At 37.5% G+C, this 144,179-nt stretch overlaps 2 long non-coding RNA genes and 1 other non-coding gene across 4 annotated transcripts; all 3 read left to right on the top strand.

Moving 5' to 3' along the window:
- Window positions 1–1,385: 1,385 nt before the first annotated feature.
- Window positions 1,386–1,492, top strand: LOC131913998 (U6 spliceosomal RNA). Its single transcript, XR_009380059.1, has one exon. It is a non-coding gene; the product is annotated as a U6 spliceosomal RNA (small nuclear RNA).
- Window positions 1,493–27,332: 25,840 nt separating this feature from the next.
- LOC131912655 (uncharacterized) lies at window positions 27,333–125,532 on the top strand. Of its 2 annotated transcripts, XR_009379665.1 has the most exons (5): window positions 27,333–27,511; window positions 29,975–30,073; window positions 81,823–81,908; window positions 96,512–96,578; window positions 125,446–125,532. It is a non-coding gene; the product is annotated as an uncharacterized LOC131912655 (long non-coding RNA). The 2 variants fall into 2 exon arrangements; XR_009379664.1 differs by lacking the exons at window positions 81,823–81,908; window positions 96,512–96,578; window positions 125,446–125,532 and adding an exon at window positions 61,379–61,501.
- A 913-nt stretch (window positions 125,533–126,445) lies between these two features.
- Window positions 126,446–128,697, top strand: LOC131912654 (uncharacterized). The gene is made up of 3 exons (XR_009379663.1): window positions 126,446–126,746; window positions 127,050–127,160; window positions 128,105–128,697. It is a non-coding gene; the product is annotated as an uncharacterized LOC131912654 (long non-coding RNA).
- The last annotated feature ends 15,482 nt before the right edge of the window (window positions 128,698–144,179 follow it).

Genomic DNA, 144,179 nt, shown 5'->3' with positions numbered 1-144,179 from the left:
CTTCCCTTTCCCATCCCTCTCTTCACTCCCTCCCAATATAACTCTCCTTGCTCTCTTCCTAATTTATGGCCTTTTCAAAATAATCATTTACACACGCACACACACACACACACACACACACACAAATACATACGCATACACACACACCCCTAAGTACATAAGTACATACTGCTCAGTCTGTGTAATGTTACCTGTATGTATGTTTCTAGGGCTGACCATTTTGTACTGGATAACCAATTGGTGTTCTCTTTCCTAGGGAAAACTATTTCTCCTGGTAGCATCCCTTAGTTGCCTGTAGTCCTTTGTGTTGGGGGTTGATGCTTTCTCCTGCACAATGTGGCATGTCTGTTGTAGTCCTTGTTCAGCTCATGCTTTGGCAGTCATGTTGATGAGACTTTATGGATATATCTTCTAACACTCCTAGAAGACACAATCTTACAGCAAATTCCTTGTTTCTCTGGATTTTATAATCTTTTTGTCTCTTCTCCCCCAGCAATCTCTGAGCCATAGATGTGGGAGTTATATTGAAAATTTTTCAAGTGGGACTAGGCAGCAAAACTCTGCGTTTTGATTTTTTGTGTTTTTTTTTTTCACAATGGTCTCTGTCTGTTACAAAGTGTCCTTGATGAAGAGGGAAAACGACACTTGGTTCTCACACACACTCCTTACACACTTGGGGTAAGGACAAATATTCAGAGTATAGTTAGGGATTATGCTGGCTTAGTAAAGCAGTGGTTGGAGGTTCTCCTCTAGCCCTGTGTAGTTGGTCAGGTCTCCAGTAACAGGTGTCTTTGTGTGTGTGTGTGCATGTGTGTGTGTGTGTGTGTGTGTGTGTGTGTGTGTGTGTGTGTGTATGTTGATCAGGGCTTAAATTCATTTAGAGAGTTATTGGTTACTGCCAACGTATGCATACCACTACTGCATACATAGGGTTATGATGCCATGCTGGCTGTTATGACGATTCATAGATACACTTCTACTTTAAGACATCAATTCCTTAAGGGTTTCATTTTGTGAACTAGCTTCTAAGGTATTTTTGACACTATGGATCTTCCCATTTATAGGTCATTTAGTAAAGCAAAAAAGAGCATCCAAATGAGTCTACAGCATCATAACTTTTCACATATGAGGAAAGTATTTCTTTTTGGCACAGATTAAAAAAAATTACTTAAAAGCAAAAATATGTGGTAAATTTAGTGTGAATAAAAACTTAGAAAAAATTCTGATTAACTTAGCCTTGCATTTAAATAATAAGGAATAAACTATTCCAGTCTGTAGTGGAAATATAAGATAACAGCAAGTAGCATTTTAAAATATATATCTTCTATTATATTATTCATGTTTTAATGCTTGCTGAAATAGAATGGCTTTATAATATTACTTATGTGCTCACTTCAGCAGCATATATACTAAAATTGGAATGATACAGTGAAGATTAGCATGGCCCTGGCACAAGGATGATACACAAATTCATGAAGCATTCAACATTTTTATAAGAAAAATAAGCTCAACAGGAAAGGCATTAGCAAAAGCAGAAAAGTAAAAACACAAAAGTGAAGACTTATGATCCCTCTGCTGACGCTACACTTCCAACTTGTTCTAAAAAAATTCAAAATAGAAGAGGTAAATAAAGAGGATGAAATTACTGAAAAGAAAGAAAAAAAAGCCAAGATTAAACTTAGAGCTGAAGTACAGAAGGAGATGAAGGGGGATGCTGCAGAGCAGGAAGTACAGGTAGTGGAAGAAGAGCCATCTGTAAAGAAGAAAAGGAAGGATAAAAAGAAGCCCAATAAGGAAGAACTGTTTTCCAGGGAAGAGCCAAGCAACAGCTCAGCAATTCCTAGTTCAGAGAAAAAGAAAAGAAGAAAGACACTGAGGACTAATGGAAGGCACCTGTAATTCTGCCACCTGGACACATCATGATTAAAATTAAGTTGGGGCACATCAAATGCTCTGTAAAATAATCAAGGGAGGTTAAATCCAGTGGTGATTATCTACAGGTTTTAAATCCTTTGTCTCTTGACATCCACTCTTAACCTTAGAGTCTTTGGTACACACACAAAATATATTTCCTTGTATTAAAAAAGTATTACTACTTCCAGAATGTGGCTCATGATGACCTTTATTATTGCGTCAGGAAAATAAGCAGCACTCAGATGCTCTTAGGGAGAAACTGGGGATGATGCTTGACTGTGAGCCACTGGATAGTGGTGGGTAATGGAGGTCAAGGCTGACCATTACACAAGCCATGAGAAACATGTCTACACGCCAAGTATTTCCAAAAAGCCCTGTTCCGGAATAGTGCCAGCTTGAGGGCTTCTTATTTTAAATTGAAATAATATATCTGACCTAGTTTAAAGTACAGAACTTACATTCAAGTAGGCTAAAGGCGATCTTGTCACCTACCTCATTGACACAACTGAGCAGGTACTCCTGGATTACAGCTCATTATCTGAAGTCTCCCTTCCAGGCATGAGCCCAGTCAGGGCTTGTGGTCATTATTTCTCAGGGACAATGGGTTTTTTTTTTTTTTGTTTTTTTCTTCAAAACCCATATCTGATTATAGCACTCCTGACACCTGCTCATTTCCTCTTCCTGTGCAAAAGGCCATTGTTGAGAGCATCAAGACTAACGTGACAGAAATGTTTTTCTGTCTTCCTAAAAACTTTAAGTTTAGGGATAGGTTTCACCTAAGTTACTTTAAAAATTTACAAAATAAATTTTAGTTGGAATTATTGGCTGAACAAAGTATTTCACAGTGCTAGCACCATGAGGTCAGTCACAAGAATATTTTTGTAAGGTTTTATAAAACATTAAAAAGATTCCCTTTAAATATTCTAATGTTATAATGTTAGTCACAAGGGTCTTATTATATTTACAGTGTTTTTAAGAGTTAAAAGACATGATTAACTTCTGTAGAATTTTATGATGGGTAATGTCGTTCTGTATGCTGTGAATATGTGTTGTTATGATTGGTTGATAAATAAAGCTGTTTGCCCTATGGTGAGGCAGAATAAGGTTAGGCAGGACATTCTAACTAGAGAAGGAGGAAGGAGAAAGACAGAACGAAGTAGATGCCGCTAGATGCCTCCAGGAGAAGCAATATGTAAAAGTACCAGTAAGCCACAAGCCATGTGACAAAGTGTAGATTTATAGAAATGGATTAATTTAAGATATAAGAGCTGGCTAACAAGAAGCCTACAATGGCCATAGTTTAAAAATAATATAAGCCTGTGTGTGTTTATTTGGGGCCAAGTGGCTGTGGGGCTTGTGTGGAAGAGATTCTGCAGGATGAGAGAAAACTTCTGGCTACAAATGGCACCCAATGGGTTGGCTCGAGTTAAAATAAAAAAAAAAAAAGAATATTAAAACAGAGCTAAAACAGCGTCTTACCGTGTCTCTCAGGCCAGCCACAGCCTGCAGGCTTGAGCTACATTATGGTGGGTTTGAGGTATGTGGGCTTGACCTACAGCATGGTGGATTCCCGCTGAGGTAGACAGAGGCATCTCCAAGCTGTGCAGTACACTGCATAATGGATTTAGCTTTTGCTAGTACAGACAAAAAAAAAGTTTCTGGGCTACACGCTGCTGGATGGAAGTATAAACACACTGCCTCCCAAAGTCAGTGGAGACCATGATTCCCAGAGCTCATGGTGAATTATTTCTACCATGTTGAAAAGCCGAGATGGGCAGAATCAAAGCTGCCACTTCAGTATTATCCATACTGTAATTTAAAGCAATAGATTAACAATAAAACAGATTCAGGTGAAGTAAACCTCTAAACAGTTTACAATACTATAAAAATATATGTAGGCTTGGAAGAGAGAGGAAAAGAAATATAGACAGTTATATAAAGAAATAGAAAGTTTTAAAAAATAAAGTCTTTAAAGAAAACTAAAAGTAATATAAAGAATAAGCCACATAAAGATGGAAATTACACAGAAAGTCTGGATTATGTTTTGTTTGGGATTTTTAACTGCAGAAAGACAATTGATTGTAAAAGCTGCTGAATTAAGCCTATATATATACATATATATATGTATATGTATATATATATATATATATATATATATTTTTTTTTAAAGGTATCTGGACTTCAAAGTTTATGTCTAAGGACATGTTACTTTGGAAAAGAGGTTCTGCTTTTGTTTCCACACAAGATGAGAACCTATGGATTGCTTCCAAGTTAATATGGTTTGATCAAGGAAGCCCCCCTGAGAGGCCCAAATGATCCAATATCCAAACAGCTTCAAGGTAACTGGCTCAAATATTACAACATCACAGACTATTCTAGTCAAGACTTGATCATAATTTTTAATTTTCTCAGGATCCCCATAAGAATACATCACCCCTTATCAGCAGGAAGTAGCCTAAAAACTATGCCCCCATTCCCCAAAAACATGGATTATGGATGTTTGTCTTTGTTTAGGTTGTTGGTTGCAAATTGTTATCGGTTATAGTCAATCTCTTTCTAAAAGAAGAAATGGTGATATGATATAAAAATATAGGATATTGATATGATAGAATAAAAGGGTAGATTATTGAATCTACTTTTAAAAAGCAACTTGTTTTAAATTGTTATAGATTTTAGTTTATTGATACAAATTTAAAGTTAATTTTTTTATACTATATGTATATTTCTACTCTTGTTTAAGGTATTATGTTTGTGCAGCTCATTTAAATTGTAATGGATAATTAAAAATACAGATTAATAATTAGTCTTCTATGATAGTCAAACTTATAGTCATGTTAAGTTTTTTAGGTATATATAGATGTAATTCAATTAGGTAGGTAATCTTCAAATACTTCAAAGATGTACAGAATATGACATTTAAAATGTTTTAAAAACTTAGAGTTTTCTGGACAATGAAACACATCTGCTCCAGACAGCACCAATTATTTCAAGGAAGATGATGGGTACTGAATATACTCCACATGGAGTTTATCTTTTTCATGGCAAAAGTTAGCCATTTGGGCAAGAAACTGTTCTTGCCTGGACTGCTTGACAAAATGTTGTGTAAACTGGACATGCAGGACCCGTAAGCAGGTGACCAATGAACTTTGCAAGGTGAGATGGTCCTTTGGGTTCCTGCTTCACCAAAGAAACTGCCAGACATTCTACAGGACACAGATAAAAGTGACTGAGAGACTCTAGATCTATGGGCTGAAGATGGATGCCGCAATGTTGCAGAGAAACTATGGATGACTATCCCGGCAGACAGCTGTTTCTGTTATTCTAGATTTTTAGAAGTTGCTTATAATGCTCTTCCTGTCTACTTAGATAATATTGTAATCTTCTGGGGTCTTTGGTGCAGTTGAAGACTAGGTGGTTATAATTATGGTTTTCCTTGGTTATGATAAAAGATAAGGTAGATATGAAAACTTAGACTCACAAATATAGGATAGACAGGACATCTTTAATTTTGCCAAATACAAATAGACTAGATATTATAAGTATAGTTCTTGCTTAATAACTGTTTCATTATATGTAATTTTACTATATTAAAGTTAAAACCTTCCTTTTAAATACAAAGAAAAGGGGAAATGATGCACGATGTCATTCTGTATGCTGTGAATATGTATTCCTCTGATTGGTTGATAAATAAAGCTGCTTGCCCAATGGTGAGGCAGAATAAGGTTAGGTGGGACATTCTAACTAGAGAGGGAGGAAGGAGAAAGAGCAGAGCAGATGCTGCTAGATGCCGCCAGGAGAAGCAAGATGTAAAACTACTGGTAAGCCCCAAGTCACATGGCAAAGAATAGATGTATAGAAATGGGTTAATTTAAGATATAAGAGCTAGCTAACAAGAAGCCTACCATGGCCATAGTTTAAAAATAATATTAAGCCTGTGTGTGTTTATTTGGGACCAAGCGGCTATGGGGCTTACGTGGGAGAGATTCTGCGGGACTGAAGAAAACTTCTGGCTACAATTATACTGCTATATGGATATACATATATATATATATACTCATTTTTGCCTTTAAATGAGTTTGTTTTATTTTGTGTTTATTTTTTATTCATAATATGAACTTCAACCCAGTACCTAAAAATTGCTAAATTCTAGCCGGGCGGTGGTGGCACACGCCTTTAATCCCAGCACTCGGGAGGCAGAGCCAGGCGGATCTCTGTGAGTTCGAGGCCAGCCTGGGCTACCAAGTGAGTTCCAGGAAAAGGCGCAAAGCTACACAGAGAAACCCTGTCTCGGAAAAAAAAAATTGCTAAATTCTGTGAACTATATTTTCTCACAGTTTTGATTGGCCATCCAAATGATGATTTTAATTCTCTTCAATTGATTGTTATTATTAAAATTCACCTATTTACACATTGCAACTGTATTTTTCAGATTCAGTGAATCCTTTGCCAGGGCCTAAAAACTCAACTTTTGATGACTATCTATTTTTTCATGCTAGAGAGCAGCTGAATCTTCTCTTTAGCTATGCTTCAATGCTTTCCCGATCATGCTGCCAACATCCCCCCATTATCATCCACCTTCCTAAATGCTTTCATTTCATTTCTCCCAAGTGCACTTTACTGGAATTACAGAACAAACCAATTTACTCTCTGGTGCTTGACAGTCTATTTTACAGGTTAGTTTCTCCTTTGTATAATATGTGGATGAATTAAATGCAATTTTTATAAAAGGTTAAGTTTGTATTAGAAAAATTAGCTACCCAATTTCTACTGTATGTATAGAGGTCATACGTGGTTTCCTACATACATATCTACATGCTAATAGTTACTTGTCTATATAAATATCTTGATGGGTAGATGAACACATTTTCTCAGCTTTTTGCATGTAAGCAAAATTATCTGTATTTTAGGCATCTAGTTATCTTTTGTGTAATCTAAAATGTTGTCTCTGTGTGTGTATATTTGTGTTTCCTTGTAACATCATTTAAATCAATTTTAAAATATTTCCTCATACAACTAGAATGTGGTGAAGATTATCCTCAATCGTAATTTCAGTGGAAGCTAAATGATAAACATAGAGACACTCATAACCTCTATTTTTGGTGTTTTACCTTTTTTAATTTGACAAACTTCCTGGTACATAGAGAGGAGCTGATGTATATTTGATGAAGAACTGACTGATCTTGATTTTTCTAGGACAGAACATTTGCCGTTAGTATAAAACTCTCATCATTTAGTTCACTCAGAATTATATTATTGTTTAAGGTCTGTTTTCCTGTTAAGGTTAGTGAACCCCATTTGTGTTTGGCTTCTGATTTATATTCTGTGTGTATATGTTTGCATATACATGTAAGTACAAGTTTGTGTGTTGTACTACGATTTTTCATAGCATGATTGATCTCATCTAGAATAGAATCGTGTAATTTTAAAGTGTTCCACTGTTTTAAGAACTTTATCTCCATTATTTCTCCAATTTTCTTTCCCTGTGCTGATGGTTAATCTTGCTTATCAACTTTATGGAATTTAGAATCATCGTAGAAACAGCACCCTGGAGTTGTCTACGACATAGTTTCTAAAATAGATAATTGAGGAGGGAATACCCACTTTGACTGTGCCAGTAGCACCCCATGGTCTGGGGTCGAATAGAAAGGAGAGAGGCAGCTGAGTATCAGCATTCATCTCATTATGCTCCCTGACTGTAGATGGGATGCAATCAGCTGCCTCAGGCTCCTGACTCCGTAACTTCTCCATGAGGAAGAACTTCACCCTCAAACGGTGAGTCAAAACAAACCCTCCTTTAGTTGCTTTTCTCAGATATTTTGTCACAACCCCCAGACCAGTAGTCATTGCATTTATAATGTAGCATTACTTTTCTTTGCGTACTTAAATTAGAAGCCTCTATAAACTAGTTATGCATTATCCTATGCATTCAACTTTACCCAAACAGAAGCCATCATAAGGATTTTAAAAGGTGAGAATGAGGAATTATTGTTCTTTAGTTTTAAGGTATTATTCTTTATTTATTTATTATTATTCATATTTTTACTCCCATCCCAGTAAAAAGGCAATGGTCTGTGGTCTCAGGAGTGATCTTTGCCTCTCCAGTTCTACTCAGTACTACTTCCTACAAACCAACTGATCACAACATACCTTTTCTTCTTTCCCTTTAAATTCTCCCTCTACAATGCCTTCCATTTCTATTGGCATATCTGCATGTTTATTTCACCTGAACTCATTTTGGTTAATTTCTCCTAGTAACATTTGATGTTATGAACAAACCCATATAGTCACGATACATTCTACCTATGCTTTCCTGTCTCTCACTCTCTTTCTTCTTTTCTTCTGAGGGCTACTTGGTAGTTCAGTTGGTTAATGTCAACTTCTGGACGGTTGGATTCCCCTGAGTTCTGCATAAGGAGCACTTCGTTTCACATCCTCATCCAACATCCTGGCATCTGATGCCCTTCTCTGTTAACAATGCTTCACTCTAAGTCATCAGCCCACTTTCTTGAGCTTGACACCTATGTGTGCAACAGCCTACCAGACCTTTGACCTATGTCCCATAGAGCTTAAAACACATCATACCTGTGTTATTTTTTATAATGTTATGGTAAAAATTACAAATGTTAAAGCTTAGAATATTAGAAATGTATTTATTGTGGCATGATTCTGGAGGATGATAATGCTAAAACCAAGAAATGTTTTCTTGCTTGATTCTTCCACTCTTTAGATTTTTTCTCAGTTCACTTGAGCATCTGTTTGTCTTCTGTTTATCTGTCATATCTCCTTTTTGGGCTACTCAATATCCTCACACTCTTCCCTTCCAGAATCCTCATCTATGATTGTATGCAGATTCTATAAGACATTCTTTCTTGTTGAATATATTTCTTACAGAATGATTTAATTGTATCTGCAAAGTCTATTTTAGGCACGAAAACATAAACACTTTTGTGGTTTCAGTATTTTGTCAACCATTCCCCTAGAATTCCTTTCCTTTATCTGGGACTATTATTCTTCCAGGATGGTTATGAATGAATGATACCGCCATACATGCAGTGGGCCAACTCTGAAATCTACTACTCCTGCTTCTTTACTTTCTCACACCACAAATTCAGTCAGCAAGTTCTTTTGACCCTGGGACTATGTTTTTAACTAATCTGGTTTTCTATGTCTTCACTGTTGCTTATAAAATTTAGGCCACTTCTCAGCCTTTTAACATCTCTACAAATTGCCTCTTTCACAATTTATTCTGTGTCTAAACATAATTTCATTAGACAGCTCACTGCTTATAGTCCATCAGCAAGTCTCCACTTATCTCAACATGAAGGTTAATCGTATTTGAAGGTTTTAAATTTATCTTGGGTCCTTCTTAGATCTTATTTCTTGTTACTGCATACTCTTTTCCAAGTTCCTTACAGAACTCAATAGCTTCATGAGTCCTCAGCTCCATTTTATTAATGAAAAAAGTCATTCAACACTGTCTAGAACACTGTGTTTTCATTTTTCACTTCACATGGCTGACTCCTTTGTCTCTTCCCAGCCCTAGCCGTGAAGCCATCTAGTTCTGGACACATTTCCTGTCTATGTTCAGGTCAGTGGCCACATCACATTTCTTCCTACTGAACTGTATTAACTTAATAGAAAATAATTACATGCTCTATTATTTGCACCACCCTCCATGTCATCTGTTTGAGGATAGCAGGATCCATGTCTATCAGTCTCACAATTATCATCATAAAAGGGTTCAGTACATGTGCTGAACTGAATTTGCAATAAACTGTAAAACATCTGAGATACACTATTTATAATATGTGTACAGTACTGTTTAACAGTCTATAAAACTGACAGTGGAGCTCTTCTCATGAAAGATTGAAAAAATTGTTATTTTTAGTGATGGAAACCCAACTCAATTGATTTTTGTGAAAATCCTAGTAGGTATAAGGCATTTTGTGAAATACTGTAATTCTTTTGTAAAGGATCCAGATTTGATTCATGGCACCCACATGGAAGCTCACAACCTACTGCAACTCCATTCTAGGGGAGTTGATACACTCTTTTGGTCTCCACAGGTACCAGTCATGCACATAATGCACATTCATTCATGCAGACAAAAATTCACAGATATAAAATAAGAAGACACTTTCTCCCAAACTGTAAAGCAAAAGTACATCTGTGCTGGCAAGTAGCTGCAAGAGAGTCATGGGATCTTCATCAATAGTTAACTACACTGGCCTTGCAGCTGCATCAACTGTCAGCTCCTCAATCTTGGACTCATAGTATCCAGTCATAGGATATTCAGTGCTGCAGCCATCTGCACAGTACAAGTTTAGATATGATCAGTTTGAGAATAACTAACTTGTTGCAAAAGTTAAAGTGTCACTAGTTCATGGTAGCAGAAACTTTATAAAGGGCATTGAGACAAGGGCTCTCACTAAATCTGAAACTTGCTGAGTCATTAACCAGAAACCCCTAAGAACTTCCTGTTTCTGACAAACAGCACTAATTTACAGTGAACTCTGATGCTTGACTTTTATGTGGGTAGAAGTATTCAAATTCAGGTACCCATACTTGCCTAATAAACATTTTATTCATTGAGCCATTTTCTTAGAGCCTATTTATCCTTTTCATACATAGATCTTCTTTAGATTTGGTAATTTTTAACATAGTTCTAAAATTCTTTAACTTTTCCTCATCGTGAAATCAAGTCAATTTGCTTATATCTTCCCTAACTGTCATCTGTCTGATAATTTGAACACACAGCAGTGTTTCAGAGATAGGATGTATAAGCAACGAAGTCTCCAGATTGTTTAAACATCTCAGTCATCTCAGAAGTGGCTTTGACAACTATGAGAGGCACAAGTTAGTGTCCTGCCCCAAATGCTTGACAAAAAGCATGAGTACAATAAACAACTAGCATTTCATGCTGATGACTTTGGGGTAGGTAATTGTATATAAATGATTACTAAGTAAACAAGATCAGTGCTCAGTAGACTCCATAGGTGTTTGCAGAAGGAAAATGAGAAAACAGGAAGGGAGGGAGAAAGGGAAGGAGGAGGAAGGGAAGGAGGAAGGAAAAGGGAAGGAAGGACCATTGGTGGGAAAGAGAAGAGGAAAGACGCAACATAAAGACAAACACAGAAGAGGCAAAGGAGAAAGGGAGAAAGAGAAGAAGAAAGGAAGGAAAGAAGTGAAGTAACTTTGCAAAGCATAAGGTGGGGGAAGGAGAAAAATAATCTCTAATATGGACAGATGAGACACGTCATGTTTTCTGAAAAGTGGGCTGTGTCCTAGTGCTTAAATAATAAGCAGTTACTATGGAGAAACAGTTATAAGAGGACAGGATACCAGGTAAAATTTTTAGATGTTCATAATTCTTAATTTTTTAACATTTAACTGATTAATTAAACCACCCCCTTTCCTTCCTGCACCCACTCTCATGTCCCTCTTTCTCACCTCTTCCAATAGTCCCCCAATTCCCTCTCAAAACTGGTGGCCTCTTTTTTCTTTGATTAGACCTGTTGCATGTATGTATATACATATGTAAATATAAATATTACATGTATGCATATGGAGAAAAATCTTTGCCTTCCAAATCTTTTGCTAGTATTTCTACTTGGCAAACTCTAAATTGGATGTATCCAAAGAGGAATTCTGGAGAAAGTTCTTCCTGGGCTCACTCTCCTCTCCATGATAGGGAAAATGACATTAGTGTGGCTGTGTGCACAGTAGGCAACATGGCACTAGACCCAGTTCTCATGAGCAACACACGGGTTTGGAAGGAGAAATCCTATGCACAGTATACCTCTGCCTTAATTGGATTCTTTGCTGGAAGCTAAGTGCTAAGAACTACAATGGAGGCAGGTGTGTTGTTTCTGTTTATAAGAACTTGGTTAAGGAAACTAAAGAGCAGAAAAAAAAAGTAATTGCTGGGGAAAAATACAGAATAATTACTAAGATTTTGTAATTGTTTATGTTAAGCCTCCAGCTAGAATTCACAGTCAAGGAAGTTAGGCCACAGTGGTCAGACTTGTCTCACTTAATCAATGTTTTCCTATCTCATCTTGAAGATTTTTGTTGAATCCATATGCCACCCATATTACCACTTTAATATTCAGTTTTAAAATATGTTCCTTATTTTAAATTTAACTCTTACATCATCATGTATATTCCGATCAAAAGGAGAACATCATATCATCCTATAAAATAGCACATTTCAACAAAAATTCTTAGTCAAATGGGCTTGACATCTCATGAAACCTCATGCAAATCAAAATTGCCCTCTTTCTTGCAGTATAGAAAAAATAGAACCAATGCATTCTGATTATTAAGTGGTTTATACTAAGACTATTTCCTCTGTTCTCGGAAGACAAATTATAGATACTGAAAAAGGAAAGAAACTTGTAGTTTGGAGAAAATACCAGGATGAATCTTTCCTTGTTATAAATTTTGCTATCTTGATTGGTTTGTTTTGGTTTGTTTTTTAACCTTAGTGAGTGGAGAGTCACTTGATTCCAAAGAAGTGGATGCGTGGCACTGACTAAGATGGAGATAGAGGGGCAGGTTGAAAGTGCACCCACGGCTCGCCAACTCTCCTGTCCTAGGTTACAGTTGAGTTAAAGTTGTGTGCCTTTTTATGAAGACTGTATATAGTGTTTCCATTTTTCCCCATCAATGATTCTGATAGAAGTCACTTTAACACTGTCATGGGACTGAATGGGAAAACAATAGATAAGATTGAGGACGTTGGGAATAAATAGGAACCACAATTATGGATACTCTGCAGTTCTTTTCTCCATCCATTTCACTGAAACTGAACATTTAGGACATGAGTAGGGCGTGGAAGTTCAATTTGCTTTTGACAGCTCTTTGAATAATGCTACAAACAAGGTAATATTTCTCTGTTCCGACTGCATACGTTACCTGTGGAAGCTTTGTCACTGACATCTCTTCATTTCTTTACCAAAAAAGAAGAAAAGGTGATTATCAAGTGTCAATCATACATAAAATCACACACAGCAGAAAACATACTGACTGGCTTTTCACTGTAAGCAAGGGACTAAAAGGGAACTAAGGAGGAGCAGAGAGAAGGACAATAAAATTTAATGTGGAATGGGAAGATGATCAAGACTGTTGCTGGTATTAGTCCCTGTGTTATTGTTTTAGGGAGGAAGACAGGAAACATTTTCAAATGGAGTTAAGAACCATCTCTAGTGTGAGAGATTTAAGAATGAAATTGCCCTCTTGAAGCCCTGGAACAGGTACAGTTAACATCTACCAGAAAAGAAGAGGGAAAGGAATACAATTCTATAACACTGAATAGAAAAAAAAGAAAACAGAAAGAAAAGAGGAATAGGGCAAAGAATGAACAAGGTACTGCTGATTGAAATATGGAGGCAGACCTGACTTTTTTCTTTAGTAATGTGGTGGAAGTAGAAAGAAGAGAAGTTTAAGAATAGCATAGAGATTTTTAGATTATAAACCAATATGAATAATCATACAATTGCAAACCATGCATGTAAGAAGTAGGGCATATTTAATTTTGGATGAAGGGCGTTCAGCTGTGCTAGAGTTGGTATATGGTGAACTCATACATGAATGCACAGAGGCTGCAGTTGATCCAGTGAACATGAACCCACTTAAAACAAGTCCTACAAATATGATAATCAGCACAAAGCCACTTGAAATCACACAGGCAGAAGGTATAACCTATAGAGGCACAGCAGAGAAAGTCTACAAATAACCTATGCTGGTTAGTTTCTGTCAACATGATAGACATACATGGGAAGACAGAACCTCACCTGAGCGACTATCTCCGATCTGATTGCTATGCGCATGTTGGTGGGAGCACTTTCTAGTTTTCTGAATGACATAGGAAGGCTCTGCTCAATGTGGGCAATGCCAACCCTATGCAGGTGGTCCTGGGTTGTATAATAAACTAAGCTGTGCAAGACAGAGGGAGAAGGCCAGTAAGCAGTGTTCCTCAGTGGTCTCCACTTCAGTTCCTATTTCCGGGTTCCCGCCTTGAGCTGCTGTCTTGGCTTCTCTTGATGATGAACTGTCACCTGAATTTTCCCTCCCCAAGTTGCTTTTGGTTATGTTGTTTATTGTTACAACCGAAAGCAAACTAAAACAAGATCAAAGGCAGATTCATCTGTCAACTCTACCTGTAAAAGGGAGAGTAATAGAAAGGAGAACAAGCAAAGAAGAGGTGGAGGAATGACAAGCATAGATATTATCAAATCAGAATGGCTAGACACAAATTAGGAGCAATCATTAAACAGAAAAGGATCAATGAAACCTAGTGAGACACTGAAAAGAAAACATGTCAGAACTTAGTATCTCAGCTATCTGATTTTTTTTCAGACTGATCTCTGTGAGTTTATGTGAACATTCTCAGACATAGGAATTCCACCAACACCAGCTCATACTCACCCTCACCTGCCCTGCATCTAAAATGTAGGTCTGCCGCTCCTCTCCACTACCTTTCAACACCCTGCGTGCAAACTTCTGCTGTTTTTCATCCAATGCTCACTGCTTCCATCTGCTTGTTAATGTCTCAGCAAAAATGTGAGTTCTTAAGAAGAAAATATGCTGAGTTGCATTCTAGATTAGGACAATACACAGCACAATGTACATGTGCTTAAACCACACTTCATAGCCTCTTGGTGAGAAACACTGGTTCAAGAAGACTCATCTCACATATATGATTGTCAACGGGTGGCAGAGGACTAACTTTCTAAGTCAACACTGTTGAAAAAAATTATAGCCTCTCAGCAAAACTCATGGTGACACAGGGAGATTTTGTGAGCAGAAAAAGTCAACAGAATAAAATATTTGTCTCATTTTGATTTCAAGGCTTATGTTCCCTGGTTGCTTAACCACAAGCTTCAGGCAACTTCTCATGATCAGCATATTTCTCCTAATTTATGTTTCCAAGTTTTGCTTGGCTCTGTCCTTCTTGACTTGCTGCCCTAAAATGTCCCACAGTCTGATGGAACACTGCACAACACATAAATCAGTGACACTTTGTCTCTCAGCATGAGTGCTGGGAAGAGTTCAATCTTTGAAGAACCTCAAAGTGAACTGGTGAGATCAATGGATCTTATGTCCAAGGAAGTGAATGATGGTTTATCTATCCTACTTGGCTGCCAGAATCTTGTTTTAAAGATAGCCAGGAATAGGTAGCCCCAAATTGTTCTCAGTATGAATTGTATAATAGCCATATATATGGAGAGAGAGGTGGGGGGGGGAGGGGGAGAGAGAGAGAGAGAGAGAGAGAGAGAGAGAGAGAGAGAGAGAGAGAGAGAGAGATTATTTCTGTTTTTCTTGAAGGTAACCTAGCAGTAAGAACTGGAACTTAGTTCTAATTATCTCAATAAATATTAGTTACAAGTGTAAAGAAGTCATAAGCCATGCTGTTTTTTGTATGTTCTCATTGCTGTTTGCTTTTTAAGATGAGATCTCATTATGTAACCTACTCTGGCCTTAAATATCAGCCATTTTGCTAATGCTTCCCAAATTCAGGATTATAGATGTGTGTTATACACCTGGTAGAGAGAGACAAGCATTCAAGTATAAAAAGTTTTGTTTCAGTCAGAAAGATAGCACACCATGTCATAAACTGGGTGGCTTGCAGACAATAGAAATAGCTTTTTCTAATTTTGCCAGTTCACAAGTCCAAAATGAAAGCATGACAGATCCAGAGCTATCTGAGGGCATTTCTCTGTGTGTAATTTCACACAGCAAAAGGGATGAAGTAACCTTGGGTGCTCTTACATATGGGTATTAATTCAATACATAAAGGTAGATTCTTATGACCCAGTCACCTCACCTGTCAACCCCCCCAACCACCAAATATCATCACTTTGGTGATAATATTTAGAAAATAATTTTCAGAGAAAGGTACACAAAATTGTTCAGTCCAAAACAAAATAAGCGAATAATAGCATAAAGGACAAAATTATTTCTAACATAATAAATTAACAATAGATTATTTTATTGGTTACTGTTCTCATTGCTAGGTAAACCTTATAAAAAGCAACTCAAAGGATGAAGGGTTTATTTGTTCATAATTTGAGGGGCTGCAGTTCCCCATGGTGGACAGAGTATGAAAGCAGGAGTGTGAGGCCGCTGTTTAGAGTGGGCCCACACTCAGGAATCACAGAGTAAACAGGAAGCGTGGGGGAGGGGCTATAAAACCCCAAATTCTCACTCTTCTTCTTTCCATTGGAAAACACTGTCCTGAGTTAGCAACAAGCATGTTGAACCAATCCTCAAATTCACCCTTACTTTCAAGTTTCTAAAGTGTCAATAAGATTTATCCCTGTTCAAAAAGGTTGAGTAGGTTGCTGCCTCCAAATAATAAGCTTATAATTTTGTTTTTGTTTGGTTTGGTTGTTTTGCATATTTTTTTTTGTTTGTTTGGCAGGCTGAAGACGAATATGGGACTTCATAGACACAATCTGTATGCAACTGTCTATTACTTAGTAATCATAAAACAAAGACTTGTCTGTAGAGAACAGTCTTATTAAATAAGGAACACAGAGCCAATTGCAGAGTTAAAAGCCCAAGAGGTCAGAGCAGTAGCTGAGAGCTGAGCTTACCCTTCTCTGCCACTGTCATCCTTCCCCTCAGAAAAAGGAGCTACTTCCTGTGTGTCTATCCTTTTATTGACTTTCTGTTGTGCCTTCTCATTGGTTGTAAACCCAACCACATGACCTCCTCCTCACTGCCTGTCTGTACAGACCTGCAGGTCTCCTATGGTTGGTATTGAGATTAAAGGCATGCGTCTCCATGCTGGCTGTATCCTTGAACACACAGAGATCTGCCTGGCTCTGCCCCCCAAGTGCTGGGATTAAAGGTGTGTGCCACCACTGCCCAGCTTCTGCTATGGCTTGCTATTAGCTCTGACCCCCAGGCAACTTTATTTATTAACATACAAATAAAATCACATTTCAGTACAAATAAAATATCACCATACTTGTCTGCACATATTATGATGCTTCACACTTTGCCTTCCACAAAAAATTACCATTACCTGTAAATCAATCATTTCTGTGTTTTTCCTTTCTCTTTTTCTTTGCTGGCTCCATTTTTTCTTCAAGACTCCTGTCATGGGTCTTCCCAAACTTTCCCCAGGAATGGTTAGAAAGGAACTCCCCTAATGTGCTCTGTGATCCAATGACATTCTTTGGATTCTTCTTTCTCAGTATTAGCTGTCTTTGGTGTATTCATGTATCTTCTCAATTCAACTACAGGATGTAGTATTGTATTCCCCCAAATATTGTGCATGCTAATAAACTTATCTGGGGTCAGAGACAGAGAAGCCACAATAAAGGATAGGCAGTGGTAGCACACGCCTTTAATCCTAGCACTCCAGAGGCAGAAATCCATGTATTCAAAGATACAAAGAGGCATGGTGACTCATCACACCTTTAATCCCAGAAAGCAAGCCTTTAATCCCAGGGAGTGATAGTAGAAAGCAGAAAGGTATATAAGGCGTGAGGACCAGAAACTAGAAACATCTGGCTGGTTAAGCATTTGGCTGGTTAAGCATTCAGGCTTTTGAGCAGCAATTCAGCTGAGACCCATTCTGGATGAGGCCTCAGGGGCCTCCAGTCTGAGGAGACAAGATCAGCTGAGAATCTGGCGAGGTGAGGTAGCTGTGGTTTGTTCTGTCTCTCTGATCTACCAGCATTGACCCCAATAACTGGCCTCGGGTTTGATTTTATTAATAAGAACTTTTAAGATTCACGCTACAACAGGAGGCTTAAAAATAGACTATTTAATATACTACTTTGTTATCTCTAGTGTATAAACCTACACCTAATATATAGTACTTTCTTAGTGGACATTTAATGAATATTTCATTTACCCACAGAAATTGGTTGCATTAACAGTATGAAGTGCATCACACCAAGCAATATAGTCAAAATAAATGAGTGATAACACAAGCTAAATTTGAAGTAATTTGGCAGAAACTGAAATTCTGCTTCTATTTTTAAACTCACACATATCAAAAGTTTAATCTAAGGTTCATCAGATATCCAGGTATAACCTTGGGTTTTGGAGTGTATTGTCAAACATCAGTATGATTTGGGGCATGTTTATTGAGTTTTTGTCTTATTAAGTAAATAAAAAGATAAATTACTCTTAAATACTATGGTCTAATGTGGTTGTAAATCATTTTTCAGTCTAACATTTGGATGGTCCTTTAATATAAATATCATTTTAACTTGAGCAATTCTAAGCTGAAATTTGATAGGACAAACTGCATTAACAGCAAATCTACAACTGAATAAGAATTTTCATGTTTTAATAAAAGCATATATTTCCCCAATTATATTACTGTAGAATATATTCAGATGCTAACCTGAAACAGTTTCTGATTTTGTGTGAAATATCTGATGTATGATAAAGTCTTACATGTTTGCTTATTGAGGAATTTTTAATGCCGAGTATGTGATTCTTACAAGTCTGTCTACTTAATGCCCTTGTTCTGCAGGGAATTTCATTAGCATGTGCTCTGGTCTTGTCCTCAAAGCCCTATTGCTCCCAACAAGCATGGATTTAATTGAGAGAATGCCAAGCTGTGACTATGATTCAGGTGTGAAGTCTATTTCTCTAAGCAAATTAAACCCAGAGCAGTGACAAAGTGTTCTTTTCCAAATCTTTTTGATAGATTTAATACTGAATATTAATTATTGCTCTCCTATCTTCTACTCTGTGATTGTTTTCCCAAGCATCCTATTGAGGGTGATTGATGATCAGATAAATCTTCCCATTTCATAGAGAGAAAGAAAGATTAACATGTGCTAGTAAGAACACCAGGTTGCAAGATTTTAGATTAGCTTCAATATCAACACAATATCAGCACATGCCTTTGTAGACTCAAAAAGGAACATACTGGTAAATACACAAAGCTGACAGTCAACAACAGCAACAAAACTGGTTTTGGGCATCCAGTTTGGTGTATTTTCCTTTTGTAACATAAACAAACAAAAACAAATGTGCTTTTGGTTTACTAGACAACTCAATTAGAAGGAAAATTATTTGATCATGTTCATACCACTCTGAAATAATTTGGGGGTGGGGAATCCCATGTTTTCTTAAGAATATATTTCTACTAACATTCTATAACCATCCTAGATATGGAGGGAGGAGAAAAAGATAGTTTAAGAGAGGACTTTGGGAGCCTCTCCTTGGGTATCAGACTAATTAAACAATGGACAAGGAAGACTTAAAAATTTTTTCAGGGCCTGGATATAAAGCCTATGAACCACAACAATGGACAGCCTGGCAAGATATCTACATGTACAATAGTGGCACTTTTATCTTGGTGTAACCAAAAGCTATCTAATTGTACTTAAGGCCTACTCAATAAAAGAGAGTTCATGCCTGGTACTGTAAACATAGACAATTGCCCATAGCTGTAGAGGTCATATACAGGAGAGGAGAACCTATCTCTACCATTTTCCTAAGCCAATATAATTTCTAATTGCATCTAAATATTTATTTCAATAAGCACAGAGAAGTACAGTTCTTGTCTTCATCAAAGAAGCTTCTTTTTATATTAAGAAAATTTTTTCATTCATTTTACATACCAATCAAAGATCCCTCTCTTCCCTCCTCCTGCCCCCCCAGCCTCCCCCTCCTGACCCAGCCCCCACTCCCTCCCACCAAGAAGACAAGGCCTCTCATGGGGAGGCACATCAAGTAGATGCAAGTCCAAGCCCTTTCCCCTGCCTCAAAGCTGCATGAGGTGTCCCATCATAGACAGTGGGCTCCGAAAAGCCTATTCATGCACCAGGGATGGATTCTGATGCTACCGCCAGGGGGCCCCTCAAGCAGATCAAGCTACACAACTGTCTTGTCAAGCAGAGGGCCTAGTGTAGTAACATGCAGGCTCCACAGCCATTGATCCAACTTTCATGAGTTATCACTAGTTTGGTTTGGTTGTCTCTATAGATTTCCCCATCATAATCTTGATGCAATGGTCCTAGAATCCCTTTTCTCTCTCTTTGACTGGACTTCATTTGCCACAAATTTCATGATGTCATTATTTTTCTTTTTTTTGCAATTGATGGAGACTATTAAAAAGATCCACAACTGGTCAAAATACAGAGAATAAGAGAATCTGGAATGCCCAGCCCAGACTACTGATACACCCACAATGCAACCTGGCACAGCCATATCTGAATGGAATGGTAGAAGTCATAAAGCCAGCACAGCTGCTTGACAAAGATCCAGCAAAGCTGAGCCACATGATGGCTGCCATGCCACCTTTGGTTTTCATCTCCACCTGTTACATACTTGGGTCCCTTTTAATATTTGTACAATTTGGGGATGTTGGGTTGATGGAAAATTCCTTATGAATCATTTACGCCTTATCCCAGAAATGCTGCTTCTAAGCTTACCCAGAAAAGTCCTGAACACATTATTCCCCCTCACACACTTTGAGGGAGATATCTTTATCTACTTGAAAGTCTTCCTTATGCCTTGGAGGTTGTGACACATAAAGAAGCCAGAGGTCTCTTTATGAGGCTATGAGACATTCTTGAAACATCTGTCCCTCTACTACACTGGAATAAGATATTCAAAACAAAGTAAATTTCAAAAAGTCAATAAGATTCACTGGGCTAGAAAAATTGTCTGCAGTTCAGATTACGAAGCTCTTCCCACTGTACACTCAGACAATTATGTGGCATACAACTCTGCCCTACACAGAGACACATTGATGAGCAAAGTATGGTGTGAAAAGATGATGAAAATATGAGATGTTAGGACCTCCCTCTCTTAGAAGTTAGCTCATGTAGAGTCACTATAATGTCATATGACCAAGGAACAACAGAATGCCAGGATTAGACATATAGACAAATTCTATAAGGATATAAATGTGAACATTGATTGTATTACGCCAGAATTTGAATAATAACTTCAGCAGCTTTATCCTGAGGATTTTTCCTGGGCACTCTGACCACTAATAGTTAATAATACATTGCTTGAGACATGGCAAAATGCCCAGAGTGGTTGAAGATTTTTGTTTTGGTCTAGTGTCCTTGAAGCAACCAAAGCAACCAGCCTGAGCACAGGCTGTCATATGCCTCTAGATTCTCAAAAATTGGGTTTTCGGGTTAATGAGTAAGAATGATAACTCTGTTTATTGATGATGTCAAAACTTGAGGGAAAATGATTGGAAATGATAACTCTGTTCTGTCATAGTTTATTAATGATGACTAAAAGATGAGCAAAAGGAAGTGAAACACATGTACAAAACCAAAAATGTTATGATCTATGTTTTGGAACATCATGAATGGATCCCTGCTAACTAAATTCTGTATAAATAAAGAAACACTCTGGCTGCTAGACAGTCAGGATGCAAGATTCTCTTGACCACCATGGCCTGGCTCACTTCCTTCCCCACCGACTCCGTACATCCTCTGCAGGACCCATCCACCACTGGGGATGGCTCCTGGCAGCAACCCTCTCACCTTAAGTCTCAGGGACAATCATGGAAGAGAGAGCAGAAAGACAGTAAGAGCCAGTGGCCTAGGATACAGATTGCTGGATGCTATCCTTTAAATGTGACAGGAAAAATATATCCATGAAGTCTCAACAACATGGCTGCTGGAACAAGACAGACATAATGACAGCAGCAGTTGACATGCCAATGTGAACAGGGTAAATTCCACATGGTTCCATCCTGAGATGAAGAACTATAAGTAATTAATGACTACTGAAATAAGAAAAATTAGTCTTCCTGGGAGGAACTCCCACAAAGGATGTCCAGTCCCAAGTGGTCATTCCTGAACACATGTATCTACAAACCACATGGAAAGGACTCAGTAATATCTATACACATGTAACAACAATAATCAAAGATGAGACCATAAATTTGGGAATGAGGGCATGGAAGGGATTTGATGGAGGAGGGAGTAGTATAAGTACAGAGCTCATGTATGAAATTCTCAAAAAAAGAAATTAAAATACCTTAGCAAAAATAAATAAATAAATAAATATATAAGTAAGTAAATCTCCATGAATCCAATATTTCAGAAAGGGGAAAGGAAGGCTGAAGCCCTGGTGCCAGCTGGAACAGGAAGTTGCCTTTCGGGAAGAGGTTTCAAGCAGTTCTGATAAATGAACATGTCCACATCTCCTGGCTTTGTTTCTTTTTTTTTTTCTATAAAATTGTAATACTGGCTACAGAAAAAGTAGAAAAACTAGGAGTCTCTCTTGGTCATTTGACCAAACTGTAAATAAATCCGATTTATTTTGCCAGCTTCAGTCTCTGAATTCTTTATAGTGTAGGTAAGTATGTGACACTTTATAGGAATCTAAATGCCCTGGTAATAACCTCATTCTCAATTTGGACTATATGGCAAGCCAGAACAGGAAAAGGTTGGTTCAGATATTGCCCTGACTATAAAGTGATATGTGGGTTTTTTTTTTAAACTTGAACTTTACTGTAATATTTAAGTTTACTTAATGCAAGTACAAAGATAATAGTTTTTAAGCCATCTGTCACTTTCTTTACAGCTTTTTATGCTTATGTTTTCTAATTATTGAACACTTTTATAAATAGCTGCAAAACTTTTTGAAATAAAGCAGAATATAAAAATTAGAAGAAATAATGAAAGTTAATTCAACACTTTCACAGAGGGAGGGAAAGGTAATTGGTTAATTCATTTTTGTAATTATATTTTCAGTTTACCTTATATTATCAGGGCATCATTTAAGCAAACACTTCTGCTTTGTTCAGCTAATAGTTTACATGAGATGTCTTTGTTAAAATGGACTCCTTAGGGTGAGAAAAACTCATGCATGAACTACAACCACAGCTTTATTACCTAAAGGCCATAGTAAAAACTGAATTTCTTTTTGAAAAAATATTGTCTTGGGTCTGAAGCTAATCTAAAACTTACTTCATGAATTTACTTATTTTTCTATTCCCTTCAGACATTAACTAGCTAAAATTGCTACACGTACATTAATTATACCAATTAGTTCCAACGCACATACGCATACATTCAACACTTGGTTATTGAGCTAAAAGTAGTTAGGAATGGCAGGAATAATACACATGAGCAAAAATTTCAAATCCCTTGGACACTGAACTGATGAATACATTATATGTTTTGGCATAGCTAAGTGATCTTATTATGTTTGCTTAATTTAATAATGAAGTTGACTTACATTTTCTCATTTCACCAGGTAATGGGCAGAGAGAACAGGTCTCTTTATAATGGACATTGGAGAAAGCCATGTTCCCCCACTAAAAGTTATAATTGCAGGTTTGGCCATAGTCTTCTGTTCACTTCTTTAACTGTAAATGTGACATTTTCTTATAAGTGGGTATCATCAATTTTACTTTCATATTCTACAATGTCAAATATGTTCATGGGAAGACAGTAATCACAGGCTTACAGGAAATATTCTATCATTCAACCTGCATGACAAAGAAGCTGAAGGCCCCCAGCATTCCACTAAGAGAAATTCCAATTTCCATGTCCTTGAAATCTGTAGCGTTAATTACTTCTTTAAATTAAATTTATAAAGATTTGCTAATTTTTATCACAATTTATTAGCAAATATAGTATGATGTGGTGGTTACCAAACACTGATGGGAAAAAAAAATAGATAAATTGAAAAGTTAAGGAAAGAATTCTGGTCCCCTGCTTGCTGTGCTTCTGGCTCAGTGGGTCAAAGATGAGTTCCAGCACTCTTAGAGTTATCAGGGGATGGTGATACAGCTGGTGGAGAAAAGGGTCTTAACATTTGAGAACAATAGTGAGCCCAAAATTAAGTGTAAAAAGATAATCTCTGTAAATAAAAACTATTAATAATTCAAATCACTATCAGTTATATAATAATGTATAAATCATAATATATCAATAAATGAGATAATATTCACCTATTTACTAGAGAACAGAGTTATATGTACATGCATTTGTGAATATGTGAGTTTCAAATGTCTTAGATTCTCATGGAAGACTAGTAGGTAAGGAGTGATCATGATGGAACCAGGACACAGAAAAGTGCAATAACTTGTTCAAGAGCACACATTTCAATTACAGAAAAACCAGAACACAAACACAGACAGTTTTGGATATAAGCACTGAGCCATTCTAGGGGCAAGATGGTCCAAACTTACAAGTACATGAACAGTCACTGAACAGTGTCATACACAAGTCATTGACCAGTATGTATGCTAACATTTCCATGTTTGTAAATTTAACATAGAGCTATAAAGACAGAGGTAGAGCAAACCCAAATTTTAGGAAGAAAATGAAGCAATCTTAACTCTCTGATGTGTTTTCAACTAATTACAGAAAGGACTGAATTGTGTTTGAGAGCAGTGACATTCTGAGGATACACAAAAGTTGGTTCTTTCTAAAACTCCCCTTCAGCAGGGAAGGGAAGACCATTTCATATCCGCTCTACTGATATGCCTGATTTCATGTTAGCTTGAGTACTCAGTTGTTTCTCACTAATCCAGGTTGACATTTCTTTTCCACTTAGACTGTAAGCAGCAGAACATGTCACTTAGGTCTATGTGGACTTTAGATGTCTGCTATAAAGTACATCATTAGAATTTGAAGCTTAGCTTAACTGAGTGCTTGTGCGTGCACACACACGCATGTGATATTCTTTCCTCTTTACTAGCTACTTATCTTTCTTCTATAAAAGAGAGAGGGGAGAGGAAGGGAGAGAGAGAGAACTTTGGGAAGAACAAATCAAGTGACCCCAAGCAAGTCAGGGAGAAAGAAGGGAACAAATTTCTAGAGTGCAGGGTTTCTTTCCCTCTTTCTGCATAAACTAAAAGATAAAAGTCCCAAGGTCAGTCAGATCTTTAGGGGGTCTTTTGTCAGGATGACTAGCCTGGGATAATGACCCTCACACAGGAAAACTATATATTCTGGCCCCTCAGGTACAAAGACAAAGTAAATCAAAGCAGATGGAAGACTTAGGTGGGGCACACTGCCTCTTTCCTTTCATCGGTGTTTCATGAATCTGTGTGTGATCTCTTTCTCTACATATATTCTGAAATCATTCATTAAAATTAAAAATAATCCATGGCTTGAACTGTTATGGGAGAGGATTTTGGAGGAGGGGAGTGGTCGTTTTTATGTTCACCCTTCCTATGGCTTCATACTGACTTTCATTACATTTTAACCCAGATTTGTTAGGTCTAGGGAGACAGGGGTGGTCACTGAGATGTTATGAAATGCACTCTACTCTCCTCAGTAAAATCGGATACACATGTATGAGGGAAATCAGTGTTCATAAATTATTGTGAATATTAAAAGGAAAATAAACATGAAAGCAGAGTGATGATCAAAAATTAGTTCATGGGCTAAAGCGCAGACCGGAAATGCAACTTTTAGGGTCTGATTCTGTTCCTGACATGTCAGTTATTTCAAATAAAATTGGTTAATTTCCCACTTCCCCAAGCTCTCTTTCCCTCAACCCTTGCCCTTCTTTACCCCCACTCATGTCCAGGCTGTTCATGTAGATCTCTTCCATTTCTCTGTCATTGGGCGATCCCCGTGTCTTTCTTGGGGTCCTGTTTTCCAGGTAGCCTCCCTGGTGATGTGAGTAGCAGTCCAGTCATCCCACGTTGATCTCAGTCCATGGGGGAGGCTTTGCCCTGGAGGAGGTGGGAATGGAGGGTGGGCTGGGGGGAAGATGAGGGGGGCTGGAGAGGGGAGAACAAGGGAATCCATGGCTGATATGTAGAACAGATTTGTATTGGAAAAAAAAAAAAAAAAAACACTGAAAAATAAATAAATAAATAAAGTTTGCCTGGAAAAAAAATTGGTTAATTTCTAGGTGCTGGGGAACTAGATTAGTCTAAAAAATTCTTAACTTACACGAACAAGAACCTGAGTCTGATCTCCATAGCTATGTCAAAAAGGCCATTTGGCTTGGTGGAATACTCTTCTTATCCCAGTGCAGGGAGGCAGAGACATGCAGAATCTGAGGGCTCACAGGCCAGCCAACCTAGGCCACTCAGCAGGTTGCAGGCTAGATGGGAGATTTTGTCTCAGACAACGACAACAGCAAAACCAGACAACACCTGAGGAATGACACCTAAGATTTTCATCTGGCATCTGCATGCACACACATGTACACACATACTGATGTTCACATGCACAGACTCAAATCTCTGTTTGAGATGTTCAGAATCTTCTTTCACAAATTGAAAATAAAATAATATTAAAATGTGGAATTATGCAAGTTAAATAGGTAATACTTTTTAGTAAGGGAGAAAAAAAATCCTCCAGTACTTTTTATCATCACACCACTAGTTAGTGAATGCTGAAAGACCAGAGGACAGGTGTCTGGACTCCCTTATAGAGGAAATTTCTACTGTCCCACTTTGCTATGGGCCAAACTGTCTACAGAATGCTACTGGTGACCAAAAATTAATTCTTTTAATGAAAGCATTTGACTTTTTAATCACAGAGTTCCTATTCCTCATCTAGAAAACAACAATCCTAAAGAAATAATGATTTTGAAAGCTAATATTCCTTCAGCTCTGATCCAATAATTTGTGTTTTGTGCATATTAACACATATAAATATTATTAGAAATCCCCCCATGTCAGAGACAAGAACTTAAACATAAATATGTCTGATCATGTCTATTGGCCTTTCCCAGTTCCCATGTTTACTTAATAGGTGCAGCCTAAGTAACTCTGCTTTCCAGGGATTATTTCATCACATGTTATAATGGCTCAATAAGATGAGTATGTTTTTACCCACGTCCAACTGCAGGAACATACAGGCCACATAGTGTGTGGCAGGAAGCACTGCACAAAGAGCACTACCTCTAACCTACTCTAATCTAACTGAAGAGTCCATTGGGCCACTGTGGTGGTATTGTGTTCCCCAATATATCATGCACCCTAATAAATTTATCTGGAGTCAGAGAACAGAACAGTCACTAGACAGACATAGAGGCCAGAAAAAGGTGACACTCACACCTTTAATCCTAGCCTTCTGGAGGCAGAGATCCATCCGGATCTGTGTGAATTCAAAGCCGCACTGGAAATAGCCAGGCACGGTGACTCATGCCTTTAATCCCAGGAAGTAATGACAGGAGGCAGAAAGGTATTTAAGGCATGAGGACAAGGAACTATAGTTAAGCTTTTAGGCTTTTGAGCAGCAGTTCAGCTATTTATTCTGAATGAGGACTCAGAGGCTTCCAGTCTGAGGAAACAGGATCAACTGAGGAATTGGCAAGGTGAGGTGGCTGTGGCTTGTTCTGCTTCTCTGATCTTCTGGCATTCACCCCAATACTTGGGTTCAGGTTTGATTTTATTAATAAGAACTTTTAAGATTCATGCTACAGGCCACTGTAGTGGGTAGCCATTTCAGCTTTGATCTGGAAGTTCCAACCCCCCACTGAGGCTTCAGTAACTGTCACACCTACAAGGCGGGGCAGAGAGAGGACCCTGAAGACCCAAGATCTGAATGCGCAGGCTCTCTTGGTTCCTGGACCCTGGACGCTGGAGGTAGACCAAGCAGAGTTCTCCAGAGAACACCGCAGGACTGTGCTACACCTTTCCCAGACCCTGTAGCCTATCCCTTCACTTGTAAGTTACCCCACAAAATAAACCTCCCTTTTAACTATGTGGAGTGGCCTTAATAATTTCACCAATTGACCACTTCTACCTTTTCAACTAGAACTGAAACACACAAGGCTTGACACTTCTCTGGTGTTATAAGGCACAGAATTGATGAGATTTGAACATCGAGATGAGAGTCCTTTAACATTGTTCCCCATTTCTTCAGTAGAAAATAGCAGTGAGGGTGGGAATTCTGTACACAAATACATTTCAGGTCCACTGACCATTCACAATAAGATAAGCAAAGCCCCAACAGTGAAGACATGTGGCTCTTAATGGAAATCCTGATTAGAAAGTTTGAGAATTATGACTAATGGACAGTCCATGAATGGACTAAGACCTCCTCATCTTCTCTTAAAACACGAAGGAAGTTTAGTGGCTGGTATTGGTTATTCTGAAACAATGACCTCTCCCACAAATCACTTCTGTAACTAGAAATTTGCACAACAAACATCTGTGTCTCTATATGCAATGTGCTGTGGGTTGCTTTTTCTAGAAGTTATGCAGCAATTGAATATTCAAAAGGCTATATGATTTAGAGTAAGGGAATCTGTTTATCTTTCCTTAATACATGCTTTGTTAAACATAAATGACCTGAAACTTCTCTTTATTCGTGGGCATCCATGCATAAGTACTTCATTTAACACAAACTGGGAAACCTTGAGCAGAAGTCACTGTGACCTCAGTCTTCCCTCACTTCAAGGCCATCCTTTGGTTTCACACCTCAATTCCACACTGTTCTTTTTCAGCTAAGATGCAGCTCTCATCTTAGAGGTTCAGAATTGAATTATAAACTATAGTCTTTTTCTTTCCATATGATGGTGTCAATGTGGATAGACCCGGAGAATAACAAGGTCCTAGTATCAAAATATCATAAGAGCTTCAGGTTAAGTAGGCAACCCAACTCAGCACAGGAAAGGAGTTTGGGTAACTATGACAAAAGTACTAAAGTCACAAATGACATCCACTTCTGGGCCAGACAATGTGTGTGATGGCCTAATGAGGAAGACCTTATTCTTCCAACGATTCTGAGGCTGTCACCATCCCACTGTCCACGGAGGGGCTGGGGACAGCCATCTAACTCATTACATCAATACCCTTTGTTTATCTTCTTTCAAAGCTTTCAGTGCTTCTAGTGAGAACTAATGGTTTCATTTTGGGTTTCCTCCATTCTTTTTTTATAGTGTGTGTGTGTGTGTGTGTGTGTGTGTGTGTGTGTGTGTGTGTATGTTCATTTTCTGTAAGTAATGTTTTTGTCTGTTTTCTAGCCAGAATACATACAGAGCAGATGGAAGGTAGAATTCCTACCTTATTCTTCACCATTGCACCCTTAGAACTCTTCACATAGTAGGAACCCAATAAACATTTATTGAATATTCAGACACATAATAAGGAAGGGGTAAAGCAGCCACGTCTAGATTTACCAGCAATTATGTCCTCCCCACATTTTCAAAATTCACAATTCAAGATTGAAGGCTATAAATCTACTTTTTGACCCCACACAGGTCCTATCCCTAACTTTTACCTGTAAAACTTATTCTTTGTTTATTATCTGCAACCTAAGTTTTCTTTGAGCTCCCTGATCTCTTTGTATTTGAAGAAACTCTGAGGCTTCAGTTTAACAATTTGTTGCAGAGAGAATATTTGCACAAAGAAAAGAAAAATGCCTTAGTTTTGAGCACTTTAGCAAAAGTCACAAGAAAACTGATCTTTAATGCATATTGACAAGTGGACTACATTGAGACTGAGAAGAAAAGGAACTTCTCACCCCTTCGAGGGATGAATACACCTTCTTTATACCATCAAGGACAAGCAAGGTGGAAGAGAGCAAAAACCAAAGGCCTACGTGGTTAAGTGACAAGATTAATGATGTTCATAAAATTGATGGAGGCTTGTGGGCATAAAGTGGTTGTAATAGCTCACATCAAGCCCAAGGATGTAAATATTCAACAAATAATTACTGTTGGTCTCATATCCACAACAGAGCCACAAAGTAAATGTGGGAATATTAAAATAAGAGGCGAAAACAATAAAAGTATTTTCTCTGTTATTTCTCCCCCAAACTGCTCACTGCTTTCGAACATGAAATATTCTCATTCACTTTTCTTTTTCTGTACACATAGATGTTATAATATTTCTGATGAATAATTTCACCTGTTTAAGTTTTCATATACCCTCGTATATTTGGTGTTTTTTTTTTACATAGTCTGACAGGTCTTTGTAAACTGGTTTGTGGAAATCTTGTACTATATTAATTTGGTCGTGGAAAATTCATCCTGGGTTACTATTTGTCATTCTTGAATAGTGGGTGCATTCATTAAGGAGTGTATTTCTTCTGTATCAAGCAGGAGGGGAGTTATGTCAGATCCCACCCATTGTCTAACCCTGGACCCTTGGTAGATTGAGTCATCTCTCTTCATTCCTTTTCAGACCCTGCACTTATGCCAAGACATTGGTGGCTCTGTGGGGATATATTGGTGAGCTTATTCCTGCCAGGAAGAAGAGAGTGACATTGTTCACTTCGGGAAGGTAAATCAACTTTACAAAATGTACCATCACTTTAATAAGAGTCTATATTTATTGAACACTAATTATGAGCTAGCCACCACATTGAGTGATTTACAAACATTATTTCATTAAACTATCACAGCAGCATTATGAAGTAGGTAGTTTTATTATTCCCCAGTTTACAAATGATGTAACCAAGATTTAGAGAGGTTATATAACATACTCAAGGTCATGGAGATAGGAAGTGGATGAACAAAGATCGTAATAATCCACATCTGTCTTGTTCCCAGTGTTAGCCCTTTAATCTGTGACAATTCTTCATATATTGCTCCATCAAAAAAAGAGTCCTAATGGTATAATGGCTATTTTTCAAGTTACTAAGTTGTTTTCTAAAGCTATAAAGTGATTAAATATTTAGGAAATATCAAAAAGGAAGATTGCATTAGTATTATACTGTTAGCAATTGTACGGGCTTTTAAAGATCGTATTTTGAGATTACCTTCATGGGAGTAAGGAATGGAATATCAGCCAAAACCATGAAAACACAACATACCACTTCATATTTAAAGTTGTATTAAAAGAACAGACAGTATTAAAAAATCTGCAAATTATTTTTTAAAAACTCACTTGAATTAGCTAGCATTCAAGCCAGGTGTGAGAGGACAGCTCTTCTGTGGACAGTTACTCAGTACCTGCCTTTGTCTTTACTTGGCCTCCTGGAACCCAGCTATGTGGACTCCACAGAACTTAGCAATACAGATCCCTCTTCCTTGGACCTTGTTATTAACACTTGCCCTTTCTCCTGAATCCTCTGGCATTCGGGGTCTCTCAGTAACTATTTATTCATTTTTGTTTCATTTGCATCCCTTTGCTCTGAATTTCTTTTCCTGTGAATATATGCCTAGTAACCCTGACAGTCCTTCCCTATTCCCCTTCAAATATCTTTCCTCTTATTTTAGGATTTGGTAGTGATCATGACTCTCCATGTTTACTTCAAGAGATACTTGTCTTATAAAGTGAATATTAAAAGTAGGTGATGCAGGGGCTTTAGAGAAGGCTCAGCTGATAAAAGTGGTATTACTTTTGCAGCGACACGAGTTTGGACCCAAGTACCCATGTCAGGCAGCTCATATCTGCCTTACTCCAGTTTCAGGGAAAACATTACTCTACTCTGGCCTCCAATGGGACCTACACACATGCCCACTCTCTAGCCAGACACAAGCATGTAATTAAAAACATTAAAATTTAAATCTAAAAAATACAGATGATGCAATGTTAGGAATACAGCTTTGTTCAGATCCACAATACCCTACAAAAAGTTGGATGTAGTGACTTGTGCTGTAATCCCTGAGCTGGGAAGGTAGAGACACAAGGCTTTCTAGAGCTCACTGGCTGATTCACCTAAGTGAACTGGTGAGACCCTAGTCTAGATTCAGTGAGAGATTCTGCCTAAAAATTAAGATGAAGAGTAGTTGAAGAAGACACCCAAAATCAACCTCTGGCTTACACATGTTCACACATACAAGAACACACCTATATGCATACTTACACAAACATATATGCACACAGAAACCATACATACACACAATTTCAAACAAATACAATGCAATTGTCTGAATCAAACTAAATTGGTTACATATGTAAGCCACATATAAACTAATGTAGTTAATGTAAGGTACATGTCATTTATGCTGTTGAAAAAATATTAATAATGTATATACAGACATGTTGAAAAACACAGCATGTTCACAATGTCAATAGACCAAAGACTATGATGTCAGTAAAATAATAATAATAAATTAATAAAATGATAATGTATATAAAAATATAAATGGCCTTATATCAATTGAAATCACCACAGAGACTTTCCAGAGTTACCTGATCTTTAAGAATTCTGACCTGTAGTAAGGTATTATAAACTTCCATTATGACAGTAGGTGTGAAGCAAGAAACACATGAAGGCAGAGTGTCTCTATGTATTTAAGAATATATATGTATATATGTATATACATGTTATGACAACTAGGGAAAAAAGAGGCCAAGAATTTAAGAGAGAGCAAGGAGTGGTATGTATATGAGAGGATTTGGAGTAGGAAATGTAAGGGATAAATAACGTAATTATATTATAATCTCATAAAAATGAAAAAATAATTAATAAAAATAAGAGTGAAGGACTACCATGCTGCCAGCAGCATGTGAATGGGCTGTCACTCAAAAATAAGAGGTCAAATGTGCCTGGTCAATTAGCATGTGTGGTAGCTCCTTAACAAGTTAAATGTGTTAAGCTTTTTATATTTCCAAATGCAGAATTACTCAGAGAGCGATGGGATAATTTGCTTAACCAGTTGTTATGCACATGGAACAGCTGCAGCAAAGCATTTTCTCTGCATTTACAAGCTGAGTGAATAAACTGATGCTTAGAAACTGATCATCAAAATGTCCTTCCCTAAGCTCTAGTCATCAGCAACATTCACTTCTAAATGAGCCATAAACCTTTCTACTTAGACAAGAGCAGAGTGGCATGCACCAAGCTCAGTTCTGAAGGCATACCATTTGTAATCCTTTACTTTCAAAGTAAAAAATAATTATGTGTTTCAGTTATGCTCTTTTTAAATTACCTGTAAGGCTAGGTAACCCCCAATATTCACTTTGACCCAGAACATTTCCAAATCTAGTGTTTTTGTACTAGATGCTAAAAGCAGATAACCACATAGAGGTATGTTGTATCACCATGAATTAAGCATCATGATCTTTAGTCACACAAGTCTGACAAGATATGAATAAGGAGACTCTATGTGAAGATTTTGTGTTTGTGTGTGTGTGTGTGTGTGTGTGTGTGTGTGTGTGTGTGGTGTATGTGCATATGTGCATATGCATGTGTGTACTTAAGAATGGACCTGTTAACTTCTCATGATTCAAGTATGGTTTCCAGTCGCCCATTCATTTTCTAACAAAGGCACTATCTTGGGGCAATTTGGTAAAAGCTTTGCTGCATGATAATGAAAAGTTGAGTAACACATATGAAACCTAATATTTATTTAAATAGCATCATGAATTAAAAAAACTAGATACTTTGCAATATTCATCTCATGACAACAGAGTACTTGAAAATGCTGTAAAACCTAAAAATAATGCATTTTAATTTTCATAACAGCTTGAAGCAAAATTGGATGTTTTAAAATTAAAATCATACAATGAGGCATTATTTGATCTAGTATCTCCTATTAAATCAAAGACATTAGCCCAAATACTATGGCATAGAAACATTATGACAATTTTTATAGTATTACCCCAAGTGTTACAAAACTCCTTACTGCAGCAGGTATCTTATCTCATATGGATGAGCTGTGATTTATGACTTGTAGCCTGGAGATATTTTTAATGCATCTGTAGCAGAAATACAACACTAGTCTGCCCAAAGTGGCTGCAACTGGATGTTTGAGAAGGGCCTGATCAGGTGGTGACTTTAGGATACTGAGTTCTTTCTGTATAGTTGGAAACCAAAGTCAGGGCTAGCTGGCCTCAAGCATACCTTTCAATATTATACATACATACATACATACATACATACATACATACATACATATATACATACACAAACACACACACTATATATATATATATATATATATATATATATATATATATATATATATATATATATATATGTATATATGTAGGTATGGTTTCAAGATGGGTTTCTATGCGTAGCCCTGGCTGCCCTAGAACTCACTCTGTAGACCAGGCTGGCCTCGAAGTTACAGAGATCCACCTGCCTCTGCCTCCCAAGTTCTGATATTAAAGGCATAAACCACCACCACCTGGCTGAAATACATTTTACTAGATAGACTTTATATTTGCAAACCAAATATGGTGAGTTCAGAGAAGTCAAATAGAGTCTCCCCAGGACTCAGTAAGCCCCACTAATGTTCAAAATCCTCACAGATACCACATGGCATTTGACTTAAGCTCCTCATAAACAATTTACCACCACTTCCAAGTGCCCAACATGTGCCTGTCAAACATAATTATATGAGGCAATGCTCAATGTGTAAGTTCAGTGTATGTAAGTTCACAAAGGAAAAAGTTCTTCATTAACAGAGAACTTTTCACCACACAATACTATGCCAGGCTGCCACCAACTAAATAGAAACAAAAAAATAATAATTATAACGTCCATCAAATAGGTAACAGAACCACAACAGGAAAAAATAATCCAAATATATTTTGAGATGGTTATTTTGATTATATGTCCTTTAGCAAATGATAGTGAGAATTTCAGAGAAATCTATTAATTTACCAGATCTGTCTTGAGTTGATGAACAAAAGCATGGATATGCTAGGGCCCAGACTCACTATGGGAGAAAGAGAAATAATTTGGGAATATTTGTAAAAGAAAGAACAAACCCTATAGCTGGAACTGAAATAGAAAGTTTCTATGGGCTCTCATAAAAACTTGATAATAATAAAACAGTTTTTTCATTGCTACATGCATAAAAAAAAGTAGCAATACACTCATGCTCATTAGCAATAAGCATGCATACATAAGCCTATAATTGTCCTTGTATATATATATAGCTCTGCCTTCAGAATTAGACCACCTGTCTGTCATTCTCTACTAAAGTGATTAGCCAACTTTCTGACTTCTTTCTTTGCATGCTTTCCTCATGTGGTCCTGTTTCCATGCAATGAAGTGGACCTACTAAGAGCAAGTGCAGCTATGGATTGCCACATACTGCTGCTTTTGTTGGAGTCAAAGTCAAAGTCCTCTAAATATCTGCAGAATCGGTCTCCACATTTTCTTGCGTGGCTGAGATATTTGAAGCCACCCTGGCCACCCAGTTTCTTCTTGAACTTGACAAGAGCTTTATCAACTCAGGATCTTTGTTCATGCTGCCCCCATTAATTCAGACTGCTCTTGTCTAGGAGCCGGTGGCTCCATCCCTTACCCCCATTGTCTCTTCACTTAGCCATTCTTACCTCTGTGAGTTCCTTTCCCATCCCTCTGTACCTGCATTATGGGTTAGGGTTTTGGTTGTTGTACCACATTAACCTTCTTACGGGTTAGGGTTTGGTTGTTGTTGTTGTTCTGTTTCATTGTTTGTTCTCTCATTGATTTATCTTTATGTTTCCTCTGTTCTACTTGAATGCATATTCCCTGAAACTATTTCTTCAACACTATAGCTGAAGAGCTTAAAATAACGTTGGTACATTAAAGATATTCACAAACTTTTCACTTAGGTAATGAAGTATGAATACACCCAAATATAATATATATATATATATATATATATATATATATATATATATATTACACATACATTATATAATATCATATATAATTTGACCAAAATGAACTGACTTTGTGAGTTCTTATGAGGGCAATATAATATGGATAGTGTGATAACTGTAAGTGAAAACATGACCCAGATTTGACAAACAGGAACTGGGAGAAAAAGAGATACAGTTGCAGATAAGGAAGCAGTGGGTTCTATGTGTACTGTGCACAGGGAAAACAATTATTGACAATTGTGATCTTGTAATAGCACAGGATCTTAAGTAAGTCGAGGTTATTGTGCTAACACCTTTTCTCACACTTAGATCATCCAAAATGCCTTTGTTATATCTTATGAATGGAAAATAGAAAGTCATCAGTCAGACCAGAGACTTTGAACTGTTACAGGAGTACCCAAGTTGGAAAACTTAATAAATCAAAGACATGTATATACAGGCCTTTCTACCTTAGCAGATGAATGCCAACAAACCAAAAGTCATGTTCCTATGTCATTGCTATTTTCTTTCCTTTCATGGGTCTGATCGTAAATATAAGATTTTAAATAACAAATTTGTAATATTCTTGGTGAAATATTTTTCAAAGGATATAATAACACTTTCATTTACTGCTCAACTAATTACTTTTTTCTCTCTTGAAGAAAAATTCAATGAAGTATGATTATTCTATTATAAAGATAATTTCTGTGTCTGACTTCAATTTTTCTTTCATTTTGTGCATCATCCTTTTTTGTTTTAGTAGACACAACTTGAAATAGTCTAAGAAAAACTCCCTGAATCCAGAAATGCACTGGTTAGTGTTTAATAAACAGAGATGAAATGTCTGGTTACAGCTCATTCGGATATGGTTGTGATGAGCTATCATTATGCTGCATTATTTACATCCCAGAAGAGAGAGCATCAAAGCATCTGCCTGCCTCCAGAAGCCAATGGTCATGCACACAGAGCTTGGCTGTGTTGCAAACAAACACCTGTGAGTCACCTCTCCACTTCCCTGTGAACTCTGCCAGCAAGAAATTCGGGGCTGCTCATAAACATACACAAAGCCCTCCCTCTGGCAAATGCTGAAAATCAGTAGTTTGTATCTGAAGTTGACTTAAATACAGATGAACTCCACAGTAAGCTAACATTTTAATTGATGTCTTTCTCTCATTATCCCCAAAGTTCTAATCTTTATTTTCACAAGGAATCGGAGTGAGACCTTGTCAAAAGAAAAGAGTGAGCCCTCATTTTTTCTGCTGTGAAACAATCTACACCTTCATTATCAATGTCAGCTTCATCACAAGGCCAATTCAGAGAATTTATGCTACAGGTCTACTTATTGTGTTTGACATAGTATTTAGCTCATAGGTGGTACACAATAAGCATCCCTTAGAAGAATGTTCAAAAAGAAGGAGTTGGAAGTTTGGTTCAGTGGTTTCCTTCTGATGCAGCATGCTTAAGTCCTTGGATTCCTTCTTCAACAATGCGAAACCAAAAGAATAAGACAAAATAATATTTAAAACAAAAAAACACATATAAAAATAAACTCACCTGGGCTTGAAAAATGGCTTAATGAGTAACAATGTGTGGTGGCAGGCCTAATGATCAGAGTTTGATCCCGGGACCTTCATGGTGGAGAGAACCAATGTCACAAGTGTCTGAATTGCTCAACCATCTCTACAGCCCCATAACTTCATTTTAAATCAAATTTAACAAAGCATAATTTAAATCAAAGAAAAGTCATATTGTATCATACTTTTTCACACTGTTGGACTTGAATTTTCTCAAATTCTGGGTTTGTATTCATGAAGGGTATGCAATTTCAATCATATCTGTGTTTTGTGATCTAGCACAGTAAAACAAATATAGAGTATTTTTTTTTCTTTCAACATTTCACAAGTTTGTGAATGATGACCATTATTTCTGTCTTAAGCTTGTCTAGAATTCACAAGCAAAGCTATCTTGGACTACATTTTTCTTCATGAGGAAGTTTTAATTACAAAATTGAGTAAACATGTCTCCCCATTTATTTAGATATTTAATTTAGATATTTAATTTCTCCCAGCAATTTTATGCCATTTTCTCTTTGCAGCTCTTGTATGTATTTAATTAAGCCCATTTCTAAATAGTTTTCTATGTCAGTTTTGAGATGGCACATTTGTGTAGCATTTTAAAAATCTCCTTTTCAGTTGTCCTTTGTTGCTCTGGGGAAATGCAACTGATTGTTTTGTGTGTGTCAGTTGGTATCCAGTGATATCACTGGATTCATTCCTGGTCTTAGTACTTTGGTCACAGACGCGACCTTCCCTGTGCATTGTAATGACATCTGCAAATAAAGCATACATTTACCTCATTCTTTCTAAATGCTGTAACTTTTATTTCTTATATTTTCTTAATCAGTGTTGGATATAGTGAGCAAGTGAATTTGCCTTGTTGATATGGGCACAGCCATGTCAAGGACCCTAATGCCTCAGCCCCTTTGGCTTGATAAAGCCTTCCCTAGGAAAGACTCATTGGGATGGCAAAGCCCTCCTTGGGACCAAATGTGAATGCTGACAATGGGCACAGAGATAGCCACCAGAGCTCCCATCCATCAGATGTTCATGGACTAAAGACTGCTTTCCTACAAAAACAACTCCTTCTCAAATTAGGTAACCCAGCCTCCTTTTCCAGCTCTATGCAATAAGCCTACTTCCCTGTTCAACTGTATATAACAAACACTCTGAGCTGTCGGGTTACTGTGTCTTATCTATCTTTAAACCCAGCTTACCTGATCCCAGCCTTTCTGTGTCCATGTGTCTGTCATTTCTTTAGTGTCTGTCCTTTCTTCATTTCCTTGTCACCCTAGTCAGAGATCCAGGACCCAAAGCATGCAAGAATGTAGCAGTTGGAAGGGAAGGTTTTCAATCTTTCACCTCGTCTTAGAGCCACTCTATGTGACAGCAGATGAAGCTGTTCCTGGCTATTCCTACTCCTTTGGGAGCTCTGTCATTATTTGTTATTTAGTTTTGTTAAGTTACTTTTCTTCATCTACTGAGATCATTTTATGATTGTTCCCCTTTTCTCCTAATGAGATCCAATATACTGACCACTTTTCAAACTATAACCCAACTTTCCCTTACAAAGATAAGCGTCATTTGGTCATTTTGTATCATAATTTTTCAGTACTTCCAGGCTTGGCTTTTTTAATAATTCGTTCACTAGGGATTTTTTTATTTTTATTTTCACAAAAGGCATACATCTCTAATTTTAAGTTTTGTAATTTTAGCACAATGAAACAATTTAGGAGTATTCTTTCCTTTTGTATTTCATGAGCTTGTGAATGATGACTGCTAGTCTGTCTTAAACATGTTCAGAATTCACAAGCAAAGCTATCTTGGATTGGATGTGTGTTAGTTAATTATTGGCTTTGTGCCCTTACCCTGTAAGGAAATGTCACAAAACACAACAGAATCTGCTAGTAAGAGTTTTATTAAAGATAAAAGGACAGAGAGTGCGCAGGCCTGTAGGAAACATGTGTGTGGAAAAGAAGGAGAACCAGGAACATGGCGCCGGATTTTAAAGGCTGGGCATGCACAGATCGACTTCACCACTCCACGCAAGCGTGTAGATCACATGGCTATGCTGCGCGCCTATGTAGCCATGCCACGTCATGGATCCTGGTCATGCGAGACGCTTTGACCTGGAAATGGCTATCTCGACCTGGAACTGGCTTGGCGGAAGTGTCCAGGTCCACCGGGCATCCTGGTCACGCGAGATGCCCTGACCCAGAAATAGCTATCCTGACCTGGAACTGGCTAGGCGAAAGTGTCTGCCGGACATATGCAAACAAGTCTGACCGTGGGGGCGTGTTCTGAACCCTTCAATGTGTCCTCATAAGGAAGTTTTAATCACCATATTCATACCTTTGATAGCTGTATGGCTACTAACCTGTTTATCCTCAGTTCAAATTTTGTAAATTGTACCTATCATGAAATATATCTATCACATATTTTCCAAGTTTATTGGTATATTAAAGTCTGCAGCAATATTCCAACATTTGTTACTGAAATCAGTTATTTCTGTTCAATTTAGCTTTATGCTTTCTGTTTTATTATAAATTTCAAGGAAAAACCCATGAAATTAGCTAATTTTCTCTTCTGTTTTTCTCCTCCTTCCGTCACCATCTCCTTCATAATTACCCCATACTCAATTTTTATGGCTTGCTTACCCTTATTACTATGTTTATCCTTCCTATTTCCACTATTGCCTTTTGTTGACTTTTGACTTAATTTGTTTCACATTTTTAACATTTGTGAAAGAAGCTTAAATAATCTCTTTTTGATTGGATTCCTTTTTTTCTAAGATAATATGTTTACTGGTACCACTTAAGTTGCATCATTCAAAGTTTGTATTTCTTTATTCATCCACTTTGAAATATTTTCTAAATTTCAGGTTTTTTTAACTTGATCCACACATACTTTGACCTATTAATTGTTCCTGATGTCTGTTGACATGAGTGTGTGTACTATTCATTACTTGAGACAAGATTGTGGAGATTTGTACAACTTGTCTTTTATCTCTTTGGGTGTTTTTTTTTTTAATTTTCTCATTGCTGCTGCTTCTGTAGATTTGTTTTTTGATATGGGTTCACAGTTTGTACCCCAGGTTGATCTTGACTTGACATCCCTCTGCCTTGAGCTCTTAAGTGCTAGTACTACAAGCATTTACCATCATGTCCAGCTTCTCTTCAGTTGTGCCAGATTCTCTTTGTTTAAATCAGACGACTTGGGACCATCTCACATCTAAGAGCCCGTCTTCCTTGTCTGCCTTTCCTGATCCTCGCCCCCCCACCCGCCCCTGCGCACCACTTGATCTGAATAGATCTTCAGGATCGGTGATCTTTTTTCTCTGAAGTTTGTAACCTCCGTTCCTTTCACTTCTTCACATATTCACTTAATGTATTGCACTTTGAACTCCACAAGTACATTCAGGTAGAGGTTTCTTTCATATTTAAACTTATCATCATCACATTTGTTTCTCTTGATTCTTTTAACATACTTATAATCACTGTTTTAAAATCATTCTCTAATAATTTTACCATCTGTTATTTCCAGAACTGTATCCATTAACTAGTTTTGTTCTTTATAATGAGTCATACTTTCTAGTTATGATTTTTAATTGACTTCTGGAAAGTTTAAAATTTACATTGGTGACTTTTAAAAAAATGTTTTTCTTTTAAGAATTTTGACTTCTACTTGGGCTTGATATTGAAATGCACTCAAGATGGCTAAATGTTTAACTGTTACATCAGAAACCTTAAAACTCCTAGAAGAGAAAAAGACAAATTAAAGTTTTCTTGATAATTACCTTGGCACTGAATTTTTGGACATTACACCAAAAACATCAAAAGCAAAAAGTCAAATATAAACAACCTGGACTACATCAAACTAAGATTGTCTTTTCCTTTAAAAAAAAAAATTAAATGGCATTCCACAGAATGCAGAAAAATATTTGCAAAGCAAAGAAAGAGTTGACTTCAACTCAATCATTTAAAAGAAGCAAAAGTAATGAGAAAGAAAAAGAAGAGAAAACTTATTAAAATATGAACAAATAACCTGAGCAGTCATGCTTCCAAAGAAAAATAAATACCCAATGGTGTTCGAAAGCTATTTAACATCACTAACCATCAGGAAAAAAATGTACATTAAACTACAATGACCTCACCTCACATCTGCACTGTTGTTATTATTTAAAAATAAAGGATGAATATTGATATGGAAGAAGGAAATGCCTATAAACTGTTGATGGTAATATAAATGGTAGATATAGTACAGTGAACAAAACTTTCTCAAAACTAAAAATAGTATTACTGTAAAATCTAAGAATTTTACTTTAAGCCATGGGTCATATAACTGTTAAAGTATCGACATACTACACCTGTGGCTATAGCCCAATGCTGTGTGCCTTTTCCTGGAGAACCATGAGCAAATATCTCTTCACCCTAGATAGGGCACCAGTATCACAAACCTAATATGGGGCCCCACCAAAGAGTTACTTAATGAATTCTTTGGGTTACTTACAGAAACAGGAATACTCAAAGGCAGTTCCATTACCATAACCCAGAATAGGTTATGATTCATAAAAGCTGCATCCTTAGAGCTCTGCATCTAACTTACAGGCCACCTCGATAGTCAGTCTCCTCCCCCCAGCAATTTAAACTTAAAATCTTGTACATTCAAGTGCTTTCTGACCCTCCACAATTTGATGTACTTTCATTCTGGAGGGAACAATACTCTATAAGATGATATGGCCTATGTTAATGTAGCTATCTTAGTTTGTGTTAAAGCATTCTGATGTTTGCACAATGAAATAACTAAATGGCACATTCCTCAAAATACGACCTTATTATGCCACCATTGGCGCAGGCCATGGCACAAGGGATGGCTACAGTTCTGAGGCAGAAGACGCTGCTGGACAAAGTTCCAGGGAAACCTCAACAAGAGATTCAGTCTCTGACATGCTGGCTTCTGCTTTCACTTTTAGGAGCAGTTGTCTGCACAGTGGAGTAGCCAGCGGGGGAGGGTTCTGCTTATAGAGCCCCTGGGGAAATACATTCATGCTCCAAGAGAAAACTTTGAAGACAGGGTGTTGCAGCCTGAAAGGAGAGTCACAGTAGGAAAAGCCTTCCTTATGCCTCAAGGATTGTCATACCAATAGGGTAGATTCTGAGAAATTTTTTGCTCAGCTCTGGATACTAGATGTCATAAGTATATTCATTGCCCTATTCTGGAGCCCATATAAGGGATACAAATTATAGTGTAGGGTGACGGAAAAAAAGAATGAGATATCAGGATCTTCCTTTGGGGAGGATATGAAAACAATAGACTCCTACCATAAAACAGAGGAACAGAAAAATGCTATAATTAGTCAGTTAAGTACTTATTCTAAGATATTTTGTAAAGCTTACATTTTAGGAAACATCAAATGATTAAGCACATAACTTGGTTAAGGTAAAAACAATTTCATACTGTCTAATATACTGTAACCTCATACGCAGCCAGCCAAGACACAGGCTGTAAAAACAGAAGGTCCTATGCTTTGCAGACTCTGAGAAATTTGTAACTTCCAGATTTGACAAACGCTGTCCGAAGATGTTGTTTAAGACAAGACTGTCTGTTTTGTACTTTGCTTTTTCACCCTGGACATTTAATGGGGAAGTGGAGATCTGGGCTCTGATGCTTGCCAAATCAAATGACTTATGTAGTCAATATGCTGTATGAATAATAGTCGCTCTATTTGAGAGAGAAGGAGCTGCCGAACCCTCAGTTGTGTATGTGTCCCTTCCTTCCCCCACCAACTCCACACCTTCTCTTCTGGACATGAACCTAGTTGAAGCGGGACTTTGGCACAACACCTTACTTGGGTTCCTTTCCCTTCACCATAGTCTTTAAAATAACAATAAGAAGAGAGTTGGGGAACCATATAACTAGCCCAGTAGTTAGCCTTCTCTAAGAAATCACATTGCTAAAATAGTTGCTTGATGTCTGCAAAGAGTTTTTCCTAAGTCTGGTCTACTTTATCCTGTTAATTATGGTTATGCAAGTCTTGTAGCAGTTATCTGGAGCCTAGAATGTATCAATATTATCACGTACGTCTCATAAGAGAAGATCTCTCTTTCAACACAGGCTGTTTTAAGGGATGAACTAGTGGCACACTTGATGTATTTGCTTTCTTTGTTGTTAAACAAAAAGTATTATTTTAGAATTACAAAGGTCAGAAATTGTCAATGAGTCTTTTAAAAAATGAAATCAAGATGTTGATAGGACTTTCCAAAATTCACCCCTATTTCTTTCAGTTTTTAAAGACTGGCCCCCTCTCTTGGCTCATAGAGATTGTCCCTCTCCCCTGCTTATGCTGTCATTTGGCATTCTCTGTCATCATTTCATCTTTCTCTTATTAGGACACAGTGTTTCTTGCTGGACCCACTCATATAATCTAGAATAATTTCCCTATCATGGGGAGATGAATCACATCAGGAAAGTTATATAATTTGTGACAGAGCTGCAGCAAACGATTCAGTGTGGCACTGGACTTGCATGTTCTGCTGCAGCCTGCCAAGTTCTAGGATTACATGTGTACAGTACAACTTGTGACTTGTAAAGCTATTTTATTGTGTAAATTGATATATTTCAACAGTCTGAAGATCAGCAACATGGGTATATTGAGAGGATGCTATTATAACATCTGGTGATCTTGGTAATGAGTTGATAAAAATCCACATACCTGAAGATGATGGATTTTGAAGTAACCATCGAGAGATTTTATAAATTGGCCATACAGATGTTCAGACCAAGGATATATACTATATATAGATATATACTATAATTGATGGTTCTGCACAGAAACAGAATGAATGACACAGAAAGTGAATAATTTTTTCATTCATAGAAGAAACAGGAAAGATCAATGACAGAGAATTATGTAACATGCTTGTAGGTCTTGACAAGCCCAAACTTGGCAAGACAGTCAGACAAGTTGAAACCTCAACATGAATAAGTATAGCAGTTTTTAATCAAAGTTGCATGTAAATAGTTTGTTGCATTTCTAGGGAACTCAGCCTTTTCTCTTAAGACCTTCAACCATTCAAATAAGGCCCAGTTAACATTATGAAGGGTAAAGTGCTTTGCTCAAACTCTAGTCATCTGTCTTGATGTTTGATCAAAAAACTGAGGATCACAGGCTAGGCAAGTTGACTTATTATCAACCAAAGACAGCATAGAACCTGCCACTTTATCAAATAATAAGAGGATAAAGGCAGAAAATGGAATGTTATTTACATGAAAAGTAAGTCACCTTTAGAGAACTAGAATAAGGGTATAGCATGGAGAGTATAATCAACTATACAATCATTTTAGCATCCCAAGTATTGAGCAGCCTTGATAATAGAGCAACATAGTTCTCAAGGTAGACTTTCCCATTTTTACAAGGATAGCTCCTGTTAAAATAAGAAGTAGTGATAGCTGGATATGATCACTATACAGTGTATAAATATATGAAACTTTCAAAGAATAAAATAATTATTTAAAAATATAGTTCATCAAATTAAATCAAGTTGACCAGAGCCTATCTTTACGTAGTATACAATGAAGCCATACAATTGTAACCACCAGTTTATTCATGATTTGCACTGTTCCAGACAGGTTTATATACATTTTACATGGCCAGCTGTGCATACACACACACACACACACACACACACACACACACACACACACAGAGAGAGAGAGAGAGAGAGAGAGAGAGAGAGAGAGAGAGAGAGAGTGAGAGAGAGCAACAAACAAACAATGAAATAAGTAATACTGTTAACATCATTTCCCAGATAAAGGAAATGAGCTTCAGAATACAAAGTGACTGAAAATTTTATAACTGATGTCAATGGTAGAGTTTATACTCAAATAATATGACTTGAGAGCTAATACTTTAGGTGTATCATTCCATCTCTAAAGGTACATAGCTTTACCATTGTCCAATCTTCTCCCTTAGCCCACTGCCGTCTGATTTATTAGGGCTATGTTTTCTTCATTGGTGGAATACAAGCATGGTGTCGTGATAATCTCCTCATGGAAACGTAAAGAATAATTACAAATTAGTTATAATTGTCTCACACTTAGAATGACCATGTTTTCCTTGTCTATGACACTTTCCAGAGAGAAGTATAGATCTAGTCTATACTGCTATAGAAGTCTTCAAATACCATGTGCTACAGCTTCAACTCATTGGACTGGACACTTAAATGTCCTAATTATGTGACTTGGTTTAAATTGGTTATGGAATCATAGCAGCTTAGGCGAGAAACTTTCAAGGGCTAAGACACTTGTGTTTCTACTCTAGACCATGAGGATAGTAGGGCTCATTATCTTTGGCTTCTTCTACTTGAATTTTGGGACCACAAATCCTAATACTGCTTAAATTCAAAACTTCAGACTAATTCAGGTAAGCATCACCAACCAGGGACATAAGACTAATGCAGGATAAATAAAAGTGTTGGTGTGAATCGTGTGTGTCAAGGTTTTATATAGAGGGACATGATTGTAACAATATCTGAATAATTCTGGAGACATATGAACAATGCAGTATGTTAAACTAAAATGATTAACAGCATGTGAAAAGATGGATAGTTATGGAATTTTGGAGGAGTAGTAATCTTTAATTATGGCTTGACATAAATTGTAAAGAAGAATGTGAGCATATGTTGAAAGTGAAGAAATTGTGAAGGAATTTATTGAACCAGCTGCAGTAACACTATGTTGTAATTCTAACATTTCTTCCTAGACATGAAATCTGCTACTAAGAGTGTTACTAAAACAAAGTTGGTGCGCGTGCACGTGTGTGTGTGTGTGTGTGTGCGTGTGTGTGTGTGTGTGTGTAGATTAGAGTATGGAGGGATGGAGTGGTTTCCAGTGCTCTATACAGGTTGCCACTATTTTTATGTTTTATTTTTTAAATTTTTATATTTTTTATTTTATTGCATATATATGTGTGTGTGTGTGTGTGTGCGTGTGTGTGTGTGTGTGTGTATGTATTCTGTCTGCATGTGTGTATGTACACCATGCGTGTGCTATAAATAAATGTCATAAATTGGTGAGGCAAATAGTCTATTAGAAAAAATTAGTGAGACCGGAATAGGGAAAAAACAGCTATCAATATATAATAAGTTCCATATTCTATTTTTTGAGATAATAATGTAATGACATAATTTCTCCCTTCCCTTTCCTCCCTCTGGTCTTTTGCAGATACCCTTCTGTACTCAACTTCAAATTTATGATCTCTTTTCAATAATGTGTGCACTCAAATTTTCTTTTTATAAAAGTTTAAATTGTATATCTTCATTGTGCCTAGTACATATAAATATTTTCTTTCAAATATAAATGATTTATTAAGCTCACTCTCCTCATTGGCCCTGCTCTCTGTTTTCTCCCCACCTGATAGTCCTCTAGATAGCTTTCATTGTCACATAATAATCACACTGTGGTTGTTTAAATGTATGTTAAGTCTAGAAATCCCAAATAATAGAAAGCATGCATGTATCTCTCTGAATATTGTTTAAGCCATTTAATATGACTGTCTATAGTTTTGCTTATTTTTCTTGAAACATTGGACCTTCTCTATGGCAAAACAATCCACTTTGTATACAGATATATATTTTTTTTATTCCTCTGCTCTTGAGTGCTTAGGTTGGGTCTATGTGGTGGTCTGAATGTAAATGGTCCCCATAGACTCCCAGGGAGTGGCATTATTTAAAAGAATTTTGACATGTGGTCTTGCTGGAGTAAGTGTGGCCTTATTGGAGGAAGTGTGTTACTGGGAGTGGGCTTTAAGGTTTCAGAAGCTCAAGCCAGGCCACTCTCTCTTGCTGCTTCCTGCCAATACAGCTGTAGAACTCTCAGCTCCTTCTCCAGCACCATGTCTGCCTGTCCACAGCATGCTTCCTATATTGAGTGTAATGGAATAAACCTCTGAACTGTAAGCAAACCTCAATTAAACACATTTTTAAAATAAGAGTTGCCGTGGTTCTGGTGTCTCTTTACAGCAGTAGAAACCCTAAGACAATCTGTAACTTTACTGCTGTGAATAATGGCTGCTGTACACATTAAGTTCAAGTAGCTCTGGGATTTGAGTTCCTATGGGAAAATATTCAGAAGTTGTATAGCTCACACACAGGAGCAGTCTGATTTTAGTTTCTTTAGACACTCCCACACTGATTTTTACATGGGCTGGACTAGTACATTCCCTTAGTGGCACACAAATGTTCTTGTAGGTCTACATGCCCAAGGGCATTTGTTCTTATCTGCTTGCTTAATGAGTTCCAGTCTGACTGGGATGAGTTCAAATCTCAATATGTTTTTTAACCTGTATTTTCATAATGACTAATCAGGGTAAACAGTGCATGTTTATCAGCTGTACATATTTCATATCTTAAACACTGTCTGTTCATTTAATCAGCCAATTTTTCAACCAAGTTGTTTGGTTTCTTGTTTCAATTTGAGTTCTTTGCATGTTCTAGATATTCATCCCTTGCCAGATGTAAAGCTAGCAAAGATTTACTTCTACTCTATAGGTTGTCCCTCCACTTAACCCTTTACTGTGAAGAAGCTTTTCAATTCATGAAGTCATGTTTGACAGTTGTTGAAATTACTTCATGACCAAAACCAGCCTTATTCAGAAAGTCCATGTCTATGCCTATGTATTGACGTGCTTTTCCTACTTTTTTCTCTAACAATATCACAGTTACAGGTTTTATATTAAACTCATTCACCCATTTGGAGTTGACTTGGGGTCATTGTGAAAGATAGGGATCATCACCCATTAGTATACATTTAGATATCCAGTTTTGCCAGCTCCATTCATTGAAAATGTTACAATGTATATTTTTGGTATATTTGTAAAAATTCATGTTGCTATTGCTGCATGGGCTCCTTTTTGGGTACATTATTCTCATCCTCTGACCTACAAGTCTATTTTCTGTCAGTGTCATGCTATTTTTATTATTCTCGTTCTGTAATATAACTTGGAATAAGATGTGGTGATAACCCCTGCTTAATTATTTTTGCTCAGGATTTCTTTGTCTATCCAGGGTCTTCTGTGTTTCCATATGAATTTTTGCATTGCATATTTTACTTCTCTGAACATTGGTACTATGATTTTCATGGAGATTGCATTGAATGTCTAGACTGATTTTGACAGTACAACAATTTTCACAATACTAATTCTTTCAATCCAGATCATGGAAAGTCATTCCATCTCATTCAATTTCTCTCTTTGATGTTTTATAGTTTTTACTGTAAAGGTTTTCTACCTCTTGGATAGGTTCACTCCAACATTCTTGAGGCAATTATGAGTGTGATTGATTCTTTGATTTCTTTCTCAATGTTCTTGTTATTGATATATAAGAAGGCTACTGATCTCTGACAATATTGCAAATTACACTTTTCTGAAAGTAATTATCAGATCAAAAGATTGCTGGAAGAAACTCCACATTTTTTAAGTGAAGTATTATACATGTACTTTAACTTTTTTATTTCCTTTTTGTAACAATTTTTTTCTGACTGTTGTGATCTTCTTGCTCAAGGGCTTCAAGTATTATGTGGCATTACAGTTGACAAAGTATATGAACTTGACTTGTTCCTCATTTTCATGGAAATGTGTTCAGGTTTTCCCAGTATAGTGTTCACTACTGGTTTCTCCTATTTAGTTTTTGTTATAATTAAATATATCTTCCTTTTATTACTAGTCCCATATCATAAAGGGATGTTGAATTCTGTAAAAAACATTTTCTGTGTCTGTTCTCATGTGATTTCAGTCCTTAATTTATTTGAGGTGCTACATTTATTGATTTCCATAATCTTACATATATTTGGACCTCTGGAAGCATGTTTGAAATCATGAATGATAATTTTTGTTTTTCTTGGGTTTAGTTTGCAACCATTTTTTTCTTTTTTCTTGCATGTGTGTGTGCATGCTAATGTGTATGTGTATTCATGTGTGAGAGTGTAGTTATGCTTGTTTGTGTGTACCTTATATATTAAGCAAGTCCCTTGCTTGAATGCATAGTTCTCTGATTTGGCTGGTCTAGGTATCCAGCTTGCTCCCTTGTCTCTGCCTCTAGAGTAATGAGAAACAGACAGGCCACTAGAGCCTCCTGGCATTGCTTTGCTTTTTGTTAGTATTGGTGTTGCTGCTGTGCCTTTATCTGACTTTAGTATGAAGGTTATACTGGCTTTGAAAGAAGTTTGGTAACATTCTCTCTTTTTCTATTAATGAAATAGTTTGAGGAGCAACTATTAGTTCTTTGAAAGGTTTGATGGATTTCAGCAGTGAATCCGTCTGGGCTTGGACATCTTAGATGGGAGCTTTTGTTTTAAATTATAATTACTGCTTTAATATTATTGCTTGCTATAGATATGTTTAAATAGTTTTTCACATCTTGCTTTTAGTTTTGAAGGTTATATTCATCTAGAATTTCATTCTTTTACAAAGATTTTCAGGTTAGGTAGAGTGGGTTTTTAAGGTATATCTTAATGATTTTACTGAATATCATTGGGATCTATTGTAAAAGCTCCATCCTCACGTCAAAATATATTAATTGGGTATTCTCTCGGTTTGGACTAGTTTGTCTAAGGGATTTTTCAAGCTTATTTACCATTTCAAAGAACCATCTCTGTTTTGTTGACCATTTGTTGTGTCTTGCTTTGCTTCAATAATGTCCACTTGAACTTAATTCTTTTTTCCATCTATTGATTTGAGGTTTGGCTCATTTTTATATTTCTGGGGCCATATGTTGCATCATATTTATATGAGATCTCTCTTATTTTTTTAATATGGGTATTCTTAAACTATAAAATTACCTCCTAGGGGTGTTTTCATTGTATCCCATAGATTTGGGTGTGTTGTGTTTCATTTTTTTTTTACTCTAGAGTATTAACATTTTCATTCTTGGTGTCTTTCATGGCCCATTCAGCATTCAATATCAAATTGTTTCATCTCCATGAGGCTGTGTATGTTCTGTACCTTCTCTTACTGTGAATTTCTAGTTTTGTTTTATTGTTTGTGATCAGATAGAACATGAGAAATTTTTTTAATTTACCTATATTTGTTAGTATTTTATATGACCTCTCATAGAGAAAATTCCATGGACAGCTAAGAAGACTATGAATTTTGAAGTCTTTGATGAGATATTCTATAGACGTTTATTTAGTTCATTTGATTTATGATTTCATTGAACTTAGATATTTCCCTGTTTTAAGATTGTTAAGTGGGGAAACTGAATTTTCCTACTACTGTTGTGTTGAGCTTAATCTTTGCATCTTTACATCTAGTTGTATTTTTAATCAAGTTGGGAGAATCTGTTTTCAGTATATATATGTTTAAAGTTGCAATGTCCTATTAGTGAATTGTTTTCTTAAATAGTATGAAATGACTGCCATGTCTTCTGATTAATTTTAGTTTTAAGTCTATTTTTTTGAGATATTAGAACAGTAGCACCTCATCTAACAAACAATTTTGACACTATAGTGGAAATAAGATGATATAATTTTTAATAACAGGTCAATAGGACCACTTAATAGTTCATGATTCTGCGATTCATGTTCCAAGTTCTGGGCTCATCATAAAATACAGTCATCTATGTATCAACCCATTTTAGTAGGCATCTATCAGGTACCTAACTTGTTACTTCAAGCTTACTACCATAAGCTAAAATAAATTAGCCAAAACTTCTACCCTTACAGAAATTTTTTTTTATTGTTTAGGTGTAAAACAGAATGGGAATAAAATGTTATAATGGCAAAACATCAACAGTTTGAAAAACATTAAAGAAAATGCAAGTAATGCTACGAGAATTAAAAAAACAGTTTTTGAGAAATGAGACATTATTGAAGTCTTCTGGGAGTACATCATATTGAACTAAATTATGAATAGGTAGAAGTTAATATAAACAAAAATAAAGTGTGAAATGTATACCAAAAGAAAATTTAAAGTAGTCTTTGGGTTGAGAGTGTTAAAATTAACGGAATTATGAAAGTTTTAAATTTATAAAGAAAAGAGTACACTATACAAACATGAAAGCTTGCATTTTACTGGAGAAAAATAACAGTCACAAATGTGAAAGGGTGTAATAATATAACAACAAATTGCAAAACAAGAACAAGTACAATTACAAAGAGAAGCAGATAAATCCACTTGGTTTTGGACATTCAATTTCTCACCAACATAAATGTGCAGGTCCAATGGGTTGAGGAGAAAGAACAAATTTGGAGAACTGATCTGAGCAGATTTCAGGACTTACTACGATAATCAATACTGTGATAGTAGTCAAGGGATAGATGACTTGATCCATGGCACAGAAGAAAGAGCCCAAATAAAAGAGGCCAGTTTCACATAAAAATAGTTAATTGATATTTGAGAAGTGAAATAAAGAAAGAAAGGGAGATGTCTTCAGTAAATGAGGATGAGGCAATTGGGAATCTTCGTGTAAAAAAAAAATCAAAATATTACCTAGTCACAGAAATTGTATTTTTCACAAAATTCATTTAAATCTAACATAAGTTTTAAAATACAGTGTTATAGAACTCTGAGGTGATAATACAAAGGAATATTGAGATAATCTGAGGCTTGATGGTGACTTTTTTAACTATTTATTTACGTAATAAACAGATTTATTTAGGACAACTGTGTAGGAGTAGGTTCTCTCCTTCTACCTTGTTTGGAAGTAGGTTCTCTCTTGTTGCTGTTACTTTAACACGTATTCCACTAGCTAACTTGAGAGCTTCTAGACAAATCTCCCATTTCTACTTCTGATCCTACTGTAGATGTGCTGGGAATGACAGAAGTGTACTACTGCCCCCACCCTCAGCTCTTCACATGGGCTCTGGGATCAAATTTCAGTCATCAGGCTTGCATGAGAAGTTACTTGTCTAGTGGAACATCTCCCTAGTAATGTTTATTCAGACAAAACATCCATGTCTCAATCTGCAAAGAAACAAGTTGATATATGAGATATTATTAAATTAAACAATAGTATCTGCCTTAAAGCATTGTCAAAGGAAAAGCAGACTGTGGAAATTGGAATGAGATAGGATTGCCACCAGAAACAATAAGGAAATCCCAAATAAAAAGTGACCAAAGACCTCAATAGACATTATCTCCAAAGAAGATAGAAACTATATCTCAAGGAAGCATATGAAAAGACTCCACATTGCATGTCATTAGTGAATGTGAAACAAAATTGCAATAATAAGAAGTATTACCACCACAAATATTCCAAAATGGCCCAAATTTAGAACACTACCTCTGCCAATCCTGGAGAGCATGAGAGACACAAACTGGCATTCACTGGTTATGGGAATGAAGCTAGTATAGCCACTTGGAAATTGTTCTGCTAGTTTCTTAGAAAATAAACATGTTTTATCATTCAATTCAGCAATCTTCCTACCTGATACGTACTCAAAGGAGTTGAAAATATATGTCCATATCTAAACCTACCCAAAGGGGTTTTTGAAAATATTTTCCAAAACTTGAAAGTTTACCAGAATGTCTTTTATTATGGTAAATACATATGTACAATACAGTACAACTATACAATGAAATATTATTACACACACGTGCACAGGAGCTATTTAGCCATGAAAAGACATGATGAAAACTTCGAGCATATCTAATAAGGTAAAGAGAGACATCTGAGAAGATTGCATGCTATATAATTCTAAATTAACAACGTTCTGGCAAATTCAAAACTGGAGAAAGTAAAAGCATTGAGCATGAGGAAGATAGCTGTGAAAAGAGCAATGAGGAGATTTTCAGGAAGCGAAATTATTCCATATGATACTGTAATGGTAGAAAGCCCATATAATGTATAGCAACAAAGCTGCATACGAATGTGACCCATAGAGGATACATGATTATGTGTTAATATTGAGTTAGTGACTGCAGCAAATGTACAACTCTGGAGACAGATGCTGGTACTAGAAGAAACACCATATGACAGGGAGTGGGTATTTGGGACAAATCTTTGCCTGCTGCTCAATTTTACTATGAATCAAAACTACTTAGAAATAAAATGTATCTAATAAAATTCTGAAAACTGTATTAGAAACTTTGTTTATGACAAAGCTAAAGAGATAGATATGTGTCACACCGAAGAAAACCACAGACTTGCTGTCATTGCACAGAAGCTGATCTTCTGGAAATAGTGGATGAGGTTTGCACTATTGAACAGGGCTCTCTGGCTGCGGTATAGAGAACCATTCGGAGAAGGTGACAGCATGAAGGGGATGTAGAAATGGACAGAATGCTGCAGTTTTTCCAGGATTGAGGCTGCTGTATCTTAGAGGTGGCTGCCTTGAAAAGCGTAAATACTTTGATATTTAGAACTAGAGGTGGCAATCTTCTTGAGAAATTGAGCATCCCTATGCAACACTCATTTGAAGGGGCAGGCAAATTGATGGTTACTGCATCCCTAAGTACAGATACTGTGGTCCCATTTACATGTTAACAAAGTTCTGCCCACAAAGTACAGTGTGAATTGCCTCTGTCATTAAGCAGAGATTGAATATCCACAATGAGGAAAATTTCTTCTGACTTTGTAAATGGCTATGGGTGTTATTTGAATTTGACAAAAGGATTCACAGGTCATGTGGTTTGCTCTCTTTGTCATTGAGTCTGCAAGCTAGTGAGCAATGTGCCCATTTATTCTAGAAGGAATAAGCACCCATCCAAATCAGAAGGCTGAGTAATGGCTCTCAGTAATATTCTCATCAGAACTCATTCTGGCATCAAGCTAAGTTCCCCAGACAAATTACCGAGTTTCACCCATAAATTTTTTTTCCATATTCCTCTCAGCTGAAGCTTTAGCCTAACTTCCTTTAAATTTCTCTCCTGTTTTTCTTCTCTCCCATAAAATAAATGCCAATGCTTTCACCTCAGAGTGCCTTCTCCATTTTATTTTCTTATAACAAACTCTTCTCAGTCTCCAACAATGTATCATGAACTACAAATGAAGTTGGAAAAAAAACATCATTTAGATGTTAAACTCGTTTGGAAAATTACCACTTATTTTTTTCTTTCCACGTGGTCCTAAAATCTGTTTTTATGCTTGAGATATAATATTACTTAGGAAATATTGTTAAATAAATACATAACTGACTGACTGACTGACTGAATGAATGAATGAATGAAACAGATATAGTTTATCACACCAGTCCCCTCCAATCCATGATCATGTGTGCTGTTTCCTATCAATCACGCTTTTAAGCTTCCATGCTTCTCCTCTAAGGCATGGCTCATGGTAATAATTAAATAATTGGCTGACATATATTTATGGTTTAGAATTTTTAAGGTCTCTAACAGCAAGATCCCACTCCATCTCACTTACTACCAAGCATTTGTGATTAATACATGGCTAAAACACGAAAGTGGGGCAATAAGTATATTTTTTGGCAGATGAATAAATGATATGTAAAATAATTAGGATAAACGAAGGCTGCTCAGTAAATGGAGGATTGTTGCTTCAGATTTACCCTGATTCTGTACTGAAGGAGGACAGTCCAGGGAAATCCAGGGCCATTATTCATAGCTTGGAATATGGCAGGGCATGTTTCCACCTAGGTCTCCTGATCCTGTGGCCTGTGCTTTGAAATGGAAACTATGCTCGACTGCATCGTTTAAGCCATGGTATATTCATTTAAAGCACCAAAGATCACATTTTAGTGAGAGAATGAGTTTGTAGTAGGAGATGAATCAATTCAGCCATATGGGAGGAAGAAAAAAAAAGGAAGAGCTGAAAAACTGCCTTTCACTTTGTGCAATACGGATTGTCACAGGAATCAAATTTGGCACATGCTGTAAAGCAGAGGGGAAAAAAATAGCCCACATTGGATGGAAAATATGACTTGCATGCTGTCTGTGCCTTTAAAATTCTGAAGAGGATACTGAATGACTCATGGACTGAGGGCATGATGTTGGATGATAGGCTTTTTATACATTTATCCCTAGGCAGCTAAGAGGAGGACCTGAAAAATTAAAGTTGACCTCAGACATAATGAATGCATTAAACACTGAAGTGCCTGGCTGAGGTCAGGCAGCTTCCTTGAAGGAAGTGGCTGTGTCTCAGGACACCCAGTCTCCAAACAGAGACAGGGCGAGGAATCAGCCTGCTGGGCATAAAGCATTTACATCTGTGTAACTCTGTCACTTCCATCTAAGGTTGTTTCCAAACTTGCCTTCAGCAGCATCCCCAATTCAGAACCAGGGCCTTAATGCCTTCTAATCAGAGCTGTGCTCTAACAGCAGCCATTAGAGTATGCCTCTGACTGGTACCAAAGTCTAACAATGACAAGTGAGCCATGGAAGTTATGGATGGATAATTACGCACTCTAATGAATTGTCCATATCCAGGTCTTACTCATTGTTACTTTATCTGTGGCCCTGCAAAACAAGCCTCTTCCCAAATACTGGGCCTTCAGACAGGTCCTTAGCAAACACTTTCAGATCTTTATGGAACTTTAAAGGACTCCAAGTAACTCATGGTTTCATGGGTCACACAGTAATCTTTAAAAACCTTGTTCTGTGGGATTCATTTAGCCTTTATACGCAGTTGATGGGGACTGCCGTCTCAAGAGGCACCCTTGATCCACTGTTGGATGCTAAAATCAGTAGAAAACACTTCCAAGTTTAAGTCAACATTGACTTCCCTATAGATTCTGCACTTCTGGCTTCTGTAGCTGTACAGAAGTGTATAAAACGTTTACTTACCTTGCATGTAATATTGACAAAAAGTACAGCATACTCCAAAGAGCACCAGGAATGGGGAAGATGGTTCAGTAGTAAGAGAAGACAGGCAAAGCCTGCTGTGACATTCCCACCTCCATTCCTTTGCCTCTCCAGCATCAGAACAACCAAACTCAAGCAGTAGGACTCACTACTTATTAACTGCATAACCTGAGCTCTTTGCCCTCCCTAGGGTAGCTGAAAGGGGAATCACTTTGCCATATGTGATTAGATTTTCTTCAGAGCTCCTGTTAAGCTGTATATGGTGTTAATAACTCTAATATGCATCCTACTCAGAGGACGATTCATCACAGCATCTTTTTCTTGAACCTCCAAGACCTTTCTTAGAACGATTCTAAGTTTGGCCATCCTATAGAGATGCCTTGTTATGAGCTTGTCCAGCTAATACTATTGTTGTTGCAGTTCCAGTCAATGGCAGCAATTACAACACCCACAATTCACAAAGTGCGTGATACTTGAAGAGGTTTCATATTGCTTGGTCAAGCATTCTTTTTAAAATTAGTTCCTCATTTGTCATGACTCTGGTCTTTTTTGGTTGTTAAACTCCACAACGACAATTTTTTTCAGTGTATACACATTATGGACCGATAAGTGAACGTCTTGACCATCCTCTGACAAGCCGATTTGACTTTATCCTGTGTCCTTCCTGGATCTGTGTCTTGTGTGTATCAGCTTCTTGGCAGAACAAGGGTTTTTGCATATGATATTTGACAGATGTAAGCCTCACCATTCTGCATTTTCAGAATGGAACAAGACAATGAAAGTTGTTGTTAGGTTTTAAAGTTTATATGTGTAAAACATTTTGAATAATAAATTTGAAATGGAAGGGTAGAACAACTTATCAAAAGCGTACAGGTGGTGGTCAAGAATGAGGAGTGGGGGAAAAAGAAAATTACTGGTAAGTTGGTACAGAGATTTAGAATTTAGATTTAAAAATGCTGTAGGTGATGGTAGTGACTGTCCACTGATGGTTAGTGCCGATTGACAGCATGACAAAATCTGGTCTTACATAGTATATAATCCTCCACACACACCTATGGAGGACTGTGTTGGTTGTGTTAACCAAGGTGGAAAGTGATGCACTGAAGGTGGATGCACTATTCCCTGGCCTTGGGTCCAGAACTTTCTAAACAGAAGAAAGCCAGCTGAACACAGAATTGATCACTTTTCTCTGCTTTCTGATTCCAGATACAGTGTGAAACAAGGACACCAGTAATATAAACTTTCCTAATATCAACAAACTCTACACTAAAATATAGTGAAAAGAAAAGGCAGGATGGCATTCACAGCTAGCATCCACATCCTAGCCTTCACAGGAGACTGAGACTATGAATTCTTAACCAGTATGAACTATATAATAAGAGCCTGTTATAGAAACAACTAGATGCTGAATTGATATTAAAGGATCAATTAAAAAGAAAAATGAGGACCAGTGAAATGGCTCATCAGTGGATTAAAGCTTGTACTGTCAAGCTGATAACCTGAGCTTGATTTCCAGAACCCACATAATACAAGAGAACTGACAGTACAAGTTGTCTTCTAACCTCTGCATGTGAATGGTGAGACATCCCACATCTCTACACACATATACCAACCATCTTCCACTTAGTGAAGTTTTTCTCAGATTGTTTTCATATCTTGCCACTATATGTTGCTGAAATTTTATTTGTTGTCTCTACACACACACACACACACACACACACACACGTGTGTGAATAAATCTTTAAAATAAAATAGAGAGTAAAAGGTAATAATATATATATATATATATATATATATATATATATATATATAAGAGAATTGAATTTTAAAAACTGAAATACAAACATGAAAAGGACTCATGCTCATAGTGAAATGGAGCTTCAATTTTTGTCTCTATTTCACGGTGACTATTTGTTTCTGAAATGTATAGATTCCTTAAATCCTGTGGTCTCTTGAGACCTGTAGTTGATCTTTTAAGGGTATCATTTAGAAAGCTGCATCTTTTAAAAGTCATGCACTTCCCGCATACTGTAAAAATCTCACGAGGTTGTTAGGTTGCTCTTATGCGCCTTGTTTATTATATTTGCTCCCAAATATGTGGTACATGAGAGGCTCATTGCACTTCCTTCATCAGCACTGAGTCAGGCACTAAGGAGAAATTTAATCTGTTATTTAGGGTCAGGAAGAGAGGCTAGAAACAGATAAGCAAAGCCTGAATCATACTCTTCGTTTTTCCATTTTTCCCATTTTAGACTAACTTCAACCACGCCACCTTTTTTCCCAAGGTTAGTTCTATAAAACACTCTATTGGGAGTGAGGGAGGATGGAGGATTAAAAAAATCAATTTTGATTCACTCAGTTTCACTGTCAAATAAGACACTGGTGGTCATTTGAAGTGCGATTTAGTTATCTGATGCCATTCTCAACATCATATTTAGAATCTTGCACTAAGGAGTTAATTGTTTTCCCTTCACTCAATATACTGATGAGTATTAATGTAGCTTGAGTTTTCCTGCCTGGCCCACAGTCAGGATAAATCTCTCTCACCCGCCAGTCCCACAACCGCTCAGACCCGATCAAGTAAACACAGAGACTTATATTGGTTACAAACTGTATGACCGTGGCAGGCTTCTTGCTAACTGTTCTTACAGCTTAAATTAATCCATTTCTATAAATCTATACCTTGCCACATGGCTCGTGGCTTACCGGCATCTTCACATGCTGGTTGTCATCGTGGCGGCTGGCAGTGTCTCTCTGACTCAGCCTTCCTCTTCCCAGCTTTATTCTCCTCCTTGTCCCGCCTACACTTCCTGCCTAGCCAATGGCCAATCAGTGTTTTATTGATTGACTAATCAGCAACACATTTGCCATACAGAACATTCCACAGCATATTAATGAGTAGTTTTGGAGCAGCCCTGCAGCATGACATCAACAAAGAGCAGACTGCTGATGATGATACTGTGGTGAAAACACATTTTTTCAGGATATGCACCCCTCCAGGGAGTCCCAGCTTTACTGGTTCAGAGCATAAATAAGACTCTAGTAGTAGTTTTACAGTTAGTAAGACACTATCTTGTTGATGGAGTGCTTTGGAGTCAAATCACTCATCCTAAGATCGACATGCTTACTGTTCCGCTTTTGTAGAGAAAAACCACTGCTTTGAAAGGAAACCAGAGTCAGACATAATATTCTAACTATGAGAAATAATTGCAGGTACTTTGTCCACAAAAAATAAAATAGTCCACGTTCTTACTAATTCATGGAATTACTGTTTGGCTAGAAAAATGGGAATGCCAGTCTAAAACAGGAAACTAGTTTTGAACACAGAATGAAACCAAGTAAGAACTTGGTGTCCATTGACAGAAGTTTGCAGAGATAGTCTAGCATGAGAGAGATATTAAGTAAACAAGAGGTCAAATGCAGAGAATTCTGAGATTAGGTGGCCAGTGACATAGATCCCAAGAGAGCTCCAAGTAAGAGAGACTACACCAAGGACACAGTGCTGCCTTGGTGGAGAGAGAGGCTTGCAAACTTTGGTTTCTTCTGAATAGACTTTCTTCACCAAGCCACTGAATCACTTGCCTTTCCTTACTCTTTATTTATAAATCCAAACTCCTGCCCTCCAGGCTCATGGATCTATGCAGAAGAGATGGGAAAGTTGTAAGAGCCAAAAGTGTTTGATGATTCCAAGGAAATAGCATCTTCCAGACACAATGTGTCCTCACAGAGACTGTGACAGCATGCACAAGACATGCACAAAATTGAACCACACAATATTTCAGCACTGAGAAGGGAAAATGGACACAAAGTCCTTACCCTATTCAGCAAGTTATTTGTGATTGATAGCTACTGGGAAGAGGAAAATCAGTTTTCTCCAATGGAGTGTCAATACATACATCAACCACACTTCTTGATTGGCCTTATGCCCAAGAGTAATTGGCCACTATAAAATGGGTTCCATGAGTTTTTGTGAACTGTTTTGGTCTTTTTTGCCTCATTGATTTCCTTCTTTGCCTGTTTTGATTTTCATGTTTGGATTTGTCTTATTTTTCTTGTTGTTGTTTGCTGAGAGAAAGAACATGAAGTTAGGTGGGGAAGGAGGTAGTGAAGATTTGGGAGAAGTTGAGGGACAGCAAAGAATATGATGAAAATAGATTATATGAAAACAACTTTAAATAAGTTTTTAAAGTTCAAATCATATTCATTCAAAAACTCTATCCATAGCTACCCTCTTTTATCTGAGATGTTCCTTATTTCATACTCAATTTACATTTTAAAAGTTCTTATACATTTTTAATTACTTGATTTAGAATTAATATTGTTTTATTTAACAATATTCAAAAAGTATGTGAGAACTTGACCATTCTCTGTTTTGCCTATAGTCTAGAATATTAGAATATGCACGAGTGAGATGAAAGTGCCTGGTAACTTGTGTTATGAATGGGTGAATGGGTGAATGGGTGAATGAGAGAACACAGCCTTGTGCCCGCTTTTGCATGCACACTACATGCATTATCTGTTGCCTCTTAGATTTGTCTTGGGCAGACATTTTTCCTTTGAAAAGAAGAGAGCACGATGACACTACTCCATTCCATATTATCTGGAAGCATTGCTCTTGTTTAGAATGTTTCATTGCTGCCCAAGGCCTCATTTAATCCTCATAATACCTGTGACTGTTGTGTTGCTCCCCATCTTGGAGATGAGAAAAGTCACATAGAGGGCATGCACTGAGATTTTCTGCCCAAATCCCTTGCTCTTTCCTCCAAATGAGATTCTGAGCCTCTCAGTATCTGTGGTGCTGAAATGAAAGAAACCTAAATGTTAGTGGAACACTAATCTCTTTTGACTTTATCTTCTTTCTTTTGCTGTTTTTCCTGGTGTTCATTTCTATGATATGTCTGAGATATGAAGAGGCAGACTGTGTGTGTCTGTCTGTCTGTCTGTCTGTTTGTGCCTGTGTGCCTGTGTGTGAAGAGAAAAGAGACAGAGATAGGCACAGACAGATAGAAAAACACAGACATACAGACATAGAGAGATTAGATTTTGTTTTCTAATATTTGTTATCGTTCCTGTATTGTTAATCAACTAAACTTTGCCACCCCTTGATGTTATAGTTAACTCATAATCCTAACATTGAACTGGATACATATAAAATCTCTATAAACATATGATGACATCTCTGTTATTTAGGTTATGTTTTTCTTTTTATATATGTGGATTCTTTATATATATGTATATATATGAATTTGTATTGTATAGTTAAGTATATATTGATACAAGCAATCAATTTGATATTAGTTATCTATTAAATTGTGTATTTGTTTATAAGATATATAAAATCATGCATACATACATATATATGTATGGTTTAATCTACTTGTCCTGATGATCTACAGTATGAAAGTAAATGACATCCATTATTGTGAAAATTTTCTAGTTATAAATCCAACTGAACTTATAAGAATTTTAGAACCTTAAAATTTGGAAAGAGCCTTAGAGGTCATTACATTGAAAAGCCAGCTGAATAAAACTTACCTCAAGAGCTTGGTAAAAATACAGATATTACAACGCGGCCCATAAATTTAGATTTAGTGGGTATGGAAAAATACCCAGAAATTAGTACTTTTATGAATCTCTCCAAGGCATTCTGATGCACTGCCAAGTCCAAAAAGCCATGAAATATAGACTAGCAGTTTCCAAATATTATTAAATCAGTAAGACACATTTTTTTTGTTTTTTACTTAGAACCAGAATATATGAAACTAACAGCAGACCTGTTCTAACTGATGGGAGGATGAAGATCCTGTTGACTCTCCTTCCTCCATGGAACACCATGAACACTGATAAGCCGAGTTTAAAAACAAATGATAAAAGGTAACCCCTCCCCAAATGCTTTTAAAAGATGTTCATTCTGTTTACAAATGATTTAAAAAAAAAAACTCTTTACAATATAGTATTTGCAAAATGTGCTAGAGTACATCATTAAAATATGAAATTTTCCAAATTAGTATACATTTGTGATTCCAGTGTTAAAGTCTTTAAAGCACAGAAGTGGATTAAAATATCTGAATCTCAATATGGTAGTCCCCTGAAGACAAGTAAAAGCCAAATGCCTTTTGTCTGTGTCACCACAATGCCCAGGAATGAAGAGAGGAATATCTCAGGGGATTGTTGTCTAGCCAGTCTGGCTGAAATAATCTAATCATCTACTAGTTCAGAAAGCTGGTCTGCCTCAAAATAGCTTAGTTCATTAAGTTGGATAAGTGATTAAGGAAAGGCATCTTGAGGTAAACCCTCTGGCCTCCACAGGTGACTACATAGGCAAGTGAATACACACACCACATAGAAGGGACTTATGGTGCATAGATCGCTGCTTTAACAAGGTGGCATCAATTAGTTGGCAGAAATACTTTATTTTATAAAATTCATTTTATAAATGATATTGGTAAAAATGACTTCCATATGCGTGGTGGTTTGAATAATAATAGATCCCATAGGCTAATGTATTTGGATACATGGTCAACAGTTTGAAACTTTGAGGGAAGAATAAGATGTGGCCTTGTTATAGGCGATATGTCATGAAGGGTGGCCTTTAAGGTTTGAAAAGACAAACTCACTCATGCTTCCCACTGCTCTCACAAAGCATTGCAGTTGTGGATCAAGATGTGAGCGACTGGTTGTTCCTTTGCTCTGTCATCATGGACACTAAAACTGAAACTAAAATCACAGTTAAATTATCTCTTTCATAAATTGTCTTGGTCTTGGTGTTTTATTACAGCAGTAGAAAAATAACTAATACAGAGGTTGGCACAAGGAGTGGACTATTGCTGATACAGGCCTAACTAGGCTACCTTTATGGAGGGACTTTGGATTAGAAAAGCAGTTGAACACTCCGAGCAGAGCTTAATGGGCCATCCTAGTACAGTCTTGGTAGACAGTAGTGCTGAGAACTACATAGACTATAGAGGCCCAGCTCAAGAGGTTTCAAATGGGAAAAGTATTAGCAACTATACTAGAGAGCATTCCTGTGATATTTTAACAAAGAATATGGCTGCTTTCCACCCTTGTCATAGAATTTTCCTTAGAGTAAACTGAACATTAATGGAATATGTTCAGTGGAAGAAATTTCAAGATAGCCTAATATTGACTCTGTCATGTGGAAATCACTCTTTTGCACATCTACAATGAAAAAGACCAAGCAGGACAAAAGAAATACAAAATATACAACTTGAAAAGGAAAAGAAGAAGAAGAGCACCATGAAATTTAATGTGAGAGCCAAGGCTAGTGCTGAAAGAGGTGAGAAGAATAGAAAAAAAACCTGATATAATCTGAAAGGAATACAGGTTTAAGACTTTAGGATAACAACCTATGTGAATTCCAACTCCTCAAAACAGTGCCACCAACTGGAAACCAAATTCAAATATGTGCGTCTATCAGGAACGTTCCATATTGAAACCATAAAACCACTGAATAGGGAAATGGTCAATAATGGGAAAATATTGCAGAATCAGTCTAAATATAACAATATGATCACTGGATATGCACTGCCTTCCATGGTAAAAGAGGAAATTAGCAATGAAATAGTGTTTGTCCTATTAGATTTGGTAAATGGTAAATTCAAATACTGATAATCTGACAGTGACCAATAGAAATATATAAATAGATGACAGCTGGATAGGCAACAGATAGTTAGATAGATAGATAGATAGATAGATAGATAGATAGATAGATAGACAGATAAATATACTAACCAACATTCTTATCTATAAGAAGATAAACAGATAGGTTATAGATAACTCAAGCACAGGAGAAATTTACTGGAAGGACATCACCTCCTGAAAGAACTCAGAGGAAGACTGAGAAAGAAATACAGACATGGACAAAGATTGGCATGTAAACAGCTGTCCTACAGCCCACTGCCAGGCTATCACAGCCTGCTCAGGCATCTCTGTCCATTTCAGTGGACACTGGACACTTTTTCACACAACCCAGTTCATAAGATGCGATTTCAGAGTTGACTTTTTTTAAATTATGTTTTCTCAATCCCAAGAACGCATAAACAAGTCTTCTTTAATGTGAAAATGTATGAAAACTCATATTGAAGCCTACTTTCTCACAACACAACTTTTAAAAAATTAGAGGATTAGTAGAATACATGTGAAATGAAAGAAGAGGGGGAATAATGAAAATTAAGGGATTAATTAGGACTGTGAGTATAGGAGGGTAGAGGTAGGGAGGGATTAACAACAACAACAAAAACCCCAAGATCCTTTTGGAAACCCACTAGTTAATGAGATTTTTTTCAAAATGCAACTTCAGAAAAAGAGTTCAAACAGAATTGTTCTGCATGGGTGGACATTGTTGCTCCCAGAAAACATAGGAGAAAATGAAAATTGCAGCACAAGGCATGATATCCTTCCCTATGAATTTTTGGCCTGAGAGGCCCTAGAGGGCTTCAAAATAACACAAGCTACTGCCATTAGCTGTAGTAATTCACCAAAACTCCATGGTAAGACTCTATTGTGAAAGACCTCACACATTTGGGTGGTAGGATATAGAGAAATAAGTAACAAAACAACCAGAAATACCAAGATTTATGGGGCAAGATGACATCAGTGTTGTTACTCAGAGATGGACTTAGATGCTACACAAGAAGTATCTCTGGCGCAGTAATGGCATGACCATTAATGGTGTAACTAACCACTTTCTGGCTATAGTCGAAGACTGTCCCATAGGAGAGAATTTCATGACTTGTACTACAACCCTTATCCAATGGTTGGTAGGGGGCAGGGCATAGGCCCTAGGGCAGAATCTACTATTGTGATTTTGCCAACTGGTCATTCTACCAATTGACTTCTACGTATTTGTGGTTAATTCATAAACTTTGGCTGTTCTCAAGACTTTGGGCAAAAAAAGCTTCTTCTCACAGTGAGCAGAAGTCAACGGAGAAATACATAACCGGTCAGAGTACTGAGAGGAAATGACTATGTGCTCAGCCCTCATCAGAACATCTGTACTAACCTCACTACCACCAAGGCTCAGAGAACACAATGTAAGAGTGTGCAGAAATAATGTAAGGGCCAGAGGACATGGAAGAGTTCTGTCTTCTGAACTTGTCGAAGCTATCATCCTCATAAACTCATAGCAGCTCTGGTGAATTTCATAGGACCAGAACAAGATCCTGGCATAGACAGGGTGATATGCCAGCCCTTCCCATACTGGGGAGATATTGGCAGCAGATAGTTACAAGGGAGGGAGAATCATTCTTTTGTGAGGATATGACCACTTGTAGGACTTGCATAGTCTTGTGTGTACTTCCACACTCATCCACATGTGAATAGCACTAATTAAACTTAATGAGTGAGAGAGAAAAAGACAGAGAGAACGTTGAGAGCAGAGCATATAGAGGAAGATATGACAGGAGTTGGAGGGAAATTGGAGATAGATACAATTATGTTTCATTGTATACATATATGAAATTCCAAAACTAAGAAGAATAATAAAGTTTTTAATTGTTTCATTGTGAAGTCATCCAGTACTCTTTTTTATTATTAAGAAATTTTCTATTCACTTTACATACCAATCTCTTCCCACCCACCCCATCCCACCCCGCCTTCCCCGCCAACCCACCCCCATCGCCACATTTCCAAACTCAAGGTCTCCCATGTGGAGTCAGCAGAGCCTGACACTCTCAGCTGAGGCAGGTCCAAGCCCCTCCCCCCTGCACTAAGGCTGTGCAAGGTGTCAAACCCTAGGCACTGGTCTCCAAAAAGCCTGCCCATGAACCAGGGACAGATCCTTATAGGAAAATATATGTAGATTAATTTTTGAATAAGCATCATTTCCTGTATGTTAATATACATACTCAAAAGTATGTGAATTATTCTCATCTACCTTTTCATTATATTTAAAATTTATGTATATGTGTCTGCCTTTGTGAGTATGTGCAAAGTGTATAAGGGAGTAGATGTGCCTATGTGCACAGAGACCAGAAGTACACAGAGATATCAGATCTCTTGCAGCTGAAGTTACAATTGTTTGCTGGATGGCCAGTTTGTTATATGGGTGCAGGGATCTAAGTTCCTGTTCTCATGATGCCACAACCAAGTATTCTTAACTGCCGAGCTATCTCTCCCAATCCTACCATCTATTTTTAATAAACACTTCTGGATATTTGGGATGGGTTTATGTACATTTTAATGGTTAGTGGTTTTTATATTCTAGAAATAAATCCAATAATACCATAATTTGATTAAAAGTAGACTGAACCTTAATTTTGATGCAGAAATCTACCACTTTGGCCTTAAAACAATGAATTATCTTCCTGCCACAAGACGTTTAGAGGGAGGAAGTTTCAAGTTGGGTTCATAACTTCAACCCAGTAAAGACACAGAGGTAGATTTTTCTGTGACTTTCAAGTTTAATTCAAAGAAGACTCCAGTAGCATTAAGCTTTTGGAGCAGGCAGTTACTTCAAAGGCAACGAATACAGGGCAGCCTCTCTGCTCTTGGGGACACTGCCCACTAGCTCTTTTATATCTCACTGCACTACCTCATCCAGCCTGAATCTCCTGAGATTAATTAAGAAAGACCTTTCATGAGGTCAGAAAAAAATTAGGATATGACTAGCCAGAAAAAGGAGAGAAGGGCATGATAGCCTTTGAAGAAACAAACAAATTGTCTGCTTTGAAAACACCATGTAAGTGTAAAGTAGGACATAGAGAGAGGGGAAGAAAGAAGTGGGGAGAGAAAGAGAGTGGGAGAGAATGAAGAACAAAAAAATAAGGCAAAGACCAACATACACATCTATACACCCATATATATGGATGTCCATATTTAAATTCATATCAAATGCAATCAGAATTCAAGAGTTCTGTCATCCATTAACGAATTTAGTGGTTTTATTTTATTTTGTTCTTTGTTGATCCTCAAATACATACTTTCTGTGGTTATAGCATTTCCTTTCCAGCATAACATTTTCTTGTTTTCCACAAAGCATAGAGTTTGTGGTAGACACCATGTTTGAGAAGCTTAGATCACTAGCAAGGTTGTTGATATGATCACAAAGTTGTTGCTAAGGCTATGAGAACAGGTGTTAGTAATGTTAGTATTCAACATAAAAATTATGTGCCATGAGGTTTTCCATAATTTAAAAATTAGTTGCTACATATTTTCAAAATGAGGCAAAGCGCATCCAAAGTCATTTCAAACATCCAAATGTGGTTCTTCTCTCTAAGTTTTTTATATTATTTTTTATGTAGGAGTGGTTGTTTTGTCTGCTTGTATGTCTGTGCATTAGAAGCATGCCTGGTGTCTGAGGAGGCCAAAACTAAAGTTACAGAAAATTATGTGAGGCACCATGTAGATGCTAAGACTTAAACCTAGAACCTCTGGAGATGCAGTCAGTGTTCTTAACCTCTGATTTATCATTCCAGCCCCCCTTTAAAAAAAAACATTTCTGCATTTGCTTTGTAGTCTTGTGACTACAAAGACTTGTAGTTTGGTTTTGAGAAGAGGTCAAAAATGCAATTTAATAGAAGATGGGAGGAGGAAATCAAAGAACTTACTACAGCAATGACTGTAACTTCTCTGTTTCCTTTTGTGGATATTCCCATCTAATTAGTTGCATAGGGAAACAAAATGAAGGTCAGTGAGGAGGCGCCCTTAAGTGGCAGCGCTTGGTCCCTGTGGTTCCAGAAAGGCTGTGTTGCCCCTGTCTTAAAAAGGAATTGGTGAATTTTAAAGGAACATCCTCATCAGTGTCGGACCAAACTCAGTTTTCAATGAGGAAGTGATATCACACATAGTGGAAACTATACTTAATTGCACTAAATGCTTGGTTTCTTAGATTATTTTGAAAACATATGTGCATATGTATATGGTCCTATGTAGAGTACATATGTGGGTACAGGTGTGTCAGGGGAGACAGAGAACAACTTCAGGTGTCCCTTTCATGGTGTTATTCAGTGTGATTTTTGAGAGTAGGTTTTCCTCATTGGTGTGGAACTCACTTAGGCTGGACCGACTGACTGACTGGTCAGCATCTAGACTCTGCCTGTGTCTGCCACTCCAGCTCTGGGATTACAGGTCACCATGCACTTACCTGACTGACCTTTCTCCACACTTTCAATGCTTACTAATCTCTCTCCTTAACTTCAGTATTTACTTTTATAATCTTTTAGAAATGTCTTTAAGGAATCCTTGTTAGTGATTTCCTGAGTTAATACATGCTTTTATTTTAATATTATATATTAGGTGTTAATCCCATCATTAATTCCATCTATTGCACAAAACATGCTGTGAAGAGCATGAGTCCAAAGCCATTACTCATATAGTAGTCACTTGATCAGCTTAAAGAAAAATGCCTTGTTGTCCAGAGCCTACAGTGTACCAATCTAGGGAAAATCTATGTGAACTGTTTTTTTTCATGAATGGAAAATTAGCCCAAAGTGCTTAAGAGCATTAAAAGAACAAAAATTGAGCAAGAAAACTGACAGTAAGAATGGCATGGATAAGAAGAGCATTAAACCATAGATCATGACTGAAGAAAGTAAGGAGTTTGTGCTTTGGCTGGTAAACAGTTGTCATTTCTGTCTCTCCTTTTAATTTCCATTCTATTGCCCAGAAGAGACACCATGACTAAGGCAACTTTTATAAAATTTAAAAAAAAAGCATTTAATTGGGCTTACTTACAGTTTCAGAAGTTTAGTCCATTGTCATCACGGCAGGTAGGCAGGCATGATACAGCTGAGAGCTTTATGTCCTGATCCACAGGCAGCAGGCAATGACATAGAGAGAAGGGGGGAGAGAGAGAGTGAGAAAGAGAGGAAAGAGACAGACTTGGTCTCATATGGGATTTTGAAACCTCAAAACCACACTCAGTGACACACCTCTTCCAACAAGGTCAGACCTCCTAATCTTTTCCAAACAGTTCATCAACTGAGACTAAGCATGCAAATATATGAGTCTATGGTGGCCATTTTCATTCAAACCACTATATCTCCCTTGATTATCTGTTCGAAACAAATTATGTATTTGGGCAAAGAGCTGGAAGCCAACTGAAATATGTATGCCACTAGAAGTTTTTAACACCATCCGGCTCAAATATTGTCCGAGTTTGAGCCCACTATCTAGGTTTTCGACCTTTTACTTGTTTAGCCTTAATCATTCTAAATCATTTAAAGAACCTTGTTATTTTCTGTTATTTCTGGAATCCTTCCATTGTGCAACCTGAGGCTTTATTTTGTTATTTCCACTGGGTGCTATAGTATGCTCTCATTTCTGTAGCTATGAGAGTAGAAATTTGGATTGTAAGATTTAATTAAGACAAGAGCCATCTTATAAAATATTTGGCAACATTCTTTCCCTGAATGATGCTTCAGTCTAACTGCTTCATAAAGCAGTGGATATGGCAGGCTAGTTTGCTGACAAATGAGCAAAATTTGCATCTAAAACCTCCAAACTAACTCTGAGCTTGAATCATTTTTCCTAATGCTATAGAATTTTGATATTTAAAGCTTAATACTTGATATATCAAGAAAGAGCAAGATTTCTTCTTCCAACACAAAAATCAAACTTATATTAGGGGGACTTACACTGTTTTCATTTGTAGGGTGTTAGAGAAGAAATAGCAGACATGTGAAAGAGTCTGTCCCCCACTGTTTCCTACTTCATATCCATTTTGAGATATGGAACCAAATATGTAAGAATCAAATGAATAATGGACACAAGCTGATGAATTCTGTATACATTCTTCTACTATATACACACAAAGTCATAAGGAATAATTTCCCACCATATACATTAACACAGAGACAGACAAATACACTCACATAGAGACACACAGAGAGATGCACACAGACCCAAACACACACACACACACACACACACACACGCACATGTGCATAAACACATACACACACACGCACATGTGCATAAACACACACACACACACACACACACATACACACACACACACACACACAATCCAAAGCTTAGAAGACAAGACTTTCAGTGGTAATGTAACTTTCAGAACTTAATTTGCAGCCACAGCATTATGCAATATCTATAGACAGATGTAAGAAAGCAAAAACTCCAGTGAAGAGTCTCCATCCCAGGGTTAAAATGTTGTGTTGGCTCCTTTATTTTATTTCATTCTGCATCTAATACAGAAGCACACTAAGATCTACCACTGGGAATTACTTATTTAATCATAGAAAATACATGAAAGCAGCCAAATGCTGAAGTTGTTAAGCACAATACTCAACACACTTTTATTAAAGCAGTGTGTTAGCCAAAGAATGTAGAGCCAGCAACTCCTAGGAGACACAAAGACAATCAACAAGGATGAATACAAATTGACCAATGAAAGCAACTACATGTTGGTAATAAACCCAAGTCTTAGAAGAATTCAAAAAAACCTTTCAAATCTGATCTTACAAATTTTAATTTCTTTTATCTGATTTTAGCTTAAGTGACAATGCCCTTGTGTTTTACTATTCAATTAAAGGGACTCTTACTTCCTCTATTGAAATATTTGGCTGTACCATTTTAAAAATAGGACCTTTATAAGTGCCTATATAAAAGTCTTGATCTACACGTCTCAAAATAAAATGCTGATTCTCTAGATCCATTACTATGTCTTATGGACTGCATGTTTGTTTCTCCCCAAAATCTGTATGTGTGACTCTTAACAACAAATGTGATGGTGTTTGGCCATGAGAGCTTTGGGATATAATGTTAAGTAAAGTCAAGAGAATGGGATTTCATCTTATATTTCCTATCATTGAAATGAAATAACTAAAATGGTACTGGATCAAGCAGTTTCCCTTGAGGTTAAAGCTGTCAGTCTTGGAGGGAACCATCTTAAGATGCAGGGTGTTAGCATGGAGGTGAAACAATAGCATGTTCTGAGGGGAGGTGAAATTTTTCATCCTCTGGAAAAGCTCCTTAAGCTCAGGAAGTAAACAACTCAAAGGCTTCAGGATGTTCCTAAAACTCACCAGATTCAATAAATAGGTCCCTCACTTCCCAAATATATAAAAGCAGTAAAGGCAGCTGAGATGCATTTTCAGACAAGCTAAGATACCTAGGAGTGCCTCAGACCAGCTGAGGTATTTGAAAATAGAGATCGGTGGAGCTATTTGGAAGAGGCTCAGACCAACTACGGCATGTAAAAAGGACACTCCCCAACCTGTTCTGATGGATCCTGTGCAATGTGCTCCAGGTTTGCAGTTTTAATGAGTAGTCACTCATGCTGGAGTGAGTTTTTGGTGACACAACTGTCTTTGAGTCATTTATGCTACTTTAAGTCACCCTTCACCCATATCCCTCTAAGTTACTCCAATAAAACTCACTGGCTCACCAAGTGGGACTTTGATGGTTGCCTTACTTTGGTCTTTCATCAGTTCCTTGTCTGGGGTAAATAAATGTTTCTTCAGATCTCCTCAGGAGTGATGTCATACAACAGATGTCTAACTTACAAGGAAATATTACATTGTTTCCCTAGCTATGAACCAGATAAGTAAGCACAAAAAGAGAGAAATATGATTATTTTATGATGATAGGTCAGATTGACCCTATTCACCTCCATGTGACTCGAAGCAAGTTGACATTTCCTAACCTATTTCTTCAATGGAAGCATGAGGAAGATAAGCCCACCCCATTTGACTGGGTGAAGACATAGACTAAAGGAGGCAAAAGGCTTCATAGTGTGCCTGGTAAGTGCTGAAGACTGAATTAAGGCTGAGCATTTCATCCTTTCTCAATGACATCCTAAGGAGTCATAGTTCCTTAGAGATAGAGGCAAAGGATTCAAGTCGATAAATCTCCTGCTAATCTGGCAAAAAGCTTGCAGATTCACTTCCTTATTCCTACCAGCATTTCACTGAATATTAATAAATACTTTGCTTTTTATGATGCCAAGAAGAGACATTTTACCATTTAAATAGATTTTTCTGAAATGTATTATCCCTATATTGGGATATGATGTTACCTTCTAAAATCTGGTTGTTTTCCAAGGGCCTTGAAACAAAACTCTAAACCTGTCTAAATAATATACAAATAATTCAGTGTAGTAATTTTTGTGAGCACGATAGATGCTAGAAAAACATTTTTTTTTTGTTGCTGATGAGAATTCAAAGGGATCTAAGGCAGGTGTCCTCAAAGAACCCAGACAAGTGAAGAAAACAGACTTAAAGAAACATCTTAAACTATAATGGCTGCTCAGATAGGCATAACCATAAGGCGTAGTGACATTGACGGAAGAAAAATTGGGCTATGATTCTTGGAGAAAATGGGAAATGTTTTTGTCGGTATATAAAAACAAGCAAGCAGATGAGGTGTTCACTATTTTTTGAATCTAATAGTTTACTTCAAGAAGCAATGTATCTAAAGGAAAATAAATTAATTTTTAGAGGGACTGTTATATGTAACATAACAGTTCAATTTATAGTCTTCACTTCCAGGAGGAGTAACACAATATACCACATTGCAATGAGCAATTTTACTAGTGAATTAAAACTAGTTGTTACTATACTACCCCTAGCTAAAAATAGTTGTGCTAATAGTAACAATGGACTTGTCTTAGTCTCTTTTCCTGTTGCTGTGATAAAATATTCTGACAAAAGCAACTTAATGGAGAAAAGGTTTATTTTAGCTCACAGTTCAAGGTATAAACCATTTTGTTGATAAATTCAAGACAGTAGGAACTTAAAGCAGTTTCTCTGCTGTTGGAAAATAGCAATGCATGCTGCTGCTCAGACTCCAAGCTCACACTGTCCAGAATTCTCTACCCAAAGAGTGGTCTGGCCCACAGTAAGATGCTTTTTCTCATATCAATTAACATAATCAGGATAATCCCTCTTAGGCACAGTCAGAGCCAATTTCCCAGGTGATTCTTGATTCTGTCAAATTGACAGTCAGCACTAACTGTTACAGGCCCCTAACATTTATGCTAGTGTGATGCAGATTTGACTCCCGTTCTGCCCAGTACTTGGCGTTCTTCATTTGGTTCCAGACAAAGAACCTGAAAGTTAGACTCACCCAACAATTTGAAAAGTCAAGTCCTGCTTTATGAGGAATAAGAAGAGAACAGAAACAATTCTAAGACTTCTTTCTCAAAAGGGAGAAACATAAGAAACAGAAACTCATTTCCATCCTCCAGATGCCTCACCCAACTATCATACTGGCTCCCACGGTACTTGTTCTTAACTCCTTAAAAAATTAATTAACATTCTCATTTGCATCAATTAACATTCCAAGAACTCTAACAAATCCTGTTCCTAAGCTCTGTTTATACTACATTGTTTTTTTTTTCTTTATCACATTTTAAGTTATGAAAGTCAAATATGTTCATTATAGGTCACTAAAACTATAGACAGATATTAAGAGAAAAATAAGTCATTATTTCTAAAGTCAGAAATAACCACAGCTTATTGTCTTTTAGACAGTATTTTCTTCTCTTTTTTTTTGTCTTTTGTTTATGCATTGCTCTAATGGGAAATACATTGAGTAAATGCATGTTGTGCGACATTTGTATTCTAATAAAAAATATTGGAGTAGTTTTTGGTCTATATACTATGTACAAAACTAGTATATTTCTTTTAAATGCTCACAAAGCTTCCTTATATCAACAACTTATATAACTATGGTACATGTTTTTAAACTAAAAATGAACTTAATTATCATGCAAATTACATTCCCCTCAGATTTCACCAGTTATGACACCAGTATCTTTTTTCTGCTACAGAATAAAAACTGGAGGACCACAATGCATATGTTCGTCATGCTTCTCTGTCCTCTTGTCTGTGACAAAGTTTGCCCTTTTTCACAGAGTTAATACTGTTGAAGACTACTGATCAGGTATTGAATAGACTGTTCTACAGTTTGCACTTCTTTAGTGTTCTCTGGTGATAAGCTCCCTTCTCACCACAGTGTTAGGGAGAACATCGTAAGCTGATGAGTTATCACTGGGGAAACTCATTTTGATCCCTTGTATGTCAACTTCTGGAGGCAGAGGCTGCTAATAAGACCTTCTAACAAATCATGCTACATCTAGCGCCCAACGTTTGTGGTACAAATTCGAGAAAAAGCTACTTGCCTATGGCCTTGTGGGCCCCAGCTAAGGCCCTAGCTACACTTGGCAGGTTGTGGTGGAGCACGCCGGTAGGATTTGCTGAAGGAGGCAAAGGCAGGAGGATCCCGAGTTTGAGACCAGCCTAAGAGGCTTCCTAAGGAGAAGCTGAGGCCAGGGCCCAGCCACAAACGGTGGCGGTGGGACAAACAGAGGCAGCAACTGCTGCTCCGAGTTGCTGGCTCCTTCCCATTGTGTAGGTGATGTGATGCTGCTGCTACTGGAGATGAAGTGTTTACCACTGCTTGTTCAGAGAAGAATTGCCAGGACCATCGTGTTACAAGAAAGCATCGGCAAAGGTCACTTTGGAAAAGTTTGGTAAGACAAATGGTGGGGAGAAATTGCTGTGAAGATTTTCTCTTCTAGGGAAGAACGTTCATGGTTCTGAGAGACAGACATTTATTAGACTGTGATAGCTCCAAACCACAGAGGAGACACACACACACACACAAACATACACACACAAACACACACACACACACACACACACACACACACACACACACACACACAAAATTCTGCAGGGAACCATGACCACACCTAACAGCAACTTTGAAATCTTCAAAAGGATGACAGGACCCCCACAATGATGATTCCACATGGACTATGGTAAAGCCATTAAGCTGATTAACACTATGGAAAGATCAGCTTTAGACTACAAACTGCTCAGGACAATTTTGAGATGGCTAGCTGAGATGATTCAGATTCACAGACAACTCAAGCAAGGACTTGAGACAAGCCCTACATTTTCCCATTATGCAGAGACTGGACAACAAATGATACAGCTACCTCTCCCAGGACCTGACAATTAACCCAAAAATTTTCTTTTCAGGATCCCCTAAAGATGTCTTCGTGCCCAGAAAGCAGGAAGTAATTTTAAGAAAAAGATGCCCACATTTCCAAGAGGTGGGGTGGGTGTTTTTTGGTCATTCAATGCCTTATGGATAATTGTTATTGTTTATGATGGTTAATTACAAGTTGTTAATTGTTAATGGTCAAAAAAAAGCTAAACAAAGGAGATTAGATACAGAGTTCTTGTTTAAAAAAAGAAAAAGAAGAAAAGAAGATATAGAAAAGGGTAGATCATTGAATCTACTCTGAAAAAAGGGCAGATATAGAAATGATAAGATAAAAGGTAGATTTTTGGGTCTACTCAAAAAAAAAGAGAATATGGATACAATAAGATAAATAGAGAAGTTATTGAATCTACTTTTAAAAAGGAATTACTTGTTTCAAATAGAATAAGTAATGAAATTTTTTGTCTGAATTTGCCAAATTTTAATAGATTGAATATTGTTAATATATATAATGGAGTTTTTTTGTCTGAATCTGTCAAATGTTAATGGACTAGACATTGTTAATGTAATTCTTGACTGTATATATTGTATATACTTATTGGATATATTTCTTTTCTTGTATTAGTTATAAGCTTTTCAAAATTTTTAGACGAAAAAAAGGGAAATGTAGTGCTATTGTGTTCCCAATATATTGTGCATCCTAATAAACTTATCTGGGGTCAGAGGACAGAACAGCCACTAGACAGACATAGAGGCCAGAAAATGGTGGCACACACACCTTTAACCCTAGCATTCTGGAGGCAGAGATCCATCCGGATCTCTGTGAGTTCAAAGCCACACTGGAAACAACCGGCATGATGACACACCACATTAATCCCAGGAAGTGATGGCAGGAGCAGAAAGGTATATAAGGTGTGAGGACCAGGAACTAGAGGCCTGGTTAAGCTTGTTAAGCTTTTACAGCAGTTCAGCTGAGATCCATTCAGATGAAGACACAGAGGGTTCCAGTTTGAAGAAATGAGATCAGCTGAGGAATTGGTGAGGTGAGGTTAGCTGTGGTTGGTTCTGTTTCTCTAATCTTTCAGCGTTCACCCCAATACCTTGCTCCAGGTTTGATTTTATTACTAACACTTTCTAACAATTTGTGCTACAACTTCTATTTGCTCTTCCTTCTATAATGTGTTACTTGGAAGCTAGTAATTGTATCCAGCCCATGCTCAGCAAATGCTTGATTTAATCATACTTCCTAGAGTAGGAGGAGCTATGCTACAGATTAGGAACTCATTTCTGATGGCTTATTCCATCTTACTATTTATTTACCTAATATCAGTCCAAGTTCATGAATATCAATTATTTGGATAATGGTATATTATTTATTTTGTGGCTCCAAGTGCTTGGTTTGTGCTCTGTTCCCATGGGTTCTGTGAGCTTTTGAAATGTCCTGTTATCATTTGTGATATCATGGTTGTTGTTCTGAGAGCATTGCCTTACTTTCTTCCACAGTAAAGTTCCTACTTTTTATCCAGGCCTAGACAAAGCTATTCCTCCAAGGAGACTAATCCTTTCTATCAGAAAATAGTTTTAGGAAACAATGTGTGCTTCTGAATATAGTCCTTTACATGGAAGAGCAATATCTAATAACCCAATAAATAATTCACCAAGTACACTTTAGTACAAAAAAGCAGGAAATTGAACAATGTTTATTCCATTTGACCTATAATGAAAGCCTATTTTTCTTTCTTTCTTATCTTTTCTTTTTCTTTTTTCTTTAAGAATCTGCATAGTACAACACACCTGTGATTAAAAGCAAAAGTCTGAATTTATATTTTAGTTCTATCATATCTTGGGCAAGTTACGTAACTTTTCTATATCTCAAGTATATGTACCATCTATATATGTAGCTGGGAATATAAGACTTCCATACTGGACAGAAAATTGAGACATTTTTAAAAAGTTAGTGCTTACAAAGCTTATGGAATTATACTTAGTACTCTATAATATTACCATTTTGCTATTTTGACATTTTTAATGAAGGTCAATACTAAAGAGGTAACATCCAGTAATAACCAATTATTTGAGTCTGCCTTATGAGAAAGATATTCACTAATTCTGTTTATGAGACAAAGACTATTTTTAAGTTAAATATTTCATATTATTAATTATTAACTTAAATTTTCTTCAATAGAACAGTTTAATCTATATTTTATCCTTAAGTGTTTATATTCAATTCCTCATCAAAACTTTATGAACAGATGAAACATGAAAATTTTAGGTGAATGAAACTCTTTGATATTATGTTATAACTGTAGATAGTTGTCATTATAAATTTGTTCAATAGAATGAACAACATCAAGAGTCTATTTTGATATAGGACATGGATTTGGGGTGATGAGGATGTGTTAATGTCCACCTATCAACTGTAACAAATATACCACTTTAATGGAGGATATTGATAATAGGGGAAGCTGTGCTTGTGTAGAACTGGGGTGGAGGTTGTAGAAAAGCTCTTTACCTTCTGCTCAATTTTGCTGTAACCTAGAAAAAGAATCAAAAAAATAAAGTCTATTAAACACTTCCAATGTGTACTGGCATCTCTAAGTTTGACTGCTGAATACCTACTATTAAAGTACATGAATACCACTTCTTACAGTAAAAGGTTGAATCAAGCTTCTCTGATCTTGAATTTTCACTTTCATTATAATTTGGTTTTTTTTTTTTTTTTTTTTTTTTTTGGTTTTTCAAGACAGGGTTTCTCTGTGTAGCTTTGTGCCTTTCCTGGAACTCACTTGGTAGCCCAGGCTGGCCTCGAACTCACAGAGATCTGCCTGGCTCTGCCTCCCGAGTGCTGGGATTAAAGGCGTGCGCCACCACGCCTGGCTCATAATTTGTTTTAAAGGTACCAGAAGTAACATTCTTTAACATTTTAAACTAAGTTTCATGAGAAACACTGGTGCTGATATCTCTGTAATAAAAAGCCTTATTTCAGGGATGATGTCTATCAAAGGCAGTCACACTGTCTCTCTTGTTGTGAGTCTTTAGCTGATCCATCTCTCCATGCATCAACACTGCACAAAGAATTACAGGCAATTAGAAAATGCTGAGTGCCCCACCTGCAGGGCTACAATGGGTTCTCGACCACCCTAAGGACGGAATGATAGGGACAGGAGATACAAAGGAAATACATCAAGTCTAGATTCTGATCAAGGTGCAACTTTATTTTTCTCCAAGAGGGTTTATATAGTTCCTGCAGGGTGGGGGGAGCAAGAAGCTGTTATTTGCATAAGGTGGGGCAAACTAACAGGATATTTGTATAGGATGTTTACAGGGTGAAAGGGTCAAGGGCTCTGCCTCAATGTCCTGTTGCTAGGCAACCTGACTGTAAGATTATCTAGTTCCCTGTCTTATCAGGGGTCTGTATTTTTCCACTAACTAGAGATTCTATCCTTGTCCCTGACAGCTGAGAGTGGGACACATAGTTTTTACCAGGGAAGAGCACACTAATTGGTCATCCAACAAACAAATGGTCAGCTATGGAAATATACATACTAGTGACGATAAAGAATAAGTAGGAATTAATTACATATATAGGAATATATATGCATATATAAATGCAAACATGCACGTAACAATTCATAGATAAGGACATCATGAATTTGAAAGAGAGCAAGAAGGAGTATACAGGCGGTTTTGGAGGGAGGAAAGGGAAGAGGGAAATGGTGTAATAATATTATAATTTCAAAAATAAAAGAAATATTTTTTAAAAAGCTGCCATATAGGAGAAACCCAAGTTCCATAAAGAGAGCAAACATAAGGCCTTGTGTTGATACCCCAATTGAACTAACAGTCAGTATCAGCACAATGCCTTCTTGAATCAGTTAACAAACCACAAATGGCTGTAGACCCAACTGAGCTCTGAAGCCAGTGTACAAGAGGTCTACATTCATTGCCCCAAACCAGAGAAGACGAATGATATAAGTAATTGCTGCTTTAAATTGGATAGTTTGTGGTTAACTTGCTACAGACACTTCACTGACAAGGACAGATGACCCATTCAATTTATTATACTTGATAATTGATGAGAAAATTTGTTCACACAAGTAGAAGTAGCAAATGTCAAAAGATTAATAATGGCCTCTTGACTGATAGATGAATTCTCATAATTACCAGAATTGAGATCACTTAATTTCTTTAACTTGTATGTCATGAACTCTAGTAGCTCTGTGTTTTCATTAGTTGATCAGTGTAATTTTAAAAAGTATTGCAATAATTTGAGTATATTTCATTTACAGCACAATGTTTTCATATAAAGTACTTCAAGATATAGATAAAGCTTTTTCTTACATATTTCCAGACAGTATCTTTTTGGTCCTTAATAATTCATCTTAAAATTCAAGCCATATTATAAACATCTTTAAATGAATCACTCACTTCATATTTTCAAGAATTAATTTTGCTTTGAATCTATAAATTACATGCTATGTTTTTTATGAGATTTTGTCTCATTTTTCCTTTATTTCTTTTATGGGCTCAACTAATGTAAACTTTATCAAACCCATAATCATGTTTCAAAAATATCCAACATAAGATTTATTTGGAGAAAGTGTTTTGGATTCTCACAGCTTGCAAATAAATTCTTCACAAAAGTCTATCTTTGGAAGAGCAACACAGTTCTGTATGAAACAGCAAAGAATGGTGTCTGATCTCATCTTTTCACACACAGCTAAAAACAGGCAGGATAGGACAGCGTGGATTTTATTAGATTCACCATTTTGATAAGATTATTTAATGTGAAACTCCGATCCACAACAAATATCTATGTCAGAAAGCCATGCTGTAAAGAAAAAAAAGTGAATTCTGTGAGCCTCATATTTCTAATATAAACTGCATCCAAAAGTCTTTACATTTTGCATTGGTTTCTCAACACCAGAGCACACTGATGTATACAGTTTATGTATTATCTGATTTGTACTGAAATAGTCACTGATTAAATATTGTATCTCCTGTAGATATGTTTGATATTTTTATAGAAGAAATAAAGTTCTTTAGAGTGAAACTCTTTAGAAATTTTGACTATTACTGAAATGTGTTCAATCTGTAAAAAACATTCTTGATTAGTTTTCATTCTGGTCACCAAGTATGTGTCTATCAGCTATATAAATTAGTGCAGTTTATATCTCTGTGTCTTTTGTGGCATGGTTTGGATACAGTCAAATTTTATCTCCCCAGAGGTTCTTGTTATTGGAGAGTTGTCACAGGAAAAAGTAATGGGAGGTTCTGTGGAACCTTCCAGAAGTGGAGCCTTGAGAGACTTTCTTAGAACAGTGGGCAAAGATGCTCTTGGCCAGGAGTCCTAAGGAATAAATCTGTCCATTCTGCTCATTTGCACTTTACTCTCCACTCTAAGTTGACATTGTAAAAGGGGAAACCATGATACAGACCCTACTCTATGCCATTTGAAACCCCCAAACACTGAAATTCGTAAAGTTCTTTCCTTATTCCTCAATAGCACACATCAGATTTCTTATAATAATAAAGGCTGACTAATGCATTTTGCATCATTGATCCTCTATTTTATATATAAAATAGTCTAGTAAAACTGAAAGTATGGGGCTAGGGACATGGATCAGTGGGTAAGGTGCCTTCTGCCATCCTTGAGGATCTGAGTTCAATATCTGGGATGCACGTGGTTGGGGAAAGAGCTTACTCCCACAAGCTGTCCTTTGACTTCCACATGTGTGCCTACCTACACAAATGCACACACACACACACACACACACACACACACACACACACACACACACTAATGTAGCAGGAATCTTAGAAGATCTAATTAATAAAATCAAACCTGAGGCCAGTTATTGGGATGAATGCTGGAAGACCAGAGAAGCAGAACAAGCCACAGCTACCTCACCTCGCCAGTTTTTTAACTGATCCTGTTTCCTCAGACTGGAAGCCTCTCAGTCCTCATCCAAAATGGGTCTCAGCTGAACTGTTGCTCAGAGCCTAAAAGCTTAACCAGGCCGAAAGCTTCTAGTTCATGGCTTTCACACCTTATATACCTTTCTGCTTTCTGACATCACTTTCTAGGATTAAAGGTGTGAGTCACCATGCTTGGCTGTGTCCTTGAACACACAAAGATCCAGATAGATTTCTGCCTCTGGAATGCTAGGATTAAAGGCATGTGCTACCACTGCCTAACCTCTATGTTTAATATTGTGGCTGTTCTGTCTCTGACCCCAGGTAAGTTATTAGGGTGCACAATATTTTGGGGAACACAATACCACCACACACTAAAACCATAAACATGCAATTACCCTTATGTGAAACTAACAACTGCTGAGAGAGGAAGAGTTAGTGTTCCTCAGGGATGAACCCCCCCTAATTTGTTATCCAACACCAAGTGGTGAGCCTTAGGAACATATACATACCATTAACACTAAATGAACACAGCAGGCTGTATTTATAAGACTATTCATTTATATGTATATGTACTAATGATTAAAGAGGAAGAGGCCATGAATTGGGAGATAGTGGGTGGGGCAAATATGGGAGAGGTGGGAAGGAAGAAAGGGAAGGAGGAAATGATGTAATTAAATACTAGTTGAATAAAAATTTAAAAACACGAAAGCATGCAATAAGTGAGAGAGTTATATTTGGATATTATAGAACATTTCTATGCATAATATGGTATGGCATAAGTGATTTCATATGAAAACCTTATGTTCATTCATTCAATAAATATTTACCTTTATCCAAGCATACTCTAGTCACAATTCTTCACCAGTGGCCAAAACATCTAAAATCTCTGCTCCTAAAGGGTTTATAACACTAAAAATATTGACACCAAATTTAGTAATAACAAGTAATCATACATTGAAAGATGATGTACTAACCCAGATGAATTTAAAGGGCTATTTTCTCATAATTTGTAAACTTAATATTCTAATATCAAATGGTTTGTTTTGTTTGTTTGTTTGTTTTTGTTTTTTTATCATGGGGTTATTTAAAGGGTTCCAAGGAACAGTCTGCCCTGTGCTGCCCTGTGTTGATATTTGATAAAAGAAATAAAGTTCTTTAGAGTGACACACTTTAGAAATTTTGATCATTGAAATGTATTCAATTTGTAAAAAATATTCTTGATAAGTTTTCATTCTGGTCACCAAGCATGTGTCTACTAGTTGTATAAATTAATACGGTATACATATCTCTGTGTCTTTTGTGACATGGTTTGGATATAGTTAAATTTTATCTCCCCAAAGGTTCTTGTTATTGAAGAGCTGTCACAGGAAAAAATAATGGGAGGTTCTGTGGACCTTCCAGAAGTGGAGCCTCTCCTGCAGTTTCTGTGAGTGTTTGGCCATCTTTGGCATTCCTTGAGTAAGATTGCAATATCAAATAAAATGATTAGTAAAGGCACCATCTAGCAGGTATAAAAAACAAAACAAAAAAAAAAAAACAAAAAAAAAAAAACGCAGGCCTGAAAAGTTGACTCAGTGGTTAAGAGCACCTACTCCAGCCGGACTTGGTGGCACACACCTTTAATCCCAGCACTTACAAAGGAGAGAAAGTGAATCTCTGTATGTTCAAGACCAGACTCTTCTACAGAGCTAGTTCTAGGATAGCCAGGGCTACACATAGAAGCCCTATCTTGAAAAAAAAAAAAAAAAAGAAAGGAAGGAAGAAAAAATTAAAAAAAGCACCTACTGCTCTTGCAAAGGGCTGGAATTTAATTCCCAGCACCCACATTCCGGTGGATCCAACACCTCTGGCACTATCATGCACACACACACACACACACACACACACACACACACACACACTTTAAAATAACAAAAAAGCTTTTTTAGAATCCTTTTTTAAAAATTTTTATTATTAAGAAATTTTCTATTCATTTTACATACCAACCACAGACCCTCTCTCCTGCCCCCAGCCTTCCTCCCAAAACCCATGCCTCATTCTCACCTCCTCCAAGTCAAGGTCTCCCCAAACTGTGGACCAATAGCTGTGGAGCCCCCAATGGGACTGCACTAGGCCCTCTGGATATGTGGAAAAAATAGCTTTTTAAGGAATGAATTGCATAGTAAAAGGTAGAAAAGCAGAAACCCAAGAAAAGAGCACCCCAGGAAGATGTGAAAGCTATAAAGGCCATATGGAGAGACTGAGTCTTAGATTTTGAAAAAAAAAAAAAAAAACTCAAGGGAGTCAGTGTGTTTGCAGTGGTATATGTGAGAGAAAAGAGGACTGGAAGGATTACGGGTCAGTGCTTAACCAGCTCATGGAAAGTTCCATAGGACATTATAACCTTTAGCCCTTGTTCTAAGTCAAATAGAGAGCCAACACAGATTTTAGACAGACAACGGTATGCTCTTATTTCTGTTTTACAATGGTAACTCCTGCTTCTGTGAGAGAAGGGACTTTGGTAGATAAAGCCCAATTCAGGAAAACAGAGTAAGGGACTATTTCAGCAATTCAGATAAAGATGGCAGGGTCCAAATACAGGGTAAGAGAGGATTTGAGGGAAAAATCTTAAAGATCTGCATTTATACTCGAAGTGAAAGCAAGCACTTCTGATGGAATAGAACTGCACATGAAGAAAAAAAGAATCATACAGAGGTTTTTGATTATGAAGCTTCAAAGGATTTGCTGTTGACCTTGTGAGGCGAAGTTAATGCTGAAGTGAGTTTGCGTCATAGTCTTCATTGTAGATAACCTCTAAAAGAGTCCACGGTGTTTCCCCTCTCCCGACACTTGTGTTCATCTGTCATCCTGCTTATAATAGAGATTGCAAGAGTAACTTGCTCTAACGACTACACTACAGCACAGCTGATGGGATGTCAGCTTCAGCACTGGGTTTAAGAAGGAATGACTTTATTCTCACGTTCACCCTCCCATTCTCTCCAGTCCTCTTTGTTCTTGAGAAAGTAGCTAGTGTAAAATAAATTGCCCCATCTGGAGAGGTTATGGTGGCATGGAACTAACTGAATGAGAACTCTTTCCCAAAGCCAGTGGGACACTAAGACTGTTGTGTTGCTGTTTCTTCTTGACTCAAACGTTTTTTTTCTGGAGACAGCAGGGTGACTCATAATGTTCATGAAACTCAAAAGAAAGAAGAAAAAAAAAACTTACAACATTCAGGAGACCATTCCTCAAGATTATTTTAAATATGTAATAGGGGAGTAGAGACTCTGGTGGAGTTGCTGGCATGTTGTACAGGAACTTCAGTAATGCATGTCTGGTGAGTTCTCACCAGTGCTGGAGGTGGTTCTCCAGTGACACGGGTGCCTTTGAGTCACTTATATTCCTATAAGTGACCCCAGTGCATTCTTTGGCTTAACAAGCTATACTTGGGTAGAATCACTTTCTTGTCATCAATGTTTTATCTGAGGTGAACAGGCATATGTTCATGTCTCCCATGAAAATAACTAAATAGCTCAGCCCCAGCGGGTAAGAGTCCCATAGGTAGGGGTTACTCTATCACTGCCACCACCCTTTGGACTCTGTAATCTACAAGACTCAAACTCATTGAACCCATCCTCCTCCTGCTGGCCAATCATCCCCTGCAACATCAGCAACCAGTAGAGGCACAAGCACCACCTGCATCATTTGGAAGAAGAGGTGAATGAACTGGTCTCCCAGCTAAACTGCCCCCAAGTTCTAGGCTCTAAGCTCCAATGTACATCTCATGCCCCACCCCCTCCCATCTCAGTCCTAGCAGCCAGTCAGCAGGTAAGAGTCATGCAGGCAGGCTGCTCCACCACTTCCACCAACCATTGGACTCTGTAACCTACAAGACCCACTCTGCCACCCAAACCCATGAAACCCATCCTCCTCCTCCTGGTCAACCATTCCTTGCAATGTCAATAGCCTCTAGAGGCACAAGCTCCACCTACACCAGGTGGAAGAACAGACCCACTCTGCTGCCCAGTCCCACCTACCCCAGCAGCCTCCTTGTAAAGAGCCCTCTTGAGCATCATCAACAGACTCTATAGACACAAGTGCCACCCACATCAACTGGAAGAACAAGCATAGGCAAAACCTAAACCAGTCAGAAGAACAGACTCCATAAGCACAGGCACAACCCACACCAGTTGGAAGAACAGATTGCTTAGGCACAAGTAAAGCTCACACCAGCCAGAAGAACTGGTTGATATGCTGGATCTAGGTACCCAAACCCCCACAAACCTCAACTGAGACAACCTTACTCGACCTGAAAACCAGCCAATCACAGGAATCTGTGGCCATTCAGGTCAAAAGACAATAAAGGAAACAGAAAATAAAGGAACAAAAGACCCATCAAACAAAGATATCACAAGAATCAACACCTGTTTCAATGATTATTCCAGACCCAGATGGGTAAGTGGCAGTATAAGAATCCATTCAACAACATAAAGAACAATATGAGACCACCAGAACCTTGTGGTCCTACAACAGCAAGACATGAACATGCCAATGTAGATGAAGCAGAATAAACTGACCTTAAAAATAACTTTACAAAGATGATAGAGGCCCTTAAAGAGAAAATGAATTATTCCCTTAAAGTCAAACAAAAAATTGAAAGAAATCAATAAATCCCCTAAAGAAAGCCAAGAAAAAACAAGCAAACAGGTGAAGGAAACAGTTCAAAACTTGAAAATTTGAAATAGAGGCAATAAAGAAAATGCAAACCAAGAGAATTCTGTACATGGCAAATCTGGGTAAATGAACAGGAATTACAGATGCAAGCATAACCAACAGAATACAAGAGATGGAAGAAAGAATCTCAGACATTGAAGATACAGTACAGGAAATAGATTCATCAGTCAAAGAAAATGTTAAATCCAACAAATTCTTAACACAAAACAACCAGGAGATCTGGGACACCATGAAAAGACCAAACATAAGAATAATAGGGATAGAAGAAGGAGGAAAATTCCAGCTCAAATGCACAGAAAATATATTCAACAAAATCATAGTAGGAAACTTTCCCAACTTAAAGAAGGAAATGCCTATGAAGGTACAAGAAGCTTACAGAACACCAAATAGATTGGACCAAAAAAAAAGTTTCCTCATCACATAATAATCAAAACACTAAACATGCAGAATAAAGAAAAATATTACGAGGTGTAAAGGAAACAGGCCAAGTAACATATAAAGGCAGACCTATCTGAATTACACCTGATTTCTCAATGGAGACTCTAAAAGCTAGAAGGTCCTGGACAGAAGTTTGCAGACACTAAGAGACCACAGATGCCAGCCCACACGACTATACTCAGCAAAAGTTTCAATAACCATAGAGAAAACAAGATATTCCATGACAAAACCAGATTTAAATAACACCTATTCACAAATACAGCCCTACAGAAAGTATAGAAGGAAAATTCAACCCAAGGAAGTTAACTGCACCCATGAAAACATAGGCAATAGATAATCTCACACCTACAAATCCCAAATAAGGGAAACACACACACACACACACACACACACACACACACACACTACCAACAACAACAACAAATCCAAAATATAACAAGAATTAACAATCACTAGTCATTAATATCTTTTAATATCAATGGATTCAATTCACCTATAAAAAGATACATGCTAACAAAATGGATACAAAAACAGGATCCACTCTTCTTCTGCATACAAGAAACACATCTCAACCTCAAAGACAAACATTACCTCAGAGTAAAGGGTAGGGGAAAGAATTTCCAATCAAGAAATAAGAAGCAAGCTGGTGTACCTATCCTAATATCTAACAAAGTAAACAGCAAACTAAAATTAATAAAAAAAGATGGAAAAGGACATTTCATATTCATCACAGGAAAAATCCATTAGATGAAGTCTCAATTCTGAACATTCATGTCCTAAATACAAGGGCACTCACATTTGTAAATGAAACATTACTAAAGCTTAAATCACACATCAAACCCAACACACTAATAGTGGGAGACTTCAATACCCTATTCTCACCACTGAACAGGTCTGCCAGACAGAACCTTAATAGAGAAATAAGAGAATTAACAGATGTTATAACTCAAGTGGACTTAACAGATTTTTTTGTGTTTCACCCAAACACAAAAGAATATACCTTCTTCTCAGCACCTCATGGAACTTTCTCTAAAATTTACTGCATACTCAGTCACAAAGCAAATCTCAACAGATCAAAAAAAAAAACAACAGAATAACTCCCTGTATCCTATCAGATCACTATGGCTTAAAAATTAAAATTCAACAACAGCACAAATTACAGAAAGCCTACAAACTCATGGAAACTGAACAACAACAAACTCAGCTGAATTACCACTGTGTCAAGGAAGAGATAAAGACAGAAATTAAAGACTTTCTAGAATTCAATGAAAATGAATACAAAGCATAACATAACCTATGGAACACTATGAAAGTGGTGCTAGAAGGAAAGTTCATAGCATTAAGTGGCTACATAAAGAACTTGGAGAAATCTCAACAGCACACCTGAAAGTTCTAGAACAAAAAGACACAAACTCACCCAGAAGAAGTAGATGATAGGAAATAATGGAATTGAGAGCTGAAATCAATAAAACAGAAACAAAGAGAACAATACAAATAATCAATGAAAGAGAGTTGGTTCTTTGAGAAAATTAACAAAATAGACAAGCCCTTATCCAAACTAACCAAAAAAGCAGAAAGAGGATATCCAAGTTAACAAAACCAGAAATAAAAACGAGGACATAACGGACACTGAAGAAATCCAGAGAATCATTAAGTCATGCTTCAAAAACCTGTACTTCACAATATTGGAAAATCTAAAAGAAGTGGACAATTTGTTGCATAAGTATCATATACCAAAATTAAATCAAGACCAGGTAGACAATTTAAATAGACCTATAACCCCTAAGGAAATAGAAGCAGTCATTAGAATTCTTCCAACCAAAAAAGCCAAGGGCCAGATGGTTTCAGTGCACAGTTCTACCAGAATTTCAAAGAAGAGCTAATATCAATACTCCTCAAATTGTTCCACACAATAGAAACAGAAGAAACATTGCCAAACTCTTTTTATGGAGCTACAGTTACCCTGGACTTCCAAAGGTTCAACAAAGAAAGAGAATTACTGACCAATCCCCCTCATGAACATTGATACGAAAATACTCAATAAAATACTGGCAAACCAAATGCAAGAACACATCAAAAACATCATCCACCATGACCAAGTAGGCTTCATCCCAAACATGCAGGGATGATTCAATATATGAAAATCTGTCAATGTAATCCACCATATAAACAACTTGAAAGAAAAATACATGATCATCTCATTAGATTCTGAAAAAGACTTTGACAAAATCCAACACTCTTTCCTGATAATGGTTAGAGAGATCAGGAATATAAGGAACATACATAATAAAAGCAATATACAGCAATCCGACAGCCAACATCAAAATTAAATGGAAAGAAATTCAAAGCAATTCCACTAAAATCAGGAAAAAGACTCCATATGCATTCAAATAATATTTGAAGCTCTAGCTAGAGCAATAAGACAACAAAGGAGATCAAGGGGATATAAACTGGAAAGGAAGAAGTCAAACTTTCAGTATTTGCTGGTGATATGATAGTATACATAAATGACTGGAAAAATCTCCCAGGGAACTCCTACAGCTTATAAACACCTTCAGTAATGTGGCAGGATACAAGATTAGCTGAAAAAAATCAGTAGCTTTCCTATATACAAATGATAAATGGGCTGAGGAAGAAATCAGAGAAACAATACCCTTTAAAATAGCCATAAATAATAAAAAAAAAAATGTCTTGGGGTAGCTCTAACCAAACAAGGGAAAAACCTGGATGGCAAGAACTTTTTAAATCTTTGAAGAAAAAAATTGAAGAAGATATCAGAAAATGAAAAGTTCTTCCATACTCTTGGATAGGTAAGATCAACACAGTAAAAATGGCATTCTGACCAAAAGCAATCTACAGATTCAATGCAATCCCCATAAAAAATCCCAGCACAATTCTTTGCAGAACTCAAAAGAATAATACTCAACTTCATATGGAAAAACGAAAAACCCAAGATAGCAAAACAATCCTGTACAATAAAGGAACTTCTGGAGGTCTCATGATCCCTAACTTCAGGCTCTCTAATAGAGCTATGGTAATAAAAACAGTTTGGTATTAGCAAAAACAGACAGATGGGTCAATGGAATCAAATCAAAGACCCTGACATAAATCCACATACCTATGAACACTTGATTTTTCACAAAGAAGCCAAAAATATACAATGGAAAAAATAAAGCATTTTCAACAAATGGTGCTGGCATTACTGGATGGCAGCATGTAGAAAAATGCAAATAGATCCATATATATTACCCTACACAAAACTCAAATCCAAGTGGATCCAATACCTCAACATAAATCCAGTTACACTGAACCTGATAAAAGAGAAAGTGAGAAGTAGCCTTGAACACATTGGCACAGGAGACCACTTCCTAAATATAACACCAGTAGCACAGACACTGAGATCAACAATTAATAAATGGGACCTCCCAAAACTGAGAAACTTCTATAAGGAAAAGGACGCTATCAATAAGACAAAATGGCAGCCTATAGAATGGGAAAAGATCTTCACCAAACCCACATCTGACAGAGGACTTATCTCCAAAATTTATAAAGAACTCAATAAACTAGACATCAAAATACCAAATAATCCAATTAAAAATGGGGTACAGATTTAAACAGAGAATTTTCAATAGAAGAACATCAAATGGCCAAGATACACTTAAAGAATTGTTCAACATCCTTAGCTATCAGGGAAATGCAAATCAAAAAGACTCTGAGATACCATCTTACACCTGTCAGAATGGCTAATATCAAAACACACTGATGACAGCCCTGTTGGAGATGATGTGGAGTAAGGAAAACACTCCTCCACTGCTGGTGGTAGTGCAACTGGTACAGCCACTTTGAAAATCAGTATGGCAATTTCTCAGAAACCTAAGAATCAATCTACCTCAAGACCCAGCTATACCACTCTTGAGCACATATCCAAAGGATGCTCAATCATAAAACAAGGACACTTGCTCAGCTATGTTCAAATCAGCATTATTAGTAATAACCAGAACCTGGAAACAACCTAGATGCCCCTCAACTGAAGAATGGATAAAGAAAATGTGGTACATTTACACAATAGAGTATTACTCAGCAGAAAAAAAAAAAAAGGTCATCATGAAATTTGCAGGCAAATGAATGGAACTAGAAAAAAATTATCATGAGTGAGGTAACCCAGACACAGAAAGACACAGTATGCACTAACTCATAAGTGGATATTAGATGTAAAGTAAAGGATAACCAGGCTACAATCCACAGCCCCAGAAAAGATAGGTAACAAGGAGGATCCTAAGAGGGATATACAGATCACCCTGGAAATGGGAAATAGTGAGATCTTCTGGGTAAACTGGGGTGGGGGGAGAGGTAAGACGGAGGGGATGAGGGATGGGAACATAAGAGATCAGGGTGGTCGAGTTGGGGGAGGGACTAGGAGGGAGAGCAAGGAATAAGATATCTTGATAGAAGGAGCCATTACGGGGTTAGGGAGAAACCTGATGCCAGGGAAACTCCCAGAAATCCACAAGGATGACTCCAGCTAAGACTCCTAGCAATAGTGGAGAGGGTGCCTGAACTGGCCTTCCCCTGTAATCAGATTGGTGACTACCCTAATTGACATCATAGAACCTTCATCTAGTAACAAATGGGAGCAAATGCAGAGATCCACAGCTAAGTACTGGGCTGAGCTCCAAGAGTCCAGCTGAAAAGAGGGAGGAGAGATTATATGAGCAAGGGAAGTCAAGATCATGATGAGGAAACCCACAGACACCACTGACTTGAGCTCATGGGAGCTCAGGGACTTTAGACCGACAGCTAGGGAGCCTGCATGGGACTGACCTAGACCCTCTGCATGTACTTGACATTTGTGTAGCTTGGTCTGTTTGTGTGGCCCTAAGCAGTGGGACCAGGACTTGACCCTGGTGCATGAGCTGGCTTTTGGAACCTACTCCCTATGGATGGATGCCTCTCTCAGTCTTGACACAGCAGGGAGGAGCTTGGTCCTCCTTTGGTCCTCCTTGATATGCCATACTTTGTTGACTCCTATGGGAAGCCTTATCCTTTCTGAATGGAGATGGAGAAGGAGTGGATGGGGAGAAGCATAAGCGAAGTGGGAGGAGGGAACGGGAGGAGAGGTGCGAGAGGAAACTGTGGTTGGTATGTAAAATAAAAAAAAAATAATTAAAAAAAATAACTAAATATGACTGGCATGCAAACTAGAACTGACAGAACTTTGGATTAGTTTGGGATGATAGGAACATGGTCTCTGATATAGGTAAAAAGATATATAACTGAAGTTAGAGCACTTGTAGAGCCAGGTATGATATCCTGCATTTCCCAGTACATTAGGGAATAATATTCATTTTTACTACTGTAGTGATAGTTGTGTGACACTGGTGTGCTGGTATACATATGATGTGCAATCAAAGATAAGTTGTCTATGGATGAGGGATCTTTCAGAGGAGTCTCAAGGTGGCACATCTTCTTGATGAGTGGTGTCTATAATTTGTGTGTATTAATGCCCATAAAAGGGATAATGAGCTAGAGAAAATATTACAAACCCTGCAAGTAGCACCTATTTGACATGGTTGACAAGCTGTTGCGTAATTTGTATAGCCTTTGCTGTGGGTGAGGAGATATGCAGCTGAAACTCAGCGGTCTGCACTGAATGAACATATAAAGAAGGAATTACAGTAAGAAAAGGGCATGCACATGCTACCGTTTGCATCAACTCCTGACTGGGCAGCAACAGTGAATAAAAGGTAGAATAAAGAGAGGCGCCAGTTTGTCATGGTCTATACCAAATGAGGCATAAGGAAAAGAGTGAAAATTAAATCTATGCTAAAAACCCCTGCCATCAATATCAAATGCTGGAAGTCTGGGAAGAATATAACAGAGAAGGGGGGAAAAGAAGAGATGGAAGAGACTTCCGAACTCAACTCTGAACTCTAATACAGAGAAGGGAAAATTCACGATTGACCATGCAGACAGGTGCCTTTAATAATGGCCCAGAACAGGAAGCTATGGTTATCAGTGACTGCTCTGCACCTGAGCTACTTGTAATAGGAAAAACTAAGAAACAACAAGTGAAAGATCCTCATGGCCTGCTTTATACAGCTGTGGCGTATGGGGATGGGTATGATCAGTTCGAGGGCTATAGAAGCAGAGAAAGTGAATAATATAACTTCTGTCTCTGCGTAAAATAAAGACTATTTGACCTAAGGCAGTATGCTGAAAATCCTGACAGAGATAAATGGCTATCATTAGCTAAAGACCACATGGACATCAGGGACTGAAAAACAATGAAATATGGATAGACACAAGTGAAGGAATTTGACATGAGGTAGGTGGTGCTTCATACCTAGTTCACTGAGTCAGACATGATTGTGTTCACAGAAGAGTTAATAAAGGGAATAGCGTAGCAGGACCTTAGGACAAGTATTGAGCTTGAATGGCTTTGATGAGCCCTGTAGTGGAAGGAAATATTGAAGAAGTAAGTAGGAAAATAAAAGGTCGAAGAATTTTCTTATAACCATGACTCATTACTAATATTCTATGCAAAAATAACATTATGGTTCTATGCATAAGCTGTGACTCCAAGTCAAAAATGAAAGAATCAGAGGATTCTCCAAAGTACATCCAAGGAACTTCTAACTGTATGGCTATACATAAAATTTATATTTTTGTATCACTTAATTTACTTTTTAAAACTTTTTTATATAATAGAAAACATTTTTATTAAATTTTAGTTATCAAGGTTTTCTATTTATATGCAAAAATGTATAAAATGAGCTAAACAGAAAATATTTGATGTAAAAACAATATAAAAACTTTAAAAAATAATTGAATACATTTTAATAAAATGTTGAAATATGCTATCAAATATGAAGGTTTTTAACTAAAATAAGAAAGTGTAAATATGAATTTTATTTACTGCAACAATTAAAATTTCAAACAAGAAATGATAACATATCCCTATACTAGGGATCAAATATAATAATGCAGATTAATTTGTATAACTCTTGTAGCCTATATCTGAAAAGCTAAATAAAAAGAAAGTGAGAGTGGGTACCTTTCGGTGGGCCCTGCTAAGGTATGCCGCTAAGCAAACACACCACATGCAACAGTGAGTGCAAGAGGGAAGTTTATTGAGGGAAGAAGGAGGGAGAGAATGAAAGGCGGGAGTCGGGACTTGAGAGAGGCAGGTAGACAAGAGGAAGAAGAGAAGCAAGAGAGGAAGAGAGGAAAGAAGAACCAAAGAAGAGCAAGAGGCCAGAGAGTCCAGAGACGAGAGAGGTAAAGAGGCGAAGAGGACGAGGGAACCTGGAGGGCACTTTTAAAGGGTACACATATCAGTTGGGCAGTGGTGGCAAGCTGGGCAGTGGTGGCGCACGCCTATAATCCCAGCACTCGGGAGGCAGAGGCAGGCATATTTCTGTGAGTTCGAGGCCAGCGTGGTCTACAGAGTGAGTTCCAGGAAAGGCTCCAAAGCTACACAGAGAAACCCTGTCTCAAAAAAAGGGGGTGCACATGTCTCATAGCTGTTGGTGGAAAGGCACCTGGTGACAGATGATGTGTAACTGCATTGACAGCAGAGGCAGGCTGCTGCTGCAGCTACAGAACCACACAATATCCCCTTTTAAAGTCAAACTAAATATTTTACTTATTTGTTCTGAGTAACTAGTACTTTTTTTCTGAGAAACAAAATAACTTATTTTAATGTTGAGTCAAAAACTAGATTAATTCACTGTTAACATGAAAATTCTAATAATTATCCTATAAGAAAGAAAAAGCACCTTCGAAAATAATTTAGGTCAATTAAGTTTTATATGTTCATAATAACAATTGGCTTCATAATCATGACTTCTGCCACTTACTGAACATGGCTAGGGCTAGGCACTAGACATTTTTTTAGTGGCTTTGGGAGTGATGTGGGACAGACAGTCAATCACACTGTGAACCCCAAGTTTTCATTTAAGTTAATTAAAAATAAAATCAAGCTTGGGTCATGAGTCTGTGTTATCAACTAGTTGACCAAAAGTAATCATAGACAGTCAGAGGATGTCTGTAAGATGATAGAGAGACACAGAGGAAGTAGTAGGGAGGGACTTTCGTGGCATGGGTGTTTTTGTTCTGGTGGAACCAAAGGGGGCCCTCTTTGGCAAAGAGAGAAGGTCAGCTAGTTGCTACTCAACCTCACTGAGCTGGGAGGTTTTCATCCCAGCCTTTGACTCCTGAGTCTTATTGATAAATAGAACAATAGAGATTTAATTAAAAGCTATATTTGACAGCAATGGCATAGCTGGTGCCTGTGGGAACAGAATTCTTTCCAGGCCACAGCCTGAGCAGCCAGGCTGCTGACAGAGAAGCAGCCCAGTAACTACAGAGCTGCAATTGCTGCCTAAAGCAGCAGTAGATAAAAGTGCAGCCTCTTTGCCGATGGAAAAACAACCAAACTAATCTTCCAATAATCCTCCCAGTAAGATGACTTTATTATTTCCACTTTACAGATGAAAAAAAAAAAGTGGAGTTAAAAGAAATTACCTAATTTTCTTAATTCTGCCCAATGTAAAACAATCAACATGCGGTCAAGCCCGAGTATACACTGAAGAGAAGGAACAGCTGAGTGATTAACTCAGCAAAACAGAGATGGATCTGTCAGCAGTGAGATTCCCAAGACACAGCTCCATGAAGTCACCTTCAGTAGCATGAGCTATTTTCTTGATATTTTAGGGAGTTTAATTCATATAACATATTTAGGGAGTTTAATCCTAGGATTCTTGACTTCAACACGGACAAAAACATGAAACAAAGATTGGATGTTATTAAAAATAAGAAGAAAGGCGCTCAAGATAAAGAACCAAAGCTCACCTGAGATCATGGCTATGGGCTTCTCTAAGACTGAGTAGTTTATTAAAATGGTATTTTGAAAATAGATCTTAAGCACAGGGGATAAGGGTGGAAAAATGCTCAGGGAATATAAGCCATTCCCAACTGTGTCTCTTCATGGGAATGTCACAATTAATTGCCTTAGTATTAGCTGTAAATCTCCAAATGTTGCTAAAAAAAATTTTGTTTTCCCTTCACTCTTTTGATAACTAAGATTATAGTGTAGCTCTGGAGATGCCTTTAAAGATCTGAGAAGGTAAAACCAGATACTGTAAGGATTGTGCCAAGGATGTCTGGTGAAATGCCTATAAAATTGCTGGTTTTCAGGAGAGAAGGAAGAAAAGCCAAGCCCTACGTAGTGGTTAACTGTGATTCTTGATTCTCATCTGCAAGAGACTTCACCAGAGATCAGGATGAGGGGCTTTTTCTGCCTATGTTTCTGTAACTTTCCCTGCCTTCCTATCCACATTTGTTCATTGGTAAGATGAGAAGGAAAAGTTGCAGTAGTGTGGCTGTACAAATGGATACTATATAGAAATTATGAAGGACTAAAACCAGTTATTCTATTCAACAGCCTAAACATGAGCAATTACTCAAGGCTAAAATATACTACCAGCCATGTTATGTTTATAATCATTATAATACTTAAATTATCCACATGATAAAAAATAATCAGTAATTATATTTCACATAAACAACATTTGCATCCTCAATTCTGACTTATAATTGATCTACTGGTAGCTGTAAAACCCTATCACATGATTTCTGTGAGCAACAGCTAGTACAGGTAATGTAGTGAAACATGAGTATTATTCAGACATCATCTGGGTAGTACTACTGCTAAATAATCCCTTACTCCATTTAACCCTCCATTATTCCTCTTTACTCCTTTATACTACTTCAGGTCCTCCCATATGGCCACTTACTGATTTCCTGACCCTCATTGGTATTTCAGCTGAGACACACAAATCTGAAAATGCAAAGCTAATATCTATGAAGGAGAGAAAACAAATGACGTTTGTCTTTCTGAGTCTATACTATGTCACTCAGAATAATAGTTTGCAGCTCTTCCATCTACCTGTAAATTTCATAAAATTGTTTTTCTTACTACTAGGAAATATTCCATTGTGTAAAAGTACCACATTTTCATTAGGATCGAGGGCAGTGTAGAGGAGAAAATTTGGGAAGGTATAAATTAACACTAAAAACTTGAAAAAATCATGTGGAAACCTACTATCATAGAAGCTTCTTAAATATATACATACAAATAATATTCATTATATAATATAATACATAAGTAGAGATGAGATGGAGTTACCCTATAAAAGGAAGACCACGCCTCTCCTAGATATCACAGGCTAACAAAAAGTTCAATGTCAGGAATGACTTATGTCTTCAGTAGTTATTGGCCAGTGTGGTCTTATTAAAAATTACAGGCTATATCCAGTGTTCTTGGTTACATTCCAGAACTTTACAGCTAGGCCCTGTTGCTGGAGATACCACATATTTGAGTCATAGAACATGGAGGTATCAAGTTTGTATTCACCTGGAACTTTCACCCCACTGTCTAGCTTTCACAGAGCTGGAGGGCACTATGCATGCTCCCAAAGGAGAAAAGTGATCACCAGTCTTAGCTTACTGTGAAATTGTGAGCTACAACAATATCTAGCCTGGCAAGACATAACCACTGGTACAACAGTGGCATGAATGTAATGGGAGGAACCAAACACTTTCTGACTTTATTTAATTCCTATTCTAAAGATGGAACCATTTTCAGGGCCCCAATCCTATAACTGGGCAGCCTGTAAGACCTAAGAGAGGTCTCCTATTCCTTATTCTCCCTCTCTGTTTTTGATCCAGCTGGGATCTCCCACTCACCCAAGCTCTCTTTCCCTCGACCCTCGCCCTTCACTACCCCCACTCATGTCCAGGCTGTTCATGTAGATCTCATTCCATTTCTCTGTCGTTGGGCGATCCCTGTGTCTTTCTTGGGGTCCTGTTTTCCAGGTAGCCTGCCTGGTGATGCGAGTAGCAGTCCAGTCATCCTTGTTCCACATCTAGTATCCTGTTATGAGTGAGTACATACCATGTTTGTCTTTCTGAGTCTGGGATACCTCACTCAGGATGACTTTCTCTAGATCCATCCATTTGTCTGCAAACCTCATGATGTCATTGTTTTTCTCTGCTGAGTAGTATTCCATTGTGTATATGTACCACATTTTGTTTATCCATTCTTCAGTTGAAGGGCATCTAGGTTGTTTCCATGTTCTGGCTATTACAAACAACGCTGATATGAACATAGCTGAACAAGTGCTCCTGTGGTGTGGTTGAGCATTCCTTGGGTATATGCCCAAGAGTGGTATAGCTGGATCTTGGGGGAGATGGATTCCCAATTTTCTAAGAAATCGCCATATTGATTTCCAAAGTGGTTGTACAAGCTTGCATTCCCACCAGCAGTGGAGGAGAGTTCCCCTAGCTCCACATCCTCTCCAGCATAAGGTGTCTTCAGTGTTTTTGATCTTAGCCATTCTGACAGGAATAGGAGACCATGGTAAATGAAGACCACATGAGGATAGGAAGAGACAAGGTGCTAGAGAGGCCCACAGAAATCCACAAAGATACCCCCACAACAGACTGCTGGCAATGGTCGAGAGACAGTCTGAACTGACCTACTCTGGTGATGGGATGGCCAAACACTCTAGTTGTCGTGCTAGAAACCTCATCCAACTACTGATGGATCTGGATGCAGAGATCCATGACTAGGCCCCAGGTGGATCTCTGGGAGTCCAATTAGCGAGAATGAGGAGGGTTTATATGAGAGAGAATTGTTGAGACCAAGGTCGGATAAAGCACAGAGACAAATAGCCAAACAAACGGAAACACATGAAATATGAACCAATGGCTGAGGGGTCACCAACTGGATCAGGCCCTCTGAGTGGGTGAGACAGTTGATTGGCCTGATCTGTTTGGGAGGCATCCAGGCAGTGGGACCGGGTCCGGTGCTCATTGCATGAGTTGGCTGTTTGAAACCTGGGGCCTATGCAGGGTCCCTTGGCTCGGCATGGGAGGAGGGGACTGGACCTGCCTGGACTGAGTCCACCAGGTTGATCTCGGTCTGTGGGGAAGGCTTTGCCCTGGAGGAGATTGGAATGGGGGGCGGGCTGGGGGGAAGGTGAGGGGGGCGGGAGGGGGGAGAACAAGGGAATCTGTGGCTGATATGTAGAACTGAATTGTATTGCAAAATAAAAATAAAAAAAAAGACCTAAGAGAGGACTACTATAATTATTATGCTAAATGGAATAGTATTAAATTGACTCCTAATGACTTATCATTATACTCATAGATCAGTGAATCTTTCAGCCTTCATCAGAGTCTTCCTTTTGTGGTAGATGGCAGTTAACCCAGAGAGCTACATACAACTGTTGAAGGTTCAAGACTGTATAGTTCTAGACTCTATAGGACATCTATATTATACCCCTCCTCCCAAGACTCACGGATCATTTGTAAAGAGGGAGCAAAAAGATGATAAAAGCCAGAGATAGTGGGTGGCTCTACTGGACATGACAGGAGAGTTTTACATGTGATCCCACAGCAAAGAAGACAGCATGTGCAAGAGCTGACACAAACCTGACAAATCCAAGCATGGTGAGGGGGAGTGGGCACCAAGACCAACCCAAATGAAGAGCTGTGAATGAGTGGTAGCTGTTGCAAGATGGAGAAGCAGTTTTCTTTAAGAGAGTAGCCCCTGGTAAAGGAACCATGCTCCCATGCAAGGCTACATATCCAGGATTGCAGAAGCAGTACAATTTGGACTTAATGAGCTAAAGAATAAAAGGAAACACAGGGGGATGATTGTGGGAAAAGCAGGGAAGGGGGTGAATATTATCAAAGTATATGGCACAAAAATTCTCAGAGAACTAATAAAAGTTATGAAGCAATAATTTATAAATTGTAATGAGTGGGTGGAAGAGCAGAAAGGAGATTCATGGTGTAAAGAAAAGAAAAGCTTTTCAGGAGAGGCAGGGATTCTGCTTCATTGTTGAACTTAAAAGCTGTTCATGCTGTATCACTGCAGCAGCAAATTCATCTTCTTTTGAAGTCTTGTATATCTTCTATCTTTCTCTCTTCCTTTATCATAAATAACTTTGCCTGAAGTACAAATGCTCTGCTGAACACTAACAGAGTTACTGTGAGCAGCATCCTAATGTGTTTTCCAGGCCACATCTGCAGAGGGTAAAGTTTTTAACACTTAAATTTATGGTTTTCAAAACTGATATTTTTATATTAACCTATTGTCACAGAAAATAAATCTGGCTAGAGCCTTAATCTATAAAGGTATAGGCATCTGATATATAATGAATTAAGCCAGTTTTCAGGTATTAAAAAGTTTAAAGTTTTTTAGTGTGACAGTACCAATGGCTACACAATATTATATTTTTGAGAATATGGATTTAGGGTCTATATAAAATAAAAGGCAGTGTATTTGTTCAATACTGATTTTTACCCTAAAGTACATTTATTAAAGAAATGCTGCATTAGGTAATCATCCAGAATTCGATTCAGACAAACATTGACTGAACACCTGAAAGGACTTTCTTTATAAAATGGACAAGATAATGCAAACCTGATGGAAATTTGTTTTCTTTTCTGACATTTCACACTTCACAGGAGAAGCCAAGATATATGGACAAATACAAATCAAATCAGTTGATTTCAAGAATAGACTGAAAAGAAGATAGATAGATAGATAGATAGATAGATAGATAGATAGATAGATAGATAGATAGAGATAATAGATAGATAGATAGGTACATACATACATATATAGATACATAGATGACAGATAGATAAAGATAATTGAGGCAGAATGGAGGTTATTGATTCCATAACCTAGAAGATGGTCATCTAAAGCATCATTGGGAAAGAATAGGGCTCAGTAAAGCTTCTAAAGAACAACTGGTATAAATTGAAATGGTACATTTTTCAAATCATTCCTCTTTTATATTTTTTCAATCATGGCTATTCTGTACCTGCTATTTATCTCACAGGAATAAGAGCCATGTGTTTTCATGAAACTCAAACTATCATGCAGTTATAAAATAGCATACTTATTGTTATATCATTAGTATTACTCTGTCACCAGTACCAAGACTTTGTGAAGTTTACAAAAGCCCTGCTGATGATTCTCTGACAACCTTGACATCTGGGAGAGAAAGACAGTAAGCTCAGGATACTGGAAGCAGACAATGCAAAACAAAAGATAATTAGCTATCACATATGAACTTCCATACTGACTACATAGATGAGCAACAGTTTGTCACTGTTCATGTACCTCTGTATCAGAGGACCTGGGATGCTGGCCAGCATCCTCTGGATACCCGGTCCCCGTGTAGAAAGTATAGACCATGATTTCCTGTCATCATTGCTGCTGCTACTGTTGTTTTGCCTCATTTTAGTGCCTCCCTCTACAGCCCCTGCAGGCCTCAAATTTGTGATCCTCCTGCCTCAGCTCCCTAAGTGGTAGAAAAATAGATGTATATGTCTGTCTATGTATATAAATGCCAAGACATTTTAAACATAAAAATAGACAATTATGATCACCTACATCTCAAAACAATCTGTGTTACCTCAAAGGAGAGGAGTGTTGATTGGAACAGGGCAGGTAGGATGCATACATTACATACACCCAATCATAAGCTGTAGGAGTTCCCAAAGTCAAATTCATGTTCAAAGATGAGATTACCCAGAGCCAAGATCAAGCAAACAAAACAAATAACAAACAAAGAAAAACATGTCAAATCTAAGTATACTCTGAGGAGATCTGTATATAATTGCTTTCAAACCCACCTCACATAACCTCACTGCTTCTGGGTGGAATATAATAGTCCAGCGAGGTGATCAGCCCTCAGATGGGCAAGGTCCTTTTCAGGGTATTAACAAAGTCAATTATCAAATGGTAATCAAAGAGTGCAGTATACATTCCCAGTGTGTCTGACTTGTCCAAGAGAATGCCTTAGGTATTTAGAATATTGGGCCAAACGTGCGGAAAGAGATTCAGAAAAGGAACTGAGAAAATAAAGATTTTTTTAAAAGGGTAGGAAACAAAATACAAAAATATCAAAGAGTAGAGTGATTGTTAACTTAATAAATAATGAGCATCACAAAACATGCATTCATTGAGGAACCACTAAATATACCACAACAGTCACAGATATCATCCTGATTTTACAACTGAATAATAAATACAGCACCTTAAAAATACGAAACTGCCAAGATAAATGAAAAAGTGAGGAAGCCAGCACATGCTGACCTCTGGCCTTGCAGCTTCCCTGCCTCTGGGAGAGAAGACAGTGTGATCAGGCAGCACAGGAGAGGTAGCAACAGCACACAGAAGCACTAAATAATGGATATCCTCAAGAGCTTTTGTAGAACCTGTGAAACTGCCATGGGCCAGTGAAGAGGTTTTAGAAACCTTAAGGGTCTTGTGGCAACCAGGAGAAAGCTAGAAAAGAAATTGGTAATAAATCTTTCAGTACCCTGGACTGGGCTACCAGATAAGGACTTTATCCACTTTAGGGGAAGAGCATTTGTTCCCTTGCTAAAATATTCATATTCAACTCATATTCAACGTATTAATGAAATCAGATCCAGTCTGAGAAAAGCAGACCGATATCATCCCATTCAAAACCACTTACTTGTTTAACTCTGGCTAGCAGATTAGCATACATTGATCGACAGAACATTTTTGCCTGGAATTTTTGAAACGCTTTGCAAATGGTTAAACGGAGAGCCTTTATTGATCATAGGTACTGCTAATGTAAATGGAGGGATGCTGAGGCGGCACTACTGTCTACAATAGGATGTAGTTCACAATGCTAGAGCCTCATCCCCCATCAAGCCTTCAGCTCACTGTGCAGCCGTTATCTGTACATGCTGACACATGTAATATAACGTTCTCACTTTGCCACAGCTGGAGCAATTGCTTGACAATTTGATTACAGTTTCCTGTCAGCTCATGCACAGAGTATTTCTACAAGTTTTCAGCAATTGCAAAATATTTTGATTTTTAAATGATAGTAATCCATGAGTCAAAATAAATATCTACAGGATATTGATTTCTGATCACAAATGAAGATCTCCATAAAGAAATCATTGTGAATGCTTCTGGGTTGTTATACATCTCATCAAGTTAAACATAAAGGTTGGGCTGAGGGAACTACTGAAGGGGCAGGCTTAGGACAAAAGAGTCACCATGTGCTCAATATCCTGGTGGGGATAATTGAATTACTACTCTACTTGTCTAAAATATAATATGTCTGTCACTGTCATTCAGAAACACTTTTCTTCTTTCCAACAGCTAAAGATTCTTGGGTACATGTACAAATTTCATATGAAATGGAACTAAACAGTGAAATGTCATCATTTATTATACCAGTTATCTCTGATTTATACATCACATGTATATATTTAAATGATCCAACCTCAATTGCTAAAGGTCATTTCTACATGTGGGATATTTTTTTTCCTTTACTATAACATGGAATGAGACTTTTTCAATATATGAGTATGCTTGGCCCTCTTTGGCCTCTAATAGAGATGTGAAATAGGATTTGTCTTGAATTATTGACCTTACCCCAGGAAATGAGAATGTGCCAAGAAAGAACTTCACATTTCTTTCTGTTGCTGCAAAAATCAGTCATTCAAATAGTTAGTACAGGCATTTTAGGCCCGTCTACATAATGGTGGTTCTCCCACAGAATAATAGAAAACTGAAATTATTTCCACAAATGAACAAGATAAAAATGAGTATAAGATCAGACTGAAAAATCATGGACTTATAAATGGAGGAAAATGTTCTAAAATGAAAACCTATTACTATAGCCCTGGAGCTAAAGGTAATTTATAGGTAGACCAGTAAAGCATGTGTACCTCAGTAACATGATCAATCATCTTACCTGGAGTCTAGCCACTAAGCAATGCAATGCTCTAGTATGAATCTAGAGACTTTTTCAAGCAGCTGATAGTCAAATAGCTTTTAATGACTTCTACTTTTAGACAATAGCCAGGGATATTTAAATATATAACTTGCCCTGTGTGTCTTCCAGAGTCATCATGCACACAATCATGCTGACTTTGCTTCTATTCCAAACAGGGGAGACAAAACAGTTACACCTGGCCTTGGAAAACATAAAATGCTTGCAAAGAAATTATTGGTCAATGACATGTACTTTCAATTTTATAATCAACCATAATTTGTACACAATGAAACCATAATTTTCATAAAATACTGTGAACTTTGAAAAGCGCAACCTTGTACCCACCAGAGTGGAAAGAATAATGCAGTAATTCCACAAATCCCTTGTTTCTCTTCTCCAATAAGCCTCTTCAAAATCACTCAGGTCCCAGAAATTATATTCTCATCGTTGTGTCTTTTCCAGAGTGGCACACGAACAGAATTGGCCAGTAGATAGACTTTTGTCTATGAAATAACTACCAACAGTATCCCAAACTTATCCAAGTACGTATTAAATTTTTAAAAATATCCTGCCACCCTATTTTCAGAAATGGCTTCACTGTTTTACGTTCTTGTAAGTAGAATACATTAGTTTTAATAAGTCCACTTCTTTTAGCAGTTGGCATCATTAGTTTTGTGGGGTTTTTTTAGCTATTCATAGTAATTTTTCCCAATATCTAAAAGTGTTAAATCTCTTTTCATCTGCATAAAAGTTGGTTCAATGTTTGTTCAACTATTTTGCTCATTTGAAAACTTGTGTTTATAGTTTGTTATTATTGTCTTATGATAGTTTTTAACATAAGATGTACACCAGGCCTCTCTATTTATGAAACTGAAATAATTTCTACTTAACACCTTATTTTAACACTGTTAATAGTGTCAAACATAAAACAAAAGTCTCCATTTCAGTGAAATTAACTTATCAATCTTCTTTTTTTATATACATTATACTTTTAGTTTGGAATCTAAGCAATCTCTGCCTAAACCAATGTCAATTTTTTCTCTTTTCTTCTTAATGATATAGGGTAGTCATAACATCGTATCAAATACATTAACACTGGTGCAATCTTAGTGAAATAAGAGACAATAGCAGACAATAACTTATTTAACAATTTAGAAGAATGTTAGGAGCCTTCAGTATTTTTCATATTTATGAATTCTGGAATCATGTATGTTCTGTTCTATAAACTATAGCAATAGTCATTTATTGATTAATTTATCAAAAAGTTGTTAGATATTTCTGTTATGTTTCAATTACTTTATTTAATAGTTAAAATATACTTCTTTCAAGGAGAAAGAGAAAAAGTAGAGGGATGGAAAACAACAGGAATCTCCCTTCCCCTTTGTGCAGTAGCCACACAGGCAGAATCACTCGGATGCCACTGCTTTGGAACTAATGAGTTTATTGAAGCCTTCCAACCTCCAAGAGAAAGTTTGCATAGTAAACAGGTGTTAATTTCTCTCTCTTTTTTTTAAATTTTTAACTTATTTATTTTACATCCTGGGCACAGTTTCCCCTCCCTTCTCTTTTTATAGTCCCTTCCCAACTCCTCTGTTCCCACCTCCCAATCCATGCCTCCTCCACTTCTTTTTAGAAAAGGCTATGTCTCCCACAAGTATCAACAAAACATGGCATATCAAGTCATAGTAAGACTAAGAACCTCCCCATGTATTAAGGCTTGGCAAAGAGACCCAATATGAGTAGGGTCACAAACGCCAGTAAAAAAGCAAGAAAAAGATTTGGAGACAGCCCCTGTTCCCACTGTTAGGAATCTCACAGGAGGACCAAGCTACACAACTGGAACATAGAAACGGAGTGCCTAGGTCAGTCCCATGCTGACTGCCTGGTTGTCAGTTCAGGTTCTGTGAACACCTATGAGCACAGGTTAGTTGATCCTGTGAGTTTTCTTGTGGTGTCCTTCATCCCTCTTGTTCTTACAACACTTTCTCCCCCTCTTCTGTAGAATTCCTCCAAACTCTTCCTAGTGTTTGGCTGTGGGTCTGTATCTGTTTCCATCAGTTGCTGGATGAACCCTCTCTAATGACAATTGGACTAGGCACTAATCTAGTCACAAAAGATGACCAGTTGTTCAGACTACATATTCACTATTGCTAGGAGTCTTAGCTGGGGTCATCCTTGTAGATTGCTGGGAGATTTCTTTATACCAGGTTTTTACCTGACGCCAAAATGTACCCCCTTTCCGGTAGTCTCCTGTACTCTCCCCTACCCAATGACCACCTGATTGTTCCCATCCCCACTTGACTTCAGTGCACATACAAAATCTCTTCTGTTTCCCCTTCCCAGGGAGACCCTGGCATTGCCGCCCCTGCAACTCTCTTTGTTACCTAGTCTCTCTGGGTTTGTGAATTGTAGCATAGTTATCCTTTATTTTATAGTTAATATCTACTTATGTGTGAGTACATACCATGTTTGTCTTTCTTGGTCTGTGTTACCTCACTCAGGAAGATTTTTTTTTCTAGTTCCATCCTTGTGCCTTCGAATTTCCTGGTGTCCCTGTTTTGACTTCTGAGTAATACTACATTGTGTAAATGTATTACATTTTTTATCCGTTTCTTGGTTGAGGATATCTAGATTGTTTGCAGTTTCTGGATATTACAAATAAAGAAGCTATGAACATAGTTGAATAAGTGTCCTTGTGATATGATTTAACATCCTTTGGATATATGTCAGAGAGTAGTATAACTGGGTCTTGTGGTAGGTTAAGTCCCTGTTTTCTGAGAAATCACTACACTGACTTCCAAAGTAGCTTACAAGTTTGCATTCCCACCAGCAATGGAGGTGTGTTCCCCTTGTTCCATATCTTCTCCATCATGAACTGCCACTTGTGATTTTGATCTTAGCTATTCTGACAGGTATAAGATGGAATCTCAGTGTTTTGATTTCCATTTTCCTGATGGCTAAGGATATTGAACATCTCCTTAAATGTTTCTTGGCCATTTGAGATTCTTCTGTTGAGAATTCTCTGTTTAGATCTGTACCCCATTTTTTAAATTGTATTATTTGTTTTGTTGATACCTAGTTTATTGAGTTTTTATATATTTTGGAAATTAGCCCTCTGCCAGACATGGGGTTGGTGAAGATTTTTTTTTGTTGTAGAATATTATTTTAAGATGTGTTACTTTTGTTTATGTTGCATTTGTATCACTCTGTGAAACTATGGTACTTTGCCTGTCTAAAACACCTGATGGTCTAATAAAGAGCTGAATGACCAACAGTGAAGCATGACAGAGAAATAGGCAGGACTGGCAGATAAACAGAAGTAGAAATCTGGGAAGAAAAGGAGAAAAGAAGAAAAGAGCAATAGAACAAGGAAAGGGGGATGTCAGGCGCCAGCCACTCAGCAACACAGCCACACAGAGAGCCATAGAGTAAGCGTGAAAGTAAGACATACAAAAGTAAGAAAAGGAAAAAGCCCAGAGGCAAAAGGTAGATGGGATAAATTCAGGTTAAGAAAAGCTGGCTAAGAAATAAGCCAAGCTAAGGTCAGGCATTTATAAGTAAGAATAACACTCCCTATATGTATTTATTTGGTAGCTAGGTGGGGGGGGGGGGGGCTCCAAAGAGCCCAAAGAGTAATAACAATCACCTACACATTTCCTATTCTGTAGGCTGGTGTTTTGTCCTATGAGCAGTGTCCTTTGACTTTCAGAAGCTTCTCAGTTTCATGAGGTCCCATTTATTGTCACTCTTAGTCCCTGTGTTATTAGTGTTCTATTCAGGAAGTTGTCTCCTGTGCCAATGCATTCGAAATTATTTCCCACTTTCTCTTCTATCAGATCCAGTGTACATGGATTTATGTTGAGGTCTTTGGTTCACTTGGGCTTGAGTTTTGTACAGGGTGGTAGATATAGATTTTTTTTTCTTCTACATGCTGACATCCAGTTATAATAGCACCATTTGTTAAAGATGCTTTATTTTTCCCATTGAATAATTTTGGCTTCTTTGCCAAAAATTGCATGTCCATAGGTGTGTGGATTTACATCTGGGTTTTCCATTCAATTCCATTGATCCATTTGTCTGTTTTATACCAATACCATGTGGTTTTTATTGTTATAACTCTGTAGTAGCGATTGAAATCAGGGATGGTGATACCTCTAGAAAATCTTTTATTGCACAGGATTGTTTTAGTGATCTTGGGTTTTTTGTTTTTTCATATGAAGTTTAGTATTGTTCTTTCAAGATCTTCAAAGAATTGTATTGAGATTTTAAAGGGGATTGCATTGAATCTTTAAAATGTCTTTGGTAAGATGGTCATTTTTACTATGTTAACCTTGCTGATCCATGAGCATGGTAGATCTTTCCATTTTCTGATATTTTCTCCAATGTCTTCTTCAAAAACTAGAAGTTCTTTTTGTGAGGTCTTTTACTTGCTTGGTTAGAGTTACACCAAGATATTTTACATTATTTGAAGATATTGTAAGGGGTGTTGAATCCCTGATTTCTTTATCAGCCCATTTATTGTCATTTATTGTCTGTATATAGGAGGGCTACTGATATTTTTTAGTTAATCTTGTATCCAGTGGCTGTAGGAGTACCCTGGTAGAGTTTTGGGGGTCGCTTATATATACTATCATATCATCTGTGAATTAAAAGAATGCCTAATTTCAAGCAGCTGTGAAAGTGTAGGAGACAGTGTGGAAAAAAAAGACTCTGTCCTTTACTGTTGGGAATGTGACGTCTGACCAGTGATTACTGGTTATAATTACAACGGTACAATTAAGGGGCTACTAGTCATTGATGTTAAAAACTCCTCCCTGTCAGGCTAATATTATTTCCAAGGAATTTCAAGAGCCTGGACTCTTTTCTCTACTCTTAATCACTTTGTTGATTTTTTTTCTCCTTTTGAAGATAAAAATTAAAGAGGAAGACAGATCTCTTTTGATGGTGCCTCCTTTAATGACACAAATAGAGAAAATAAGAAAGTTACCAAATCCAGGGAAAAGTGCAAGAAAACAAAGGTATGAAAAGACTTTATGTGGATGCCTCAAGCTGATCCTGGTTACAAACTCTAGGCAGAGTTTTCCCATCCCATTAGCCACTTCAAAATTACCACACTGAAGCTTATATTAATTATAAATGTTCAAACATTAGCTGAGACTTGTTACTAACCAGCTCTTACAACTTAACCCATTTCTATTAATCTATGTGCTGTCCCAAGGCTTTTGGTTTTTACCTCTATCCCATTTTGTGTGTTCCACTCACTCTCCATCTGGATGGTAACTCCTCTGACTTCGGTCTTTCTCATCCCATCATTCTCAGTTTGACTTTCCTGCCTAACTTCATCCTATCCAGCTATTGGCCTGTCAGCTTGTTTTTTAAACCATAGTGATATATAGTCACATAGCATACAGAAAGATTATTCCACAGCATACAACTATCAATAAATCAAACAGTCGGTATTCAAACAAACAAACGAATCTACCCATCCCTAGTTAAGTAAACAACTCAAACTTTATGATACCAATTGTATTCAAATGTTTAGTTTTCTACAACAAAAATAAGATACATACACATGTATATGCACACACACACACACACACACACACACACACACACACACATGCACACATGCCCATTTTCACATACACACAGAAAGTATGGTCCATTCAAAAAGTAAAATGTGAACCAACAAAACATTTCCCTCAGAAATGAATCCTTGATGACAAATCTATTAAACAGAAAAACTCTCTTAAAGATTTTAAGAAAACTAGAGGAAGATAAGGAGGAAGTTTTAAAAAAAATGGTGTATAAATAAAAGATGTATGTATCAGTAAGAAGACAGACACCCTGAAAATAAATCAAAGAAAATTCTGCAACTGAAATGTGCAGTAACTGAAAGGGGCTGTGTAGGAGAATCCTGAACAAGCATGTTTGAACAGACAGGAAAAAATCCATAATACTGTAGAGAAAACAATAAAATCTGTTATGTCCATGAAAAAAAGAAACAGAAAAAAATAAAAAAATGAAAGAAAATTGAGTAGAGCCTAAGGGACCCAAATGATAATAAGACTCTATCAAGCAGGCTAGTGAACATGCTGTGGGATTTACCAAAATAGGAGAAGGGGCTGAGAAGAATAAGAAATAATGAAAGAAAGAGTAGCTGAATAATTCTCAAATTTGATTTTAAAATTTAATATTAACATCCAATAAGCTCAACAAATTATAAAATGAACTCAAACAGATCCACACCAAATCAGATTGTAATCAGATGTCCTAGCTCATTCTAAGACGCCAGAATCTCCCTGACAGCAGAGTCACAAAAAGGTATCACAAGAACAACATTAAAGACTAACTTCCCATAGAGACAATCATGCAAGAATACTCAGTAAAATATTAGCAGACATTATTCAACTTCATTAATGTATATAAAATATATAATAACATTTCAGTACTCTTTCATGATAAAAACATCAACAAACAAGGACTACATCAAATACAAAAAGCCTACAGGAAACATCACACTGAGTTGAAGGAGATTTGAGGGCTTCCTCCCTGAGATTAGTAACAAGTCAAGAATAAGAATTTGTCAGTTCCACCGGGCGGTGGTGGTGCACGCCTTTAATCCCAGCACTCGGGAGGCAGAGGTAGGCAGATCTCTGTGAGTTCAAGGCCAGCCGGGGCTACAGAGTGAGTTCCAGGAAAGGCGCAACGCTACACATAGAAACCCTGTCTCGAAAAGTCAAAAAAAAAAAAAAAAAAAAAAAAAAGAATGTCAGTTCTATTCAACATAGTGGTAGAAGTTCTAGCCAGATGAATCATAAAATAATAAGAATGTTTTTTAAAACAAAAAATGGAATAGAGGAAATAAAATCATCATGGTTAACATATGATATTGTCTTAGATGTAGACAACTCTAAAAAGCACAGAGAAAAATACATTTATACTAATGATGAATTATATAAAGACAATTGAGTACAAAATTAATAAAAGTTAAGTTTCTACACACTAATAATAACTAATGGGAAAAGAAAGAATTCCATTTTCAGAGCATCAAGAAACAAAATTTTCAGGAATTAACTGAGAAGATAAACATTTTGAACACTGTAGAATATTGCTGGAATAAACTAAAAAAGGCATAAATGAATGACAACATGTTTCATGTTTGTGGTTGGAAGTAACAATATTAGGATATTGCTAAGTGTTAATACCACCCCCACATAATCTCCTGTTTCAAATCAACCTCACCCACATCCCAAGGTCATCTTTTTCAAAGGAATAAAACTCATTGTAGAATTTGTGTATAATGACAAGAGATCCCAGTGATCAAACTAATCCTGGAAAACAGAACATAAGAAGGCTGCAATACTCAGACTTGCTGATTTACAAATCCGGGAAAAAAGCTACAGTATTTAAAATCAATATGATACTGGACAGACACATAAACTATTCTGTTCTATACACTAATATAATAGAATAGGTCAGGAAAACTCATGACAAAAAAAAAGTTAGTCAGGATTGAATGTTTGTTTGCTTAACCAGAAACCAAGATCATTTAACAGGAAAATAAGAGCCTTTACAAAAAAAAAAAAGGGATACCCACATGGAAAAATGACGTTAAGTTCAAATACTATAACCAATATTTAACCCATAGTGATTCAAAGAATCAGATGTAAGATGTACAACAACTAACTCAGGTAATAAAATGGAATCATGTGATAACAGTATGGGGGCAGAGCAGTCAGTTCTCAGATATGATAATGTAGCCACAAGGGAAAATATTGGAATGTATAGAAACAGATCAAAGAAACAGAACCAGACAGCCACATTCTTACCTCTACAAAATCCTCAGCCTCAAGAGAGTTCTTGTTTCCCCACGCCTTATATACCTTTCCGTGTCCTGCCATATTACTTGCTGGGGTTAAAAAAGTGTATCCTTCCCAAACAAAGACATGAGATCTCAAGTGCTTGGATTAAAGGTGTGTGCCACCACTGCCTGACCTCTATATCTAATTTAGTGGCTGGCTTTTTCCTCTGATCCCCAGGCAAGCTTTATTGGGGTACACAATATATCACCACAATAAGGTGGTGGTTCTTAACCTGTGGGTCGTGACCCCCTCAGGGGTTACATATAATATAGTCCCATTTTGATTTATAACAGTAGGAAAATTATAGTTACAAAGTATCAACGAAATAATTCTATGATTGAGGTCACCATAACATGAGAAACTGTATGAAGGGGGTCCCAGGACTAGAAAGGTTGAGAACCACTGTGATAAGGAATATGCATTCAGGTATTTACAAAGAACTTCTGAAACTCAATAATAATTGTAGATGTAAATCAGACAAATGATTTGAATACTCATTTATCTGAAGAAGATGTGAAAATGGCCAACAGGCAAAAGACAATGCTCAACATCACATCATTAAGGAGGTACAAAGCAAAACTGTGATATAAAAACATCTAGCATAATGGATACTCTAAAAATACCATAAAATAGAGTGGCAAGGATGTGGAACATCCTTACATATAATGTGATGGATGTGTAACATGCTATAGACTTTTGGGGTGGTACTGGGCATCTTCACAAGTAAAGACAGAATTACTATTAACCACAGCAACTCCACTTCTAGATACCTACTCTAAAGAACTGACAGCAATGTCTCAGAGATATTTGTACATTAATGTTCATAGTAGCATCAACCACATAGCCAAAAGAAAGAAGTAAACTGTCCATGAAAGCATGAGCAAATATGTGAACTATACTACACACATACACTCACCCTTTAAGTGGAGCATATCCTAACTACTACAGTATGCATGAGCCTAGAGGAAGGCCAAAAATGGGACTTAATTTTTTAGTGAATATAGTCTTTCTGATTTTTTTCAAAATGAAGAGTTGAAGAGAGGATGATAATGTCAGTTGCTCTACAACTTGGAGAATGTATTTATTACTGAACTACACACTTTAAAATGGTTATTGAGGCCGGGCGGTGGTGGCACATGCCTTTAATCTCAGAACTCGGGAGGCAGAGCCAGGTGGATCTCTGTGAATTCAAGGCCAGCCTGGTCTACAGAGCAAGTTTCAGGACAGGAACCAAAACTACATGGAGAAACCCTGTCTTGGGAAAAAAAAATGGTTATTGAACAGAATTTCAAATATTTTACTAAAGTAATGGTTAAAATGTGGCTGGTCTTTTCCTTCAAGAAGGTGACTTTGCAGTGGAGGACATGGACAAGCAGCAAAAGATGCAGCAGTGTGATCTGAGTAATGATGCTAACCAGTCACACAGGGAGCCCTCAATTCATCCTATGTAAAAAGGAAAGAAGACAAGTAGCTCTTAATGAACTCAGTTTAGTGGAGGAAATAAAAGTATAATTATACAGATAACTATTTAATCACCAACCTGGTAAGTGCTATGGAAGATGCTTATAGTAAGTGAGAATATGTAAAAAGACATCATTGATCCCAGAACCTAAGCAAAAATACTCCTAAAGGACCAACATGAAAATTGGAAGCTGAAAATTACCAAAACTGCATTTTGATTGTTTGTGGTTTTCTGTAGCATTCTCCTTGTCTATGGCAAAGAGAAGTTTCCTCAATGAGTGGTGATGACCACACTTGTCTGTGGGTATAAGGGACAAGTGTTTATAAATTGCTGTTAGGGATTATGTTGGTTTAGTAAATTAGTGGCTGTAGATTGTCCTCGTGTCACCTTGACTTCACTACCACTGAGTAGTGGAGCCCAGTCACAATGGATATTTCTACAAAACATTTCTACACCTAAGGTTCAGGGAACATTGTACAAGAGGGGGTAGAAAAATAACAGCCAGAGGATCAGGGAGTTTGTTGGGAGATTGTGTCTCCTAGAAATATCAGAAGCTACAACTACAAAATCTCGCCAACATGACTGACAAATACAACCTGAACAAGGGTGACACCAATGGACATGTCAAAGTTGATAGGGAGAAGCCCATGAGGCCTCACCTCTCCACAAAATAACTACAGGCAACCAATGTCAAATGGATGAAACAGGGAAAAGAAGTGGGCTTTCTCAGGGGAGAGCACACCAACTGGCATCCAGTGTCAAATGGTCAGACATGGAAACATACATAAAATAACATTATATGAGCTGAAAATGTTACATTGATATATGTGTATATATACATATAAGCATGCAATAACAATTAGTGAACAAAAGGCCGTGAATTTGAAAGAGAGTGGGAATGGTTGTTTTAGTGGATTTGGAGGGAGAAAAGGGGAGAAATTTTGTAACTGTATTATAATCTCAAAAATTAAACAAATAAATTTAATTAAAACAGAAAAAAACTAGCAAAATCAGGACCAGCCAGTAAAATCAGCTTTTTGCTTGCTCTGGAATACTAAAGTAATGTGGTAGGATATGAGAAGTATCACATTTAAGCTCTGGAGTAAGGAAGGGAAAGAATGCTGGATGTGAAAATGTATTATGACATAAGGAACAAATCCTTTCAAACAGTGGTTCTCAACCTGTGGGTCATGACCCATTCAGGGGTGCCAAATGACCTTTTCACAGGGGTCACAGATCAGCTATCCTGCATAACAGATATTTACATTATGATTTATAACAGTAGCAAAATTACTTATGAAGTAGTTACAAAAATAATTTTATGATTGGTGGTCACTACAACATGAGGAGCTGTATTAAGGGTCTCGGCTGGACTCCAAAAATCTCCCAAGGTCTTTGATGGACACAGAGTAAGGACGAAACTTTGTACAAGATCCTATATCCATTTAGGAAAAATCACTTTGATAGCCAGGAAAGGCTTCAGATTGTTCTAAGAGTAGGATAGACCTGGATTCTTAGGAACAGATGGAGGAGAAAGAAAGAACAGGAAGAAATAAACAAAACTCACAAAGCGACCACTCATCCTTACATGGTTTTAAATGGTCTACTTATTGTATCACTGGCATACCACTAGTCAAAGAAATGGCAATCTCTTACCAGACACTTAGCAATACACTTTGGGTATGGCTTTGGCATTTTGGCCAGATGTAGGGGTGATTAATTAAGCATCTTTCAAATGATTTTCTACTTTTTCTATATTTCAGTTTAAAAGTTTTTAAAGCAAAGAACCTTCATAAGTCACTTTGGTTTTTAGAGAAAGGCCCCTCAGATTCTGGGTACAGTTTCATAAGCTGTAAAAATGAACTTTATTTTGAATGTTGTTTTGACCCATTTCTTGTCCAGCTGTTTTCAGTTGCCATAATAAACATCATGACTGTAAGCCACGTGGGGAAGGAAAAGGTTTATTTGGCATACAGATCACAGTCTATCATATAGGAAAGCCAAGGGAGGAACTTAACGCAAGAGGGAGGAGCTGAAACAAGGAACACTATTAACTGACTTGCTCCAAGGCTCAATCTCAGCTACTTTCTTAAACATGACAGTCCCACCAGTTCAGGAATGGCACCACTCATTCTGGGTCTTCCTCCATCAATCAGCAATCACGAAGACACTCCATAAACATGCCTACAGGCCAGTCTGATGAAGGAAATTCCTTTCCTTCTTCTCAGGTATTTTTACATTTATGTCAAATTAAGGAAAACTGACTATGACCGTATCAAAACATAAATCTTTAGAATCTTTTATGCTACCATTTGCTCCCATCCTTGGCTGGTAATATTGCCATAGCTTCAAATATAAAGAAACCAATTTGATATTATTTTCCTGTATGCATATATGCATATTATAAAATATAATTTATGTATGTATGTGCCTGCCTATGTGTAATATGCAGTTACCTATTGCAATATAGCTATGTGAAAAGTTTAGATAGCTGATGTGTTTCTTTGTTTCTCTACAGATTAATTAATCTGACTATCCCATGCCATGTTTGACCCCACAGGACAGAAATCTGTGACTAAAATGGAATCATAACAACTACATGAAAATAGAAAGTATTCAGAAAAAACTCACTTGTTAGACACATGTAGACATTTTATTGAATGATTACATAAACAATATTATAACTATTACTTCTCTTTTATTTATTTAAAAAATTATTCATTTTACATACCAACTACAGATCCCCTCTCATTCTTCCTCCTGCTCTCCCCTAACCTTCTACCCCTTGACCCACCCCCCATCCCCTCCTCCAAAAAGGTAAGGCCTCCCATGGGGAATTAGCAAAGCCTGATATATTCAGTTGAGGCAGGACCAAGTCCCTCCCTCTCCCCTGCATCAAAGGTAGGCAAGGCATCCCACCATAGGTAATGGGCTCCAGAAAGCCAGCTCACACACCAAGGATAGATCCTGATCCCACTGCCAGGGGCCCCTCAAACAGACCAAGCTACACAACTGTCTCCCGTTTGCAGAGGGCCTAGTCGGGTCCCATGCAGGTTCCACAGCTCTCAGTCTAAAGTTCATGAGTTCCTACGAGGCTGGTTCAGTTGTCTCTGTAGATTTCCCCATCATGATCTTGACTCCCACTTGCTCATATAATCCCTCTTCCCTCTTTTCAACTGGACTCCCAGAGCTCGGCCTGGTGCTTGGCTGTGGATCTCTGCACCTTAACTGGCCTACCCCAGTTATCAGATTGGTGAATATTCAAACTGTCATCATAGAGCATTCATCTGGTAACTGATCGAAACAATTACCTCTATAGCATTTACAAAGTACTGAGTAAAAGTAATCTAGAGAGAATCCAAAGCATAAAGAGGTACATAGGTTATATTATTGTTTTACATGCCATTTAATGTAGTTTTCTGAAAACCTCCATTAAGACTTTAGTAGTGGTAAGAATAGTTTGCATCTGTATAGTATATACAGCTCCTTTTTGTCCATTTCCTCACCAGAACTTATTCTTATTTCTTTTCCTAATGACTGTTGTTCTGGCAAGGTGAGATGGAATCTCAATATATCTTTGATTTGCATTTCTTAGATTCCTGAAGAGACAGACCACTTTACTGCATTTTCTTAGCATCTTATATTTTGTCATTGAGTGCTATCTCTTCATTTCCTTAGAACATTTATTGACTGGAGTGTTTGATTTCTTATGTTTAGCATTCTAAGTTCGTTATATATTCTAGGTACTAATCCTTCATCGGATTTATAACTTGCAAAGATTTTCTGCCATTCTGTATATGTGACAATTTTTAAATTGGTGAAGATCACAGATGTCCAATAAACAATATCCAAAGGACTGACTTATCCCAATCATTATTCATTTGCAAACTCATTAATATTATAGCACTGTCACAAATCATCTGGATTTTAAGTAGAAATATAAATATCAGAATCCATTCAGTGTTTAACTGATGTTTTGCAAATTTGATGATGTAGATAGGTTTTCTTTTTGTTAAACAACAGCATTTTGCTGAATCATGAAAACCCCACCTTTAGTTTATTTGAATGTGTGTGCCTAGATTTCTTCCTTTCTGTTGACTAGTGTGAAGTGCATTTAGTTATGTTTTAATTACCTATTTCACTTGGAGTTCTTATAAAATGAAAGCTCCTTACATCTTCATGAGATCATAATTCTAGGTTACCGCCCTACACATCTGTAAACTCAGTGTGATGGTTTTGCTCCGTCATCTAAGGTTTCCATATAAATCTGGAGAGTTTTATCACAGGGTGCAGATCTGGAAGAGAAAGTTGGAGTTCTAGTAATATAGTTGTTGGCAGAAAATAATCTGACATTGATATATACATCATCCAAAGCCATGGCTTAAAGGTTGAATCTTTACATCACTACCCTATACGCAACAAACCTTATTGCTGACTTCTGGAATCATTCATGTACTGCAAAACCCATCCCTAGGGGGTAAATCCAAGAAGGCAGATAGTGCTTCTTATGATTGTTAGGAATGCACTGTTCAGTGGAATGGAATTCTTTTTAAGGAAGATAAAGCAGAGTGTCTCCCAAACTTTTTAAACTTCAAATCATAAATGATGTTTACATATTTTAGTCCCTACATTTACATTCACCATATAATAAGCAAAAATATCTAAATTAATTCCACAAATAAACGGCAAAAAGCTGTCTTGCAAATTGTCTGCTACTAGAATGCAGAAGTCTGCCTTTTGTTAAATTGGTTTTCCTGAGAACATGTTTTAAGAACTGAATGCAAAATAGTCAATTAAAACATTCACTTGTATAAATATTATATAGAAACCAGAACTGTCTATTGAAGAAGAAACATGAAAGCCAAAATGTATATAAAGACAGGAAACTTTCCATGCGTCTGTAATGAAGCTCTGCAATCTGCAGTATTAGTCCAACTTGGAAAAATCCTTGGTGGATGGCAATGAATATCTAATAATTATTGCTCTGCCAAACTAGTGTAGCAGAGATGACCAACTTTTGCATAGAGGAAATTCAAGGATATTAATTCATACTGACTAAGCTTGAATTTTGAGAGAGTTGTTACTGTGTGTTCATGCCAAGGTCATAGGCAGAGAGAAACACACATTCCTCCTCAGCAATCATACAAAAAACATACGTTTCCCATCCATAGTCTTTACGAATAGACATCTGCAGGGAAGGGGTGCTTAATGATTGCTCCAACTTACACTTATTTTTACAAGGTTTTAAAACTGTTGTTTGTAGGTTGCATGAAAGAGCAATTGAACAAATGCTTGGATTTTAATTACACAAGTTCAGAGTTCTATGCTGTATTTTTTGTTTTAAATCTTCAGAGATATATGATGTTAGTGGGTTTCAAAGGTAGAAACTAATCTGCACAGTTGGGGTGCTATGTGCCAACCAAAGGTCATAAAATTAATGAGGTCAACTTGAAAGGGGCCACATTTTCTTGAACTGGTTGGATTTAAACAAAAATAACTGAATTTTATGTATTCCTAAAACATTTTTATTAGAGTTGTTTAATTTTATGATACTGGTCTAAACATTAGTTGAAATATCTCTCTCCCTATCCTTGACCCTTTCCCTCTCCATCTACCTCCCCCTCTCCACCCTCATCTCTCCCTCTCGCCTTCCCTCCTTCCTTGCTCCTTCCTTTCCTTTCTTCTTTTTCTCCCATTCTCAAAACATAGTATCTGTAGCTCATATTCAATCCTATTTATACAGTAACACCAGTTTAAAGGCTTTTTGGATATCTGAGCATGAATCTAGACTCATACTTTTTCTGGGCTTCTGAAATGTGTTCTTCAGTTTCCAACTGTAGTTTTAAAACTCTTTTTTCTTATTTAAAAATCTCCCTTCTTCAAAATATAAAGCAAACAAGAAAATAAAGAAAAATATTATTTTTGACCAAAGAAAATTTCTGTTTTATAAATTTGGAGAGCAGTTAATTCAGTTACCTTATTGATGCTGAACTCTTTCCCATGACATTTAAAGAGATGATTAACAAGAAACTTTATTTGAAAATCCATCTTTTGCTTATAAAAAGATCCTATTGTTACTACTCATAATGACATTTTTTAACATATGCCATCATAATCATGGCTCTTCCTTCATCTCTAATTTTGTTTTTTATTCTTCTGTTCTTAAAAGTGACTGTGTGTTGACAACAATTGTTCTTCTAGCACTCAGAAATATAGCTAAAGACAATGTGCCTAACCTGGAGAAACATGAAGTCTAAGTGACAATCTGCATCAACACACACATACACACACACACACACACACACACACACACACACACACACACACACCATATGTAGAAATATACATGTTCTTTTGGAAAATTGTTAAATTTCTTGTTCAAATATCAGAATTAACGTATTATATATTATGTGTGGTAGTCGCTGAGGGGAACCATATTTTTGGATGTGGGATTGGGCAATATTTCACAGGAGCTAGCTTTTTACCTCAGCTTTTGGGGAAAGCCTCATTGCATGTAGAATGGTATGTGAAAGTACCATATACATGGATGCTGACAGGATGTAAGGGGTATATTCCAGCCAGGTGTAATGGCACATGCCTAAGGTCCCAGTACCCAAAAAATCAAAGCAAGAGAATCATGAGTTCAAAACCATCTGGGCTATGGTAAGACCTTGCCTAGAAAGTTAAAGTTGAAGTGAGCTGTCAATAGGAAAAGCAGAAAGAACCAAGATAATAAGCTACAAGGCCAACTTACGGACACAATCAAGAAACAGAAACTGTTTTAAGCCAAGAAATGTGCATTTTGCTTCATAATTAACTGGAAATATTGAAGTAGTTTTACATGGGATATAAAGGGAACAAAGTAGAATTTTCATATTTAACTGAAAAGCTGGGGTGGAGCAAGAGATAAAGGGAAAGAAAGAAATCGGTGTAGGTTAAAAAGTAGGATATATAAAGAAGTCACAGACAAATGCAGTAGATGTGGGATTTCAAATGAAAACCTCAGCGCCGACCATGGGTTTTCTTCTTATGTGTTACTGGTCAGAGAGGGCCCTAGAGACACAGAAAGAGCAAGGTGTTGCTATTGCTTCTGCTTGCCCACCATAAATAAGTGATGAGACCTTGTTGATGAAGATAACACCCATACTGGTTGTAAGAAATAGAAAAATCATTCCCAAGCTGACCAGGAAACTCTCTTTGCTGGCTACCTTTCACAGGGCTGAAAGGTGGTAAGCAGGCTAGTGGGTGAGAAAAGGCATCCGTGGTCTTACCCAGGTTACCCCTGCATGGCACAGTGTAGAAATATCAGGAATGGCATACTCACTGGTACAATGGCCATTATAAGGCTAACCAACCACTTTCTGATTGGGTTTAAGACCTGGTCCATAAGCGGGAATTCATACACAGTACTGTAAACCTGATGAAAAACACATGGCTAAGGGAATCATACACCCTAAGATGGAATCCGTTATTATTTTTACTTAAATGGTCATATTGTCAAACTGTTTTCAAATGTCTGTGTTCATTTAGCACAATTCATAGACTTTTATTGCTCTCCACCTTAGTCAGAGAAGTTTCTCTTTGCACTGGGAAGTAGTTAATTCAGACATTTCAAAGCGCTGAAGACAAGTGATGCCTCTATCAATCTCCCCACTCCAAGTCCTAGGGAACATTATGCAAGAGGGGACTGAAAGGATGTTATAGCAAGAGGACAGGAAGGAGTGCTGTGAAATTCCGCCCTCCAGACGTGACATGGCTTTTGCACACATGAGCTCACAGAAATTCTACAATTATTGTGCAAGTCCTGCACAAAACCAAGCCAATTACAATCCCAGTATAAAGTGGAGGGAGAAGGCGGCAGAGACTTCATAGCTAGCAGAGAAACTGTTTTTACTTGATTGTTAATGGAGGATGAAGTTACTTGTCTTTAGGGATGTAGACTCTGGTAGATGGTTCATGCCCCAGTGGAAGCCCCAATATCAATGTGCATGTGGACAGTACTAATCGGGCTTGGTGCGTTATTTATGAAAAAAGAAAAAATATGAAATTTAGAAGATGTATTGGGGGTGTCTATGACCCAGAGGAAGTTGGAATGGAAAAGTAGATGTGGATATATTCAAGATATATTATATACATGTATATGTATGGTATGTATGTATAAAATATATGTGTGTGTCTATAATATATATATATATATGACACTTTCAAAGAATTAATAAAAACTACTACACAAGATAAAAAAGAATGGGTTGGAAGGATAGCAATCAAATTTTGAATGAGGTTTATAATGGATAAAGCATTGAATGACAATTTATTTCAAAGGTGTTTGCTTATGGCTGGATGTTAAAAGGCATATTCAAACTTCTCTTCATTTATTTTTAAATGTATTATTTTAGTTTACTTACCACATGTTATGCAAAGCCATGAGAGTTCATTTGAACCTTACCATCTTCATAGATACATTATATTACTATAATGTGCAATATTTAATTACACAATTATTTATTTATAGGTAAACATTCTATGTAAATGTATATATAATCTTGGATATGTAAACATACATGATTGGGGGAATTTGAATTTATTTAAACAAAAATGTATTGATTATAAGCAAAATATAAGCAGTTAAAAACCGTTAACTACCAATGAAGTAGACAGAAAGGACTAACCTTATATGGAACAACATTAATTTGTTTAGTAGACTAACTCAAGGGCATCACTGAGGAGGTGAAGCTCAGAAAGTAAATGATTGAAACAGTGTTCCAAGGTGAGGGAAGACTTGATTTAGAGGGAAGACGGATATAGAAGGAAGAATCCAGAGTTAGTTCCTAGACAAGTTTGGCTTTGATGTGTCTTTGAGATATTCACCTGGAAGTGCTGTGGGATGTTCTGTATGTCAAATGTGTTGCTCTGATTGGTTAGTAAATAAAACACTGATTGGCCAGTAGCCAGGCAGGAAGGATAGGCGGGACAAGCAGAGAAGAGAATTCTGGGAAGTGGAAGGCTGAGTCAGAGAGACACTGCCAGCCGCCACCATGACAAGCAGCATGGGAAGATCCCGGTAAGCCACGAGCCATGTGGCAAGGTATAGATTAATGGAAATGGATTAATTTAAGATATAAGAACAGTTAGCAAGAAGCCTGCCACGGCCATACAGTTTGTAACCAATATAAGTCTCTGTGTTTACTTGGTCGGGTTTGAGCGGCTGTGGGACTGGCAGGTGAGAGAGATTTGCCCTGACTGTGGGCCAGGCAGGAAAACTCAAGCTACATGGAAGTGTTAAGTAGGAAGGTAGAAACATGGATCTATCAGTCAAAGCAATAGCAGGGATGCTGGGTTTAACAGTGAAAACCCCTAGCAGACTGTCATAGACATGGATGCCACCCACTAGCAAGATAATTTACAATAGGAGACTAGAGTAAATGGCCTTGAACACCTGTGATAATGGGAAGCTGAGTGTAGAAGATGTGGAGGTACAGAAGACAGAACGGAAGTGTAAGCATAAAATGAGAACAGATGTGGTGTGGGAGTAAGGAAAGGTTTATTCCTGGCACAGCAGTTGTCAACGGTATTCAATATTACTTGGAGAATAAGTAGGACGAATTCTAAAGGTGTCTGCTCTCAGACCAGTTGCAAGATAAATGTTGGTGACTCCGACAGAAGTTTAGGGGGAAAAGGGAACAAATAACCACAAATTATTGACAGCTTAGAATTAAGGGCAGGGAAGGAGAAATAGGTGAGATCTACATGAGCAAACTGGGGTTGGGGTTGGGGGTAATGGAGGGCAAGGGATGGGGGATGGGAACATAGGAGAACAGGAGATTCAAGCTGGAACAGGGACAGATTGGGAGAGCAAGGAAGGAGATGTCATGATAAATGGAGACGTCATGGGAATAGGAAGAGGCAGGGTGCTAGGGAAGTTCCCAGGAATCCACAAGGCAATAGTCGAGAAGGTGCCTGAGCTGACCTACACTGGTGATCAGATGGCTGAATACCCTCACTGTCATCATAGAGCCCTCATCCAGTGACTGATGGAAGCAAATGCAGAGAGCCATGGCTGGGTGCCAGGTCGAGCTCCAGGAGTCCAATCAATGAGAGAGAGGAGGGATTCTATGAGCAAGGGACATCCAGATCATGATGGGAAAATGTACGGAGACAACCAGCCAAACTAGTGGAAATGCATGAATTGTGGACCAATAGCTGAGGAGACCCCATGGTACTGGACTAGGCCCTCTGGATAGATGAGACAGTTGTTTAGTTTGAACTGTTTGGGGGGCCTCCAGGCAGTGGGACCAGGACCTGTCCCTAGTGTATGAGCCGGCTTTTTGGAACCTAGTGCCTGTGGTGGGACACTTCGTGTAGCCTTGGTGCAAGGAGGAGGGACCTGGACCTGCCTCAGCTGAACCTACCAGGCTCTGCTGACTCCCCATGGGGGACCTTGCCTTGGAGGAGGTGGGAATGGGAGGGGGATTGGGAGAGAAGACTGGGGGCGAGAGGAGGGAGGCGATGGGAATCTCTGGTTAGTATGTAAAATGAATAGAAAATCTCTTACTAGTAATAATAATAATAATAATAATAATAATAATAATAATAATAATAAAGACGAGCGCACTTACAGCCTCTCAGAAGTACTCGGACGGCAAAGTCAGGGTATAGATTAATATTACACCAATTTACTCTGGATCTATATATTACCCAGGAAGCAATTAGCTGTCGGGGGGGGGGGGCATTAAAATATATGAGCACTCAAGACCCACAAGCCTGAAGTGTTGTATGATAATTTTATCGTGTTCTGACAAATAAAGCTAGCTTGGAGTCAGAGGGCGGAGTTAGCCACTAGGTGACCAAAATTAACCACAGAGGTTTTGGAGGACTGAGGACAGATAGGACAGGAAGTAGTAAGGTGGGGCAGAAAGGGAGCTGGCTCTCGGTCTGGAGAAAGGGACAGAGCAGGTAGGGAGGACTGGTGGCTTCTCTGCTTCTCTGATCTTTCAGGCTCTTATCTCTGACCCCCCAAAAAGAATTAAGGGGCAGGGGACTAACAAGAGTTAAGAGCAATAACTCCATTTGAAACACTCAGCAATTAATGATTTTTTTTTTTATTTATTTTTTTTTTTTTGGTTTTTCAAGACAGGGTTTCTCTGTGTAGCTTTGCGCCTTTCCTGGAACTCGCTTTGGAGACCAGGCTGGCCTTGAACTCACAGAGATCCGCCTGCCTCTGCCTCCCGAGTGCTGGGATTAAAGGCGTGTGCCACCACCGCCCGGCCAATTAATGATTTTTAATGAAAGTAATAGTTTGAAAGGCCAACAATTGCACCAGTATTGCTGTAAAGTGTGTGTGTGTGTGTGTGTATTTGTGTGTACAAAATTGCACTGGTTTAAGGAGACAATGGTACTTAAGCCTGAATATTTAAATTATGGCAGAACATATTTAAAGTAAATAAATGCAGTAAAAAGCTGAACAAGAAAAACTAGAGCTCAAAAGTAGGGAGAATTGAAAAGGTTGATGACCTTACAAATGAAAACAAATGTTCTAGAAGACTTTTGTTGTATAGCAATCCCACGGCAGAGAACAAAACCTGCTAATTAAGTGGCTGAAATCTGTGCTTGAGGAAAGAGAGCTACTTCTAAATCTGGAGTCTGGAAATGGGACCCAGAAAGTCACCAAGACAGGGTGAACGGGGTAAGAAGGTTAGCAAAACAAGGTGCAGAACCTCTCAAGTTGTACTGTGTGCATTCACCAGCGTCGCAGGACTGTTTATTCAAACTGAACAATCTGCTTTCCTTTCTACATATTTGAAAAATAGAGATGACATATTCTCCTGCCGTTTTCTACACCCTTCATTGTGGGTTTAAAGAAAAATCATAATTAAAAAGAAAAGGTCAAACAATGATGGAAACAAATAGTAAAATATCACCCTCAATCTCCCAGGCTAGAAATAATCATTAATTCTAGAAAATGTAATTTAAGTCTTTTCCTTTGACTGAACGTGGATGAAAATTGTAAGGATAGAAAGGCCTGTGCCAGAGAACTTGTCGAAACAGCCTATTGAACTATTCCTTGATGGTTAGATACACATATCTTACAAATGCTTTCAATGAAAACTTGGGAAGAATGCAATCACACCTTATAAATTATTTTAACACAAATATTAATTTAATTTGTGTTTTGAATTGAGCATAAAAGGCGAAAATATAAAGAGAACATTAATTACATAACTGTTTCAGTAAACAGTTCTTGAAATAGCTTATTTCAGTAAATATACAATGAGATATTTTAAAAGTAGAAATCTTTTCATTAACTTCAAGTTCACTGTGAGTTATGTATCTGTATGTGTGTGTGTACGTGTGTGTGTGTGTGTGTGTGTGTGTATGTGTGTGTATCTGTGTGTATATGTGTGTATATGTGTGTGTCTGTGTGTATGTGTGTGTCTGTGTGTGTTTCTGTGTGTGTATTGTGTGTGTGTATATGTGCATGTATATGTTTATAAATGGAATAAAAGCAGAATGGGGATATTAGGGGAAGGAGACAAATGGGAAGTAGGGAGAGATATGACAACGGGGAACAAACATGAGCGGAGAACTCAGTATAGATATATGGAACTCACATGATGGAAATATTTTATAAACAAATGCTAATAGTAAATTCGTATGTTTTTTTTTTTTTTTTTTTTTACGTTATCTAAGTTCTTTTGTGTATGGGGGTTCGGCCAGTTACTTTCTATATGTACAACACACCACAGCTAGACAGAGCAGCATGGGAGATGGTGTCCTCCTCAGCAGACCATAACAGCAGGATTGCAACTGTCTCCTGGCCTGGATTTCTCTTTCAAAGTTTGTGGTGGAAAGTCTGATTGTTAACTTATATTATTCCGGTGTTTGTACGATTCTTTATTGAAATTAGTCATTTTTACCCAGGTGGACATTGACGGTTTTGTATCATGATTTGTAAAGATAGAAGACGTCTTTTTGAGCTATAAATATGGTCTTCCTTTTGATAGGGTTATTTTATTGCTTCTTTTCCTTTTTGCCTCATTGTTCTCTTTTTCAGGAACATCTAATATGTATGAGTAAATTTCTTTCACATTCCCAATCATCTTATTTTTGCATCTTTGATATTTCCACTTAATTTTGTATATTTTCTCCACTGTTCATCATATCTGTAACTACGCTTTTAGTCACTTTAATTATATTTTAAATTGCTTTATACTATGGCTTCACTTGCAATATATTTCATTTGTCCTTTTTATCTTGCCGGGTACTAACATCTTAGTTTGAGTTTTCACTTATGATGTGTGGAAATATTATATTATTTAAGCTATTATATTTCTTTTCTGACTTCTTTGAAAACAGAAAAATATTACCAATGTAAATTCTTTCTGTATTTAAAGGGACTATATTTTCATAGGCTATATGTTTCTTAGCTATCCTTTTAAGACTTGGGATTAACTTCTCTATTTTTCTCATAGTTTATTTGCTGTCCTCTAGCTTTTACTCAAATATAAATAGGACTAGCTACCTCCTGAAAAGTCAAATGGAGTGGGCATAAGGAGACCAAAGAGGGAATTCCAGAGGCTGCTTATTTATGATGTCAACAACCTAACACCAAATTAATTGCTCCCATTTCCCTGTACTCAGGCCTGTTCTTGGTGTTCAGGCAATCACTTCGACTCACAGGACATCTCCCTAGCTTGAAACTCCCAGTACTACTGCCCCCAGGCAGGAAGTAAGGCTGTTGTCAATAACAACAGGAAACATCCATTTGGTCCCCACATCAGTGCCACCTCCCCTACAATTCCATGCTATTAGCAACCTACGAAGAGAGTCTATTCTTTTCAGCAGCCACTGTATCCCCTGGATCCTGCTACTTTTAATCAAAGAACCATTGTATATGACTTTCCAGACTATAACATTTGCTTTTGGAAAAATCTATACACATTAATGTTCAGGGAGGCATGCATCATCTCTCAGCATCCTGCCCTGTTTGGGCCCAGATTTCATTTGGAGGATATGTAAATAGTTCATGGTTTGACATTTTTTACTATTTCTTTGTTTCCTTTTACCTAGAAGTTATGATACCTTCATTTCATGACTTTTGATAGATTTAAAAAAAAAACTACCTCCACTCTGCAATTTTAAACCTGAAGTTCACCTGTACTCATTTAAAAAGTGATTCAACATTTAACACTTTGATAATGATGATGGATGTTATTCTGTTGTGTTTCCTAAAACAGTTACAAAGTTTGAAAACAAAGAAACAAAAACCCACAATTCCAAAAAAGAAAAGTCAGTTTTGAAACTGAGCCTTTTCTGGTGCATGTAAAAATGTGATGAGAAGGACTGGCCTGCATGTGGAGAGAGTTATCCCTGCATCATTAAAAGTGGGAGAATTTCGGGTGGGTTATTTCTAAAGTGATATTTGCGAACACTGAAAGCCACAAACCCTTTCATCTATTTGACTTTAAGTACCTACCGGTCCTAACACCATCTCCTTCTTGTTACAATGAGAGGGGGAAAAAAAGTTTCTGCCTGAAAGATTTTATCCCTCACAACCCATTTTCTCCCTCAGCCTGACCCAGCAGTGAAGTCAAAATGACAGATCTGTGACATCATAATAATTTTTCTCCTCCAAGAACAAACTGTGAAGCCATTAACACAGGATGGTGACTTCACCACAGGATCAAACAGAGCGGCTGGCTACAGAGGAAAGAAGAAGCATTCTTATTCAAATACACATAGATCTTCAATAATAACCAGAGAAATTCAGAAAATTACTGTCAGAGTAAATTGCATTTTGTATAAATGCCAACTCCTTTCAAGTCTGCCCCAGCATGATCATCCTTCCATGTAGTGTTGCTGCCTTCTCTCCTAAGGGACCTTTGGCAGTCATCTTTTGTATTTCATATATCATTAAAATGACTTAAAAGAATAGGAATCAGGTAAGCCTGGCATTTATTTTTAATTATTTACATAAATAAAGAGGTGTCCTTATTTTATGCCTACCAGTGCTCAGAAAATATATTTTTATCAAGTGGATTTTATGTTTGTGTTTATATCAAGCCTTGAATAGGTGAGCTCTGTGCATTGATTAGCTCAGCAGGGCAAAATGTGTATGTTTTGGTCTATGTGAGGTCCTTTGTAAATAGGGTGGTTCTTTAATAATTGTTGTTTGCATCTTTGTTCAATGGAGGCTGCCTATGTGCAGTATCAAGGGTAATATGTCTTCTCTTCTTTTGAACAAGGTTGATGTATGTGAAAAATTCCACAACCTGGCAAGGAAACGAGCAATACATACTACACATGCTGACTGCAGAGGAGCATGTCATGCCTGTGAAGGCTGTGGGAACAGAGAGGTTAGCACAATGTGACAATTCAATTGCTGTCCTTCTAGCTGTACGTCCTCGCCTATAAGACAGGCAGAATCTGCAGTGCTGTCACAGGGTGGAGGCAAACTGTAAATGAGTCATAGGTAGAAAGCACTTAGGAAAATGCTTTCAATAGATGTAACAGCAAAAATGAGCTGTAGTTTTCTGATAATATTAATGAAATTAGACATTAGAATTTTAGGTAAAATAATTCAGTAGGCAAAAATCTAGGACAAGGTAATTATTCTGAGAATTCTCAAAAGAGATAATTGAAGGCATCTATGCAATATATTTGGAGAACATGATTAAATTAGTTTATTGGAAGGTGGGTGTCAAAGAAAGGAGTGAAGAAAAATAGGCTCAAAAAAACAGACTGTGATGAAACTGGAAAACGTAATTCAGGCTACATTTAGAAGTTCAATCATATTTCTTATGTATTCGACAATATGTCAAAAACATTTTATCAAAGAGTCATCTAGTAAATAAAAATATAATAAATGGGGTGTAAAAATAGTTTTATCACCCTAGAACTTATACTGAGCCGAGGAAAGATAAGATGGCATTGGATAAGAATATAATATGGTACAATTTGTACCTTAGAATAACTAATTTCATAGTCACAATAAGATGAAACAGAGGCACATGGGAACCAGAGGATTCTTATACCATGCTACTGCAATGACCATGGAAGACACGATGGGAGACAGATAATGGAGTATTAGACTGGCGGCCGTGAGATTAGTGGAAAACAAGTGTTAATTTGAGAAAGACGAGAAAGAAACAACCCATGATAATTAGAAACTGATTGCAAAAACACTGAAGTTCAGAAGAGATTCTATTCTGATCTTAACAGAATATTCAAGAAAAAAAACTAGCAGACAAATTATCTGGAAGGTCTGTGAACCCTCCTTTTCTTTCTTCTTTCCTTCCAGCCTTCCTTCTCTCTCTACTTAGTTTATTAGCAGTGAGAACTGGAGATATGAAGACATCAAGAGAGAAGACGAAAATGTGCAGAAAATGGTCACTTCCTAGGACCTCCTGGGGAAGGACAAAAACAAAACAGGAAAGGAATCAGAAAAGTTAAAATGTATACTGAAAACCCTCATATTGTCATGGAGAAGTTGGGAAGGGTTCTCTGATGGAGAAAATGTTCTAAATGAACCAAAACACCAAAAAAAGAAATGTACATTAAAAAGGGACTGTTGAGCCTGACAAATGAAGAAGGTAGATGCAGCCATCTAGGTGAGTGACCTAAGGAAGCTCTTGAAGCAGAACGTGGTAGCCCCAGACAGAGCCCACTCTCCAACACCTTTGCTCTTACAAAGATTGAGAAGTTTGAGTGCTTTGAAAGTCAAGCAGATATTCCTTTTGCTCACTTTCAAATGTAATCCCACTTAACTATTTCAAAAGCACCTGCTCTTTTTTACACTTTCTTTTTATTTATTCTTTGTGTCTTTCACATCATGTGTCTCCATCCCATTCATTTCCCCATCCTTTCATATCTACCCTTGGCCCTTGCAATACCCCCCCCAAAAAAAAAATAAAATAAAATTTAAGAGAAAAGGAAGCTGTAGTATGACCCTTTACTCCACATATCTTTATCTGTAAGTGTTCATTGCAAAGAGTCATTGGTCTGGTCCGAGGCCTCTGGTTTCTGCTACCCTATTGATGCTGGGCCCTCACTGGGACTCCTCTTGGATATCCTGTCATTGCCCTGTGTTGTGGAGACCCTGCAGCTTTGTGTCTGCAGATCCTGCCCTTCACAAGCTCCTGCAGGTCACGGATCGGGTGGGTGTTGGTGTGGGCCAACTCATAACCCTGGGTCTGGGTCTGGGTAGTTACAGGATTGGTCAGCCTGCCAGCTCTCCTCTATCCTCACCAAGGAGGTGAGCTCTCCTGCATTTTCCTGGCTAGTTTACCCCTTGCAGCAATAAACAAGGGGCAAGGCCAGTTCTCCTGCTTTCATGCCCTCAGGGTGAGTGAGGTCTCCCATACCTACACCATCAAGGTGGGCTCTACTATGTTGCCCAGGAGAGGAAGCACCTGCTTTTGATTGTTGTCAAACTGAGAAAATGATAAATGGCTCCATGTAGAGTCAACACCTCCATGAAGGAAAGGACGGATGCTTCTTAATGGTGTCAGATAATTACATTATCTTTACACTTGGGATATTAGGTTAATTTTATTTTAATTTACTAAAATTTCTGTGACCTGTAAGGAACTGGGATTATGTTTAAGAGGAAGACTAAGATAGAAGCTTCAACCAGCTATGTGCTGACACTGGCCCATCTGTACAGGATTTCTCCTCTCATCCTATATAGATTTATGGATGAGTTCCTCTATTACCAGACATCTTTTCTTCTTAAAGGTGACAGAAACTTACAGCTGTCAATCAGTAATAAGGGCAGTTTTCATACATTACAATCCACTGCACAATGTGTTTCTCCATAAACTCCCAGGGGTAAATAAATAAATATGATACATGTCTGCAGCCAGCTGCCATGAAGCAGTCAAATGTCAAATGTACAGGCTTCTCTCTCTCTCTCTCTCTCTCTCTCTCTCTCTCTCTCTCTCTCTCTCTCTCTCTCTCTCACACACACACACACACACACACACACACACACACACATTTGAATTAATATATACAGTTCTGGAATGTTTATGTCTGTCAAGGTAAGGCCAAAAATCCATCCAAACCGTATCATTATAAAGCACACTACTGAATACTCATAGAATGCTACCCATAGGACTACTTCTGAAAAGCCCTTCAGATTTAATGTCGGAGGATAAGAGAACTTGAAAGATGATCTATCCATCAAGTTACTGAAGTCCTCCCATCCCAGAATTTTTTTCAAGCAATAAACATTTGTGCCTATTTTGAGTCCTATAGAGAGGCACAGGCTGAAATTTTCTACTTCCTTTGAGTTTGATATCATGACAATGAGAAGTTCCGGATTGCTTGCCGCTACCCATATGCTATGACCTTTTTCACTACTGTTGTGTTAACGTTTTATTGCTGTGAAGAGCCTTGGCCACAGCAACTCTTATAAAGGAAAACATTTGTTTGGGGCTTGCTTATAGTTAAGAGGTTTCCTCCATTATTGTCATGGTGGGAAGCATGCAGGCAGACTTGGTGCTGGAGAGGTACGTGAGAGTTCTACATCTGGATTTGCAGGCAGCAGGAAAAGTATGCCATGTGGGTGTAGCTTGAGCATCTGAGACCTCAAGCCCATCTCCAATGACACACTTCCTTCTACAAGGCCATGCCTACTCCAACAAGGCCATGCCTCCTAATAGTGCCACTCCATATAGGTCTATGGGAGCCATTTTTATTCAAACTACCACAACTACCTATTCTATATTTAACAAGTTCCACAGCTCTTTCATGTTTTGGTCACAGTATCATTTCAACAGCAGTGTGCCAAAAGAAAGTTGTATTCCTACAGTTGTTAGTAACCTTTTAAGAACAGTAGTTATCATGAGTGTCCATATTACTATGAATTTTGTAATATATATATATATATATATATATATATATATATATATATCACATGGTATCTCATCTACAGATCAAAGCCTGTCATAAAAATAACACCCCAGAAAAAAAAACACATAAAACAAATTTTCTTCAAAACAAGCCAACCTCAATCTAGTTCTGATTTACCTTCTGTGGCAAGTGTGGAAGTTTAGTTGCCACATAAAATGGGAATAGCAAGCAAACAATACTTAAAATCAGAATATTCTTGACGTAAGCTCAAAGCATGCTAAGATGTCAAAGTGGATACAAAGCAGTTGCTGAAGTCTCCTTCCTAAAGAGTATGTTAGCTTCCTACATGGTCTACTCACTATCCAAGCCATGTTGACTCTTTACAGTGTATATGCACATGTGAAGGAACCAAATAACAAAGCAGTAAGTAATGAAAATTTAATGATTTAAATCTCTTTTTGGATATTTTTAAAAAGTGGAACTCCTGTGTCTGCACATGAATTGGGAAGAGATGAGATCCAAGACTTTCCTGGTGAGGTAATGGACATGAATGAATGAGGAGAGGAAAAAAAGATGAAAGAAGGTGGAAATATAGGAAAAAGATGAAGTGGACGATGGGAGCTGGGTCATGTTGGCCAGCTTGTGTGGATGAATGATGGTCAAGTATCAGACTATACCCAAAACATGAGAGATTATTTGGACATGGCTGGAGATACATTATTGTGTGTAAGCATATGTGTGTCTTCTCCACCGTGTGTGTGTGTGTGTGTGTGTGTGTGTGTGTGTGTGTGTGTATGTATGTATGTGTCTGTGTTTGTGTGTGCGTAATATATAATGGTGATGTGATAAGTTCTGAAACAAAATTGTAACTATTTGGGATATATAGACACAGAATGAACAGATTATAGGAAAAATTTGGTACATCATAATGCTGCATAAAGTACTCTGGAAGACAAAGTCTCCAAAAGTGATTTGGTGAGTGATTTTTTTTTTTTAAAGAGAATTCACCCATTTGAAAAACTTTTGTATGATTTCTTTTTACGACATCATTGCTCCTAAATCCGGGTGCTACATAGTTGCTTGTGAAGATTTAAATATTGTTAATGTCTGAGATAGTTATTGGGGCCGTTTTAATATTTCCCAAGAGACACTGAAAATCTACATCTAAAGATGAACAAGTCGGGTAGGTAGAGCAGGTCATACTTCAGAGCTGTGTCACAGAAGGTAATTCCTGGAGCAATGATAGGTCCTTTAGAAGGTGTTCACACTATTTTCAAACTTTAGAAGTGTTATAAAGGCATGAAAAATGGTGAAAAACAAAGCTTCCCATCTACTATTTTCTTCCATCTGGTAGCTGCCAGCAGAAGTTGCTCAATTTAGGGTGTTTTTTCCCACATTAACTAATGTAATCAAGATTATCCCACACAGACATTCCCATAAGCCAACCTGTGGGTAATGCAGAGTAAAGAGTGGCTGGGAGCCAGACTGTGAGGTCATAATGTGCTGTAATATTCTGACCACAGGGGATGCTGAAAATCTGAGCAGACATAGTTTATCAATGTAGATGTGAGATAAATGAGATAGCAGTGTAATTTCATAGTAATATTTCTAAATTTGGGGCATTAAAGGAGAACTCAGAAAACATCCGTTGTCATGATTTATTTATAAATCTTTAGACTTACAACTTTTCTGTTTAGTGGTGAGCTTCAGCTCACTGATGGCTAAGCAAATCACATTTGAATGTAGCACTGTGGGTCAGTGAATTCTAAATAAATTGGAAGCATCTCTGAAACACAATGGTGATTAGATACCTAGAAATGTCTATTAGATAAGAATTTGGTCTAACAAATAACTGAGAGAAACAGAAGTCATGATTAGCCCTATAAATATTTCTCAATCACAATACTTAACCATATGCATTATTAATTAATAATAAATAATAAATAATAAAGTGCCCACAAGCCACTTTTGGAGTTTGCTATCAAGTGTAATAATTGACCTTGAATATACTCTTCTATGAAGTGCCAAATGAAAATACACTTCTGATTGTAAGTGAATCTGACAGATAAGGGAGCTATATTTGTGTTTGTATATGTAAATTTCTGAAAAATATCAATATTTATGCGGATTTTATAAGATAAAGTTATTCTGGCAGGGATTGAATTTGTTTCATATGAAATCCCCATACTTGGTCAGAAATTTAATCCACTCAGCTCAAAATTTATTCTTTTATAGAAGTAACAAAGAATATGTTATGAAAGAGAATTCGCTAACCTCCTTGTCATTAAATTGAAATCATTCACAGCTTCTAAACATTGTTATGGATCTATGAGCTATGATATAAAAATCTAAGATTTTAGAAATCTAATTGTATTTGTCCGTACGCAGCTATTTTTTATTATTATTTTGAATGTGTATAAGGCTTCAAGGTAATGAGCTCTGTTATTTCTCTGTAAGCTTGCTACCTGCTGTGTAAGATAGTGCTTCCATTTATTTGAAATGTCTTAAGGGATGTGAACGCTAACTGTTAATCACTTGTGTTAGAACAGATGTCCAACTGAAATGCCTAAAGTAACGCAAGTTCAGAAAGCAACACGAAGCAAATGTGAGAACACAGAAAGAGTCAGAAACTGCAACTCTTTAGAACCTGTGAGGAACTGGGAGGAATAGCTGAGTTTTTCCAGAGAGTTAAGATGTAGTCCTGTCAGTAATACAAAAAAAATTGTAATTGTCTCAAACTCAGTACCTGACATAGTCTCATAGGCTAAAGGAGACAGAAGCAATGGAGTCCCAGGAACTTTATATACCAATAGAATTTATCGAAGTATAATATGCATTAGTAAAATTTAGAAATTGTAACTATACAAACTGATTAATATATAGAACTTTTGCCTGTAACAAAATACATAATATTTTAACCTATCTACAAATGTTCCTTGCCGGCCAGATTTTATGTAGTCCTGTACTGCATAAAAGTCCAGTACTGGAATCATACAGAATATATCCATGGACATGGCTGCTTCTGCTCCATTTTCTGTATTCACTATTTACCGATGTAACAGTAGTATGTGGGGTTTGGTTTCATCTTACTTGTCTAACAGCATCCCTCTGTGTGGTCATTGTTGTATTTTAAAAAGTGCTCAAGGGAGTCAAACCATACAACAGGGCCCACATGGGAGGTTTATTGAGAGGAGGAGAGAGAAGCGGCAGGGAAGGGGGCAGAGACTGGTCCCTAGGGACCAGAGTGAAGAAAAAGAATGAGCTGGGAGGTGGGCAAGCCCCGCCTTTTATAAGGAAACATAGTGAATGGGCACAGGGGTTGCTCTTAGTGGCTACAGCTGAGGATATATCCTATCAGGACCCTAAGGGCAGGCCAGTACAGATGCCTAAATGCTAACATTCCTCCTTTTATTTATTATAAAAAGGTGAAGAGTTAGAAAGAGGTAGTAGGTGAGGCCGGGATGAGGGAGCCATGTTCTCAAGACTGCTTCCTGCTGACCTGGGGGCATCAGTCATCTTTGGGGGAGCTGAGAAAGGTAGGGTGCCAAGTCGTCTCCCTGGAGCTCACAGAAACTTTCAGTTTTCAAAAAGAGATAAGTTTTAGAAACATTAGAAAGCAACCAAAGGGAATTTACAATCCTGAGCTTATGGCTATGATACTATAGTGGTGGAGTATAGTGTTTAGTACTCTGCCAGAGCTAGATTAATAGCTTATCAGAACTCCATCAATTAATGTCAAGGTTGTGAACAGTAACATATCGAGAGAGAGAGAGTGAGAGAAATCTGGAACATTTTTCATTCTTTTATACATATCAAGTCACTTTCTCCTTATCTGCACTTAAGCTTTACTATCTTCACATAAACAAACCTTAAAGAACCTGTTCCTTTCCCATCACCATAACATCATCTTGACACCTTCTTTCTATCCCATTTATCAGGAGACACAGGTGGTTGATTACTGAGGGCAGTCAATAGTAAAAAGTTACATTGAAATCTGTTCTGTGAGTTTATCAAATACCTTATTTATCAAAGATATGTCACCACTTATTTAAATTCTCTAGAAGCTTGGTGTTTAACACTTGGCAAAAACATAGGTGTAAATCTCTAAGTCAGTTTTTGTTAATCTGAATAGACCTTTATAACCTTAAATTTTCATCACCATGGAGTTGGATCACATATAACTTTACATTTCTATCATCATACAAAAGTCTAAACCAATCCAAACTATTTGAAGCTTGTTGCTTTCTTAATCTAAAAGGAGATACAATGAACAGAGAGCTCATTAGGACTAAGACGTGTACTGTAACCTTAGTGAAAGACGGCTGCCATCCATGAAGCTGCCTACATCATTGTGAGGTCACCAGCCAAGATGGTTGCTGTTTAAAACATGTTTTTCTATACAATAGTTACATGCACATATACACAGACTTGAATCCAAGTTTCAAACACATACACGCAGATTAAACCCAGCTTACATTTTACACATATAGGGTTAAATCCAAGTCACATACATACATACATACATACATACACACACACACACACACACACACACACACACACACACACACACACACACAACAGGAGTTGAATAAATTAAAAGAAAGGGAAAACTGGTGTGTGTTAAGCAAGATGAAGCTAGTTTTTCCATCTCTGACTCCCACGTTGCAGCAAACCTAGACAGGACATTTAGAGAGAGAGAGAGAGAGAGTAGACAGACATGAGCAGATCTTGGAGCAAAGAAAATGAAAGAAAGGGGAGAATTCTTCCTTGGTTCCCCAACTACTTGGTCCAAGGAATATTTAGGGCAGTCTCACATCCAGGGGAATGGTCAGAGGCAGGTAGCCCAACCAGAGATCCAATTGTTGTTATTGAATGAGAGCTGTTGGTGAATGAGAAAGCAGATTTGTTGCAGGTGGAAAAGAGCAGATCCATTGGGGGTGGAGCAGGCATATAAGGTACTAGTGTGAAGTGGGTACCTTTGGCAGGCCCTGCCAAGGTATACCACTAAACAAACATGCCACACATAACAGAGTTAGTGGGAGGAGGGAGAGCCAAGAGTGAAAGAGTGGAAAGCTGCATCTTAGTGGAGACTTGAGAGAGGCAGGCAGACAAGGAAGAGAAGCAAGAGAGAAAAGAAGAGGCCAAAGAGGGAATTAGAGGCAAGAGATGGGACAAAGAGAATGAGCTCTGCCTGGTGGACACTTTTAAAGGGTGCACATGCTGTGGAAAAGACCTGAAGCCAGGTGATGATGTAACTTCTTCAGCAGAGGCTGAGCAGGGGAAATGCAATTTAACTGGGAGGCACAGCAGCAGGCTTCGTAGCTTATAGGAGCCGAGGAGAGCAGGAAGAAAGAACAGAGAGAAGGGCTTGGAAAAAGCTTGATAATGGCGTATCCCCTTCCATCTATTGAATTGCTGGCAGAAGTTGCAAAGGTCCCATGAAATACTGGGATATGGGGTGTAGATAAGCAGCCATTTGGATTGATATCTAAGGGGTATTTGGGCAAAGGTGTGTAGCTGGAGAGTTTTCTCTCCGGTCCCACCAAACCCTGGCAGTCTGACAGTCCACTTATAAAATAAACACACAGATGCTTATATTATTTAAACTGTTTGGCCTAATGGCTCAGGCTTCTAGCTATCCAGTTCTTACATCTTAAATTAATCCATTTCTATAAATCTATACCTTGACACGGGGCTCGTGGCTTACCGGCATCTTCACATGCTTCTTGTCATGGCGGCGGCTGGCAGTGTCTCCTCCCATCTTCCTGTTCTCTCAGTTCTCCTCTCTGTTAGTCCTGCCTATACTTCCTGCCTGGCCACTGGCCAATCAGTGTTTTATTTATTGACCAATCAGAGCAACAGATTTGACATACAGACCATCCCACAGCAAAGGTGGATAAGTTTAGCCCTTAAGTTGGGTGGTAGGTATGGTTGCAGGTGCATTTTCCATGAGTGAGGTAAAGAATATCCAAGGGCTGGAATCTTTAGCATCCCAGAAATTCAGCGAAGATCAGTGAGGAGGCACAGTCTGCTCAGTGGATCATCATCCAGAAAATCAGGGGCCAATAGGCTAAGAGTCCAAGTGAGGTACAGTCACCTCATACCAGGACTACAAGAAAAGCCAGAAGGCAAGGGCTGTGCTCAAGAAATAAAGCCTCCCTTGTGGGAAATGGCCAGAAGTGAAGAAGGGGGGCAACTTACCAATCGTCACTGTTGAAAGGAGAGTTCCAGTGATCTATTAGGTGGGGAAGTAGGGCTGTCACTGGCGGACAAGGTTCCAGGGTCCCAGCATGTCTCAGACTGTTGGGAGAGCCTATAAGAGTCTTGGCACCAAATGTTGTATTTTTAAAAAGTGGCACAAAGGAGTCAAACTGCACAACAGGGCCCATATGGGAAGCTTATTGAGGGGAGGAGAGAGAAGGGGCAGAGACTGGTCCCTGGGGATGAGAGTGAAGGAAGAGAAAGAGAAAGAGATGGGAAGTGGGAAAGGCCTGCCTTGTATAAGGAAACATAGCTAATGCACACAGGGGGTACTCATAGTGACTGCAGCTGAGGATAAATCCTGTCAGGCCAGTATAGGTGCCTAAATGCTAACAGTTATACCAGTTTGCTGTATCATTCTACTGATGGACATTAATGTCATTTCCTGTGTGAGGCTATTGTGATTAAAGTTAAAATAACCACTCCAATATAAGTCTTCTTGTGGTCATAAACAGTTGTTTTTCTTGATTAAATTAGGAATCCACAATCTATGCAACACTTTAAACATAATTTTATAAAACACTGTCAAAGAGGTTTTCAAAACAATAGTAACATTTTTATTCTAGTTAATCTTAAGAGAGATCTTTTTAAAGCTGACTATTAAAAAAATGAAACTATAAATTTAGTATGAGTATGTCTTCTAATTTTTCAAGAAATACACAGATTATAATTTTCAAGTGACAATTGAAGATTTTAAATATTAGCAGATAATTTCAACTGTTTCAAATAAATAGCACTACATAACACAATGCATTTGATTCCCAGATTTTTCCTAGGCAAACAATGTGACAATTCTGATATGTTATATACTTCTCTTAACTTCTTAAACAGAGAAATATTTAAAAGTTTACTTGCTTCTTGATAACTCAGACTACTGATGTATCTGTAACTTGTTGCTAAGAATTTGCCTGCCATTGAAATATATGAGGAACAAAAGGTGTCTCTCAACACGAAGCCATCTCTGGGAATGTAGGGATGATATTTTGTATTATTTCTGCTTTTCTATTTTTTTTAATCTCATTTATTGTCATCAACATAGTGCTGTGAACTCCACATTACAGATATGGTCATCTTTCTCATCTCTTCTAATTTGTTGCTTTCTAGTATTCTTTGTGGAAATTTAAATATTGTCTTTTTCTTAAGCAACTATAGATAAAATAGAGATGAATGAATTAGTGGAGAGTGGAATGACAGCCCTATGAGCAGAATAGGAAATGTGAAGACATGCATTTTTATGACATGTTTTTCTACCTATTTATTTTCTATGATTAGATCACATACTAAAGAAGGGAGTTACCAAGAGAGCTAAAATTTTAGACAGCTAAAATACAGTCTTTATCAGTAAGAGGTTTCTCCAAAGACAAAGACCTTGGAAAAGAAAGGCAAGCAGAGGAGATGTTATTATAATGTAATTTCTTCCAGGAAAAAAAATACATTCCCACTTGTGTTTGTCATTCTCTATATAACAGAGCTGTGTTTCCTGGTATTTGTTATGAATATTTATAACCAACACTGTTACAACCATTGGTGTTCAAATAATGCTTAAATACTGTCTAAGTATGCTTTCTATTGTGATAAGGACCAAAAGCAAAAGTAACTTAGGGGAGGAACAGATTTATTTCCTTTTTCAATTTATTGTCTATTGTTAGAACATGGTCAAAGGAAGGACATGTGGTGAACAGTGCCTTGGGGAACTGGAAGAGAGGCTCCAGGAAAAAAAAAAAAAAACAAAAAACAAAAAAAAAAAAAAAAAAAAAACTTTTACCTCAAGTGCATTTTGTTCCCTGGATTGTTCTTGGGTGTGGTTTTGTGCCTCCTGTGTTAAACATTTACATTCAATTTATAAGACATGTTTATTCTTGTTAGATGTCAGAACACAGCTATAGAACCCAATTTGGTCAGTATATCCTGAATCTGAATATGGCCTTCTGCCTTGTTTTCATGATTTCCTAGATATAATCTGTTGTGGGATTATCTTTCTGTATGCTGTGAATATGTGTTGCTCTCATTGGTTGATAAATATAGCTGTTCTGCCCTATAGCCAGGCAGAATGAGGATAGGCACTACAATCAAACTAGAAATGAAGAAAGGTGGAGTCTGGGCAGATGCCAGCCAGCCATCAGAAGCAAAATGTGTGGAAAATAAAATATCAAGCCATGAACCAAGTGGCAAAGCATAGATAAGAAGTATAGGTTAATTTAAATGTAAGTGCTAGCTAGTAATAGGCCTGAGCCATTGGCCAAGCATTTATAATTAATATAAGCCTCAGAGTGATTATTTCAAAGTGGTTGTGGGACAGGAAGCCTCAGTTGACATATGGCACCCCAAGGTGATGCACATACATCCACATAAAACCTGAAAAGGCTTAAAAGAAAGAGATGTAGATACACAAATATGGAGCCAAGTCAAGCTTCATAGTTTTGTCTCTTCCCATAGACACAGCATGCATGCTTGAGCTACAGCATGGCAGATTCCAATTGCAGTACACAGAGATGTCTCCAAGCAATGCAGCACACTGTGTGGCAGATTTAGCTTTTGCTTATACAGACAAAAAGAGTTAAAGATGCACAATAAAAACAAATTCAGACAGAGAGAGACCCCTAATTAGGTCACAATGTGTTTAAAAGATGTGCATAGGCTTGAGGGGGGGAAAAGAAAAGAAAAGAATATATATAGCCTTAAATTTAAAATATAGATTTAAAGTAATAAAATAAGGTCCTTAAAAAGGGTGATAAAGTGATATAAAGAAAATGAGCCACATAGAGATGAAAAATACACAGAGTCTGGATACTGTATATTACTGTGTTGTCTAAATTTTTTGACAGCTAATGAACAAATGATAACTGCTGAGAGACATTTGATATGAAATCTGCTAGATTAAACCAACCTATACATTTTTAAAATATCTTGACTTCAAAATTTAAGTCAATGGATATGTTGCTTTAAGAAGAAGTTTCTGCTTTTATTTCTACAGAAAATGAGAAGCTATAGATAGATTCATTCTGGATTAGTAAAGATCAGATTTGATCAAGGAAGACCCTTTGAAGTTCCTGACTACAAACATGAAAAAATAAACCTAAAGTAATTACAAGACACGTGATGTACATTTTACCTGCTTAAAATATAAAATAAAGAATTATGTTTGACTGGCTTGCGTACAATACATAGTTTATAATTATATTAATACAGATATATATGTTACCTTTAAAAGTTTATATATTTTCAGAACAAATGGACCAGATGATCCAAACAATGGATGACCTAGATGATCCAATGTTTCAATAAACCTTGTTACAATTTCCTCTGAGTTCTATATCCAAAACAGCTTCAAGGCTGTTGGCTGAGATGGACCAGTCACACAAAATACCCCAGTTAGGACTTGACTATAATTCTAAATTTTCACAGGGTCCCCATAAAACTACCAGCACTCCCAATTAGAAGGAAGTAGTCTAGAGAATTATGCCCAAATTTCCAAAATATTGTTTATGAATGTTTGTTTTCATTTAAGGGGGTTGATTATAAATTGCTAGTAGTCATAGTCAATCTCTTTCTAAAGAAGAAAGGGATTTATGATATAGAAATGATGGATAAAAGGGCATATTACTGTGAAAAAAGGGTAGATTATTGAATATACTTTAATCCAAAAGACAACTCTTAATCTCAAAATATTTTACATTGGTATGAATTTTAGTTTATTGATACAAATTTAAAATCAATTTTATTATATTTTATGTATATTTCTACTCTTGTTTATGGTATTATCTTTAAGCAGCTCATTTAAAAATGTAATGTATAATTAAAAATAAAGATTAGTAGTTAGTCATCTATAATAATCAAACTTGTAGCTATATTGGTTAGATTTTCTATGTGTACAAAGATTCATTTAAATTAGATAAGTAATGGTCAAATACTTCAAAGACTTACAACTATGGCATTTAAAATGTTTTGAGGCCTAGTCCAGTCCCATGGGGGCTCCACATCCACCAGTTGACAGTTCATTGGCTTCCACTAGTGTGGCCAGTCATCTCTGCACATCCTCCCATCATGATCTTGATTTATTCCACCTGCAGAATCCCTCCTCTCTCTTATCAATTGGATTCTTAGAGCTTAGCCTGGTGCCTGGCCATGGATCTCTGCATCTGCCTCCATCAGTCACTGGACAAAGGCTCTATGATGACAGCTAGGTTATTTGCTAGACCAGTCACCAGAGTAGACCATCCAGGCACCCTCTGGACCACTGCCAGCAGACCAAGGTGGGGTCATCCTTGTAGATTCCTGAGAGCCTCCCCAGCACCCTGCCTCTTCCTATTCCCATGATGTCCTCATCTATCATGGTATCTTCCTCACTGCCCTCCCACTCTTTTCCTGTTCCAGCTGGACTGTCCCATTTCCCTATGTCCCCATCCCCCACTCCTCGCCCTCTGCCACCCCACACACACCCAGTCTGCTCATGTAGGTCTCATCCACTTCTCCTTTGCAGGGTCATCCATGTGTCCCTCCTAGGGTCTTTCCCTGTTAGCTAGCCTCTCTGGAGCTGTGTGTTGCAGTCTGGCCATCCCTTCCCTCACATCTAGTATCCACTTATGAGTAAGTACATACTATGTTTGTCCTTCTGAGTCTGGGTTACCTCACTCAAGATGATATTTTCTAGTTCCATCCATTTGCCTGCAAGTTTCATGATATAATTGCCCTCTGGATATGGAAGATGGTTGTTTGGCACACAGGCAGGGGGATCGGGATCTGTCCCTGGTGCATGAGCAGGTTTCTGGGAATCTGGTACCTGTGTTGTGATGCCTTGCACAGCCTTGGTGCAGTGGGAAGGGGCTTAGACATGTCTAGGCTCAGTATGCTGGACTCTGCTGACTCCTCATGGGAGACCTTGATTTGGGGGATGTGGGGATGTGGGGTGGCTTGGGAGAGAGGGCTGGGCGTGGGATGAGAAAGGAGGGGGTATCTGTGGGTGGTATGTGGAGTAAGTAGAAAATTTCTTAATAAAGAAAAATGAAAAAATGTTTTAAGAATTTAGACTTTTCTCAACAGACACATCTGCTCCTAGCAGCATCAATTACTTCAAAGAGCATGATGGGCATCAAAGAAACTCCTTATGGAGTTTGCTTTCAATGTGGCCATTTGGGCAAGAAACTGCTCTTGCCTAGACTTCCTGACCATATGCTGTATAAACTGGACATGCAGGACCCACAGGAACATGACCACTAAACTCTGCCAAAACAAGGCAAGATGGTACTTCACACAAAAGACTGCCAGACATTCTGCATGACACAGAGGAAAGTGTCTGATGAACTTTGCCAATATAGGCAAGACAAGCAAATTTCCTGCTTCACTAAAAAGTCTGCCAGATACTCTAGGCCTATAGGCTGAAGATGGATACCCCAATGTTACAGAAGAACTTTGGGTGACTGTCCAAGCAGCCAGATGTCTCTGTCATTCTAGAGTTTTGGAAGTTTCCTGCAATGCACTTTCTGTTTACTCAGGTAATATTATATCCTACTGTGGACTTGGATGGAATTGAAGACTAGATAGTTATAACTAGATAGTTATAGTTCTCCTTAGTTATGATAAAAGGTAAATTAGATATGAACCTTTAGACTCACAAAGCTATGATAGATGATACAGTATTTTTCTTTAATTTTGTGAAATACAAATAGACTGAATATTATAAATGTAATTCTTGCTTAATAACTGTCTTGTTTTATGTAATTTTACTATGTTGAAGTTAAAACCTTTCTTTTTGATCAGACAGAAAGGGGGAAATGCTGTGGGATGATCTTTCTGTATGCTGTGAATATGATGCTCTCATTGGTTGATAAATAAAGCTGTTTTGGCTAATAAGCAAACTGAATAAGGTTAGCCAGTACAATCAAACTGGAGATAAAGAAGGGTGAATTTAGCCGAGTGGTGTGGCCTCTCAGCACTCAAGAGGCAGAGCCAGGTGGATCTTTGTGAGTTCAAGGCCAGCCTGGGATACAGAGTGAGATCCAGGAAAGGTGAAAAGCTACACAGAGAAACCCTATCTTGAAAAAAAAAAAAAGATGAATTTGGGGCGGATGCCAGCCAGCTGTTGAGGAAGCAAGACATGTAGAAAATGAAATAACAAATCATGAACAATGTGCAAGACATAGGTAAGAAATATGGGTTAATTTAAATGTAAGAGCTAGCTAGTATAAGCCTGAGCCATCGACCAAGCATTTATAATTAATATAAGCCTCTGAGTGATTATTTGGAAGTGGCTGCAGGATGGGGTGGGACAGAATAAAGTCTCTGTTTACAATAATCTGTAGTACATTCCAGGCAATTGTGTTTAAATTGGTCTGTCCTGAGGAAGTTCTTGGAAAGAGCTACTCTGTCAATATTTAATATGTGCTTACTAGTACTTATTTACATGTTTTTCTGATTATGTATTTCTGGACCTATTTTCTGAATTCAAACAACCTTCCATGGATCATTGCTTTCTTTGTTACTTTTGTGTACAAAAGTACACTGAAACTGAAGTACAGTTGTCTACAGCATTAGACTATAGTCTGCCCCTTTCTCCAGGTCTCACAGACACAGGTATGCAAGGTCAGCAAAAGTCGACAGTCTGTCACCAGAGAAAGCCAAAGCAGTAACTTGAGGCAGGAACTGTAGCAGAGACAGGAAGAACACTGCTGTCTAGCTCCCCAGGGCTTGCTCAGTTTGCTTTCTCACCCCTGGCCAGGGATGGCACCACCACAGTGTTCTGGGGCCTCCCACATCAATCTCTAATCATGAAAATGCCCCCACCAACTTGCTTACAGGCCATTCTGATGGAGGCATTTTCTAAATTGAGGTTTCTTTGTCCCAGATGACTCTAGTTTGTGTTGTTGGACAAAAAAAAAAAAAAAAAAAAAAAAAAAAAAATAGCCAGCACAAATATTTTTGAAGATGTAAAAAAGAATCTCAGTTTCCACTGAGATTTTGAAATAGTAATATGCAACACTGATTGCATGTTTTATACTCAATATTTTGCACATCCATCATATGATCTTACCATCAGAAATATTCTACAAGTATATGTAGTGCCATTACATGAAGACTCTGAGTATATGATAGCCATGACAAGTTTATAAAGGAAATAAATGCACTGTGAATAGATGGTAGGAGCATAATTTAAATTAAAAACTATTTTTACATACTCTGTCATATGACCAACAACACTATGAATGTCAATGTCCATGTTCTTTTATTTGAAAAGTACATTTCAATTATGTCACATCACA

The sequence above is a fragment of the Peromyscus eremicus genome, chromosome 6 (genome assembly GCF_949786415.1).
Source record: "Peromyscus eremicus chromosome 6, PerEre_H2_v1, whole genome shotgun sequence".
In the NCBI taxonomy this organism is placed as follows: domain Eukaryota; kingdom Metazoa; phylum Chordata; class Mammalia; order Rodentia; family Cricetidae; genus Peromyscus; species Peromyscus eremicus.
Note: the sequence above shows the minus strand (reverse complement) of the source record. Positions and strands in the feature narration are given on the sequence as shown.